General features: G+C 41.9%; 1 protein-coding gene and 1 non-coding gene across 2 annotated transcripts; both read left to right on the top strand.

Moving 5' to 3' along the window:
- Nucleotides 1-46,975: 46,975 nt before the first annotated feature.
- Nucleotides 46,976-47,046, top strand: TRNAC-ACA (transfer RNA cysteine (anticodon ACA)). Its single transcript has one exon. It is a non-coding gene; the product is annotated as a tRNA-Cys (tRNA).
- A 34,493-nt stretch (nt 47,047-81,539) lies between these two features.
- On the top strand, nt 81,540-140,790 carry LHCGR (luteinizing hormone/choriogonadotropin receptor). The gene is made up of 12 exons (XM_052649278.1): nt 81,540-81,703; nt 102,318-102,389; nt 104,625-104,699; nt 107,666-107,740; nt 109,652-109,726; nt 109,815-109,892; nt 119,991-120,059; nt 125,717-125,791; nt 125,974-126,111; nt 129,604-129,789; nt 133,543-133,623; nt 139,638-140,790. The coding sequence occupies exons 1-12, from the start codon at nt 81,540-81,542 to the stop codon at nt 140,788-140,790; spliced, it is 2,241 nt and encodes a 746-aa protein (XP_052505238.1).
- The last annotated feature ends 3,389 nt before the right edge of the window (nt 140,791-144,179 follow it).

Below are 144,179 nucleotides of genomic sequence, written 5' to 3'. Positions count from 1 at the left end.
TATAACCTGTTTCCTTTTAGAGCCACCTGACATCCTTGAAGAAACTTTTTTCCAAGCAAGCACAGAATATTCTTGAATTTTCCTGTGACAAGACATGGAATAATTTCCCCTCCACAAAGTTTTGGCTCCTACTGGGGGCCAATATCAGAGAAGGCAATGGCACCCCACTCCAGTACTCTTGCCTGGAAAATCCCATGGATGGAGGAGCCTGGTAGGCTGCAGTCTATGGGGTCGCTAAGAGTTGGACATGACTGAAGTCACTTAGCAGCAGCAGCAGCAGCAGGGGGCCAATATTTGGGAAACTAAGAGTGTACATGAGAGTCAGTAGTGGCCAAAAGGCCTGCTTCTGCAGCTGGGCCACTTTTGGAGGTGACAGAACTGGAAAAGATACTTCTGTTTGAGTTCATGAATTCAAAATGATGTTTGTTTGTTTTTTAATTTAGCACATTATGTTGACATACCTTACTCTTCTGAGACAGGACTTTCTAGCACAATAAATACCCCTCCAAGACCTACTAAGATATCCCACAAATGCATGTTGAGTCACATTAAATTGACAGTCTTCTGCATGAGGTGTGGCTTCCCCCCATCCCACCATCCCTGATGAAAGGCTGATGGTGACTAGCCGAGGCTCTCTTCATCACACACTGCCCCACCCTCAACCTCACACAACCTACTCTTTACAAACAGAATTATTTCATCAAATAACTAATCTTCTTCTAGGATATAGTGAAAGTGTCAGAATCCATTCTCATCTTTGGAAAAACTGTGGCACAACTCATGGTCATCTTTGCTTCTTATATAGGTGACCTCCTTCTTTCATTCCATGCCCTCATCCTGCTCCCAAGGCAACCTCACTCCAGGGACATGATAGAGTTGCCCAGAACCCCACAGCCAGAATTTCCCTTCCCCTCTTCTTGCATCCAGATGAATTTAATGTCTGTCCCACATCTTTTTCTTTTGTTGTAGTTTTTGATCACATTCACCCATTTCCCCCACCCCAACCTCCTGCCTCTGGCAACCACCAACCTGTCTCTTCAATTTTTATGTCGCACTCTTTACATAAGTGTTTACTGGATCTAACTGATTCACTTTAGTACAAAATAGTAATGGTTAATGAATAATTAAGCTATTAACTCTTCCAGGGAATCATGAGCACCCAGATAGGCAGTGGGGAAGGTTACTTACCCCTCAGTACCATCATGAGTGAGCAGCCAAGCTAGCTCTTATTTTGAGCTTGCACCAGGAAGTTATCCCTTAAAAAGAAAGTCCAGGGAATCATCCACAATCATCAAATATAAAGATGATGCAAAAGAACTGTGGCAGGAAATAAGACTGGAGTGGTAGACAATCATTCTGTTCACAACGTATGGCAGCATTTTCATGCAATATATAGAAGTTTGAACTTTATCCCTTTAGAACAGGGTTCTATTGAAGGTTCTTTATCAGCTGAGATTTGTATTTCGGAAATAAATTTTAGAAGTTGCGTAGAAAATGGGCTGAGAGTGGTTCTGTGCAGAGCTTTAGCCTAAGCTAGAAATGACAAGAGCTGAACTAGTGGTGGAGGTAGAGAAGAGTGGAAGAATTAGCAATATATCCAAGAAGGAGAAATCAGTCAGATCTGTGGATGAACCAGATGCAAAGGAACTGAAGAAGGGACAAGTCTAGAGTATCTCCCAGTTCTTTGATAGGGTATCTTCAGGGATGGTGACACCATTCACTACCTCAGGGATAAATGGGGAGACACAAGTCTGCAGGGAAAACACAGACTCCAAATCGGAGCTCTTGAAGGATAGAACCTATGGGCTTGTGGCACAGAATTGGAATCAGACCTCGAGATGTAACTGGACACCATGAGATGACCTGGGTGGAGATGAGGGTGGCCTAAGTAGAAGAGAAAACTATGCTTCAAAGGCTGGAGGTGACAGATAACAAGGCAAAAAAATTACTGCGTGGGCAAGTGGTAAGAATATTCTCCTCTGTGAAGGATCCACATTTACTTTTTAATTAACTCATTTACTGACATTCTCATTCCCACTAAGAGAGCTTGAATCAGCTTACAAAACAGAAGACAATTTGGTAAAGAAAGAAAGTAGATAGAGAGAACAAAGACAAAACAAGGGTAAAATAGTGTTAGAAACTATAAAAAAATTGAAAATACAAAAACATGGATGTCAGAATGTCATATACAAAGGTTAAATGTTCCAAGTTTACTCCTAAGTGTCACAGCAGCCAAACTTAGAGGAGAATGGTAGATTTTCCTAGTATTTAAATCTGAAAAAAACCTAATGATCCTCATAAAGGGGCATGATGTAATACAGTTGAAAACTCCTTGAACAAGTACAACAGGCAACTTTCATATGGCTTTTCCTTCTAGCATCCTCACTGATTCACTCCAAAGTTCAACTCAGTAAAAGCAGTTTATGAGAGACAAAAAAAAAAAAAAAAGTGTTCCAAGTACATATTTCTCTGATGGTCTGGCTTGATCTGGGGATAAATTTTGGGCTACTGGAGGAATTGAAAACCTCCCAACAATCCTCTAAGAGTTTTATTTCTCACAGTTGAGCTTTCAATAAGAACTGAACAACAGAGTTCAAAGTTATGGTCTCCAGAATGGACCTGGAGTACAGCTATCCTAGGAAATATCTGTATCCTTTAACAATCTGTTGAGTGGGAACATTCTCTCCTTATGTCTCTTTCATAAGAAACATTCTCATGAAAACCAAAGAGCCTGAGCAGAACTGTATCTGAAAAGAGGGTTCTCCCTTCTCTCCCCTCCCCTGCCAAGTGAATACCAGCTGGACATGAACACCGTCCTTCCTTGGCAGACTGCCCTATTACACAGAGTAAATGGCTGATAAGGACGTGGTATTCAGACAGGCCATGTTTCATTGTGATCAAGAATTCCAGTAACATTACATTCAGGGTAGATACTTGTTTTTGTGCTGTTAGGACCCTAAATGCGGAGGGACAGCAAGGGAGATTAAAGCTAATGGAAGTAGGAAGAAACAGTCTAGAAGGCAAACAGGTCGATTTCACACTGCAAAGATGATTGAAAAAGAGAAAAATGATTTCTTCTGTCACTGAAAATGACAAAACAGAAAACCCTAACGTAATTCAGCCCAAAATCACACTGACTGAACTCTGCCTTGTCTTTGCATGTGACACACACATTCTGCTCTTCTCCCAGGTAGCTTAGCCCAGGAGTCACTGCCCCTTGTTGGCAGGACCCCTCAGCCAGACTAGGAGCTGAAGTGAAGTTCTGCAGAGTTAACTGACCAGTGGTCTAAGCTGTATACCCTTCAACATGGTTTTATCAATAAAGCAGGCATGTGATCTTCATCTTTCAGACTCCTCAGAACTGTTTGAGAATAGAACAGTGTCCTTCACTGGCCTCTTAAAAATCCCTGTATAGGGTGGGGATAAGAAAGGTGAAGAATGAACTTATGAACTACAAATTCATTCCTACTAGGCTCTGACAGACAACAGGAAATGGTTACAGTACTGCAGCCCTAGACCAGGAAGAGACAGGCTGAATGAGCTGCTGGCTGCTCTGTTGTGAGTTTGGAAGGAGGGACGTGTATATGTTATAACTTTGTAATGAGAGTGAGGTGTCAGGTTTCTTCATTCTTCAAACTACAACTTAAGGTGACTAGGCTATAAGTTCTGTTCAGTTCAGTTCAGTTCAGTCACTCAGTCGTGTCCGACTCTTTGCAACCCCATGAATCGCAGCACCCCAGGCCTCCCTGTCCATCTCCAACTCCTGGAGTTCACTCAAACTCACGTCCATCGAGTCAGTGATGCCATCCAGCCATCTCATCCTCTGTCATCCCCTTCTTCTACCCCCAATCCCTCCCAGCATCAGGGTCTTTTCAAATGAGTCAGCTCTTTGCATGAGGTGGCCAAAGTACTGGAGTTTCAGCTTTAGCATCATTCCTTCCAAAGAAATCCCAGGGCTGATCTCCTTCAGAATGGACTGGCTGGATTTCATTGCAGTCCAAGGGACTCTCAAGAGTCTTCTCAAACACTATAGTTCAAAAGCATCAATTCTTCGGTGCTCAGCTTTCTTCACAGTCCAACTCTCACATCCATACATGACCACTGGAAAAACCATAGCCTTGACTAGACGGACCTTTGTTGGCAAAGTAATGTCTCTGCTTTTGAATATGCTATCTAGGTTGGTCATAACTTTTCTTCCAAGGAGTAAGTGTCTTTTAATTTCATGGCTGGAGTCACCATCAGCAGTGATTTTGGAGACCAAAAAAATAAAGTCTGACACTGTTTCCACTGTTTCCCCATCTATTTCCCATGAAGTGATGGGACTAGATGCCATGATCTTCGTTTTCTGAATGTTGAACTTTAAGCCAACTTTTTCACTCTCCTCTTTCACTTTCATCAAGAGGCTTTTTAGCTCCTCTTCACTTTCTGCCATAAGGGTGGTGTCGTCTATTTAGCAATGGGTCTTACTCTCCAGAATGTTCTCTGCCTACTTTTAACTGCTATTCTCAATTTCAGACAGGAAATTCTGAAGCCTCTCAGAAAATTCCATACACTGATGAGGATGAGTAGGGTCAAAGCAAGCAAAACAGGAACCTTTCCTGCTATTTCCAAGTTTAAGTAGAACAAAGAAGCATCCTACAAAGTCTTGCTACTTGCTTCTGAAGCACAAGGAGGCATCTCAGTACCAATTTGATGCTAAAGGAAAACAACCTGATTACCTCCACTTACCAATTTGCTGGAAAGTAATCAACATCTGTCTCTGGAACCAATAACCCCTAACCAAACCCATGCCCAAGACTTCAAAGGAATTGATCTTCCTCTGGGAAAATACTCTTATGCCTTTCCATTTCCTTTCGGAAAACAATGATCAGACTCATCAACAAGCTGCTCAAGGCTTGAATCAGAAGAGGCTTAGAGAACTACACTCTCTCTGGTTGCAAGCAACAGAAAAGGACTTTAGGTAACAAGTAAAGACAGCATATTCTAAAAAGCCATGGGGCTGCTCACATGATTGAAGATAGAATCAGGCAACAAAGCATGGAGCAGATAGGTACAAGGAGGCTCCAGACGGTTTTGTGGCCAGCTGAACCCTGGCCACGCAGCTGGAATGATAAGTGTCAATAGCTTCTTTCTATTTGGTTCATTCTGCTCAAGAGTCAAATTCCGGGAGAGAAACAACCAATCAAGCTTACGTGTACCCTGCCTATAAGACGAAGTTTGTGGAAACTGACATAGGAGAGTCTGCCTCAGCTGCCACAATGAAATGGAAAGTCCCAAAACTTGCCCACCTACCATCACTGCACACAAAGGAGGGAAGCAAATTCCCCAGAAGAAAATCAAAGTGCTGTTAGGAAGGGACAATCCATGTCGGTAGAAAAATATATAAAATGTTCTTCTCAAGATTCAACCCAATTCTCTTCTTTTACAGATAAGGAAGCCGAGATCCAGAAAGGTAAAATAAATCTTAAAGGTCAAAGATCAAGTCTGAGGCAGACATAGAACAATATTTAAGACAACTATTACCCAAAGCGTGGTCTATGGGCCTATAGCATCTCATCCTCTGAGAAATGCTGACTCTCAGGCACCAACCCCCTGAAGTAGTGAGTCAGAATCTGCATTTTAACAAGTTCTCTGGATAATTCACAGTAGAGTAACGTTTGAGAATTACTGCTCCATATATAGATCTCAACCTTGAACGACAGTTGAACCCAGGTATTTCTTGCCTGAACTTGATCTAAGACAGTTTTTTCCCAATTCACAGGAAAAGTATGGCATAATTGTTTCTTCCTCATTTTCTAGCCTCTAGGGTCTATTCCCATGTGCTAGTTAGTACACCCAGACAGAGGGCAGCTTATGTGATCACCAGAAGCTTAACAGCAGAGTGTACACTTAAGTCAGATTCCAAGACAGTGATGAGAGGAATTCCTAAACTCAAGGCTTTACCAAGGCAATTTGATTCAGAACTTGACTTTACTCTTGTTGAGAAAGAATAGTCCCAACTGTGAAACAAGCACCAAATACATATAGTGATATGAATTGCTTCATGGTACTTGGGTGTGAGAAACATCCCACTTCTATATTGTTCTGAATCAAACCAAATCTTTTTCAGTCCCAACTGGTGGGCAAGAAATCTCCTTGCAGTTACTCAGCCTTCCCTTGATTGAATTAGAACCAGGAGACTTATGTGGATTTACAAAAACCAAGACAGGGCCCTTTGTCTTCAGTTGGCCATGACCACTGACTCTGCCTGATGTTCACTGCTCTGTGAGGATGCAGGCATCATACCTGTTATTTGAAGACCTTTGGTCTCTGTATCAGCAGGTGAGACACCAACCTCCCCCTCCTCCCCCACAGAGGTGCTGTGCTTTGTTTTATATTGGCGGAAATGTGCTTTTGTTACTCAGCTGTTATTGCATACATATAATATAGGCAAGGTTTCCTTGTCTGCCTGCTAGGGGAAAACATATCAACATTTTCCGGTGCTCCATAAAGAAGATGGTAAAAGTCCAGAGCACCAGCCTGTCTGGGGGCTCTGTCACCTAGACACATTTGAGGGATGGCTCTCTGGCCTCTGTGCTGGCTCAGCCTGCATGGCCTGTGCTGCTGTTGAGCTTTGTAACTCACACACTCCTACATGCTATTTCTATACCTACTGTTAGTCTTGAACCTATACATTGTTGCTCATCCAACTTCTTATCACCTTCCCTTCTAGTGCATACTCCTTCTCTACTGGAAAACACAATGAGGTGTGGTGAAGCAGTATGGCTCAGATTATTTGGGGAACTTGGATAATGAGGATTTCCTCAATGAACGATCAGGGTTATTAAGACTGTATAATTGATTAAACAGAAGCCAGTCCCGGTCATGAGAGCATGAGTGTGTGTGTGTGTGTGTGTGTGTGTGTACATTGTGGGGGTACTGAGAAAAGGATGGAATAAATGTTAAATTATATGGCTTGATTTAAGTATGAGTCATTGGCCCCCAAAATTCTTGCATATTATCAGATCCCTAGATTTATCTTTACTAGAAAACTAAGTTTTTCATGCCATAGTTACAAGTGTGTGCATGTGTGCTAAATTGCTTCAGTCATGTCCGACTCTTTCAGACTCTATGGACTATAGCCCACCAGGCTCCTCTGTCCATGGGATTCTCCAGGCAAGAACACTGGAGGGGGTTGCCGTGCCCTCCTTCAGGAGATCTTCCCAACCCAGGGATCGAACTCGAGTCTCCTGTCTCTTACTTTGGCAGGCGGGTCCTTTACCACTGGCACAATAGTTAAAAGAAAGACTTTGCAAATAATCCTGGAATAAAGAATAGAAAGCCTATAATCAGACTAAAGACTAAATAATTTGCAGCAAATATTTTCCTGAGGACAGATTTAGGTTGGGAGAGGAGATATCTGAGGAACAAGATGTCAGGGAAGATGGAGTCTTGAAAGTATACCAAGGATGCATTCACCTTCTTCACAATTTTGCCAAGATCTCATAGTACCTGCCAATACTTTACTGTACCCCAAAATGCCCTTAAATATCAAGCATGGCCAGTTTCCTTCACTCCTTCCAAACCAGAGATATCAGGGCCAGTGGCTACTCTGGTAACCATTCCAATCAAGTTACAGATCAAGAGGCCTTCACAGTCATCAGGTTCCGGATGACTTGGGTATAACAGAGGCCCTTCCAGAAAATGTTCTACAGCAACCAACCAAACTGGAAGAAGAAAACACTGCCCCCTTTGAACTCCTGTATATGCCTGATTGTATTCTTGGACCAACAAAAGAAACATGCACTGATTCATACACAGTTCCAAGAGGTATGTGGCAGGGCCTTGCCTTCAAGGAGCTTTTAGTTTACAGGGGGAAACAGAGCTCATGCAGAGAAAGAAAACAAATAATACACAGAGGTCTTCAGTAAGTATCAAATGAACATAAGAGCTAACTTCAGTGGAATTCAAGTGAGAAAAGAGGGGGTCAGGGAGTTCTCATCATCAGCCAGAGTGATTTATGAAGGCTTTCTGGAGGACTGAGGATTTTTAACTTTACCTTGAACAACAATTCTTAATTTAAGGTCAGTATTCTCTTAATGGGTACATAAATCGAGCTTCAGGAGTCAATGAACCCTTTGGATATGCATTTTCCTGGGATAAAAGACTGCTTTCATCAGATTCTCAAAGGGGTGACTGAAAAAGTTACAAGTCATTACCTTGCAAGAAATTGCATGAGTAGTGAGGAAGAAAAGCAACATCCTAAAGAAGGGGACAAGTAAATGAAAAAATAGTGAGGGAATGAACAAGCCACATTTAAGTGGAAAATGATCAATGTCCACCTTGTGATAGCAATGGTCCCATGTGCATCTGGGGCAATGTCAAGAGATGGAGCTGGGAACGCAGGTTAAACTGGTTGGTAAAGGGCCTTAACTATCAGGATTGTGCCATGGGTTGTGCTCAGGTAAGGGCTTCCCTCGTGGCTCAGCAATAAAGAATCTGCCTGCCAATGCAGGAGATGTGGGTTCAATCCCTGGATCAGAAATATCCCCTGGAGAAGAAAATAGCAACCCACTCCAGTACTCTTGCCTTGGAAAGCCCATGGACAGAGGGGCCTGGTGGCTACAGTCCATGGGGGTCACCAAAGGTCAGTGATTTAGTGACTAAACAACAAAAACAAGTGCTCAGGTAAAGGACACCATGATGTGGGACTGAGGATGATTAATCTGGGGGGTAGGATGAAAGTGGAAGCTGGTGAGCCTGAAGTCAGAGAAACACCAAGGCCAGTGACTGATGAGAATCAAGAAAGTGAGCTGAGCTGGTGGCTGTAGCCAGGGAATGAATGAGAGGGATTCTGGAGCATTTGAGAGATAAAATTGAGTGACTTTGAGATGTGGGAAGAGAGAGAAAGGAACCAAGGATGACTTCAAGCCTCATTGAAAGAGCACAGAGTTGTTTTTAAAAATAAGGGACAGTGAATAGAAAGCTGGCTCCCCAGAGAATGGTAGAGACTGGAATCCCCAACATGTGTAGAGTTTGAGGGGCCGTCCCTGTGACTGTTGAAAAACCCTTTATCGATGGCGCCAAATATCTACAAAACCCAAAATAAGATGGGCGCCATCACCAATCACATTCTTCCAGGCTAGTACCCTCTATTTCAGACAACTGATTGTCTGACTACTTGAGGGACTCTTAATTTGAAGTATCATTTTTGTTTTTTATTAGCAATCTTCCCTAAAGCACTTTCTGGGAATGACGTTACCACAGTGTGATTAGGAGACGTGCAAGGACATAAACATTCCAATAAGATAAAAGCAGCCTCGTTTTCCCAGAACTCTCACAGTACTTCAACTTCATTAGGTTCCTTGTTGTTTCATTAGAGTCAATGCCATTTAAATTTTTATGTTCATTTCAAGGCTATTTGTTTTGACAAAGGATTTTAAGAAAACGCAGTAGGAACTTTCTGGGTTTTATTTAACTTTATAACTGTCTAATTTACTCCCCAATAAAGTGGTAACTAAGCATCCCTGTTATGCTGCTAAAAACCTCTTTGCGTAAGTTTGAAATACAACACAAAACTGCAGGGAGGAAATTCATGGTCAGAAAATGCTGACACAAGCTATCCAATGTTTGGTGCTGGGTTTAAGGACTCAATATTTCCTCTCTGCATTAGCACCCACACACTGTATAGGACCCAAAGTCACCTCCTATACTTATATACTGTTCCTTTTCTAAAGTTCCCAGCCACATATAGAAGAGATGAAGCCCCACAGCCTAGGCATGCCAAAAGACAGAAGATAACAGTGACTAACAAGGGACAGGGTGATTTAAAGGGAGAGAAACAGGGATGTACAGATTTTTAAAAATCGTTCTTCATTTCTCCCCAATATGACACTCTGACTGATTCATATAGATCTTCTCACTCACCGCCTCATGAATCAAGCCACTGCTCACCTCTTCATTTTGTACAATGTTCCTCCCTGGTTGGCAGGACTTATACCTCTTATCCACGTAACTGTAGCTGATCTTCCAATATCCAGCTTAAATCCTGCGTCCTCCTTAAACCTCTTTATTACAACCTCTTTATGTATTATAACCTCTTTATTAGAAAATAAACATGCTTATTTCATGCCTCTAGATCATCATCTCCTCTCAATTACCCAAGAAACAATAACTTTTGAGCCCCTATTAACTACAAATATGAGTGTACATGGTACTTACGCCTTGTGTTCCCCTCTGATTATTGGAGGATATTCATCTCATCATTGTCACTCTAATCCAGGAGATTTTCACTTCTTTTGTATTCCTCTAAATGCCAAACCAATTCTTAGGCAAACTATCCATTAATGCCTGTCTTCAAAATGTGCCTGGTGTGTTCTAAAGAAGAAAATAAGAAACAAAAACACTTGGGCCAATTCAGTACCATCTCTCATTTCAGCACAATTAGAAAATTTAGAATAATATACATGTATTTTCTTTAGGCAGAAGAAACAAGAAAATGAGCCCACTGAAAAGTGCTTCTAATTCAGTAATTTGGGAATGTGTTTCGGTGGCTTTGTGACGTACAGTAAGGGAGCAGAATTAATTTCCACCTGGATCTCACCAAGAGTCACTGGTCCTGAGGGGGTCGAGTGGCTCAAGCAGCCCTTGGACATGAGCAGCAAGGCATTCACTTCATCTATGATAACAGGCGGTATGTGCTTCCACAAATGGCCTTACAATTCACAAACTCAAAACTCGTGTCTACAGAACTTCACCTGAGATCACCTTCAAAACACACAGCTTGAACTCCCTGAAAAAGAGAAAAGAAAAAAAATAGCATCATAAGCAAAAGAAAAAAGTCATTATCCTTAAAATAAAAAGATTTTCTAAAACAGGAGACATGTGTTGGTATATCCTCACATTTAGCTTTTTCCTAATTATGAAGTCAGTGCCACTATACTCTTTCCCCAGTACAGATGAGGGTCTCTTTTTTTCACTTCATGACTCCTCATCAGCTCATATGACTCTCTAGGAAGCAATAAATCCTCACCCACCTGAACTGCTAGCTCGTCACACAAACATCTGGCAAGCTTTGTGGGTCTCTTAACTATTGAATTTCCATATCAAACACATTTTCTATTTAAATCATTTATTTATAACACTTCTGTGTAAATCCAAACCAACAGAATATACTCTGAGGCAGAGATTTTAGCAGATGAATAAAATTTTTAACATTTATAACTTTTATAGCATGGCTTTTATAACTCAGGTAAACAATCAGGGTAATTAAAAATATTGTCTATGGACTCAGAATGAAGGAAAACAGAAAAGCCTTTATTAAAGTAGCCACTGAAGGAATATCTCCTCAAATACATGATTTATCCTTTTCCCAGAACAGTACCTAAAGTACATGAGTGGGCTCTTTAAATGAGAGGAATCTCTGTGAAATGGTTGCGGATGCTTGTCTTTGGTTTCAGCTCTAAGAAGCCACAGATATTTCAATGATTAGTTGCAGACACTGAGGAAAAGCTTAACAGCACATACACCCGTGGGCTCTAAAATAATATGTTCCTGGGATCAAATATCAACTTTGTCTGGTACTGTATGAAATGGACCCATTTAATGATAGCTGGATGGTCTGTGTGATGATGGGAAAGTTTCACAGCCTCTCTAAGATTCTGTACAAAGAAGATAAAATTACTAAACCCACAGTAATAATTTGAGGATTTGACAAGATTATATATAATCCCTGCTACAGTCTCCAGCTGTCTGGCATACAATAAGAGCTCAATACATGTTGGGGTTTTTTCCTTCCTAGAGATGCATACCCCTCCTCTCATACTATGGGCCCAAACTGCTCAGAATTTAGGGACTCCATTCATGAAAACCCTAAAAGAGCATTTACTAAAAGCTTCTTGAACACATCTCTTCACATCAGTTTCTCCATCCATAAAATGGAAATACTCCCTACCCTACCCACCTCATAAGAGTGCTGCAGCATCTTTGAAAAGTACATAAGACTGAAAAGAATGTTAATGAGAAAAGGGAAAGCCCTGGGCTGCCCTTCAGAAAACCAGATTCTAGTCATGTGAACTTGTGCAAGCATCTTAACATCATGGTCCCCATGTTCCTTATGCTTAACATTATAAATAATGATACCTGCATTACTTGTCATAAGATTGTAGTAAAACCTTTATATCCATTATCTATCTTTATCCTCACACCTATGAAGCCAGAAAAGGTTTGGCTGATGATTGTGTGGATCACAACAAACTGGAAAATTCTTAAAGAGATGGGAATACCAGACCATCTGATCTGCCTCCTGAGAAACCTGTATGCAGGTCAAGAAGCAACAATTAGAACCAGACATGGAACAATGTACTGGTTTCAAATCAGGAAAGGAATATGTCAAGGCTGTATACTGTCACCCTGCTTATTTAACTTATATGCAGAGTACATCAAGAGAAATGTGGGCTGGATGAAGCACAAGTTTGAATCAAGATTGCCTTGGGAAATATCAATAACCTCAGATATGCAGATGACACCACCCTTATGGCAGAAAACAAAGGAATTAAAGAGCCTTTTGATGAAAGTAAAGAGGAGAATGAAAAAGCTGGCCTGAAACTCAGCATTCAAAAAAACTAAGATCATGGCAACCAGTCCCATCACTTCATGCAAATAGATGGGGAAACAATGGAAAAAGTGACAGACTTTATTTTCTTGGGCTTCAAAACCACTGAAGATGGTGACAGCAGCCATGAAATTATAAAATACTAGCTCCTTGGAAGAAAAGCTATGACAAACCAATACAGCATATTAAAAAGCAGAGACATCACTTTGCCAACAAAGTCCATATAATCAAAGCTAAGGCTTTTCCAGTAGTCATGTATGGATGTGAGAGCTGGACCATAAAGAAGGCCGAGCACCTTATCAAAGAATTGATGCTTTCAAACTGTGGTGTTGGAAAAGACTCTTGAGAGTCCCTTGGACTGCAAGGAGATCAAACCAGTCAATCCTAAAGGAAATCAGTCCTGGGTGTTCATTGGAAGGACTGATGCTGAAGCTCCAATACTTTGGCCACCTGATGTGAACAGCCAACTCATTAGAAAAGACCCGAATGCTGGGAAAGATTGAAGGCAGGAGAAAGGGACGACAGAACATGAGATGGTTGGATAGCATCAATGACTCAATGGACATGAGTTTGAAGAAGCTCTGGCAGATGGTGAAGGACAGGGAAGCCTGGTGCACTGCAGTCTATGGGGTCACAAAGAGTCGAACATGACTGAGCGACTGAACAACAAGTTCTTTGAAGGTAAAGAAGATGCCTTTCTTCTTAACAGCTGTACTCTAACCTTAGCAAGGATCTGTATTGTACCTTAAACAATCAAATGCCAATGTGTTTATCAAACTGACTTTAATGCACCCTCATTATATATAAAAATTTTCATGTAGAATTATGAATGGCTATTCATTAAATCAGATATTCTGAGGCAATCCAATATATTGGTAAAATCATGGACTATTTTTTTAATTAATTAATTAATTTTAATTGGAGGCTAATTACTTTACAATATTGTAGGGGTTTTTGCCTTACATTGACATGAATCAGCCATGGGTATACCTGTGTTCCTGATCCTGAACCCCCCTCCCACCTCTCTCCCCATCCCATCCCTCAGGGTCATCCCAGTACACCAACCCTGAGCACCCTGTCTAATGCATCAAACCTGGACTGGTGGTCTCTTTCACATATGGTAATATACATGTTTCAATGCCATTCTCCAAAATCATCCCACCCTCGCCTTCTCCCACAGAGTCCAAAAGACTGTTCTATACATCTGTGTCTCTTTTGCTGTCTCGCATATAGGGTCATCATTACCATCTTTCTAAATTCCATGTATATGAGTTAATATACTGTATTGGTGTTTTTCTTTCTGACATTACACTCTGTGTAACAGGCTCCAGTTTCATCCACCTCATTAGAACTGATTAAAATGTATTCTTTTTAATGGCTGAGTAATACCCCATTGTGTATATGTACCACAGCTTTCTTATCCATTCATCTGCTGATGGACATCTAGGTTGCTTCCACGTCCTGGCTATTGTAAACAGTGCTGCGATGAACATTGGGGTACATGTGTCTCTTTCAATTCTGGTTTCCTAGTGCATATGCCCAGCAGAGGAATTGCTGGGTCGAACGGCTGTTCTATTTCCAGTATTTTAAGAAATCTCCACACTGTACTCCATAGTGGCTGTGCTAGTTTGCATTCCCAACAGTGTATGAGGGTTCCTTTTCTCCACACCCTCTCCAGCATTTATTGTTTGTAGATTTTTTGATAGCAGCCATTCTGACTGACGTGAGATGGTACCTCATTGTGGTTTTGATTAAGCATGGACTTTAAAACCAGAGCAGCTAAAATCGAATCACAGCTCTGCTCCTTATTATATGTGTGAGTCTAGGATGTCTCCAGGCACTGGTTTCTTCATCTACCAAGTGGAAAAAACTAGACCTGTCTCATAAGGCAATATGGAAATTAAGTGAGATATCAAATGCATGTAAAAAAGAAGACATTTTGTACTTTCATATTCTGTGCATGGAGGGGGCATAAGTAGAGAGGACAAAATGGAAGGTAAGCGTAAAGTGGAAATTTGGGCAAGCAGAAAATTACAAGATAATCCAGAGGAACACAGTGAAGGGTAGAGAGAGCTCTAAAGTCACTGGGGAGGGAAATAAAGTTGAATGTCACACTTTGACCTGTGTTCCATCGGCTCCCATGGTTTCCAGTTTAAAGAGATGAGCTGAAGAACCAGGTTAAGAAAAGGAAGGAAATATTCCACTCAGACATAATATCACTCCAAAACTTGCAGGTCCCTCCTCTTCCATGTTTTACTCCCCAGGCTTCTAATTTTTCACACTCACTACTCCAAGCCTACTTACAGTTCTTTGGCTAACATGCTTGAACTCATTTTAATACACATGTATATATACATCTCATACATAGCCTCACACATACACAGAGAGAGACACAAACAAGCACACACATACATATATCCTTTCCTCTTGACCTCCAACCTCCAAACAGTTAAAGGACCCACATTTGAGCAGTACGAACAGATGATATTAATGTTAGTAAAACACAACTGATAGGGTTTCTGATTAGATGTGACAGATTGGACATTTACATTTTACTCCACTTTTCCTCAAGTCCAATTAAAATGAGGGCAATGCTTAAACCGTGGATGCTAGGAAGTAGATGGGCAAAGTGGATGATGGAATGTAGTGGTTAGTGACTTAGCAGACCAGAGAAGCTGAGACCTAAACTAAAAAGTATGCAGTTTGTGCTGGAGACCCCAGAAAACCTGACTTGGAATCATTAGGAGCCTCTGAAGACTCCTTCTCCAGGGCAGAAGAAAGGAAAGGCTTGCCCAAGAGAGGATGAGGTGAGCCATTGCACTAAATGCAAAAAGTTAGGTCCATTATACTTCAGCAAATCTGTTGAATGAGAAAAAGCAAACATAACACCATAGGCAAAGGCTTTACATTGACACAATGTCTGTTCAAATACAAAAATCTGCTGAAAAGAGAAAATTTTAATTCAAGCATCCTGATGTTTAGCTTCCTAGGAGGCATTTGGCACCACTGAAACAACACATCTGTATGGCTAAAATTGCTCCCTTTTCCTCCGCATTGTCTGGCAGGGCATTCCAAAAAGCAGACCATAGTGGAATCACTTTACCAAGTTTCAATTCAGAATTCAAATTATATTCCCTATATGCTATTCAAATGTCTTATGGAATAAGGTTATGGGAATATATAACTAGATAAATGACTAGTGCAAATCACTGAGTCATGTCTGACTTTTTGCGACCCCATGGACTGTAGCCTACCAGGATCCTCTGTCCATGGAATTCTCCAGGCAAGAATACTAGAGTGGTTGCCATTCCCTTCTCCAGGGGATCTTCCCAACCCAGGGATTGAACCTGGGTCTCCTGCATTGCAGGCAGCCTCTTTAGAGTCTGAGCCCGAGATAAATGACTGGATAATAATAAAAGAATGAACAATTTATATACATGAAAGGTTCAGGTAGTGATTATCACACACATGGTCCTGTTAAGTCAAAAAGAAATTCCTGTATCCAACATAGCACCTCTACCAGAATGAGTAAATAATGCTTTATTACTCCAAAGGTCAATATGATATTACTTACTCTGACAAATTCTAATAGTTATAGCATAGTTATTAGAGCCAAAGTCAGAGATGGTAGTAACAATTTTGACCCTAGAAATTTCAATCCTATTTTCCATGAGCTAATCAGAGGAAGGTATACTGCCTCTCTTCAATGTCTTGAATATGATATATTCTGGTTGCTGTTCAGAATATATTTCTCAAAGTCATATGTGCTATTAACAAATATTCATGGGGGGTTTAAAAGTATGTTCACATATTTCTCAACATGTTGTGATCCATCCTGTGGTTTCAGCATAGATTCTGCTGTGCAATATGGCGTTTAATTTTCATAAGGGTACTGACCATTAAAACCAGTCTTCTTGTCAAGATTATTAGAACCCTTGTTTATAATAAATATAAAGTAATATATATAAATACATATATATAATACAATAATAAAATTTTAAATGTTTATATTTTTAAAGATTTCTCTTTGAGAATCCCAACTATTGCAGAGCTCGCTCCTTAATTGTTTATTTATACTAGAACCAATCATGTAAGACCTATTTCCATGTAACTGCCTACTACACTTCCTTTATATGGCTTACTTAGCATCTATTAACAACTCATCTTGGCCACATAGTAAGAAAGAATATGTGCATTTTATAAGAGTAGAGAAACAGCATGAATATTACCATAAGCTGTCCACAAAAGAAACAGGAATGATGCCAGATATACATCTGGCTGATCAGTACCTGATCTGTGTGTGCATTTCTGGTAAAAATGGATAAATGACGGAACACTGATTCAGCATCTCAACTGCTCTATTTCTTCTGGCTTTGATTATAAAAATATAGCAAAAAACACAGCTAATTCATTCCTTCTGTCTCACATCTACTTTGAGCTTAGCCCAGGAAATCCCAAAGTGTGAAACTCAAAGACTTTAATGATTTCAATAGGATAAGTTTTCATTTAGAGTGAATCTCTCAACTCATACTTTACACTTTTTACTGAAATGTTACATTTAAGGTACTCTTGATTGTTCCCTTTTTACAAATTCCTTAAGTATGTTTAAAAGGTGATTACAATCATATTATTTCAGAGGTCATTCCATATACAATTGAAGAGTCAGAAAGAAATCCTTTGCAATACATTGAAAGCAATACTCATAGTTCATTCTAATGTATGGATGAATGATAGTTATCTTGGGCAAATAAGTATTTTAGAAACAGTGGTAAAACTCTCAGAAAGGAAAAATAAAAACACCCAGTGAAAGTACATACTTCTGCTTTTAAAGAATATAGAAATCGTCTGCAATTATTTAAGAAAATTAAATTTTAATTTATATTTAGAGGATTTGTTTCAGAAGCATGTTTATCATCCATTAGAAAAATACATTTCTGTTGTATGATGTATTATGTGTAAAATATGAGAATATAAATAGCAATTTCATGTTTTCCCAAGCACTTAATTTTAAGTAACCAACATATGTATTATTGTATATGTTTGAAATACTTATGTTGTCTCTGTTACTTATGTTGTCTTTTCTCAATAAAAAAATACTAATCTCAAAAAAAAAAGGGGGGGGGGGGAGATTAAGTAGAAACCTGGCTTTTCAGGTGGCGCTAGTGGTAAAGAACCCACCTGCCAATGTGGGAGACACAGCTTTGATCCCTGGGTCAGGAAGATCCCCTGGAGGAGGGCACTGCAACCCACTCCAGTATTTTTACCTGGTGAATTCCATGGACAGAGTCTGGCAGGCTATAGTCCATAGTGTCACAGAGTCAGACATGACTGAAGCATCTTAGCATGCACACATGCAAGCAGAAACTAGCATCTTCAATGGTAAGATATCACCCTACTCCCAGTTCCCGGAACTCTGGCTGCCAAGCTTATACCTCCAGGCAGAAAATACCGAGAACTGCTCTACAGAAGCTGACCAACCCAAGAACAAAGGACCACAGATGGTGGTATTTAGGGGTCCTCCAATGAAACAGGTAAGTCCCCATGTAATTAGCCATCACTTGGTACAATCCCCGTTCTCTCATGTGAGTCCTTCAATCATCTTTTTAGCACTTCCATCTTAAATAAAATGGAAAGCCATTTGAGAGAAATCTCAAACAAAAAGTAGAGATATTGGAACAAAAGAAAAAGAAATCAAAAGAAAAGAGACAAAACAAGGAACAAAAGAAAAATGTAAACACCCCCAAAGCCTTATTTTGAAGATACAAGTATTCATATAGTGCCTAGAAAAGGCCTGGGAGAGCACTGGAAAAGTAGAGTCAAAAGAGAGATTTGTCCTTTATTTCCTGCATGTTTTTGGGTGTGTTAATGCAGGTATGTGTGCTGTTTCACATTGTATTTACATATGATTATTTTTTTACCCTGTACTTAACTGACAACTAACTAATAAAGAAGATAATTGGCTTCCTTGGTGGCTAAAATGGTAAAGAATCCACCTGCAATGAGGGAGACCCAGGTTTGATCCCTGGGTTGGGAAGATCCCCTGAAGGAGGGCATGGCAACTCACTCCAGTATTGGAGAAGGAAATGGCAACCCAGTATTCTTGCTTGGAAAATCCCATGGATGGAAAAGCCTGACAGAGTACAGTTCATGGGGTTACAAAAAGTCAGATAAAACTGAGTGACTAACACTTTCATTTCACTTTCAAAGAAAATAATCAAAGCTAATAAAAGGATCCAAATAGGGCATTCATTAATTAAAAAAAAAAAAACGCCATAGAATGTAAAGAAAGAATTTTTAAAATTTGGTTGACTAGAAAACAAAGTTGAAAAAACATATCACATTAAAGCAAAAAGAGAAAGAAATGGAAAATAGGAGAGAAATGAGAAAATAAAGGACCAATCCAGAAGATACAACATCAGACTGCAAGTTCCAGAAATCAAGCATAAGAAGTTCAGTAGAGAGAAAATGATCAATGACATAACACAAAGAACTTCCTGGAATGAAAAATACCTATATTTAAAATTTTTCCAGATTAAAAGAATCTAGCAAATATTCCACACAATAAACAAAAAAAGACACAAACTATCCTCATGAAATTTCAGAACAATGGGAATTAGGGAAGATCCTAAAAGTACCCAGGAAGGGAAACAAAAAGCAAAACAAAAACCAAGTAAGACAAATCATATCCAATTTCTCAGAAACAGAAGAAATTAGAAGATGATAAAGCAATGACTACAAAAGTCTGAGGAAAAATGATCTCCAGCCAAGAATCCTATGCCAGCCAAACTACGAATCAAGTGAGAAGGTCAAGTAAAGATATTTTCAGACACATAAGATCTTTAAAAGTATTCTTTCTTAGAAAGCTTCAGGAAGATGTGTAGTAGCCAAACAACAAGAGTCCAGGAGCAGAGACTCCAGCCCAGGAAGGAGGCCAGGAGAATACCAGGATGGCATCAGAGACAGCAAACTGGGCAGCAATCAGAAATAACAATGCACCCACATGGAGTTGAATGGAAGGCTCCAGGGGAGATGACTGCTAGAGAAAGGAATTACTACTTCATGTGTTTAAGTGGAACGAACAGAGTTTTATAGCTCCAGTGGAATATATGGGAATGAATTATTGATAGACACATAGAAAATGAAGCAAATGAAAAAGCAAGTCAATTAACAATGCCAAGAAAAGAAGTTGCAAAAGAAATGAAATTTTGGAACACTGTGACTCAGCTGTGAGTGATATTGACAAAGTCATGATGAACAAAAATAGTGAGATAGCTAAATTGAGATAGAAGAAGAGACATTAGGGAAGTGTGTAAAGTGATTTAAGAGAACAAAATCCTCAAAATTTGATTTTAGGTATTTAGTAGAATGGCAGAGGAAAAGAGCTAAGTGGTGAAAGTGGCTCTCTGTAAGAGGCAGAATAAGGATGAGCAGGCAAGAGGCAAAGGACTATTGCTTTTGTTTAACTAAATTAATGAAGATGCTTTTGGCTACCAGTAGTAGGAAACTAAACTAATAGTGGCTTATCACATAGGATATTTGTTGTTTATTATAAATATATGCAGAAGTAGATGGCCCCACGGTTTTATCATCCTCAGTGTGCTACTTTTCACCTTTGTAAACTCAGGGTCACAAAATGGCTGCCACAGCTCTGAGTATCATGTTTTCAGAGAGGACGTGGAGAGCTGAGCAGTCAATGATGAAGGAAGAAAACCATCCTCATGTAACAGGATTAACTTGGTAGTGAGAACAGAGACACAAAGAAAGAGTGACTAGAACCAGCAGAAAACTGCTTCATGTAAGAGTAGAAGTAGGTAGACCAGCGCTGCTGTGAGGGCTCTGCTCATTATCTCCTCAAAGAACAAGACTCTTTCTCTCTTGTTGCTCCACTAGACACAGCCCCTATTCCCAAGGCCATCTCATGGTTCTAGATGTTACTCTCAGCCATTATGTCAACATTTCAGCCAGTGGGAAGGAGGAAGTTACAAATAAAAGGGCAGCACAGGAGAGCTTTCTTTTAGGGAAATTTCCTGAAAGTAGCCACAAAACACTTCTGCTTTAGACCGTTGACCAGAATTTAGACACAAAGCCACCAGTAGCTACCGGGGAGGCTACAGAGTGTAGAATTTATTCCTGGTAGCCACATGCACAGCAAAAGGGGGTGGGGCAGGGTGGGAAGAGTTCTAAAAAGGGAAGAACAAGACAGCAAATGACTCCCAGTTTCTACCACAATTAAAAAGGGGAAATCTTTCTTGGAAGAGCCCTGGCAGAGTTGTTCTTACATCTCATTGGCCAGAACTGGGTCACATGGGCACCCTCAGCTCAGAGAGGCTGGTAAAGGGAAGGTCTGGGTTTTCATCCTCCATGATGCAAGCAAGCAAAGGAGAAAGAGGTTGAGAACGGCTGTGTAGAAACACATAACAGTCTCCGAAATCTTCTAGTACAATTTGACCTTAAAATCTTCAAACACATATTGTTTTTATTTTTTAATGTATATAAATAATAAATTTAAGTTACTATGAGAAATGTTGTTGAGAACATCTGCCCCCTCCATCCACCTTCTTAACAATAAATACAAAGAGAGAAAAAGTTACAAGGTCAAATACATACACATAAATGATAGCAAAGGCTACTTGAATAGTCAATTTCATGCTTTGCCAGACTGATTTTGTCATTCATTCAACAAACATTTATGGAAAACACCTGCTGTGTACTAAAGGACTGTGGACATGACTGAGCCTTGGCCTTCAAAAGGTCACAGCTTAGAAGGAAAGAGAGAGATGGAAACCATTTTTTACAATATGGCATGCTAAGCTCTGTGATAGAGGAGTGCACTGTGATCCCTCGTCAACCTGAAGAAGGGCAATATGAGCCCTGGAGACATTCTCCTACAGAGGTGATTTTTGAGATGTGCTTGCAAGCTGTGGTGGCTCAGACGGTAGAGCATCTGCCTACAATGCGGGAGACCCAGGTTCAATTCCTGGGTCAGGAAGATCTCCTGGAGAAGGTAATGGCAACCCACTCCAGTACTCTTGCCTGGAAAATCCCATGGACGGAGGAGCCTGGTTAGGCTACAGTCAGTCCGTGGGGTCGCAAAGAGTCAGACACCACTGAGGGACTTCACTTTCACTTTGAAAGAGAGGCAGAAATTTGCCAGGTGAAGAAAGGCATGGAAAGTACTCTAGCCCACACATGAGTAAGCACCAAGGTATGGATTATATTACAGCTTGGAAAAATTCCTTATATATATACATTCCTTACATATATACAATGGAATACTATACCGCCATTAAAAAGAATGAAATAATGCCATTTATAGAATCACAGATGCACCTAGAAGTCGGCATACTGAGTGAAATAAGAAAAGGAGAAGGAAAAGGAGAAAAATTATATGACATCCCTTATATGCAGACTGTAAAATGAAATGATACAAATAAACGTATTTACAAAATAGAAACAGACTTATACAGACTCAGAGAAAGAAATTATGGTTGCTAGGGGGAAGGATGGGGAGAAGGGAGTGTTAGGGAGTTTGAGATAAACATGTACACACTGCTATTAATATATTTAAAATAAATAACCAACAAGTACATATTGCATAGCATAGAGAACTCTGCTCAATATTAATGTGGCAGCCTGGATGGAAGGGGAGATTGGAGGAGAATGGTTACATGTACATGTATGGTGAGCCCCTGTACTATCCACCTGAAACTATCACAACATTGTTAATTGGCTATACTCCAATGTAAAATAAAAAGGTTTTAAAAAATAAGTCACATTCTTATCTTGACTACATATGAAAGACAGAGTACATAGTTGGCACTCAATTAACATTTGGTGGATTGAATCATAACGAGAGAAACTCTCATTACCAATTTATTGATATTCTAGACAAGGAGTTGGCAAACTATGGCCTTCAGGCCAGATCCCATCCACTGCTTGTTTTTATAAATGAAGTTTTATTGAAATATTTCTATACCAATTCATGGCTGCTTTTATGCTACAATAGCAGAGCTGAGTTCACATATACAGAAATTATATGGTCTGCAAAGCCCAAAAATTTACCATGTGGCCCTTTACAGAAAGCTTTTTGATAACCTTCTATTCCCTTTAAAATATACAACACTTTGAGCTCAAAGCTAGTAAATAATAAGTAATACACTATTTCTTCCCACCAACTGAGTTTTATACTTTCCAAGAGTGAATGGTTTGCAAAAGTGTTTTGGCATTTACTGCGTTCATGTATCATTTAAGTATCTTGACATGTAACTTTTTTTCATATTTTATTTTTTATTATTATTTTTTTACTTTACAATATTGTATTGGTTTTGCCATACATCAACATGAATCTGTCACAGGTGTGTGGATTTATCTCTGGGCTTTCTACTTTGTTCCATTGATCCATATTTCTGTCTTTGTGTCGGTACCATATTGTCTTGATGACGGTGGCTTTGTAGTAGAGCTTGAAGTCAGGCAGGTTGATTCCTCCGGTTCCATTCTTCTTTCTCAAGATCGCTTTCACTATTTGAGGTTTTTGTATTTCCATACAAATTGTGAAATCATTTGTTCTAGCTCTGTGAAAAATACCACTGGTAGCTTGATAGGGATTACATTGAATCTATACATTGCTTTGGGTAGTATATTCATTTTCACTATATTGATTCTTCCAATCCATGAACATGGTATATTTCTCCATCTATTAGTGTCCTCTTTGATTTCTTTCACCAGTGTTTTATAGTTTTCTATATATAGGTCTTTTGTTTCTTTAGGTGGATATATTCCTAAGTATTTTATTCTTTTCATTGCAATGGTGAATGGAATTGTTTCCTTAATTTTTCTTTCTATTTTCTCATTATTAGTGTATAGGAATGCAAGGGATTTCAGTGTGTTGATTTTATATCCTGCAACTTTACTCTGTTCACTGATTAGCTCTAGTAATTTTCTGGAGTCTTTTGGGTTTTCTATGTAGAGGATCATGTCATCTGCAAACAGTGAGAGTTTTACTTCTTCTTTTCCAATTTGGATTCCTTTTATTTCTTTTTCTGCTCTGATTGCTGTGGCCAAAACTTTCAAAACTATGTTGAATAGTAGTGGTGAAAGTGGGCACCCTTGTCTTGTTCCTGACTTTAGGGGAAATGCTTTCAATTTTTCACCATTGAGGAGAATGTTTGCTGTGGGTTTGTCATATATAGTTTTTATTATGTTGAGGTATGTTCCTTCTATTCCTGCTTTCTGGAGAGTTTTTATCATAAATGGATGTTGAATTTCGTCAAAGGCTTTCTCTGCATCTATTGAGATAATCATATGGCTTTTATTTTTCAATTTGTTAATGTAGTGTATTACATTGATTAATTTGCAGATATTGAAGAATCCTTGCATCTCTGGGATAAAGCCCACTTGGTCATGATGTATGATCTTTTTAATGTGTTGTTGGATTCTAATTGCTAGAATTTTGTTAAGGATTTTTGCATCTATGTTCATCAGTGATATTGGCCTGTAGTTTTCTTTTTTTGTGGCATCTTTGTCAGGTTTTGGTATTAGGGTGATGGTGGCCTCATAGAATGAGTTTGCAAGTTTACCTTCCTCTGCAATATTCTGGAAGAGTTTGAGTAGGATAGGTGTTAGCTCTTCTCTAAATTTTTGGTAGAATTCAGCTGTGAAGCCATCTGGACCTGGGCTTTTGTTTGCTGGAAGATTTCTGATTGCAGTTTCAATTTCCGTGCTTGCGATGGGTCTGATAAGATTTTCTGTTTCTTCCTGGTTCAGTTTTGGAAAGTTATACTTTTCTAAGAATTTGTCCATTTCTTCCAAGTTGTCCATTTTATTGGCATATAATTGCTGATAGTAGTCTCTTATGATCCTTTGTATTTCCGTGTTGTCTGTTGTGAGCTCTCCATTTTCATTTCTAATTTTATTGATTTGATTTTTCTCCCTTTGTTTCTTGATGCTGGCTAATGGTTTGTCAATTTTATTTATCCTCTCAAAGAACCAGTTTTTGGCTTTGTTGATTTTTGCTATGGTCTCTTTTCTTTTGCATTTATTTCTGCCCTAATTTTTAAGATTTCTTTCCTTCTACTAACCCTGGGGTTCTCCATTTCTTCCTTTTCTAGTTGCTTTAGGTGTAGAGTTAGGTTATTTATTTGACTTTCTTCTTGTTTCTTGAGATATGCCTGTATTGCTATGAACTTTCCCCTTAGCACTGCTTTTACAGTGTCCCACAGGTTTTGGGTTGTTGTATTTTCATTTTCATTCCTTTCTATGCATATTTTGATTTCTTTTTTGATTTCTTCTGTGATTTGTTGATTATTCAGAAGCATGTTGTTCAGCCTCCATATGTTGGAATTTTTAATAGTTTTTCTCCTGTAATTGAGATCTAATCTTACTGCATTATGCTCAGAGAAGATGCTTGGAATGATTTCAATTTTTTTGAATTTACCGAGGCTAGACTTATGGCCCAGGATATGATCTATACTGGAGAAAGTTCCGTGTGCACTTGAGAAAAAGGTGAAATTCATTTTTTGGGGGTGAAATGTCCTATAGATATCAATTAGATCTAACTGGTCTATTGTATCATTTAAAGTTTGTGTTTCCTTGTTAATTTTCTGTTTAGTTGATCTATCCATAGGTGTGAGTGGGGTATTAAAGTCTCCCACTATTATTGTGTTATTGTTAATTTCCTCTTTCATACTTGTTAGCATTTGTCTTACATATTGCGGTGCTCCTATGTTGGGTGCATATATATTTATAATTGTTATATCTTCTTCTTGGATTGATCCTTTGATCATTATGTAGTGTCCTTCTTTGTCTCTTTTCAAAGCCTTTGTTTTAAAGTCTATTTTATCGGATATGAGTATTGCTACTCCTGCTTTCTTTTGGTCTCTATTTGCACGGAATATCTTTTTCCAGCCCTTCACTTTCAGTCTGTATGTGTCCCCTGTTTTGAGGTGGGTCTCTTGTAGACAACATATATAGGGGTCTTGTTTTTGTATCCATTCAGCCAGTCTTTGTCTTTTGGTTGGGGCATTCAACCCATTTACATTTAAGGTAATTATTGATAAGTATGATCCCGTTCAGTCGACTTCACTTTCACTTTTCACTTTCATGCATTGGAGAAGGAAATGGCAACCCACTCCAGTGTTCTTGCCTGGAGAATCCCAGGGATGGGGGAGCCTGGTAGGCTGCTGTCTATGGGGTCACACAGAGTCGAACACGACTGAAGTGACTTAGCATCAGCAGCAGCAGCATGATCCCATTGCCATTTACTTTCCTGTTTTGGGTTGGGGTTTATACACCCTTTTTGTGTTTCCTGTCTAGAGAAGATCCTTTAGCATTTGTTGGAGAGCTGGTTTGGTGATGCTGAATTCTCTCAGCTTTTGCTTGCCTGTAAAGCTTTTGATTTCTCCTTCATATTTGAATGAGATCCTTGCTGGGTACAGTAATCTGGGCTGTAGGATATTTTCCTTCATCACTTTAAGTATGTCTTGCCATTCCCTCCTGGCCTGAAGTTTCTATTGAAAGATCAGCTGTTATCCTTATGGGAATCCCCTTGTGTGTTATTTGTTGTCTTTCCCTTGCTGCTTTTAATATTTGTTCTTTGTGTTTGACCTTTGTTAATTTGATTAATATGTGTCTTGGGGTGTTTTTCCTTGGGTTTATCCTATTTGGGACTCTCTGGGTTTCTTGGACTTGGGTGATTATTTCCTTCCCCATTTTAGGGAAGTTTTCAACTATTATCTCCTCAAGTATTTTCTCATGGTCTTTCTTTTTGTCTTCTTCTTCTGGGACTCCTATGACTCAAATGTTGGAGCGTTTAATATTGTCCTGGAGGTCTCGGAGATTGTCCTCATTTCTTTTAATTCGTTTTTCTTTTTTCCTCTCGGATTCACTTATCTCTACCATTCTATCTTCTACTTCACTAATCCTATCTTCTGCCTCCATTATTCTACTATTTGTTGCCTCCAGAGTGTTTTTGAATTCACTTATTGCATTATTTATTATATATTGACCTTTTTTATTTCTTCTAGGTCCTTGTTAAACCTTTCTTGCATCTTCTCAATCCTTGTCTCCAGGCTATTTATCTGTGATTCCATTTTGATTTCAAGATTTTGGATCATTTTCACTATCATGATTTGGAATTCTTTATCAGGAAGATTCCCTATCTCTTCCTCTTTTGTTTGGTTTGGTGGGCATTTAGCCTGTTCCTTTACCTGCTGGATATTACTCTGTCTCTTCATCTTGTTTATATTGCTGTGTTTGGGGTGGTCTTTCTGTATTCTGGAAGTTTGTGGTTCCTCTTTATTGTAGAGTTTCCTCACTGTGGGTGGGGTTGGACGGGTGGCTTGCCAAGGTTTCTTGGTTAGGGAAGCTTGTGTCGGTTTTCTGGTGGGTGGAGCTGGAATTCTTCTCTCTGTAGTACAATGAAGTGTCCAGTAATTAGTTATGAGATGTCAGTGGTTTTGGAGTAACTTTGGGCAACCTGTATATATTGAAGCTCAGGGCTGTGTTCCTGTGTTACTGGAGAATTTGCATAGTATGTGTTGCTCTGGAACTTGTTGGCCCTTGGGTGGTGCTTGGTTTCAGTGTAGGTATGGAGGTGTTTGATGAGCTTCTATCGATTAATGTTCCCTGGATTCAGGAGTTCTCTGATGTTCTCAGGATTTGGACTTAAGCCTCCTGCTTCTGGTTTTCAGTCTTACTTTTACAGTAGTCTCAAGACTTCTCCTTCTATACAATACCATTGATAAAACATCTAGGTTAAAGATGAAAAGTTTCTCCACAGTTGAGGGACACCCAGAGAGGTTCACAGAGTTACATGGAGAAGAGAAGAGGGAGGAGGGAGTTAGGGGTGACCCAAATGAGATGTGGTGGAATCAAAAGAGGAGAGAGCAAGCTAGCCAGTAATCACTTCCTTATGTGCACTCCACAGTCTGGACCACTCAGAGATGTTCACAGAGTTATACAGAGAAGAAAAGAGGGAGGAAGGAGACAGAGGTGGCCAGGAGGATAAAAGGGGGGAATGGAAAAGGGAGAGACAGATCCAGCCAGTAATCAGTTCCCTAAGTGTTCTCCACCATCTGGAGCACACAGAGATTCACAGAGTTGGGTAGAGAAGAGAAGGGGGAGGGAGGAGACAGACGCTACCTGGTGGAGAAAAAGGAGAGTCCAAAGGAGGAGACAGAAGTCAAGCCAGTAATCTCACTCCCAAGTAAAAATGGGTACTGAAGATTGGGTTTTTAAAGGTACAAAATTGATAACAAATACCAAAAAGCAAAGATTAAAAATCTAGAGTAGAGGTTGGATTTTCAAAAATACAATATTAAAGAAAAGAAAAAGAAAAAAAGTCACAAAAATTATTAAAATATATATATATGAAGTTTGCTTTAAAAATAGTGTCTTTTTTTTGAAAAGTAATAGTAGGTTATAAAAATGAAAATTAAAGCAGTAATAGAGGACTTAAAAATTTTTAAAGAAAAAGAAAGAATGATTGTAAAAATAGTAAAGATATATCTAGGACTTTCTCTGGTGTTGTTGTGGGCATAGTGGGGTCAGTTCATTTTTGGATAGTTCCTTGATCCGGCTTATATTTCTCAAGACCTATAGGCCCCTTCCTATGTAGTCGGTACTAACGACAGGGCTTAAATCTATTGCACCTGTCACTTCCAAGGCGGTTCCCTCTGTTTTAGCTTCTTCTGTTTGCTGGTCTTTTCAGTGTCTGATTTCCGCCCTGACACATGGGGGGCAGTGGTGGACACTTTTTTTAGGCTCACTTGTTCAGTCATGCTGTGGGGAGGCAGAGACGCTGCAAACAAATAACACTGGCATGTGCTTGCAGTGTCTCAGCCCCACTGGGCCTGCCCCCTCTAACAGTGCACACAGCTCAGGCTCTAGGTTGCTCCTTCTGGAACCGTCTGAGGCCGGCCCTGGGCTGGATGCACCTCCCAGGTCTAAGCCGCTCAGGTTCAGGTACTCAGGTAATCCTCAGAGGTGCAGACTTGGTTGGGCCTGCTTTTTGTGCCCTTCCCAGGTCCAAGTAGCTCAGGTGTTTGGCGAGCATGGTCACTGCGACTTATCACCTCTCCCATCCATGCTGCTCAGTTTTCTGGGTGTACAACTGGCGCACCTTCTCAGGCGGATGATGACTGTCCAGAATCCCAAGAAGTCTTAGTTGGCAAAGAAGCCTGCTTGCAATTTGGTAGATAATGTCTCTCTGGGACTGCAATTGCCCCCTTCCGGCCCTTCCGGCTCTGGCTGCCTGTCACCGGAGGGGGATGGTCTGCAGCCGGCTAATTCTGTTCCATCCATTGTTCTATGTGTGGTCCTGGCGGTGTCTTATTTTAGAGCTTTTCACGTGTTAGCTATCCCACAGTCTGGTTTGCTAGCCCAAGTTAGTTCGCTCTGATTAACCTCGGGACATTCGGGCCCGATCCTTACTCTAAGCAATGCAGTCCGCGCCTCTCTGCCCAGCCCCCGCTCGCTAGTGGTGGATGCAGGCGTCTGCGCTGCTTCTCTGCTGGGGAAGTTACCGCTGGGCTCATAATCTGTGGGTTTTAATTATTTATTTATTTTTCCTACCAGTTATGTTGCCCTCTGTGCTTCCAAGGCTCGCCACAGACTCAGCAGTGAGAGTGTTTCCTGGTGTTTGGAAACTTCTCTCTTTTTAAAACTCCCTTCCTGGGTCGGAACTCTGTCCCCACCTCTTTTGTCTCTTTTTTTGTCTTTTATATTTTTTCCTACCTCTTTTCGAAGACAATGGGCTGCTTTTCTGGGTGCCTGATGTCCTCTGCCAGCATTCAGAAGTTGTTTTATGGAATTTACTCAGCGTTTAAATGTTCTTTTGATGAATTTGTGGGGGAGAAAGTGGTCTCCCCGTCCTGTTCCTCTGCCATCTTAGGACAACCTCATCGTGCAACTTTTATTTTATTTTTTTTTAATTTTTTTAACTTTTTATTTTTACTTTATTTTACTTTATAATACTGTATTGGTTTTGCCATACAGTGACATGAATCCACCATGGGTGTACATGCATTCCCAAACATGAACCCCCCTCCCACCTCCCTCCCCACAACATCCCTCTGGGTCATCCCCATGCACCAGCCCCAAGCATGCTGTATCCTGCATCGGACATAGACTGGCGATTCAATTCTTACATGATAATATACATGTTTCAATGCCATTCTCCCAAATCATCCCACCCTCTCCCTCTCCCTCTGAGCCCAAAAGTCCGCTATACACATCTGTGTCTTTTTTGCTGTCTTGCATACAGGGTCATCATTGCCATCTTTCTAAATTCCATATATATGTGTTAGTATACTGTATTGGTGTTTTTCTTTCTGGCTTACTTCACTCTGTATAATCGGCTCCAGTTTCATCCATCTCATCAGAACTGATTCAAATGTATTCTTTTTAAAGGCTGAGTAATACTCCATTGTGTCTATGTACCACAGCTTCCTTATCCATTCATCTGCTGATGGACATCTAGGTTGTTTCCATGTCCTGGCTATTATAAACAGTGCTGCGATGAACATTGGGGTACATGTGTCTCTTTCAATTCTGGTTTCCTCGGTGTGTATGCCCAGCAGTGGGATTGCTGGGTCATATGGCAGTTCTATTTGCAATTTTTTAAGGAATCTCCACACTGTTTTCCATAGTGGTTGTACTAGTTTGCATCCCCACCAACAGTGTAGGAGGGTTCCCTTTTCTCCAGCATTTATTGCTTGCAGATTTTTGGATCGCAGCCATTCTGACTGGTGTGAAGTGGTACCTCATTGTGGTTTTGATTTGCATTTCTCTGATAATGAGTGATGTTGAGCATCTTTTCATGTGTTTGTTAGCCATCCGTATGTCTTCTTTGGAGAAATGTCTATTTAGTTCTTTGGCCCATTTTTTGATTGGATCGTTTATTTTTCTGGAATTGAGTTGCAAAAGTTGCTTGTATATTTTTGAGATTAGTTGTTTGTCAGTTGTTTCATTTGCTATTATTTTCTCCCATTCAGAAGGCTGTCTTTTCACCTTGCTTATATTTTCCTTTGTTGTGCAGAAGCTTTTAATTTTAATTAGATCCCATTTGTTTATTTTTGCTTTTATTTCCAGAATTCTGGGATCATGTAACTTTTAAATGTAGCATTTATGTGTTAATTTTAAGTATCTAATTCAATGAAATATTGTACATACTGATAAAATATGAGTATAAAAAAAAGAGTTCTTTCTATAAAAACAAAAGCAGGATGTTTTTTCAAAATCTCAAACATAACTTGCTAATACAAATTGTAATTGAGTTAGATATGAATGAGACAACTGTAAAAGATTGGACGTGGGAGAAATGTTAAAATTTTAAGAATCTATTTTGTAAGCATATACTCTACTTTGAATATAACTTTCACTCCATTTTTTAAAAAACCTAAAACTAGAAATCAGAGCTGATACACTGGGGGGACTGGTTTATACAAGAAAGAAACACAATTCTAATCAGCAACATGTCCTCAAAGAGAAATCTTGGCCCAGAGACTGGTGTCCACCTAAAAGTTCACATTAACATAAGAATAATTGCTTTAAGTAAGTGAATAAGTAAATAAGTAGGTATTGGAGAAGACTCTTGAGAGTCCCTTGGACTGCAAGGAAATCCAACCAGTCCATCCTAAAGGAGATCAGTCCTGGGTATTGATTGGAAGGACTGATGCTGAAGCTGAAACTCTAATACTTTGGCCACCTGATGCAAAGAGCTGACTCATTGGAAAAGACCCTGACACTGGGAAAGATTGAGGGCAGGAGAAGGGGACGACAGAGGATGAGATGGTTGGATGGCATCACCGACTCAATGGACATGGGTTTGGGTGGACTCCGGGAGTTGGTGATGGACAGGAAGGCCTGGCGTGCTGTGGTTCATGGGGTCGCAAAGAGACGGACATGACTGAGCAACAGAACTGAGGTAGATAAATAAATATTAATGTATATTTTCAACTCCTTTTACAATTATCTAACAACCAACTTTTACCATGAGGTAAGAAAAGAATGAAGTAAATACCTAAAAAGTTTGTTGGGGTAAACAGAGACACAAGATTACAACGTCTGAAGTTTGATGAGGCAAAACTGGCTTTGCTAACCTCAGCCTTCACCCAACCGCTGCCTTGGTGGTCCGGCATTGGGCACCCATTTCAGAGCCCAGTACTGGTCCCAGGAAGGTTAGACAATTAGGACTCAGATCTCACACTACTGGCTCTGGATCAGGAAAGAAGGACAAGCCCACACCATACCTGTAAGAGCAAAGATTAACTTAAAAGTTAGCTTGAAATTGCCAACACATTAAATCCCCATACTGTGACATCTAAGGTCTGACAAGCCAGCCTGGGAATAAAATGAATGAAGATAGTTTTCCTCCCCTTAAAAATCACACAAATTCCGAGTTCAGAAAGACTTTAATTTGGTCTCTGTGCCCATCACCTCAGAGCACACTAGATCTACCTTCAACGTGAAGCTTCAAACAAATTCCTGATTCCCTGGAACCCTAAAAATAAGTGTGCTCCTTGGAACTCCTTACAATACATAGTGAATTACATTCAATTAGTTTAAAACAGGTGGTCACCAGTCCAGGTTCGATGCATGAGACGGGGTGCTCAGGGTCGGTGCCCTGGGATGACCCTGAGGGATGGGATGGGGAGGGAGGTGGAAGGGGGGTTCAGGATGGGGGACACATGTACACCCATGGCTGATTCATGTCAATGTATGGCAAAAACCACTACAATATTGTAAACTAATTAGCTTCCAATTAAAATAAATAAATTTTAAAAAAATAAAATAAAATTTTATCTAACTAAAATAAATAAATAAAACAGCTGGTTATTTCTTTGAGATCCTTGATTAAACATCATTTCTCTGAAGAAGAAACTGTTTGGTTTTCAACCAATTAACCTGTTGCCCCCAGAGATGATCCCTTCTAGGAAAAGAAAAGGACTTCTTTTTCTCTGATTTAATCAATTTAATTTTGTTCAAAGGTGAGTAAGGAAGGCTGAATGGGTGCCAGGAAATCTGGAAGGAGGCCTGTGTTTGAGGTCACTACTGGCTCTTGGCTTCTCCATTGCCACCCACTGCAGAGCTATGCAGGCAAGAGACACCCCAAAAACACACTGAAGATGAGGAACAACACAGTGATGAAAAAGCCAGGTCCCCACACTCCACAGACACCTGCTCTCCAATCTAGTCAGATGCCAAATACAGCGCTCTTCCTCCCCCTTCAGAGCCCCTGCCTGCGTTGTTTGTCCACCTCCACCCCAACAATTTCAGATAAGCCAGGTCTCCCCTTCTCTTCAATGTTTTCCCCCAATACTAGATAGGTCCTTCCAACACTGGGCCCTGCCCACCCCTATGTCCACCACCAGCCTTTGGTATAAAGAGCATTTGTTGTGCACTTTAGCTTAAATTCATTCCATTTTCTATTCTATCTCCTAGCATCACTCCAACTTACCCATGTCACTTCTGTGCCACTGGTGGCTCAGCAGTAAGGAATCCACCTGCATTGTGGGAGAGCTGGGTTCAGTCCCTGGGTCGGGAAGATCTCCTAGAGAAGGGAATAGCAACCTTCTCACATATTCTTGCCTGGAGTATTCCACTGACAGAAGCAACTGGTGGGCTACATGGTCCATGGGGTCACAAAGAGTTGGACAGGACTAAGTGACTAAATACACACACACACACATAGCCTATTAATGATGTGATAGTTTCAAATGCACAGCAGAGCAACTCAGCCATACATACACACGTACCCATTCTCTCCCAAACCCCGCTCCCATCCAGCCTGCCATAGAACATTGAGCAGAGTTCCCTGTCTTATACAGCAGGTCCTTGTTGGTATCCATTTTAAATATAGCAGTGTGTACAAGTCAATTTCAAATTCGCTAACTGTCCCTTCCCCTCGCCTTTTCCCCTGGTAACCATAAGTTTGTTCTCTAAGTCTGCAGTTGTTGTTGTTCAGTCACCCAGTCATGTCCGACTCTCTGTGACGCCATGGACTGCAGCACACCAGATCTCCCTGTCACTTACCATCTCTCGGAGTTGCCCAAGTTCATGTTCATTGCATCGATGATGCTGTCCAGCAATCATCCCTTCCTGGATCACTGCCTTGTCATGGTGAAGGGGCTTGCATAACTCAATGACGCTATGAGCCATGCCATGTAGGGCCACCCAAGACAGACAGCTGATAGCAGAGTGTTTTGACAAAACGTGATCCACTGGAGGAAGGAATGGCAAACCACCCAAGTACACTTGTCGTGAATACTTAATGAACTGTATAAAAGGCAGAAAAGCGAAGTCTGTGGACTCACTTCTAATTAATAAAATTGGAGAAAGCCATGGAATATCACTTCTGAGATTGGACTTTGAAAACACTGTGCTTCTGTCTAGGATCTATTTCTTTCTCTCTCCCCCACCTTATCTTGTCTTTTCCTTTTCCCAGTCTCCTTTCCTCCCTTCCTCTCTCTGTCTTTCTCTCTTTCTCTCCCTCCTTGCTCTGAGGGAATCAGCTGCCCTCCTGTGAACACAGCCCTGTGCAAGGGACCACAGGGCAAGAATGCAGCATCCCCAGCCAATACCCACAGGAGACTGGAGGCCTGCCTACAGCCACATGGACCTACTGAGGACCAGCTCCTCCCCTCTCAGGCCCTGAGATGACTTCTACCAGAGCTGATACCTCGACTGTAGCCTCATGAGACAACCTGAGCCAAAAGCACCCAGCTGAGCATTGGGTTTACTGTACTAACATGCTAAAATTTGCAGTAATTTGTTACATAATGATAGATAATATATGATTTTTCAACAATTACCAAAAATTTTTTCTATAAAGTTAAATCTAATGCAGGCCTCCTTCTCCTCTTTCCCCTGCCAGATAGGTAGGAAATTACCTTATTCAGGCCTATAAATCTCTACCCACATCCACTCCTCTAGGGTCTTATCAAAGTCCTGGGTGTTTATGACAGAATATTTGGGAAAGCCTCTAGTTGCTGGCTTGTACTGGTCACCATTAATCAATCCATTGTCCAACTATGCATGACCCGTGGACTTAGGACATTGGGAAGCTCCACACTTTTCTGCTAAGCCTCAGCCTGGCCCCTACTGGGATTTTTGCCAAAGTTGGAACCATTCTGTAGCTCTATAAGCTCCCAGTTGGCCCCCTCATATCCCTCCCTCTCTTCCCAGGTTCTGGGATTCTCCCCTCTCTTAGCACTTCTACCCTCTTCTCCACAGTCCTCGAGCCCCCCATACACACACACACACCTGTAACTTTAGCATAATTTCAGAGTTTCAGGTTTGGAAGGAAAAAAGAAAAAGAAAATATTGGATTGGCCAAAAAGTTCATTCCAAATGACCAATAGATTATCCAACTCAATAGATTATCTTCAAGATGCTATTAATACCACATAAAGGAAACACAATGACCTTTTCCAAATTCAGAAAAATACACAAATAGTTCTCACTGTTTCTAACCCTGCAACTGCCTCCAAAACAAAATATAAATTAATGTTTCAATAAATAATTATACAATTTTCCCCTAAATATTTAAGACAATATTTATGCCCTAAGAAGGATTATCATGCATACCCTAAGGCTCTGAATACCTCCTAGCAAACTGTATGTAGCAAAGCATTACCTACTGCTCCCTCCCCCCAACCACATGCAGCCCCCTATAAATAAGCTCAATAATGCAGGAACATGACGCTTCGTAGGGAACTGACTTTCCCTAACTCTCTCCTCACTCTATTACAGCCCAAGCAGCCAGCCATGAGACGGGCAGCTTGCAGGCATGACTGAAATAACCTGTTACTTCTATGTATGATTTCAGTGGAACCGAGATCTTTTTTGGTCCAAAATATCTTCCCAGTGTTCTGCAACAGTGACTGAAGGCCACCATTCGAGCTTGGCTCATTTGGGTTGAAAGCACTGTTACTCCAAAGTTGAACTACCCATTGAGCTCTTTTTAGTCAGGAGCACCTTCTGACAATTTAGCTTATCAGTTCTTTTCCAATAGGCAGCTTATTGAAAAAAAATGTTTAGGCTCGTATGTGAGTGGAGGAATAGGAAGAAAGATTTTGAACAGCAGGAGTGAAGGTAACTTGAATGTAAAGCTCAAGGAAGCCAGAGGAAAGAAAGAAATAGGAAAATGCCTCCTTTTACTGTGACATGACTACTGGGGTTATGACAATATGTACCATTATGGTTTTTCTGGGCAGACCAGAAAAGATGAAGGCCCCCCTGGGACTAGATGGGTGTCATGTCATGTTGTGTACTAGATACACTAACACTGTCAGTACTAGCAGTACAGGCTAGTCCTTGAGTCTATGGTGCCCAGGGCATCCCATTTGCATAAAGGAGATTAACTCCAAGGGGGAATTATTTCACTACCAGCCCCACCTTCACCCACCTAGAACTCCCACATCTCTGACCCTAAATACGTGAAGGGTGTAGGCTACTTCTCTTCTCCTAGAAAAATAAGGGCATTCTTTCAAAAATTCTAAGATCCAACAGAGGAAACAGAACAAAAATACATTCCTGTCTTCCTCTACTTTGTTTTAGGAGAAAGGATTTTTTTAAAAAGAAAATACTTTTTTTCAGTCACCTGTCATTGTTTGACATAAATAATTTTGTTTTCTTTTGTCTTCTTCTGTTATCCTTTCATTTTCTGTTTCTCAGCAGACTACTACAATGAGTGAGACAAAGTGCACATTCTGAGAATACAGTCCCCGCAAGACTGCTCTCGCTGCAGACCCCAGTCACAAGTTTGCAGTCCCCAGGGCCAACCTCACTCCATACCAGCTGACTAAAACTTCAAGTATTTCCATAGCAACTCTCAGGTTCGATACTCCGCTAGAATGACTCGCAGAACTCAGGAAGGTGCTATGCTTACGGTTTTAGTATAGCAGAAGGATCAAACTAGAACCAGCTAAAGGCAGAGAGGCATTGTGTGAGGTCTGAGAAGGCTCTAAACACAAAGTTTCTACCATCCTTAGATGCGTTACCCTCCCAGCATTGATCTGTGGCAGTTTACCCAGAGTATTGCCAATCAGAGAAATTCACCACCCCAACCATCTAATCACATGCTTGGTCTTTTGGTGTGGCCAAAAGCCACCCTGAGTTATCCTGTTAGAACAAACTGCTTCATCAAGACAGTATGGTACTGGCACAAAGACAGACATATAGATCAATGGAACAAAATAGAAAGCCCAGAGATAAATCCACACACATAAGGACATCTTATCTTTGACAAAGGAGGCAAGAACATACAATGGAGTAAAGACAATTTCTTTAACAAGTGGTGCTGGGAAAACTGGTCAACCACTTGTAAAAGAATGAAACTAGATCACTTTCTAACACCGCACACAAAAATAAACTCAAAATGGATTAAAGATCTAAATGTAAGACCAGAAACTATAAAACTCCTAGAGGAGAACATAGGCAAAACACTCTCAGACATAAATCACAGCAGGAGCCTCTATGATCCACCTCCAGAATTCTGGAAATAAAAGCAAAAATAAACAAATGGGATCTAATTAAAATTAAAAGCTTCTGCACAACAAAGGAAAATATAAGCAAGGTGAAAAGACAGCCTTCTGAATGGGAGAAAATAATAGCAAATGAAGCAACTGACAAACAACTAATCTCAAAAATATACAAGCAACTTATGTAGCTCAATTCCAGAAAAATAAATGACCCAATCAAAAAATGGGCCAAAGAACTAAATAGACATTTCTCCAAAGAAGACATACGGATGGCTAACAAACACATGAAAAGATGCTCAACATCACTCATTATTAGAGAAATGCAAATCAAAACCACAATGAGGTACCACTTCACACCAGTCAGAATGGCTGCGATCCAAAAATCTGCAAGCAATAAATGCTGGAGAGGGTGTGGAGAAAAGGGAACCCTCCTACACTGTTGGTGGGAATGCAAACTAGTACAACCACTATGGAAAACAGTGTGGAGATTCCTTAAAAAATTGCAAATAGAACTACCTTATGACCCAGCAATCCCACTGCTGGGCATACACACCGAGGAAACCAGAATTGAAAGAGACACATGTACCCCAATGTTCATCGCAGCACTGTTTATAATAGCCAGGACATGGAAACAACCTAGATGTCCATCAGCAGATGAATGGATAAGGAAGCTGTGGTACATAGACACAATGGAGTATTACTCAGCCTTTAAAAAGAATACATTTGAATCAGTTCTGATGAGATGGATGAAACTGGAGCCGATTATACAGAGTGAAGTAAGCTAGAAAGAAAAACACCAATACAGTATACTAACACATATATATGGAATTTAGAAAGATGACAATGACGACCCTCTATGCAAGACAGCAAAAAAGACACAGCTGTGTATAACGGACTTTTGGGCTCAGAGGGAGAGGGAGAGGGTGGGATGATTTGGGAGAATGGCATTGTAACATGTATACTATCATGTAAGAATCGAATCGCCAGTCTATGTCTGACGCAGGATACAGCATGCTTGGGGCTGGTGCATGGGGATGACCCACAGAGATGTTATGGGGAGGGAGGTGGGAGGGGGGTTCATGTTTGGGAACGCATGTACACCCATGGTGGATTCATGTCAATGAATGGCAAAACCAATACAGTATTGTAAAGTAAAATAAAGTAAAACAATAGGAAAAAAAAAAGAACAAACTGCTTGGGGCCCCACCTAAGTCACTGCATTAACATAAACCACGATCCAGTGTGCTCTAAGGGGCCCCTATGAAGAGCAAAGATTCTCTTATCATTTTGGAGATTTCAAGAGTTACGAGCAGGGACAAACAGGAGACTTCTCTTTGGGGAAATTTAATTCTTCACTACATAATTACCAAAATGTATCTGGCAAGTGTTAAAAATGCACAAGTCACTGATAGCAGACAGGAAGTTCAACTGCATAGCACAGTTCAGGATTTTGATAAACGTCCGCTGAAAAAAAACTGAATGGTCCCATTGCTTAAGCAGTGCTTTGGGAGGGGAAATGACCTTCTTCGGCTGACTGTACCGAGGGCCTTTTTTTTTTTTTTTCAAGAGAGGCAAACCATATCCTTCAGCATTGACCTCCCAGATTAGCTGGAAAGGATGAGAGTCGTAGAAACATGTGCTATTACCTTGAAAACAAATAGTTGATCTCAACTAAAAACTGATAAATCTCTCCTAAAATAGTCAAGGATTCTCCTATTTTTTCCTGGCAAAAAGAAAAAAAAAGTAATAAAACATAAAAAAATGAAATCATGTGTCCTTGAGTTGACACTAAAGAGAGATGTCTACTGTGCTCTACCAGGTCCTGGAAACTGCAGGTTCCCTCCTTACCCTGTGTGGGGCCGTCCATCACAGCCTCTCCTCCATGGTCCTTCTCCTGTCTGATGATCCCCTAGAAGGATATGAAAATTCCTGTCATGACAAACACTCAAATTAGACTTACAGTTCCTTACTTCTGTGAGGAACAGCAGCAGCACTGAAAAGCATTGCTCCAGCAACTTCAAAAAGCCTATTCTTTCTCACTGGTGTAATTTTCAAGAAAAATAATGATCCCAGCTTTTCTAGACACCATTCCTTAGATTTTGCAAAATTTCAATTCAACTAGATGTACATGGTGTCCCTATAAGTGAAAAGTGGAAGTTTTTCAGTCGTGTTCAACTCTTTGCAGCCCCATGGACTATACAGTCCATGGAATTCTCTAGGCTGGAATACTGGAGTAGGTAGCCTTTCCCTTCTCCAGGGGATCTTCCCAACCAAGGGATTGAACCGGGGTCTCCTGCATTGCAGGCTGATTCTTTACCAGCTGAGCTACCAGGGAAGCCCACAGAGATGAACAGGAAAATCCACAGGAAGAGAAAATATGGTCCCCACCTTCAGGGAGTTTCCAATCCAGTTAAAAGAAAAATATACTAACATATATAAATCCTTCACCAACTCGATGGACGTGAGTTTGAGTGAACTCCGGGCATTGGTGATGGACAGAGAGGCCTGACGTGCTGCGATTCATGGGGTCGCAAAGAGTCGGATACAACTGAGCGACTTAACTGATACTGATACTGATTCAAAGTACAGAGACACTGGTGCTCAATTGAATCTGGAGAATGGTTTCTGAAAGGATATGAAATTTAAGTTAAGCTACGAAAAATGATAGAACTCTTAGCCCATGAGAGTATGTTGCAGGGAGACATTCCAGAAAGATGGCTAGGACAAGGAAGGGCGTAGACATAGGAAAAAGGAAACTGTTTGATTATTGGGGAAAGTTTTTATGCGTATAGACTGTTAGAGAAGTATAAAATATTATCTCTGCCCTTGAGGACATAAAAATCTATTTTTTTAATATTCAGATTAGAAATGGAGAAAAAGGATGTCTAACTAGTTGTATTACTAAGATCTGCAAGTGCGCATGTGGCACAAAAAGAATAAGCAAATATTTGAATACATATTTGAATAAGATTGTATCCTGTCATTCTATCATGAAAGAAAATTACTTCTTAGAGAAACTATATTCCTTAATTATGTGTTAGCTCAGAAGATACTTTTTTGACTCCAAGTTCCTGCTGTGAAAAACAATACTGGGTGAAATTTCAACACATAAACAGGTATTCACAAGGCAAATGGCATCACAGTAAAAACCACTTACAAAGAGAATTCTAACTAAACAAATATCCTTCAAAGTTCCAGTCATACTCAGTACAGGCCAACAACTCAAATCAGCATCGTTCTGATGCCACAAGTCTGAGATGACCAGAGAAATACATGGGTGGCAGGACTGGAATCCAAAGTAAAACACAAAATTGTATGGTGACCCCAACATAACCATATATTTTTTTCTACAGAAATAAATGTAACTTTTGAGTATAACATGTAGAAGATATAGCTTAATAACTAAAGGCAAAAACTAGGAGTCACACATACAATGTGACTACCCCCAGAGAGAGCAAAAGCAAATAGCAAGTCAGTGTCCAGAGACAGGGAGGGGAGTGTCTGACCCAGTCTATGCATTAAAAACGGAGACATTACTTTGTCAGCAAAGGTCAGTCTAGTCAATGCTATGGTTTTTCCAGCAGTCATGTATGGATGTGAGAGTTGGACTATAAAGAAAGCTGAGCAGCAAAGAATGGATGCTTTTGAACTGTGGTGTTGGAGAAGACTCTTGAGAGTCCCTTGGACTGCAAGGAGATCCAACCAGTCCATTCTGAAGGAGATCAGCCCTGGGATTTCTTTGGAAGGAATGATGCTGAAACTGAAACTCCAATACTTTGGCCACCTCATGCAAAGAGTTGACTCACTGGAAAAGACCCTGACCTGGGAGGGATTGGGGACAAGAGGAAAGGGGGACGACAGAGGATGAGATAGCTGGATGGCATCACTGACTCCATGGACATGGGTTTGGGTGAACTCCGGGAGTTGGTGATGGACGGGGAGGCCCGGCGTGCTGCGATTCATGGGGTCACAAAGAGTCGGACGTGACTGAGCTATTGAACTGAACTGAGCACAGGTAGCATGTGCCAGTGGCACCACACACTTTAAACAGAGGCACAGAGATCCAAGGATGAGCATAAAAAACATCCATGAGACTCAGCCTGAAAAGTACTAGTCTAGAGAAAAGAGGGACACAATTCTTGCACCAAGAAGAGTCATTAGACTGTGTAGTTCCCAAACTTTCCAAAGCAAGAATCAGAACACATTCCATGACAAAGGATATCTGTGTCACTTTCAAGTGTAAGAAACAATTTAGGGCATGAGTCTGAATATGCAAAGTTGAAAATTTCTATGACCTTGTGATGCTTTATAAAGGCAGTAAATATTTGAAATCAGGTATCATGTTCTAGAAAATCTGGGACTTATGATTATATAATAGAATTACAATGAATAAGGACAAATTCTAGGGTGATAAATTCTAGCTCAATAGGAGGGAAAATATTTTAATAGAAAGAGTTATCCAAAGATAACTCTTTGGATATTCTACCTCATAATAAATATTTATTATGAACCTGTTGCTCATTAAAAAAAAATAAAATAAAAGCTTTTGTTGTTATTTGGGCTTCCGTTGTAGCTCAGACAGTAAAGAATCTGCCTGCAGTGCAGGAGACCTGGGTTCAATCCCTGGGTTGGGAAGATCCCCTGGAGAAGGAAATGGCAACCCACTCCAATATCCTTGCCTGGAAAAATCTCATGGACAGAGCAGCCTGGTGGGCTGCAGTCCATGGGGTCACAAAGAGTCGGGCATGACTGAGCGACCAACACTTACACTTACTTACTATCGTTGTTGTTTAGTCACTAAGTTATGCCCAACTCTTTTGCAACCCCAGGGACTGTAGCCCACCATCATCTTGGGCTAGTGATTTCTGAGGCAAGAATATTGGAGTGGATTGCCATTTCATTCTCCAGGGGATCTTCCTGGACCAAGGATCAAACTCATGTCTCCTGCACTGGCAGGTGAATTTTTTACCCCTGAACCCCCAGGGAAGTCCATAAAAACCACCCAGCCCTTATGTCATTCAAAGTCTAGAGTGGAAGCCAAGCAAGGGGATAGGCAACTACAATACCCAGGGTGAAAAGTTGTATGCTAGAGATAAGAAAAATATAGGATGGAAACCTGGGGAGTGGAGGGTAAGGCAGAAAAATTTGAGTTTAATCTCAAGGTTTGGTTGCAGATTGGAAAACCTTAGACTGCAATCACCCAGAAATCAGAGATCATGGAGAAGGCAATGGAACCCCACTCCAGTACTCTTGCCTAGAAAATCCCATGGATGGAGGCACCTAGAAGGCTGCAGTCCATGGGGTCGCTGAGGGTAGGACACGACAGAGGGACTTCACTTTCACGCATTGGAGAAGGAAATGGCAACCCACTCCAGTGTTCTTGCCTGGAGAATCCCAGGGACGGGGCAGCCTGGTGGGCTGCCGTCTATGGGGTCGCACAGAGTCAGACAAGACTGAAGCGACTTAGCAGCAGCAGCAGCAGAAATCAGAGATATAAGTGGAAAGGGCATTGCCCTAGTGCAGGAAATACATGGCAACAGCCAAAGCTAAGGCAGAAGTAACGGGGATAAAGAGTACTGGATACATTTAATATTCATTAAGGAAGCAGAATAAATAGGGCTTGGATTGCGGGATGAGGAAGAAGAGTGTCAATGAGAATTGCATTTCCTTTAATATGGTAGCACCATTCCCCAGGACAGAAGATAGATGGAAAACATGCAGTTTTGCTGAAGATGAATTCAGTCCTGAATGGCTCAATTTGAGAGCAGATATAAAAAATAGCCATGTCTGACTCTTTGCAACCCCATGGACTGTAGCCCACTAGGCTCCTCTGTCTATGGAGTTCTCCAGGCAAGAGTATTGGAGTGGGCAGCCATTCCCTTCTCCAGGGTATCTTCCCAACCCAGGGATCAAACTCAGGTCTCCCACAGTGCAGGCAGATTCTCTACCATCTGAGTCATCAGGGAAGCCCCATAAAAAACATGTAGATATCAAGCAGGCAGCTAGAGTTCAAATCAAGAAAAAAGGCTGGAAAAGAAACAAGAATATCTTGTCTTAGTTTGGGTTGCTATAATAGACTAAGGGGTTTAAACAGCAAATATTTCTTTCTCACTAGTTCTGGATTTTCAAGATCTAGGTTCCATCAGATTCAATGTCTCATGAGGGTCCACTTATTGGTTTATAAGACTTATTAGGTCCTAACATGGCCTTTCTCTGGTGCACCCATGTAAACAGAGAGAGAGAGCTCTCATGTCTCCTCCTCTATTTAAAAAGCCTTTAATCCCAGCATGAGGGCCACTCTCTGACCTAATTTAACCTCAATTATCTCCCCAAATCCCCACCTATAAACACCATCATATTGGGGGGTAGGATTTCAATATATAAATTTGGGAGAGACATAAACATTCAGTCCAGAGCAAAAGTCTTAGAAAGTAAATCAAAGAGGTAAATAAATGAAAACTGAGAGATCTAAGAAGACCAATATCCCAAGCAAGGAGTTCCAAATAGAGTAAACAGAGAAAAGACAGAGGAGGAAATAGTCCGCGAAAAAAATACAAGAATATATAATATGCATTCTAGAAGGAAATGAGTTTCCAGATTGAAAGGCACAAAGGCCCAGAATAATGATGAAAAAGATTCGCATCAAGGACATAATTGAGAGGCTTCAGAATCCAAAGGATAAAGACAAGATTCTAAGAAGAAAGAACAAATGACATGAAGACTTGGGAATAAGAATGGCATCAGACCTCCCAACAACAATATTGTAAATTAGAAGATACTGAGGTATGTCTTCAAAATAGTCATTAAAAATAATGCGGAACTTATAGTTCTTTACTCAACCAAACTCTGAATCAAAAATAAAGATAGACATCTTACATGCAAGGTCTTTAAAATAGACCTCCTAAGCATGCTTTCTCAAAAAACTTCTAAGGATAAGTTCCTGAAAAACAAAAGAGTTACAACAAAGCAAGGAAGAGGAAGAAGTGGGAGCCATATAACTGAAGTCTAAGAGTGAGAGAGGTAGAGAGAATCTCTAGAATGATGGGAAAGTCCCACAACAGCAGCTGGGCAGCCACATTAGAGGGCAACGAGTCCAGACTGAAGCAGAAGGGGAAAAGCCGCTGAGACAGAGGTTTCCAGAAGAAAATAAAACTGACAGATCTTCTGACAGGTTTATGGTGTGGAAAATTGGATTGAGAGTCACTTTATAAAACCACTGGAGGATATAGGAAAACTTACTAAAAGATGAATGAAACCTGAGTTTAAAAAATGTTAAGAGGAAAAGAACTACAGGCAAACCAAAAGTTGAACGAGAAAGGACAGGCATTCATAACATATTTCTTGGCTCAAAATGGACACTGTAACATAACCATTAATTGTGAAAACAATGAGTGTGGATAGTATCAAATTATGGTAGTTATACTAGAAAGATACAGGGAAATGAAATATGTATGACTGATGGATGATTATACCAGATATCTATTTCTGTGTGGGCTTCCCAAGTGACTCAGTGATAAAGAAATTCACCTGCCAATGCAGGGGCCACAGGAGACGTGGGTTCGATCCCAGGGTCAGGAAAATCCTCTGGAGAAGGAAAGGGCAACCACTGCAGTTTTCTTGCCTGGAGAATCCCATAGACAGAGGAGACTGGCCAACTACAGTCCATAGGGTCACAAAGGGTTGAACACAACTGAGCGACTAAGCATGCATGCATGCTATTTCTATGTAGCAAACCACCCCAACATTTAGTGAGTTAAAATAACTGCAATTTTATTTGCTTATGAGTTTGTAGATTAGCAATTTGGACTGGGCTCACATTGGCAGTTCCTCACTCACATGACTGCAGAACTCTGGGGACTCAACTAAAAGAGTATCATGTCAGGGCACTGGTACAGGCTCTCTTCTGATGGTAGGTCTAGGCGCCTCAGCTAAAACACCTGCCTGTGTTTCTTGAGGCCTGTCTCCCTCTGGTAGGTTAGATCAGGCTCGTGTACCTAAGTGCCTCAGGGCAGTGTTCTCAGAGAGTTAGAACAAAGGTGTAAACTTCTTACAGGTCTAGGTCTGAAATCCCACAGCATCACTGCCAGTACAACTATTGGTCAAGGCAGGTCCCATAGCCAGCCCAGATTCAGAGGGTCAGGAAATAGACTCTGCCTCTTGATATGAAGAGCTACAAAGGCACACTGCAAAGAGGTATGCATACAAGATGAGAGAATGTGATGTGGCCATTTTTTCAATCGCTTTTCTACAATGGTATATAAGCATGAAGTCGTTGTCTTCTGTAGAGGAAAATCAGTACAATGTCTAAGGTGGAAAAATCAGCAAATCAGTATGTAATTTAGGAATATGGTAAACAGAACAAACAGCAGAAGAGTTTAAAGTGGTTGTTTTTGAAAAGGGGATCTTTTACAGGACAGGTAACTGCTGTCCTTGTTATAAGCTATAGTGTTTGACTTTTAAAACTGTAGATATATGACTACTTGCAAACGCAAACAAAGGACTTCCCTGGTGGTTCAGTGGGTAAGACTGTACTACCAATGTAGGGAGCCCAGGTTAGATCCCTGGTCAGGGAACTAGATCCCACCCCCTGCAACTAAGAGTTTGCAGACTGTATCTAAAGCTCTTGCATCCCACAACCAAGACCTGGTGCAGCCAAATAAACAAATACAGAGGTAAAAAGTTTGGCTATATTATATCAACAATTTTGCATCTAGATATATACCAAAAGAATTGAGAGCAGAGAAGATAACAGATACACCAACACTCAGAGCAGCATTATTCAGAATAGTCAAAGCTGGAAACAACTCAAATATCCATTAACAGACGAGTGGGTAAACAAAATGTGATATATACATACAATTGAATATTATTCAACCTTAAAAAGGAATGAAATTCTGACACATGTTATAACATTGGTAAACTTTGAAGACATTATACTGAGTAAAACTGCTAGATATAAAAGGAAAAATATTACATGATTCTACTTACCAGGGACCTAGAGAAAAAGTAGAAAAATGGTTACCAGGAGCTAGGGGAAGGGGGAGGATAGTGAGTCACTGGTTAATGAGTACAGACTTTCAGCTTGGGAAGTCAAAAAGTTCTAGAGATTGATGGTGGTAGCAGTTTCACGACAATGAAAATGTACTGAATCCCACTGTGTGTGTGTGCTCAGGCATGTCCGACTCTTTTGCAACTTCAGGGACTGTAGCCCACCAGACTCCTCTGTCCATGGTATTTTCCAGGTAAGAATACTGGAGTGGGTTCCCATTTCCTTCTCCCAGGGATCTTCCCAACAAAGGGATCAACCCCACATCTCCTGCATCTCCTACATTGGCAGACAGATTCTTTACCGCTAGCACCACCTGGAAAGCCCACTAACTGTGCACTTAAAAATGACTAAAATGGGTTGGAGGGAAGCTCAGGAGGGAGGGGATATATGTATACTGATTCACATTGTTTTACAGCAGAAACTAACAAGACATTGTTAAGCAATTATCTTCCAATTAAAAAATTTCAATGCTAAAATGGTAAATTTTGTGCTAAGTATATTTTACCACAATAAATAAATACTATCAGGAAACATTTGGCTACGGAGGGAAGGAAAGATTTTGAATGGTTGATAAAGGAAGACAATGTCTGGTTGATTTCCTTGTGCTTAGTTGCTCAGACGTGTCTGACTCTTTGCAACCACATGGACTGTAGCCCTCTAGGCTCCTCTGTGTATGGGAGTCTCCAGGCAAGAATCCTGAAGTGGGTTTCCATGCCCTCTTCCAGGGGATCTTCCCAATCCAGAGATCAAATCCAGATCTCCCACATTGCAGGTGGATTCTTTACCATCTGACCTACCAGGAAAGCTTATTTATTTTCTTTGCTTTTTTTTTAAGGTTAGGGAAGACTTGGGGCTTCCCTGGTGGCTCAGTGGTAAAGAATCTGCCTACAATGCAGGAGACCCAGGTTCGATCCCTGGGTTGGGAAGATCCCCTGGTAGAGGGCATGGCAACTACTCCAGTATTCTGCCTGGAGAACCCCATGGCAACCACTCCCGTATTCTGCCTGGAGAACCCCATGGACGAGGAGTCTGGTGGGCTACAGTGCAGGGGGTCACACAGAGTCAAACATGACTGAGCGACTAAGCAGCAGCAGGGGAGACTTGAACATATTTAGAAGCTGAATGAAAACAATCTATGTAGATTTGGGGTTTGACAAAGCTGAGAGAGAGGAGGATAACTGGTAGAGAGCCATGTGTGCTAAAGAAGGGGGTCTCTCAGCCAGGCAGTGAGGGTGTTAAAGATAGATTGAATCAGCCCTTGTGGAGATATCACAGACAGGAATCGATGACTCCCTTCCATTTCTGGGAGCCTAACAAAATCATCCTGTATGTCTCAAACGTTCCTACTGAATAAAATATGTCAACTGACAAGAGCATTCACCAATTAATTCACATTTATGCAATCAGCAATTACTGAACAAGCTGGAGGAAAGAGTATTTTTAAGTAGACTAGATTGGGACTCCCCTGGTCTTCCAGTGGTTAAGACTTCAACTTCCAGTGCAGGGTTGTGGCTTTGATCCCTGGTTGGAGAGCTAAGATCCCAAATGCCTCACAGCCAAAAAACCAAAACATAAAATGGAAGCAATATCACAACAGATTCAATTTTAAGAAATCACATAGAAAACTCTTTAAAGAAAAAAAGTGGACTATATGGTCAAAACCTTGGTAAGCTGTTTTCATTGCAAACTTGACTGCATTTTTTTGCTGCTATTTTTCTAAAGGGTAGAACATAAACACTTCCTTCATTTTCTAAGACGGCACGAACAGCAAATTCTCTTACCATCACAGAAAGAGAATCAGTTTTGAATGATTTGGGCTTTGGGCTTCCAGGGTCATTGGAATCTAATTGTGAATGAACAGCAGGAAAATTGGCTTGGGGATAGTGTGTAGAGCAAGAAAAGGAAAGAGGAGTGTCTCTGAGAAAAACTGAAAGAAAGATGATCTTCCCTGCATTAACAGAGATCAGAACTCAGTGAATTTTGCTTACTTGTCACCATCTACTTCGCCCATTACTTCTGCCCCTGTCTAGAAAAGTACAAAAACCTCCAAAAAAGGTGACACTCTCATCACTACACAGAACACTGGAGAGGAAGTCCCCATACTTGTATTTTCAATGAAGAGAGAGGAAAACTGAACATTCTGGAACCCTGGCTTGAGACAGGGATGACACCACTGTTAGCTAAGTTAAAATAGTGACTCAAAATGAAATAATCTCAAACAACTTGATGTGCTTTATAGATGTAATGTTATTGATTTGAGGTAAACAAAGGCAACTTCGGCGTCTCAAAAACTAATTAATCTTTTTTATTCTACTAAAATAGTAATCCCTTGCACCAGGTCTGATGTGAGAGAACAGGCAAAAAATTCTTCAGACTGTCCTCAGAGACATGAACCATATCATTTTATAAATAAAGGAATCATCAGAAAAATACTTCCCTGGTGGCTCAATGGTAAAGAATCTGCCTGCTAAGGCAGGACACACAGGTTCAGTCCCCGACCTGGGAGGATCCCACATGCTGCGGAGCAGCTGAGCCTGTGCGCCACAACTGCTGAGCCTGCCTATGCTCTAGAGCCTGAGAACTGAAACTACAGCAGCCCACGCACCGCAAGAATGAGGAGGCCCTGCTCACCACAGCTGGAGGAAAGGCCCGTGCAGCAATGGAGACCCAGCATTCAGAAGTAAATAAATAAGATTATTTTTTTAACACGGCAATTATTCCTCATCTTTTCAACGTCTGACACTCACAGCCACATCTACCTACATTGTTAAGAGCAAAAGTGATTATGGACAGTGTGAAACAGAAAAAATGTGGACACTGACCTACACCTCACATGAACTTGTATCTTCTGGCTTTCCTTATCCAGAAATCGCAAGGACAGCCTTGGCCTCTGACCCAGGCAGGATCTGATCTTAGATCACTCTGGCAGGATTCAAGGTCTTGGCGTTTGTATGTTTCCATGACAAACAGCCAACATTCCACAGTCCACCTCTCTGGAAGGCATTTTACAACTTCTTTCTGGAGGAAGAGTAAAGAGCAAGGAGAGGATGGAAGAAGGAGAAAAAGAAGCAGGCAGGTGGGAAGAGTAAGTGGGGAGGAGAAGCAAGAAGAGGGCATACGTCATGAGCAGGAGGTGAGAACCCATGAACTATGGAGCCAACACACCAAACAGCCTTGAAAGTATATAAACATTACTGACAATCAGAAAGACTTTGGGGGACCTTTCTGTTATAATTATTTTCTTTCTCTCTCTCTTTCATCCTGCCTAGCACCCTGCCTTTTCTCAATAAATTTTATCTACAGGACAGTTCTTGGAATTTCAATCAACCAGCCCTCCCTTCTCCCTTTCCTTTTTAACATTTAATATATAATAATGAGCAGGGGGTCAAGTACAACTGGATGAAATCACTAATCATTACAGAGCTCAAATCGTAGCCCCCTGTAGTACAGAAAATTGTTTTTTGTTTTTGTTTTTGTTTTTGTTTTTGTTTTTACTGTGGCTAAAGGTGTGAAGGGTGCATCCAGAGCTTTATTAAGAAGGGAGCACAGGTATTCATCATCCCACAAGCTCGTCAGCAATTTTAGAGAACTCATGAGACTGGGATGGATTTTCAGGATGCTGCAGAAACAGACACAGTTACTCACACACAGTGTGTTCCCTGAGCAGTTTCCCCTGTCACTTACCACCACCTACTCTCCCTCCTTTTTGATTGATTGGAAGTGAGAAGGTGTTGCTCCAAAGTTCTTTAGTTCTGTGTTTCCACTTAAAAGAAATTACTGCAAAAAAAAAAAAAAAAACTGTATAAAAACTGTAGTAAAATACTGCTCAATTTTTGAGAATCTGTTATATCTCTTCTGAGGGGAGGCCAGAGAATAGGAGGATGGAAAGCCTACCAGAATTCTCTTCTGAAAAAAATCTGTGCTAATTAGTGTGAGGTGAGAAATACACGCCTCACATTTCCTAACAGTTAATACTCTTTTCAGTTGTGTCCCTTTATATTTCTAAAAGAAAAACAAAAATGGAGAGCCTACTTTTGTTTCGTTTTTACAGAGAAATCTGAGGACATCTGATTTGATGATAAAAGCAAACATTTAGGACCCAATTCACTGGTTATGTTATACTCTGCCCTCCCACCCCCATCCCAGACCTCCCACACAAAAGTACTGAAGGGAAAGCAAACGAGAAAGATGGAGACTTGTGAATCCATCCCCACCCCAAGTCTGCAGACACAGGAAACTGCTGAATCTTCCAGGGAGGGGATTCAGGGCAGTAGGAGATGAGGACGAGGAGGAAGGCAAGTCCATGAGAGAGTCTGAGAAGGATGGAAAATTTTTAGAAAAGGAAAGAAGGTGGGGGACAGCTGGTAAAGGCAGAGGTGGGTGGAGAAAAAAGAAAACAGGGAATAGGGATTCTTTTTTTAAAGGAAGGGAAGGGAGAAAGCAGGAGAAATGAAAGGAACAAAGGTGAGAGAGCAAGAAGCAAATAACAGTATATGGAGACAGAAAGAAATGATCAAAGGAGAAATGGTAGTACTGGGCAGATGGCATTAAATCTCTGACACAGCCATGCCTGCCATTAAGTCCCTGCTCCCATCTAAAACGGCTGGCACAGGAGCCTTCCTGCTCCGGGGTCCTTTGGACTCTTGAGCCCAGCGCCCCTGAGGATGATTTGATTAAGGAGTTGTGGCAGGACCTCATTGCATCTTAATGATTTAGAACTCCCCTTTCACTTCCTGCATGTGGTTATGGATCTTTTATCTGCTCTATCTTTGGAGCCTAATGAATTCCTGTTAAGTCTTTATAGCCATGGTCCCTTCTACTTAAATCTTCCCCTGATCCTATTTACCAGAGTTTACAGTTCAGAGTGTTGTGTGCTAAATTATTTGTGGTTTTACAACCATCACTAAGTGCTGACTCTGAAAAGTGGTGAAGTTGCCAAAAGGAGAATCCACAGATAAAGAGGACACAGAACTGGATGGGTACGTAGTGCCTCCTTCTTCACCTGCTCTGTCTGTGGTCCTGGGAGTACAGCTTCAGTGTACACCGAGGGGCTTCCTAGAACCCCTGCCTCCCTGTTTTGAAGGGCAGAGAGGTCAAAGAAATGGACGGTCAGGAGGCCGAAATTCGTCCCCACTTTGCCACTCTAATCAGGTGAGCTTGGGCAAGTCATTTCAGCTTTCTAAGCTTCTGCTTCTTCATCTGTAAATTGGGATCAGTGCACTGTCCTCTCTTACACCAGGGCTAAGAGGGGAACCCCGTAGAATTGGGGAACGATTTTCTTTTTTTTGAAAGTGGTGTGACTGCTGCAGAAGATAATACTAAGGTACTATGGCTACCGAGGAACAGGAAAGCTGGAGCCAGGTAAGAGATGCCTTGAGTCTCTCTGTGCTTCTCAGTTCCTCACCTGTAAAGTAGGAATAAATTATGCCAGTTCTCTCTTCATGGGCAAGTGAAGTTGAGAGACTACTTTAGGTCTTTGGATTAAAAAGTGCTAAGAAACACAGAAGGACTGTGTCCCTGCTCTAACCATCCATACCCTCCCGTATAGCACTAGCCCAGCCCTTCAGTGTCTTGTCTCCAGAATTCCCCTAGTTCTGCATATGGTCCTATCTCTGTTACAGCTAAAGAAGCCCCAGGGAAACCTCTGACTCATCACAGTGCCTCTCGCTACAAGATATTCGACATCGTTTTATCACAAGGTCTAGGATCCTTAAAGAATAACGCCTGTCATATAGGTTTGCTATTAAAACAGAGACTTCTCAAGACAAAACAGCAACATTTGGGAAGATGTGTTTGGTGTGCTGCCTTTACTGAGTCTCTTTTTTGTCCTTGCCTTCAGAGATGATAAGGTTTATAACTCTGATGACTGTTATTAGGCATTTCAATGATAGTGATATTTTCAGCTAGGAAGGGTACCCCGATAAAGTAAGCTGTAACATACTACTAAGATAACTCAAGTATCTTACCATGTCTGTGTATTTAGGTTCAAATTCAGGTAAAATTTCAGGAATATCAGACAACTAATTTTAAACTTAATTAATTTTTTGCTTAATTTTTAACTGTTAACATAGTTTCTGGATTATATACAGTGCCTCCCCTCAAAAAATATCCATTGATGTGGAATAAAGGAATGAATGATCATGCTATCTAGAATGACATGCAAATGCCACAAAAAATGGTAACTCATTAAACAGTCTTTTTAAGGCCATGTTTTGAAAGTTTATGAAAGGAGAAAAACTGGGAAAAAATAAGGAACAATTATTGAGTGTATATATATGTTTAGAACTGTGCTAGACATGTTATACATATTTTTATGTAGGACCAATATATTTAACCTTCACAATTACACAGGAGATCATTAATATAATGCTCATTATACATCTGAGATGAGGCTGGGAGTGTTTACGTGACTTGCCTAGAAATGAAAGAAGTAAGAGGGTATTAGATGCTTGAGTAAAGGTATATAGCAAGGAAACACTGAGAAGGATAACTCACAAAAATTATTCCAAATAAATAAAAAATGAATGTAAGACTTGAAACCATAAAACTCCAAGAAAATAACACAGGGGAAAGACTCCTTGATACTGGCCTTGGCCATATTTAGATATAATACCAGAAGCACAAGCAACAAAAACAAAAATAAATAAGTAGGATGACATCAAACTAAAAGTTTCTGCATAGCAAAAGAATAATTAACAGATGCAAAACTAACCTACTGAATGGGAGAAAATATCTGCAAATCATATATTTGATATGGGGTTAATATCCAAAATTTACAAAGAACTCACATAACTCATAGCAAAAAAAAAAAAAAAAAACAAGTAATCCAAATAAAATAAGGGTGGAGGAACTGAGTAGATATTTTCCCCAAGAAGACATACAACAAAAGGCAAAAAAGAAGACATACAACAGGTACATGAAAAGGGGCTCAACATCACTAATCACCAGGAAAACACAAACCAAAAGCACAATGAGATATCATTTCACACCTGTTAAAATGGCTATTATCAAAAAGACAAGAGATAAATGCCGGCAGGATATGAAAAAAAAAAAAAGGAAACCCTTGTGCTCTGTTGGCAGGAATGTAAATTGATACAGTCATTATGGAAAACAGCATGGAGGTTCCTCAGTTAATAGAACTACATTTGATCCAGCAATTCCACTTCTGAGTATATATCCAAAGGAGATGAAATCACTATCTCAAAGAGATATCTGCACCCCCATGCTCACTGCAGCGTCACTTACAATAGCCACGTCATGGAGACAACCTAAGTTTCCATCAACAGATGAATGGAAAAAGAAAATGTGAAAAAATATATATTCACATACATGAAATATTATTCAACTATAGAAAGGAGGAAATCCTGCTATTGGGAAAACATGAATGGATCTTGCTAAGTGAAGTAAGTCTGACAGAGAAAGACAAACACTATATGGTCTCACCTATATGGACATGGAATTGAAGAAAAATTGAACTCAGAAACAGAGAGTTGATTGGTGTCTGATAGGGGCTGAAGGGAGGGATTTTTGGATACTGGAGTCATGTGAGCACCCTCCCAGGCAGAAAAGAAGACAAAGGGCCCAACTGAAGGCATAAGAAGAAGAGAACGCCCGACAGCTCTTTATAGAGCATACACTAGATAATTCATAAGAGCTACCTTACATTTAAAATAGAATTTAACTTGCAAACATTTCATTTTCTGGAAAACACATGTTTCCTAAAGCAAGATATGCCAGCACTAAGTGGTTTGATGTCTTAGCAAGTGACTGAAGGGCAGCATAACCAAAAATTAGGTAATAGTCTCCTGTCAAGAGTCGCGGTATCCTGCCAGGACCTGCCATCTAATGTGTAAGCTGGTGCTGAGTGTTTAATCTTATGTAAAAGTGTAAGTCAATAAAGAATGACTGATGGTAAGCTGACTCAAAAAAGTTTTCAGTGAGGCATTTCTATCATGCCTTGTTAGAACTGTGATTGTCAGCAAAGGAACAAAGTTGTTGAATGAAACTACTATTAACTGAACAAGAAAAATGAAAAGGTTTTATTAAAGGGACAGACTTGGAAATTTCCACTCTCCATTTTTATTTAGAGAGATAAAGAAAAAATACACATATGTTCCTGTGCAAATTTTGCCACTAATTTAATCACTTTAATCTTATTGTGGTAACAGAGATTACTGTCTTAAATATTTGGGGCTCCAAGTTTTATTAATTTAAACCCAATATGTTCACTTGGCATTCACTTTTAATCAGCCTCTATAAATGAACCTGATTACCTTGAGTATTAATAATAATAATCAACTTGCTAATGATTTCTTTTCCCTCTTGAGTTATAGGATTAAGCACAACCATTTAATCATATTCATTAGCATTTTTTTCAGTGGAGAAACTAAATCAAATGCAAATACAAGAGTTTACATACACACTTGTCAATAAATTTTTCTCTTCTTTTCTTCTTTTTCCATTTTTATCTCCAGGTTCAAAAGCGATTTACTATACCCTCCAAAATACACCAGATCCTGTGTCAGAGAACTATCAGGAGAAAGTGAAGGGGACAGCACATCTGTATCATCAAAATTATCATTGATTATAGCAACATCTGCTGCTGGTCACTCAAGGGTCAGACACTGTTAACAAACTGTATATACACCTCAGGTAAAACTTAGGTGAGTGTGTGCTAAGCTGCTTCAATCATGTTCGACTCTGTGCAATCCTATAGACTGTAGCCTGCCAGGGTCCTCTGTCCATGGGATTCTCCAGGCAAGAATACTGGAGTGGGTTGCATGCCCTCCTCCAGGGGATCTTCCCAACCCAGGGATCGAACTCGTGTCTCTCCAAGTCTCCTGCATTGGCAAGCGGATTCTTTACCACTAGTGCCACCTGGGAAGGCACTCAGTACTTCCATTTGGCAGACGAGGAAACAGAGACTTAGAAAGAATGAGTAAATAGCAAATGACAACACCCATGGCTGATTCATGTGAATGTATGGCAAAAATCACCACAATAATGTAAAGTAATTAGCCTCCAATTAAAATAAATAATTTTCTTAAAAAATAGCAAATGACAGAGTTTGTCTCTCTGATTCCCAAGATGATGCTCTTAATCACTGGACTGCTGTATTCATTCATAAACATTCACATTAGGTCACAAGATCCCTGGCATAAGACCTTCAGAAAGGAAATAATCCCAGGCCAAGAGCTTCCTTGGACTAAATTAATATAAGAAAGTGGATGTCATCCTAAATCTATCTACAGTCATGCTGAGAACCATGCAGAAGGGCCAGTGGCTGGGAGAGGGTGTTGAAAGAAGTCCAGTATTATTCTAGATGAGACGTTGAGACCACAATGGGTTGAAAGCCTAGATGGATGATCAGTCCCAGGTGAGATGGTACTGAAACCACACTGCCTCAGGTTCTATCTTCTTACTTCATCGAGTGTCCCCTGCTCCCTTTCTGTTCTCCCTTCCACTCTGGTCGTTGCCCAAATGCATCTCTGTGCAACTGCCTGTGAAGCCCACTCACGTCCAGTCTTGAACCTCAGGCCATTTATGATTTCCTAGTTCTAACACCTTGTCCATGCACTGGATTTACCCCTGTTAGTTCCATTTCTGATCCCTTGGATAAGACAGCTATCCATCTCACTGCTCCCTGTCTTATTCCTTTTGGGCTGCTATAACAAAAAATACTATTGACTGGATAGCCTAGTTCTGAAAGCTGGGAAGTTCAAGATCAAGGCTCTGCAGATTCAGTGTTTGGTGAGGGCCCACTTCCTGGTTTATAAATGTCTGACTTCTGTTTATGTCTTCAAATGAAGAAAAAAAAAAAAAGGCAGGAGAGCTCTCTGGAGTTTCTTTTATAATGACACTAAACCCAATATGAGAGTTCCACCTTCAAGACATGGTCACCTTCCCAATACACGGGGTTAGCATTTCAACATATAAGGGAGGGGACACAAACATTCATTCCATAACACCCCCAAAGGATACACAGCTGTCAGATCCCAGTTTCTCCTAGGACTGAATCCCAGGGCTAGGCTTAGCAAGATAATTACACACAGTCACCTTTAGGCTGAGCCTAGCTCAAAACCAGAATCACGAAAAGCAACAGAAGACAGCAGCCAGGCTTTTCCAACTTTTTCATGGTCTTAATTAAAAGTAAAAGGGAGTTTCAGTGTTGGTTCAACACCCATATTAATAAAATAAAGTATTTAAAAACTACATGATCATCTCAATAGATACAGGAAAAGTATTGGACATAAATCCAACATCTTTTTAAGATAAAATAATCACAAAACTTATTACAAAGCAATCAAGACAGGGTAATATTGGCATAAGGATAGATATATTGATCAATGAAATAGAATGAATCCAAAGATAAACTATCACATTTGTGGTCAAATGATTTCCGACAAGCATGCCCAGACAAGTCAGTGCAGAAAGAATAATCTTCTAAGACACAGGGCTGGAACAACACAAAAGTTGGACCCTTACTTTACACTATGAACAAAGATGAACACAAAATGGATCATAAACTTATCTGTAGAAGCTAAAGTGCAAAACTCTCAAGAGAAAATATAGGAATAAATCATCATGACCTTGGATATTTATACTTAAATATCCTATGTAAGACACCAAAAACAAAAGCAACAAACATACATGAATAAACTGGAGTTCATCAAAGTTAAAAACTTCTGTGCATCAAATGATACCATCAAGAAAGTGAAAAGATATCCCAGAAAACAGGAGAAAATATTTGCAAGAAATATATATGACAATATATGTTTGATCTATCCAGAACACTTACAACTTACCAATAAAAAGAAAAATTATCCAATGTTTAAATCGGCAAAGAATTTGAATAGCTACTCCTCCAAAGAAGACAGACAACGAATAATTACATAAAAAGGAGCTCAGCTTCAACAATCAATAGTAAATATAAACCAAAACTACAATGAGAGACCACTTACCACGCACTAGGAGGCCTATAATCAGAAAGAAAGACAGTAACAAGTGTTGGTGAGAATGTGGAGAAACTGGAGCCCTTACGCACTAGCGCTGAAACTGTACAATGGTGCAACCATGAGGGAAAAGAGTTTGGCAATTTCCTAAAAGGTTAAAGCAAAACCACATAACCCAGTAAATCCATTACTAGGTATACACTCAAGAGAAACAAAGACTTACATCCATACAAAAACTTGTACACAAATGTTCATAGCAGGATTATTCATAAGAGTCAAAAAGTGGAGACAACCCAAATGTCCATCATATCATAAACAGATAAACAAAATGTGGCATATCCATACAACCTAATGTGATTTGGCAATAGAAAAGAATAAAGTGCTGACAGATGCTATGACATGGAGGAAACGGGAAAACATTATGCTAAATGAAAGAGGCCAGACACACTAAAACCACATATGATGACCATTTGTGATTCCAAACCACATATGGTTTCATTTATCAGCAATGTACAGAATAAGCAAATGCACAGAAACAAAACGTAAATCAGTGCCTAGAAATGGACCCAGACAGTGTGAAGAGGGAGTGAGAACAAATATTAACTATTAAAGTATATAGTTTCTTCTTCTGGAGGTCATTTAAAATGCTCTAAAATTAGATTGTTATGATGATTTTTAAAAGTTTTTAATTTAAGAAAAATGCAAAAGTGAGGATGGAAACCTAAAAAAAGTGATTGATGATGGAATGCTAAAGTTTAGGTTTGTCCACCAGATTGAAGACAAGGAACTAGAAAGAATATACAAAAAGGAGTCCACCAGTTTACATTTAAACCCCATATAAATTTATACAGATTCATCCTATATAATCACAGGCTTTCTGAAATTGACAGAGTAGCAAACCAACTTGGGTCCATCGGAATCTGGAAACTAATCTCACCTCTACCAATAGTTTGCTATGGAATTTGTCCACATCAAACCTGTATATCATTTCCTCATTAATAATTCATCCCTGTCTAGTGCGTCTGCACAAGTACCAAACAAATGGACATGGGGGGAAAAGCGGAAACCTTTCCTGTGTTCTGAATATCCTAGGATAAACCCATCTAAATGTGTCTGAAAAGCTGCTGAAAGCACCACCAGGGTGTACTGGCCCAGGGCAGGCTCATTCCCTCTCAAGAGCCAATCTCGCTCCTCTCTTCCCTACCCTATGTTCACTGACGTCACACTGGTAGTTTGAAATCAGCCACAGTGGAGGTTTCAGAATGTATCCATTTTCTTGGTTATCTTAGTCTAAGATGCCTCTTTGCTTGGGCCATTTTCTTCCTGGAGCCCTTTCAGCTGGGGGTCTTGTGAACTCTTGTGTTTTAGGAGCAGGACAGTCCAGTGATTAAAAGCACCTGCTTTGAAGTCTGACTGACAGAGGCTCTAGTCTTTGCTCTGCCATTTGCGACTTAATCTTTTCTGGAGAGCTGATTTATGGGCACAGCACTAGTAGCTTCCAAAGAAGCCCATCATTCTAACGGTATCATGGTTCACAACTGGATTTAAGGATCTCCCTAAGGGAGGGGCCATCGTGAAAACAAAACAGTGTCTATCATTTAAAATGGTCCTCCAACAGAAACTGAGTCCTAGAGAAAGAGCGGCTAAAGTAAGAGCAGGTGAAACCTGAACGAGATGCTTTATAAAGATCTCTGAGACACATGGAGCAAGAGCCCAGGAGAACCCTGGGGCTCCCTCACTTGGGTACAGCTAGCAGGAGCTGGGGGGACTTGAGCACACCACACAGGTGGACCCCACCCAAGCTGCATCTGAACCAGCCCACATTTGGAATAGATGGGAAGAAAAAAGGACACGGCCATTTGCAGACTTGTGAACTGGTTCGTTCACACACACTAGCTACTAACATGAACGATTTACTTTAAGGGTTTATTGGCTAACTCTTATTCTCTGCATCCTCTCTTCCAGAGCCCTTAAACCCTTAGATCAAGTGATTGATTCTTTTATTTTTAATAGCAGCTCTACTGAGACATAATTCACTACCATACAATTCAGCCTTTTAAAATGTATAATTTAATGGGCTCTAGTATAGTCACATATAACCATCACCACTATTTGTTAATACTTTTAGAACATTTTCATCACCTCAAAAAGAAACCCTGTATACATTGGCAATCACTCCCCACTGCTCCCTTCCTCAGGCCCTGGCAAATACTAACATACTTCCTATCGCTATGGATTTGCCTATTCTGAACGTTTTATATAAATAGAGTAATTCAAGATAAGACCTTTTCATATCTTGAAAGGTTCTATCACTTAATGCAATGTTTTCAAGGTTCAGGCTATAGCATGTTCTTTTATGTCATTCCTTTTTATTGCCAAATGATATTCCATTATATAGGTACACCACCTTCTGTTCATCCACCCATCAGTTGATGGAGATTTGGGTTGTTTCCACTTTCTAGCTACCTTGAATAATGATGCTGTGAACACTCATGTTTAAGCTGGTGCTTAACTCTTCAGACATTTGAGTCTCTCTCCTGGCTGTGCTTCTGGCACAATGAATGGACCTGTATTCTCTCAGGCTCCCCCAGGACTGCTTTCTCCCCCAGCACTGCTTTCTCTACTCTGTAGTTTTTCAAACAGACTCACATTCATTCCTTGCTGGTCTCTTTGCCTTCAAACTCTTTCCAACTCTGCTGCTGCTGCTGCTGCTAAGTCGCTTCAGTCGTGTCTGACTCTGTGCGACCCCAGAGATGGCAGCCCACCAGGCTCCCCCATCCCTGGGATTCTCCAGGCAGGAACACTGTAGTGGGTTGCCATTGCCTTCTCCAACTCTAGGTCTCCCCATATTTTGACACCAGGTTTACTTTTCTTGGCATTGATCTTCATGGTTTCCATTCCATGCTCAAGAGCCTTGGCTAAGGGCTTGCCATTCATGGTGTGGCATCCCCAATATACCCTACCAGTTTCATTTCCTTCTATATTTTGTTCTGGCAACTGGACTCAAAGCCCCTGTCTCTTCATACCACTCATTCCTACCTTCATCCAATATCTACCTACCAGGGTCACCTTATATATCCCTCTGCCATCTTATGCTCACCTCTGCATTCATCCAGCAAACATTATTAAATTCCTATTAAGTGCCTAGGCACCGTGCAGGGTATTGGAGACAACAAGATGAACTAGTCTTAAGGAGTTCATATTCCAGATCTGAATACAGCAATGGGAGGTGGGATTGGAGAGGGTGAATAACCTGTTAACAGACAATGAAGAACCAGTGTGGCAATGCAGAATGGCCTATTTGTCCCATCCCCTTAGTGACTCATCCAAGATTTGCAGAGTCTTGTTCCATATGAAGTTTTTGATAGAATTTTTTGGTACAGAGGTTTTATAATTGAAATTTTGAGAACTCATTTTTTATACATATATATGACCCAAAAAAAGGGTAAGCAAGCCCCATTTGCCCCAAGTAGTGACTGAGGCTGGAGAGAGAGTAGGAAGCACTCTTGGATTGCCCTGGACAGACACATCTGCACCCTGTCAGGACTATCAAAATTGCCATGACAATGACCCCAGGCACTTCCAAGGATAAATCCTATAAACACTCGGCTGATTTCAGCAAGATCCAACTGCACATCCTTGAAATTTGCACGCTATTAAAGGGAAAAAAAAGGTAGTTGGAAGGGGAAGGGAGGGAAAGGAAGAAGAGAAAGCCTGAAGTAAGGAAGAAGGCTGCTCAACCTTGGACTAGTACTCAGCTCACATGTGAACAGAGCTCAACTGACATGCTGACTTCACCTTCCTTGAAATCACTGAGGTACCTGCGCACAGTTCCAGATCAAACTCCAAGCACTTCAAGGTCTCAGAACTTTTCCTCACTGTTGGCCAGACCTGTAAAGAAGGAAGGAATGTATGGAGTTTATTCCCCAAGGGTTCTTATTTATACCCTATACATAGGGCTTGGCCTCTGCTAGACTGTAATGTTAGTACATTTAGACTTCAGAGTCCTGGCCTCCGCTTTCTCATCTCTCCCATTCTCACCCTGGACCCTGATTCAAACTGAAGATCAACTCTCCTAATCATAAAGATGGACACACTGAGGTCTAAAAATAGAGAGATCAGATACTCACCAGGCAGGAATATTGTAGAGAAACACCTTTGTCCAAAGGAGGTTAGACTAACTGACCCCTTAATTCCATTCCAACACAAAGGTACTACAATTCCAAGACTTGTCAAAAGGAACCCAGCTACTTAGAGGCAAAGCCTGGACCAGAACCCAGGTCTGCCACTGCCAATTCAGAAACTACTGGAGAATGAATGTCAGTTTATCTTTGCTAATGAGTCTACCATCAATTTGGATCTTTCAGCTCAGATCTTAAACATATGTTAAGCCTATAAACATCTTCACGATTTTTATGGGGAGAAGAGAATGCTAGGGGAGGATTGAAGAAGGAACAAAATAAGACATTTAGAGCTCCCTTTATGCAACTGGTATTTTCATTAGAAGCTAAGAATGCAGTCACACTTTGAAAACCAAATTTCACTTGTAAATGAAAAGCAACTGCCCTGTAAATTTATTTTACTGTGAATTCTTATAAAGGGGACAATCCTTTTTGCAAAGTGAATGATACTCCTGAATGTGTTAATGTAGAATATTTAGATGTTTGTGGTTGGTTTTGATTATAGCTTTACCTATATCTTATACTCATTTTATAGATTAAAAAACAAGCTCCAAAAGGGAGTCCTGTCTCATCCAAGAATAGTCCAGGACAAACCGCTCTCAAATTCCTTCATCATTCACTCAACCTCATGGCCTGAATCTCTACAGAACTTCATCTGATCTCTTCATCTTGCCTAAATCAGTGTCCAGAGCTGCAAGTTGGCCACAATTTGAGGGTTTTTTAAAAATATTTTTTAAAAATATTTATTTATCTGGCTTTAATATTTATCTATTTAATTGTACCACATGGTGTGTAGATGGCACGTGGGATCCTAGTTCCCCAACCATGGATCAAACCTGTGTCCCCTGCATTGCAAGGTGGATTCTTAACCACTCGACCATCAAGGAAGTCCCAACTTGAAGTTTTTTAAGCAAGGCTTTCAAACAACCTTGTGCTGGATACAGGCATGGAAGAAAAGACTGATCTCCCTGACATACAAAGCCACTTTGAGTTCCCCTAATCCCCAAGCAATTCCCTGCCTACTGGCTCTTACTGCTTAAAAGAAACACAAGCTCCTCTGACACTGACCTGGACAAGTGCCATGTATTTGGGAAGACAGGGGAAAAGGACGGAAGAAACATCTTTAAGTGCATTAGCAGCCTGCTTGATTTCTGCAGGCTTTTCTAGTCAGCCTGACACCTATCTCCAGAGGAGGGACCCGTGAGACCACAGGCTTGCAACGCACGGGTTCCCTGGGAAATGGTGAGCTGCAGAAACAAATCATTCTTTTTCCTAGAACAAGCAATCCTTCAAATTCACCCTTACTGGAACAAAGAGCATTATTGTTTTTCTTCCCTCTGACTTTCCTTTAATGTTACAGCCCGTGAATTCATAGCGCTTATTGACCAGGCCACACATTCACCAGTTAAGCACAAGTGTCTGTTTTAGTTGCTCAGTTATGTCCGACTCTTTGCAACCCCGTGATCTATAGCCTGCCAGGCTCCTCTGTCCATGGGGTTTTACAGGCAAGACTACTGGAGTGGGCTGCCATTCTCTTCTCCAGAGGATCTTCCTGACTTAGGGATAAGTGGTAGACCCTAAACTGTCAGAAGCCTATAATTATCTCTTTAAGGATATATAACTTACCCCAACTATTTAAGTCTTCTCTCTCCAACTGAGGCAAAGCCCTATATGTCTTTGCTTTACCCACAGAGTCTTGCTAATGTTTAGGAGAGACTTGGCACTGACTACACTCATAAATCTATGGATAAGAAATTTTTAAGGATTAGAGTCATTATGAATCTCAGTCTACAAACTGAGACATACAAAAAAATGATATCTTCATTTTCACTAAACCAAATTAATTTCTTTTTTGAGTTCACATCTTCCTAAATTTGCAAAAATTTCAACCTCAGGTATTGCTGGAATCTCATCATCCTCAGGCCTCCCCAGAATCCAGTAGGCTTCCACAGTGCTCAGAAAACCAAGAGAAGGGACTCAATTACCCTGTCCATCATCATCACTGCTGACATCCTCATTATGCCCTGCAGTAAAGTCTTTAAGTCTGGTATCTCTCTGCTTCCATCCCCAGCCAGAAGAAAAGCAATTTTTTTTTTTTAACATTGTGAACAAAGAAGCCTAAGGTTAGTCTCCCTAGATTCATCATTCACCCCTCCCAAAATTTTGCCACCACTTTGGGTCAAAAGTCCTCACATGGCTGAGCCCAAGCCTTGCCAAGCTTTCTCCCTGCCACCTACCAGTCCTGATGCTTATTAAAGTCTGAAAGAACTCACTCTCCCACTCCTCTTATTGTTCCTAATGGCAACCATTAGAGTCTCTTCAATGAAGTCATCAAGGTGGTCATGGAAGAATCTTACTCAGACCACAATTAGGAAGTCAACCTGCCTGCGGAAGGGAGGCAGCAGTGGTCCTTTCTACTTTGAGACGGTGCAGCAAAGAGCAGAAAAGACCATGAGTGGAAAGGAGACTTTGTATACGATTAGGTTCTTTGCTTGTAAGCAACTGAAACTGACTCTGAAAAAATATAGACAAAATAATAATAATAAGGACTGAAGGAAGATCTTAATCAGCAGTCCTCAAGAAGGACAGGAAAAGAGCAGTTCCAAGAATTTCAGTCAGGATCTCACAGATGAAAGAAGAATGACTCAGCTCCGGCCGCTTCTGTGAGTCTTTCCACTGCCGACTGAACTCCCAGGAGAGAGTCGCATGGGCCTAACCCAGGTCATGCGCTTGCCACTCCTTGGGTAAGAGAGTTGAGGGCCAAGGAGTACTTGGATCAATAGGTTAACCAAACACATCGAAGCGGGGACAGAGAGTGCCCGTAACAGAAAAGCAGAGTGCTGCAACCAAATGAAGGGAGACTGGAAGGACAAAATGACTAGTGCCTCTCACAGACAGAAGAGAGTCTTCCCAAGTAAGCTACCAGGGGATAAGCACCGTGTGTGGGGGAGAGGAAAACATGCTCACATGAACGACACAACTCTTACATAACCTTGGAACATCTGCAGATGTGAAAACCAAGAGCTTATGAGAAAGAATATCAGCATTAATGTAAGAACATGATCAACCCCAGGGCAACTGTGTGAGAAGAGAACAGGCCACATCCTATAGGGTCAGGGTATCGGAAAACGCTGGCAGAAGAAAACCACAAAGCACACCAAAAAGAGGAACATTTTCTTAGGGATAAAGATGAAGAAGCTACTTAAGATTTATTCAAGAATCTTACTCCAAAAGCACATGTCAGTGTTGTATAAAAGTATGCTTAAGTGTATAAAAGTATGCTTAAGCTAACTGTGTGAGTCTATGGGGTCGCACAGAGTCGGACATGACTGAAGCGATTTAGCGGCAGCAGCAGCAGTTCTCATAATTACATGTGAGTTCAATCATCATCAACTAATTTCCTTACGGACTTCACAAAGTTCCTTCTTAAAGAAGTCATCCTATAATCATTAAATATTGGTATCGTGACTGGATATGACTGCAGGAAAGATTCTGAGGGCAAAGCGGGCAAAACCAGGTAACCACTGCCATGTGGAAATGGTGTCTCAAGACATTTCTCTGTGTGTGCCCTGCACAGCCATGAAGCCTGGACATGTAGAACTTTTCCTTTTTTTAAAAAAAAAAAAAAAAAAGGCAACATCAGGGCAGCATTTCTCAAATTGGTATTCTATAACTTAGCTCTTTAAGATCTTCTTGAGGGGGGAAAAAGAAAACAGGGTTCCATGAATTAAAAGAAGCAGAGACTAGACCAGAGACTGAAGGGTTAATAGTTCACTGGTCACATATTGAGAATCATGACAAGGAAAGTGCTATGAAAGTAAAACAAAAACAAAAGAAAAGAATAAAGTATAGAACAGCCAAGTGAGGTATCCCATTTAGGAAGTAAAATCGTCAGAGAAGTATCTAAGGGTGACCTGAGAGCCTAGAGGTCATACCCCCTTTGTTCTCAACCACGAGTTTATCTCTTTGTTTCAGGAATAAGGAGTTCAGCAACAACATGGATAAATTTCAGAATAATCAACGCTGAATGACAGAAATCAAACCAAAAAAAAAAAAAAAAAGAGCATAAGTTGTATGATTCCATTTATACAAACTTCTAGCATTGGCAAACCAATCTGCAATAATGGAAAGTAAATTAGTGGTTGATTGAGGATGGGGTTAGTGGGATAGGTGGCAAGAGAAGGACTGAGTTACAAAAGGATGGGTATGTTCATTCTGTTGTGATAGCTTCCCATGTGCTGATGTCAAAACTCACCAAACTGCACACTTTAAATATGTACATGTTGCTGCTGCTGCTGCCAAGTCGCTTCAGTCGTGTCCGACTCTGCGCGACCTCATAGACGGCAGCCCAACAGGCTCCCCTGTCACTGGGATTCTCCAGGCAAGAACACTGGAGTGGGTTGCCATTTCCTTCTCCAATGCATGCAAGTGAAAAGTAAAAATGAAGTTGCTCAGTCGTGTCTGACTCCCAGCGACCCCATGGACTGCAGCTTACCAGGCTCCTCTGTCCATGGGATTTTCACTCCATGTTACTGTGTATCAATTATATCTTAATAAGGCTGTTTAAAATAAAAGCTCCATGTCCTTCATGAAGCTTAATCTGTAGCCCAGTTGCTCAGTTTCAGCATTAATGACATTTTGGGCCAGCTAGGTCTTTATAGGAGGGGCTGTCCTGTGCATTGTAGGATGTTCGGCGGCATCCCTGGCCTCTATCCACTACATCCCAGTAGCACCGTGTGATATTATGATTTATCATAAGAAATAAACATTTGATCTTCATCCACTCTTGTTGTCACATATCTCCTAAAATCCTGAGAATTTCGTAAGCAATGAGAGTGGCCAGAGTATCTATTGTGAAGTTAATAAAGTGACTTCTGCAAAGCACCCAGGTAACCTAAGGATGGGGGCTGGTTACCAGGGGACCCAACCATGGAATTAGAGGGTTGGAACTTTCAGTCCTCGCCTTCACCTCTGGGGAAAGAAGAGAAGCTGGAGGCTGAATCAGTCACTAAAGACCAATGATTTCACCGCCTATGCAATGAAGGCTCCATAAAAACCTAAAGGGAGGGTTTGGAAAGTTTCCAGGTTAGGGAACTTGAATACTTCCAACTACCACATTGTGCACATGTTCAGTCACTCAATCATGTCTGACTCTTTACAACCCCATGGACTGTCGCCTGTCATGTTCTTTTGTCCATGGGATTATCCTGACAAGAATACTGGAGCGGGCTGCCATAAACTGCACGAAGACACAAGCCCCTTTGTTCACCCTATGAATCTCTTCATCTGACTGTTGATGTGTATCCTTTAATATCCTTTATGATAAACTGATAACCCCAGTAAGTATACAGGTTTCCTGAGTTCTGTGAGCCACTACAGCAAATTAATCAAACCTAAAGAAGGGGTTGTAGGAACCTCTGATTTCAGAAGCACAAGTAACAACCTGGGCCTGAAATTGGCATCTGAAGTGGAGGGGAGTCTTGTAGGACTGAGTCCGTAACCTTCGGAATCTGATACCATCTTTGGGTAGATAGTGTCAGAGTTGAGTTGAATGGTAAGACACTCAGCCAATGTCAGACAGTGGCTTAATGTGGGAGAAAACAGCATAGAAGCTGGAATTGGTGATGAGAACTATTAACCACTCCACCAATAATAATGACCAAAAATAACATCAGATGGCAAATGTCCCCTCATGGGAAGGGGTGGAAGGGAAGAGAATCACCTAGAGGTGACAGCCATATGTCTGGAGGGATTTAGCAAGTTACAAAAGAAGTAAAGGAAGGGACTAACCTGAGTAAAGTCTGTGGACCAGGAAATCCATTCAGCCCTAATATCAGTGCTGTGGATTGAAGAGAGCTTCAAGCTGCTAGCAGGAGCAGAAGGCTGGCTGGAGGGCTATAAGGCCCCTGAGAGAAATGTCAGAAAGTGCCAAAGTCAGCTGCTAAAGGAGCAGAGAAGGATTAAACAATAGCAAAGAAAGATTCGAGGGGAAAGTAAGAAGTATTTAAATAATATCCTGGATTTGTTTGTATTTCCCAGAGTACTATTACTCATCTTACTGGGTCCTTACAAAGTCCATGCAAGGAGGAAAGCAGTGAATATTGTTCTTGTTTTTCAGAGGCAGAAACTAAGACCTAGAAAGAGTATCCATCAGCTTCTGAGTTCCTAGGTCTCTGAGCACAACCTTAGCAAAGGAAAGTTAGATAACCTCTCGTCTAATTAGAGCTTCCAGATAAGAATTCTAAAGGTCTATAAGGCTATGATTAAGGGTTCTCAACCTCTGATAGCATCCAACAAGAAACAAGCTGTAACTTGCAGGTAAGACATTCAGATTAGAAAGTTTAGCTTATGGAAGCATTTCTGGGGTGAGTCTTGCCAGACAAAGAATGTATGATTGAGGGATATTGAAGAATATGCTCTCCTGGTGTTTAAAAATAGAGATACTTCCTTCAGTGGAATGAGTTCAAGTTGCTGATAGAAGGCAGGGGGATTAATTTGAAGCAGTTAGAGGAGGGGAGAGAACTTAAGAGTGATAGACCAAAGGTCATTTGAACTGGGTTCTAGATTCAACCTCAGCACATTCAGGAATGGGTTAGATTTCAGAGAATCCAGTCTCTCCTTTTGCATACTTTTCCCTTCACAGATATTGAAACGTTTCCTTTAGAAAAGCATAAACATTTATATGTAGTATGAAGGTTTCAAAGCCTCTTCTGCCACAAAGGAAAACATTCCTCCCTCCTCCCCACCTCCAAAAAGAATTGCAGACCTGTGTGGGAGATCGAGAAATACTTGAGAAAGATGCCTTCAGATATCACATAGGTGACACCATGGGGTCCACCCTTCCCCAGCCCCAAGAAACCTCACTGCAGGTTAACCATTGCAAGAAGACCCACAGAGACTCAGTTACATCAGCTCTCTAATTGCAACCTAGCCAGTTACCAGAATTTAATGTACATTTATGATGTGATAATATTTTGATGACCATGTTTACATTTTTAAAGTGCCTTTCTTCTAGGTGAGCTTTAAAGAATGTTCCACAGGGGCTCTTCAACTTTTTAATTATAAGTTAACAACTTAATAGTGGAATATAAACAGAAACCTCAAAAAGAAAAATCCACACAGCAAAAGAAACAATCAATAAAGCAAAAAGACAACTTACAAAATGGGAAAAAATGTGTTTTTTTTTTTACATATATGGTTTATATATGTAAACCATATATCTAAAAAGGGGTTAATATCCAAAATATATAAAGAACTCATACAGCAAGAACTCAGTAGCAAAACACACACACACACACATAATTAAAAATGGGCAAACAACTTAAATAGATATGCTTCCAAAGAAGATATACAAACGGCCAACTGGTTTATAAAAAGATATTTAACATCATATCACTAAGGAAATGCAAATTAAATCCATACTGAGGTATCACTTCACAATTATTAGAACTGCCACCATCAAAAAGCCAAGATAACAAATGCTGGCAAGCATGTAGAGAAAAGGGAAACCTTTGGCATGGTTGATGGGATGAAAGCTGGTATGGCCATGGTGCAGAACAGTGCAGAGGAGCCTCAAAAAATGAAAGATAGACCTGCCATATGATCTCAGCTCCCCTGGTGGCTCAGACGGTAAAGAATCTGCCTGCAATGCAGGAGACCCCGGTTCAATTCCTGGGGGGGGAAGATCCCATGGAGAAGGGATAGGCTACCCACTCCAGCATTCATGGGCTTCCCTGGTGGCTCAGACGGTAAAGAATCTGCCTGCAATGTGGAAGACCTGGGTTTGATCCTGGGTTGGGAAGATCCCCTGAAGGAAGGCTTGGCAACCCACTCCAGTATTCTTGCCTGGAGAATCCCCATGGACAGAGGTGCCTGGCAGGCTACAGTCCATATGGTTGCAAAGAGCTGGACGCGGCTGAGTGACTAAGCACAGCATATGATCCAGCAATTCTACTTCTGGGAGTATAACCCAATGAAATGAAAACACTGACTTAAAAAGGATATCTAGACCCCCATGTTCATAGCAACCTTATTTACAATAGCCAAGACGTGAAAGCAACCTAAGTGTCCATCAATGGATGAACAGATAAAGAAAATGTGACATATATATATATATACACACACACACATATGTGATGGTGGTTTAGTCGCTAAGTCCTGTTCAACTCTTGTGACTCCATGGACTGTAACCTGCCAGGCTCCTCATTGAATCCCTAAACCAGGGACTGAACCTGGGTCTCCTGCATTGCAGATGGATACTTTACCAACTGACCTACCTAGGAAGCCCATATATATATATCACATTTATCTATATATTATGTATGTACAAAATAGAAAATTATTCAGCCATAGGAAAACAAGGAAATCCTGCCATTTCCACAACATGGATGAAACTTAAGGGCATTATACTAAGTGAAATAAGTCAGACAGAGAAAGACATACTGTATGATCTCATCCACATGTGGAAACAAACAAACAAAAAAACCCACCAAACTCAGAAAAAGAGATCAGATTTATAGTTGCCGGAAGGGCAGGTGGAAGGCAGCTTGGAGAAAAGTGGTCAAAAGGTACAAACTTCCAGTTCTAAGATAAATAAGCACTAGGGATGTAATATACAACCTGATGCCTGGTGATACACAGGAAAGTAATTATGAGAGTAAATCTTAAGAGTGCTCATCATAAGAAAAAAATAATTTTTCTCTTTTTTATGCTTTTTCTGTGTATTGTATCTACATGAGATGATGGATGCTAACTAAACCTATTGTGGCAGTCATTTCATTATGAACAGAAGTCAAATCATTAAGCTGTACACCTCAAACTTACACAATTGTATATGTCAATAAAACCAGGGAAAGGAAAAGAAAAAAGGAAAATCCCAGCCTTCTTTACCACAAAATCTAAACTCGTATCAAGATATAATGATCCCTCCTTGCTTTAATATTGTACTGATATAACTTTTCATCATTGCTATCAATGTACTCATATTATTTTAAGATTTTATTTACTTAACATCACAGAATCTAGATTTTTTCATGTCCCTACTTCATTTACATATTTTTTTAAACTAATGTGATATTCAGTTTGTTAGCATACCAGATTATTTAAACAAATCACCATAGTTTGGTCACTCACACTGTTGTTCACTGAAAGAGAAAAGTCGTCTTTTTTTTTTTTTTTAAGAATCCTTATGAGTAGCATTTATTCCCTAAAAGATGTTTACTACGATTCAGTTTATGGGTCAAACATTAAATGAGAAAAGTCTTAATAGGAATGTGATACTTATCTCCCGATATTTTGCTCATTCATTCATTCATTCATTCATGGAGCAAGCTGAAGCAGAAAGATGAAAGGGAGCCTCTTACTGCTGTCTGTCATCTTTGCTCTGAACTGCCTATCACATAAATCCCTACTTCCAAAACCACAGTAGTCACGTTTCTGCCTCTTGTAGCTAGAAGTAATCCTAACTGATAGACCAGTGAAACATTTCTTTATGTCTGCACCACCCTTCCTCCTTTGCTCCCACCTCTCTGCTTTCCAAATAAGCCCTGCACAGTCATTCTTGATCCTATCCCCTGACCCCTGCTTCCTCTTAGATCCTGTTCATAATGTCTTTTCTTATCTGCACCCCCTATCTCTTCATCCATTCTAGCCCTTTATATCTACTAATGAGCCTGTTAGGAGCTCCTTTCCCTCTACCTAGCTCACCCCCGGGTTAACTCTCTCTTCCTCTCCTTCCCTTCACCAGACTTCTTGACAGACTTGTCTACGCCTACTCACTGCTCAGTCTTGTTCAAGCTGACTTGCACCCCTACAGCTGTGGAACCAGCAATAAGCTCCCCCACCAGCGACTTCCTAGTCAGCACATCACACGGCCTTTTCTCAGTCTCCATCCTTCTCCAGCTTTCTGAATGTGACACTTCTGATCACCTTTACCTCTTTCTTTCAAACTTTTTTTCAAATGGAAATATATTAAGTTTAGGGGAAAATTAGTTCAAATGATTGAGAAAATGAATATAGAGCTACACCGAACCATTTCCTTTCCTTTTCTAGATGCCACTAAAATATAATAAGAATTTTTTAAAAACACAGTCGCCCTACTGCCCCCAAAAAGGAATCATCCAAAGGATAGAGAGAATGAGAAAAGAAATAATTTGTGGCAGCCATGAGACTGCTCAGGCTTCCATTTATGGGAGTGTAATTGACTAAGGGACCCTGCTGCTGGGCTCTGAAAGTCACCTACAACCCATAGCTGAGTTTGGGCCAATGTCATGCTTCCCCGGGGCTGCTCCCTACTGATGACTGAGTATGGCAAGGAACGAAGGCAAAACCATTCCCAGAAGACACCAGACTCTTTCAAACGCCAACTTTGGCTCAAGGACCCCTGCCTGCCTTGCTGAACACCCTTGCATTGCACCATGGTCTGGGGTGCTCCAACCAGCCTTATTCCCTCCTCTCCTTCATTCTCATCTCAGTCTCATGCTCTCTTGGCCTTTTCTAACTCCCTCCCCATATTCTCTCAAAAGGGCAGTTCTCTAATAAAACCCTTGCACACTTAATATCACCTTGAAATCTGCCTCTTGGGAGACCAGACTATTGCATAACTGCAAGTGAAAGATTTCAGAAAATATTTGGAAGATAACAAGCTGATGGAGGAGCAGGAGCTGATGTAAGCCGTGTGACCCATAAGTGCAGTGGAATGGAAAGTTGATAGGCATTGAGCCAATTCCACCAGCAGATCCAGAAACAACTGGGACTTGGAGATGCAACTTATTGCAGAAGGTGGGGAACAGGGTGCAGTGTGGGGGTAAAAACAGCTTCATCCCGTAAAAATCTGAATCCAGAGAGATCAGGCCGCCATCTCCTCTCCCAGATCCTGCCCACCCTCCACAAGCTAAGCCAGGCCTAAACTGGTCCACAGCAAGTGTGCAATAACAAATACATGTTGTTTCAGGCTGCTTAGTTTGTGGTAATTTGTTACACAACAATAGATAATTAAAGCACACAGAAAATATAAAACAAAACACACAGCAATTATTTAGAAAGGAAGCAAATGCAAAGGCTGTGGATGGGGGAGGAATATGAGGAAGTATTAGATATTTTAATATTAGTTGTTTAAAGCCATTTGAATAATTTTAGCTGGAACATTACTTTGATGTAATCTTTTAAAGTAAAAACTTAAATGCATTAAAGGACCATTGAAGTAGGGGTTAATACCTGAGATGGTCTGACACTGGAACAGCCAGTCACAGCAGGGCCTGGAAGATGAAAGTCAGGAGCAGAGCTAGATGCTAATATAAAGTGAGGAGGCTTGGAGGTGGCACCCTAAGCTTGATAAAGAGGCAAGAGTTGGAGATTCCTTTAAAAACTAGGAATAAAACCACCCTACGACCCAGCAATCCCACTCCTAGGCACATACTCTGAGGAAACCAAAATTGAAAGAGACGCATGTATCCCAATGTTCATTGCAGCACTATTTACAATAGCTAGAATATGGAAGCAACCTAGATGTCCATTGACAGATGAATGGATAAAGAAGTTGTGGTACATATACACAATGGATTATTACTCAGCCATAAAAGGAACGCATTTGAGTCAGTTCTAATGAAGTGGATGAACCTAGAACCTATTATACTGAGTGAAGTGAGTCAGAAAGAGAAAGATAAATATCATGTTCTAATGCATATATAGGGAATCTAGAAAAATGGTACTGAAGAATTTACTTACAGGGCAACAGTGGAGAAACAAACATAGAGAATAGACTCATGGACATGGGGAGAGGGGAGGAGAGGGTGAGATGTATGGAGAGAGTAACGTGGAAACTTACATTACCATATGTAACATAGATAGCCAGTGGGAATTTGCTATATGGCTCAGGAAACTCAAACAGGGGCTCTGTATTAACATAGAGGGGTGGGATGGGGAGGAAGATGGGAGGGAGGTTCAAAAGGGAGGAGATATATGTATACCTATGGCTGATTCATGTTGAGGTTTGACAGAAAACAGCAAAATTCTGTAAAGCAATTATCCTTCAGTAAAAAATGAATACATTAAAAAAAAAAAAAAAGACGCAAGAGTTGGCAGGAAGAGTTGGACACCAAACCAGTGATGAAGCTAGTGGGAGGGGAGGGGTAGGATGTTTACAGAGCTATCTTGGCCATGTGAGAACCATATAACACCAAGCGGTATCTGTACTTTGCTTTATGGATTACCAGTTATACCGTACATGATGTATTGAGCAGACTTACAGGTGTAGGATTGGGACAGAAAATAACAATTGCTTTTCTCCTCAAAGGAACAGGAGTACATTACTGGATTTACAATTCAAACATGACTTTGTAATCTGACTTTTTAACACACTCAACTTTCCTATGTCCCTCAAATTATTTTGTGACTGCCCACTAACATTGCTTAAATGAATTATCATTTCTTTAAATCACTGTAATATTGCTGAATATTCAGGTTATTTCAAATGTGTAATGTAGAATTGACCATACTGAACATCTCCATTCTTATGGCATTTTTAGTCTATTCAATTATTTCCTTGGAAAATCCTCAATTCTAGGCTCACTGGATTGAGGAACATATACATATGCCTAGATCGATATGCAGATGACACCCCCCTTATGGCAGAAAGTGAATAACTAAGAGCCTCTTGATGAAAGTGAAAGAGGAAAGTGAAAAAGTTGGCTTAAAGCTCAACATTCAGAAAACGAAGATCATGGCATCTGGTCCCATTACTTCGTGGCAAATAGATGGGGAAACAGTGGAAACAGTGGCTGACTTTGTTTTTCTGGGCTCCAAAATCACTGCAGATGGTAATTACAACCATGAAATTAAAAGACACTTACTCCTTGGAAGGAAAGTTATGACCAACCTAGACAGCATATTAAAAGGCAGAGACATCACTTTGTCAACAAAGGTCTGTCTAGTCAAGGCTATGGTTTTTCCATTAGTCATGTATGGATGTGAGAGTGGACTATAAAGAAAGCTGAGCGCCGAAGAATTGATGCTTTTGAACTGTGGTGTTGGAGAAGACTCTTGAGAGTCCCTTGGACTGCAAGGAGATCCAAATCCAACCAGTCCATCCTAAAGGAAATCAGTCCTGAATGTTCATTGGAAGGACTGATGCTGAAGCTGAAACTCCCATACTTTGGCCACCTGATGCAAAGAACTGGCTCATTTGAAAAGATCCTGATGCTGGGAAAGATTGACGGCAGGAGGAGAAGGGGACGACAGAGGATGAGATGGCTAGATGGCATCACCGACTCAATGGACATGGGTTTGGGTGAACTCCGGGAGTTGGTGATGGTGTGCTGCAGTTCATGGGGTCGCAAAGAGTCGGACATGACTGAGCAACTGAACTGAACTGAACTGAGATGAGAATTACCATGTTGCTTTCCAAAAGGCTTAAACCATTTTAAATGCAGGAGTATATTTGTTTTACAGTTATTTCTCCATCATTTGGTGTTTCTTTTAACTGACCTTTCTCTTGACTAGTTTAGCAGAAATAAAGTCATGCACAGGATTTTCTTTGTTTTTTGGTATCTTTAAATTCAGGGTAGAAAGCCTCTCCCTTTATGTTTGTCCATAATTTGTCTCAGTCTCTGTATGGATCGCCTGTTCTCTGCACCTGCATGGATCATCTGTTCTCTGCTGCAGAGCTGGCTCCAAGAGTGCCTTTGATTCCTCCTCCTTCCTGGTAGGGATCCCGCCATGCTATCCTGAGCCCACGGCTTTTTTCTTCCAGCAATCTCTCCCAGGGTTTCATTAATCACTCTGAAGCAATGTTTCTCAGAGAGTAGAACAAGGTCCCTTCTCCCAAAAAAGCCACTTGAGACACCTTCAAAGCACACATTTCCTAGCCTGATGCCAAACGCACAGAAGCAGAAGCTCCCTGATTCTGCCTTTTAAGCAACTTCTCAGAAGTGATTCTGAAACGGACAACCACTGATGTAGGACACCGAAATTTCTCTCTCCCGTTTCAGCGTTTTCTTTGCTCTGCACCAGTGCGGTTCAGTGGCCTCCTGGGTCTCTCCAGCCTGATGTGGCCTCAAACTCCGCACATCCTAATAGCACTGCTCGTCTGCAGCCTGGCTCTTCTCTCACAGGCACCCTCCGCAGATCAGCTCCCGCTGTATTCCCTTTTGATGAAAACAGAACCACCACTCTTCCAGTCTTGGGCCCCACGTGCATGCACAGTTCAAAACTGACGGCCATTTCCAAACTATTCTTTGAAGGCGATTCTTCTTTGGATAAAGGCCTGGGAGACCCTAGGGTAATGACTGGCCTTTCTGTTTGTCTGCATGCCACATTATGTTCAGAAAGCATAACTCAATGTGACAGATAGCAGCAGCAGGCAGACAGATGGGGTGGCTCTCTGTGCATCTCTAAGAGAGCTGCATCCTAGGAAGCGCTCTCTCAGTGAGCCTGCCAGCCCATCACCATGCCCGCTCAGGACAGGATGTGAGCAGAGGCATGAGAGAAGAGGGCCACCTCCTCCACACAGAGCAGCTAGAAGCAAAACAGAGGTTTTCTTCACCCTCCAGCCCTGATCTCTGTGTTTTAAGTGCATCTGAAGGCAGATCAGAGTCCGGGTTCTTGACACAGCTCTGATGGGAAGAAGCTTTCTGCGAACTCATCCCTCTCTGCTAGCGAAGTGTACCTACCTCCTACACTCTCCATAAAAGAGTAGTCTTGAAAATTAATAATTCAGGTGAAGATACAATCAAATCAATATGCTCTCACCCTGTGCTGTGTTTTCATTTTTAAAAGAGGCCTGGGGAAGGTGATGCTTAACCTAAAATAACACATTGATATCAGTGGGATTTCTAGACCTTGAGTATCCACATCAAAGGGAGAAGAGGGATCCAGGCAACCTTGCCTTTCGCCACCAACACCGCACGTTAGTAGGCCCTATCCATCCTAATGTCAGCTCTGGCTTCTAGTTCAGTGAAGGGATTCTTTGCCATGAAAGTCAGGTGCCTGAACATTTCTGAATAAATCAGTTTTCTCAACGTGTTTTCCCAAATCTACATTCTCAAAATATGTTCCACAGTCACTGGGCCATATACTATGACCCTCTTGGAGATTTAGAATGCATGTTAGAAGTTCTGAGAAACTGTCTAGCAAAGAACCTTATTTAACTTTTTAATCCAATTTTTACCAAATTTCTTGAACTTTGACACATTTCCCCTAAATATTTCCAAGGAGCATTGCAGGCAACTAGTATCCTATAGTACACAATTTGATTACTTCTACGTCTGCTTTCAAAAAATCAAATCCTGTTTCCTTGTGGATTTATTTCATCATCTCAGAAAGTTTTCTCTCCTTCCTTATATAGACTCTAGCTAATATTTAAGATTGAAATTTAATTCCTAAACCAAGGTCACAATTTGCCAGGAGGCATTGCCTAAAATGCAAAGAATGTTTTGTGAATTCTTTAGCCAAATGCAGCTTCTCTAGAAATAATAATGTGGTTCTATGTCACTACCTCTTTGTTCACTCATTCATCATTCATTCATTTGTTCACTTACTCACTCCACTCATTTATTCCCAGAAGCCCTGTGATAAGTTCTGCCAGTGTAAAGGGGGGAAATTCACTGGTGTTTGTGATGAGTCCTATGACAGATATAAAAAGAGAAAAGTCCTATTTCTTTCCCAACTGAGAAAGGGTGGTGGAAGCATGCAGTTCAAATAAAGGTCATGGCAAGGCTGACAGTGGAGATTAGGAATTTTGACTGCAAATGAGAGAGATGCTATTTCAATTAGCTTTTAAGCAAAAGAGGGGATGTGTTGGCTTATTACATTGGCAAGTCCAACGGAGGTGCTAGCCTCAGGTCCGCTTGCCCCATCTGTCTTTCATCTCTGTTTTTCTCTCTATAGCTTGAGTCATGGCTAGAAAAGACAGGCTTTTGCCAAGAGACAAGAAAAATAGCAGTTCTCAATTTATTCAGTCTTCCAGCAACATAATCATAAAAGCAAGGCCCCTTCTCTCACTCTCGCTCTCTCTCTGTCTGTTAGCTCCGGAGAAGGATTCTCATGTCCCAAATCAGCCTTCATCCTCTATTTCCAGATCCATCACTAGGACCAGGGCCCAGGTGCTCATCAGCCTGTAGTTCTGAGTTCATCTCAAGGAACCCCCAGGGCCACCCTGGAGGTGACACACAGCTGACCACATCTCTGTTTTCACACCACACAGGCAGTGATGAAATTTCTGAGCAAGCGACAAACAGGTTGCACAAAGCTTCAGAGTATAACTTTCAGGGGTCACCTTTTAACATTTTCATTGTTTTGATTTTCATCTCAAGTAGCAAGGGTGGACAACTCACAGACACTGTTCTATATTTTTTCTTTTCTTACACATTTTTTTTCCTTCCTCTGCCCTTACATTCACCTTTCTTCTGAGGAAAAGGTTACCACCACTGTTTTTAAGAGGAAGAAGTACAAGTTATGATACTAATGGGTATGTGTTCAAAAGTCACAAAATCTTGCCTATTCTACCTGAGGTGTTTTGGGGTTTTTTGTTTTTGGGGTTTTTTTTTTTGTTTTTGTTTTTTTGCTGACTTCTTCCAACTCCAGTGTCTTAGTATGACATTAAGTGCTGTTGAGTTAATCTAGTAAGACATGGAGAAAAACAGGATCCATGATCTTCTAAAATTGCTCACTTTCACCAAAAAGGAAAACACTTAAACCGATTGCTACTTAAAAGGAAAAAATCTTCAGCATTACAACGAATTGAGCAGTTTTGCTCACATGCACTCACACACAGACAATACTATTTGCATGCATGTTATACCAGGTTTCTTTAACAATGCATCACAATTCTTAGGCTTCACTCAGAGTTCTTAGTAAAGATTCTTGAACTTTGTCTTCTCTAGCAATTCTAGAATTTCCATTTTGGAGTTTCATGAATTGTGCTGTGGGGACTCCATGCATCAAAATTACATAATGTGCTTGTTAAAATGCAGACTCCAGGCCCCAGTCTATACCAATAGATTCAGCATCTTTTTAGATAGTGTACCAGGGACCTTTGTTTTTAAAACTTCCCAAATGTACTTCTGTACTTCTGCACATTATGAGAAGCTCTGTTATCGTTCTGGAGAGCTTTACTAGGATTTCCGAGTTGTAGTGTCAGATATTTTTATATCTCTAAGGTAGAATTAAAATTCTTATGAATTTCATGAACTTTAGTTTGTCAGCAAAATATAATTAGCAATCCTTGTGGGTCATGCTCTTTTGAAGTTCTATGACAAAAGTAACTATGAGCAGAGTTATATGACACAGAGGTTCTTCAGATTTAAAAATATTCACTCTAAATAGGTCACATATTAATGAGCAGGACAGGTAAATTCCATTGTAACAAACTTTCACGATTAACAGCAAACAATTCCACAAGATTTTGTTATAATAAGTACATTGCAAGAACTAATGTGATGATTAAGATTCAACTGAAATTAATCAGAGATAGAAACATTCTATGAAAACTCGTTATAGTTGTGAGTTTTCTTCCAAATAAACAATTGCACCTCTTCACAAACAGGATTGTATTTCCAATCCAAGACAAGCAATAAGAAGTCAGTGTACACAATCCAACTCCTCCACCACCAGTACATAAGTGCTAACCGCAGAGTCTTTGCGCTTCAAAGCTAGAAGAGACTTTGGGACTGTGAACTCCAACCACTTCTCCTACAGAGGAGGAAGTCCAAGATGAGTGAGACCAAGTCACACTAGTGATGACACTAGTCACACTCCTACAGATGAGTGAGACCAAGACACACTAGTGATGACAGTCAGGATATCCTGACTGCCAAAGACTTCTACTGGAATGCAAGAAGTCCCAAGGATATCCAAGCACAGAATCAAATGACTCTTCATGGGTGGGTGGGTGGGAACAGCTGTTCATTTTACATAACAGATGTGCTTTGAAGTAAAAAAAGAGAAAAAGCCACATAAAACATAAGACTTGAAACAAATGCCACTTGGCCACCTTGAGTTATTCATTTCTTCTCTCCTTAATTCAGGCTACATGGTGGAAACCTTTGAAAAATCCAGTGCTACCCCAACTCCCTTACCAAAACCTGGCAAATTAGAAGAGAGGAAATGTGATCTCAAAGTAGTCATCAGTTCATGCATGCTTGCTAAGTCGTTTCAGTCATTCTGACTCTGTGTGACTCTGTAGACTATAGCCTGTCAGGCTCCCCTGTCCATGGGATTTCCCAGGCAAGAATACTGGAGTGGGTTGCCATGCCCTCCTCCAAGGGATCTTCCCAACCCAGGGATCAAACACACATCTCTTTCATCTCCTGCATTGCCAGGCAGGTTCCTTACCACTAGTGTCTCCTGGGAAGCCCCAGACATGAGCATAATTTGTACTTACCAGATAGATCCATAATAGTTGAGAATTAATCAAGCAAGTCTGTTAAGTTCATCTCAGATTATCTACTAAACATCTACTGTAGATTTGTGCTTGAGTTTCATTTATTCATTCTGTTATTCAACAGATACATACTGAGCAGCACCTACTAGGAGCTAGAAACTATGACATGTCCTAACAATACTAAGATGAATAGTCAGGGGGAAGCAAAACTAAAGCAATAAGTGTTATCGTTGTTGTTATTTAGTCACTAAGTCATATCTGACTCTTTTGTGAGCCCATGGACTGTAGTTCACCAGGTTCTCTGTCCATGGGATTTCCCAGGCAAGCATATTGGAGTGGGTTGCCATTTCCTTTCTCCAGGGGATCTTACAGTGTTATATTATGTGCTATAAGATCAAGGGCTATGGGTACAAGTACTCAGCTAGATTGGGTTCAAGAAGGTGTTATGGTAGAAATGACTTTGGGCTGAATTTTGAAGGACAGCCAGAAGTTTACCTAATAGAATATGGAAAAGGAAGAGAAAAGCATTCCAGGTAAATGAATAGCATATACAGTAGTATGAAAGGGTGAGGAGATCAGGTAAGCAGTAAAAGAGAGGGACCCAATATCGTAGACAGAAGCTTTGTTTTTTCATGCCATCCAGCACAATGTGAACAAAGCCAAACGATTTTTTTTTATTTAAAAAAAAAAAATCTACCTTCCTCAGGCAAGAGACTCACAAGAGATACAGATTAGTGACTTAGCCAGTCTGACCTTCAGAAGTTAGCTTCAAGTCAGAAAGAACTCCATTCTTTTATTTCCTGTCTGCAGTCTTAGACATCTTCCTAGCTCTCAAAGTCTACCTCTTTTCAGAGTCCAGAGTCCTAGGAAAGAGAAAAGGTCAAGGGTTCAAACGATGAAATTAAATAGGGGAAATTTTACATCATGGCAGTTAACCATAAAATGTCTCCTTTCCCAGTCCTTGGTATGCAGATCATACACTTAATTTTCTTTATTGGCAAGATAAAGGCGGTGATAGACATGAGTTCAAACACGTTTCCACCACTTAAGAGATGTGTGACTTCAAGGAAGTCACGTCACCTCTCAGGACATCATTTTGCTCGTTGCAAACACCCTTCCTGCTTATGGTGAAACTTAGCCATGATGTGAGGAAGAGAGCCTGTCACAGGGTCTAGCCTATCCTGGGCCTCCCACTGGGGCAGCTTCTGTTCATTATTATAGCAGTTTCATTCATTCAGCAAATCTTTACTGAGGAATTTCCGCGTAGAAACCAGAAATATAAAATAAACCCGAACTGGACTTCACAATCTATAGTGAAGATAGAGAACACACTCAAACGCCTATACTATAAGGAGGAAAGTGGTTACTACTGAGAGAAATACAGAGACATTACTGGCCATGTTGGGAGGACACAGATTAACTATAGGGTGAGGGAGTTGGTGGGAGAAAAGGGGAACGGATTTGGGGGCTGAGAATGAAAGACAGGAGGAGGAGCGTCTGAGCTGGGCACTTTCTCCGCTTCTGAGGTGGACAGAGCTGGTATGGACTATCAGTGTGCTCCTCTCACAGATGAAATGAGAGGTTCTCCCTGGACTTCACACACAGTTACCGCAGAGCCAGGAGAATTCAGAACTCCGTCCTCTTCCCTTATCCAAAGCATTCACCATTTCCACATGCTGCCTCCCGTACCTAGGGCCACTTGCAGACGGACAGGATGGGCCAGGGAACAGAGCAGAAAGGAGGTGATGGAGTCCCTCTGGCCACTGTCGCGAGTCGAGGGGGCGGGGGGCCGGGGCGGGCCGGCGTGGGAGGAGGGAGGGCAGGCCAGGGGGCGGGGAGAGGGGCGCGGGCCGCACTTGTTGGGGCGGCGGCCCGCCCTGCGGCAGGAGCCCGCGCTCAGGCTCCGGGCCATGGGACGGCCGTCCCTCGCGCTGCGGCTGCTGCTGGCGCTGCTGCTGCCGCCGCCAGCGCCGTTGCTCCGGGCGCTGCGCCCGGCTCCCTGCCCGGAGCCCTGCAGCTGCCCGCCCGACGGCGCCCTGCGCTGCCCCGGCCCGCGGGCCGGCCTCAGCCGACTGTGAGTACGCGGCGCCCCCGCCCAGGCACCCTCCGGCCGCCTGGCCTCCCTGCTCTTTGACCCCCTTTACCTGGATGCTTGGATAAAGACGCGGTGCCTGTCGCGCTCCACCACCTCTCAGGGTGATGAGAACCCCAAGCTTGGGAGCTGTCCTTGCCACCCTCTCCCGCGCCTGGACCCCGTGCACCCTCCAGCCCCTGGCGGCCCCAGACTCACTCTTTCACCCTGGTTGGGACAGTGGCCAGGGGCGTGGAGCTGCCCACAGGCCACGTGGGAAGGCCTCTCCCTGCAACTGCTGAAAGGGGACGGGGCGTCAGACATGAGAAGTCTTGCGTGGTCTTTGAGCCTTGGGCCAGCCAGGCTGGCGAAGGTTCCTGTGAGTTCTGGTACCCCAGAAATGGGGTGTTCGGACCTAATGGCCAGAGGTGACCTGGTCACTCAATGAGGTCTGCTGGCCCACCAGGGCCACCCACAACTCTGTGAGCACACCAACCACTGCTCCACCCCAGCCTCAGAGGTACTCAGGTTTCAGCCTGCTTGTCTGACCAGATGTGCCTGCATTTCAGTCTGGTTGCCTAACCAGTAAGACGCCCTGAGTCCCAGCTCTGGCATACCACCACCCCTTAGGGAGCTGGACACATTGGCAGGCAGGCAGGGGAAGCTGGGGTAAAGACTTAATGGGGTAAAGAAGAGACAAGTGTACAAGTGTATGAGTGTCAGCAGACTTTTTTGATTTGGGGAAAAGGTAGCACAAGGTACATGGTTCTATTTATATGACATGTCCAGATAAACAGAAAGGAGATTAGTAGCCATCCGGCTGGAGTGAAGGCCCAGTGACTGCTAATGCCTGTTGCTTTTTGAGGTGATGAAAATTATCTAAAATCTGATGGTGGTCATGGTTGCACAACTCCCTGAACAAACTAAAAAACATAGCATTGTATAATTAAAATAGGTGAATTGTATTGTATATAAATTACATCTTGGTAGAGGTGATAAAAGAGAAAAGGAAAGAGAAAGAAGAGGACTATAAAAGTATACCAAAGGCACCAGGCTGGTGGAGGCCTTGGTTCTGTTCTAACCAATAGCTGTAATGGAATTCCATGCTGGGGGAGGAAAGAGATCCCCCTACCCCATTTCCGTGGGCTCCCAGAAGTCTGTGAGGAGCCCACTCCCAAGCTCAGCCCCTCGGGCTCTTGAGGGGCTGAGCTTCTCCTATGGAAGAGTTAGTGGCCTTTGGAGAATATTTGTGGTTGAGAGATACAGTGTAAAGGTTGAAGAGTTTATATTAATTGGTTTCCATTAATTATCTTGTCAGCTCAATTCCCTGAAGGTAAGGACCATGCTGATAGAATTTGTTTCAATCAATAAATAAATCCATGGAAACTGCCTTCCAAGTCCCAGCCCTTGTCCTTCCCTGACAAGCCTCCCATCTTGCTTTTATGGATGACTGTGCCACTAACACTGTGCCTTTCTTACTCACACATTACTTACCATACAGGTTATAAGAAACTGAGATCCAAAGAGGTAGAAAAACCTCCCCAAGGTCGCATAGCTACTGAGTTGCAAGGATAGGCCTTAACTTGCTGTTAATATTTTCTCATTTTTGTAAGAAAACTACCCCTTCCTTAAAAAAAAAAAGTTCTCAGTTTTGCCAAATTGGCATTGAGTAGAGAACCTCCTGTGGGTTTCCTTCATGGCTCCGTGGTAAAGAATCCGCCTGCAAAGCAGGAGACACAGGAGTCATGGGTTTGATCCCTGGTTCAGGAAGATTCCCTGGAGTGGGGCATGGCAACCCTCTCCAGTATTCTTGCCTGGAAAATCTCATGGACAGAGGAGCCCAGCGGACTACAGACCATAGGGTTGCAAAGAGTCAGACACAACCGAAGTGAGTGAGCACACACACACAGAGAACCTCCTGGTGGAAGACAGGAATGAGAGAGTCAAGTCCCAGCTCCTTTCAGATTCAGCTTTTCACTGAGCTCTCTCAACAGTTCCTGCTGCCACACCACACTGGTTTCAGGAAGGTGGTACCTCTTCCCTGGAGTAGGCTGAAGTGAAAAGACTAAAACTCAACAGATTCTCTCACTGCCCCACAGCACAGTTTAGAGAAGCCTCGAACCCCTCAGAAAGATTTATAAGGTTGACTGGGTTTGGGGATGAAGGTGGGAAGCAAGCACAGTATAAGCACTCTTAGCATGCCGGGGCTCGCTAGTCCTAGTCGAATTCCCCCAAAAGGAGACAACTTCCCAGGTTCTGAAGCCCTTACCATCCCCGGGGTATGCTACAGAATCCTTGACCTTCCTCCCTTCACATGCACTATTTTGTCATACACGCCAGCAGCAGCTTCTCCTAGACTTTTAAACCCCTTAGTTCAGCACACACTTTGACCCTCACAAGGCCAGGCTTCCCGAGGATCAGATAATTGAGAGATGACTTTATCCTTCAAGGGAGAACCCTATGGAGGTGGAGCCTATAAAGGCCAAAAGGGGATAAGTTTCTCAGCATGATAAGGTGATTTAAACATGCATATGACAAGAGAGTTGCATAAGAATTAATAGGAGTGTAGCTTCTTTAAGACAATGTTCCTCAGATGAGCAGCATAAACATCACCTGGAAAATGTTAGAAATGCCTGCTCTCAGGCCCCAGCCCCAATCTACTACGTCAGAAACTCCGAGGGTATAGTCCAGCAGTCTGCATTTGAACAACCTCCCTAAGAGATTCTGATAGATGCTAAAGTTTGAGCATTGAGGTACTGCTCGCCAGCTCTCAGTCACTCAGTCACGTCCAACTCTTGCGACCTCGGGGACTGCAGTCCACCAGAATCCACTGTCCATAGAATTTTCCAGGCAAGAATACTGGAGTGGGTTGCCCATTTCCTACTCCAAGAGATCTTACCAACCCAGGGGTCGAGCACCATATCCTTTGTATCTCCTGCATTGGCAGGCAGGTTCTACAACTAGCACCGCCTGGGAAGTCCCAGTTGCTCTCCATGGAGGATATGATCTTCCGGAAAGCAAGAAGCATGTTTAGAACTTCTATGTGCCATAATCTTCTCTTCTCCATCTCCTCCAACATCCACTCCAGCACACACACACATACATAGACAATACCTATTTACTGCAAAAAAAAAAAGGCAGTTGTGATCAGATTAAAACCTCAAAGTCTGAGACATATGGAAAAATAAACATGATTAAGAAAAGTTTTTTGTTTTATTTTTCTGGTCTTGTCTTCAAAAAGGAGTAGAGGAAGGAATCTATGGAGAAGGACAGATTGAAGATGCAAGGAATGATGGTCTAAGATGTCAGTGTGACTGGGAGGAAGGCACTGGCATCAGATCAAAGGGGAAGGGGTAATTCTTAAAACAGGGGGATACTTCTGAGTCCTGAGGGAAGAAGACAGATGGATAAAGATGTAATTTAACACTGAGGCAAAGGAAAGAAAAAGTGAATGGGTTCATGCTGAAATCCTCTTTTCTTAATGATGAGTGAAGTAGTAAACAGTAATTATGAGACAGGAAGTGACACAAATAACAAGTTATTGGGAGTTCATAAAAAGAAGAGAATTGAAATTACAAGATAAAGGGTAAGAAGGATGCAGTCTTGCACTAAGTCATCGACAGGGTTTGATTCTGTGGAGTGAAGGGTGGCTATCTCAGTTCTGGGGATTGGACAGGTGATACCACAGAGCACCTTAGAATTCATCCCTGGTCCATCAATAGATGCTGGTTTATGTCTCAGTCATTTCAGGCCTTGGGAGTCCTGCCTTCAGAGAAGGCGATGGCACCCCACTCCAGTACTCTTGCCTGGAGAATCCCATGGATGGAGGAGCCTGGCAGGCTGCAGTCCATGGGGTCGAGAAGAGTCGGACACGACTGAGCGAGTTCACTTTCACTTTTCACTTTCATGCATTGGAGAAGGAAATGGCAACCCACTCCAGTGTTCTTGCCTGGAGAATCCCAGGGATGGGGGAGCCTGGTGGGCTGCCGTCTATGGGGTCGCAGAGTCGGACACGACTGAAGCGACAGCAGCAGCAGCAGCAGTCCTGCCTTATAAGACTTCCATCTGAAGTCCATTATTTGGTTTGAAAAAAAAAGGGAACATAGATAATAATTGCTTATCATTAATAAGCCCACTGCTTGCAAATTTTGAAAATGACATCATTCTGTTGTTCAGATCTTTCTAGCCCAACAGTATTTTATTAAAAACTTAAGTATTTAAAATCTAAAATGTAATACAAAAAAAAGCCTCCCATGTGTTCACTCATTTTAACTGGAGAAAAAAAATCTAAAAGAATTAATTTTAAAATTTTCCTTTTCCTTTTCTTATTAGTTCCAGACAAGTAGAAGGAGAGGAAGGAAAAAAAAAAAATCTCACCTTGCCTATGGTTATATAAAGATCTTTGTCTCTATGACAACAGAAAGGTTGGTCTGCTTCTGTGGAAACAGCTTCTGAAAAATCTGTTAGTAAGAAACTGCTAATAATAATAATGACAGTTTATTTTTTGCATGTTGTGCCTACTAAACAGAGATTAAACTTTTAGACTTTATTATAAGACACAATCCAGAGACTTTAGAAGGAGAAAATGTGCTGTATCTGTCAGTCCAGTGTCACAGGAAGATGTTAATTTTCTGAACATCTTTCCTGGATGTCTTTCTCCTTCTACCTTGAGTATAAATCGGGATCCAGAGCATGTTCTGTGCTGTAGAGGGATATACCAGTGGAGGGCGTGGTCCCTGTCCTTGAGGAGCCCACAGTCTAGGCAGAAACACACTCACACCCAGGAGAAGTGTAGGCAACCAGGCTCTGAGGAGTTCAGGGAATAGACCACTCCCTATGCACTGAAATCTCCAAGGGAAAGCGTCATGGACTAAGGGTTATGATGCTAAACCTTGAAGGAGAGAAGGAAAGGAGAGTCCAGGTGAAAGAAAAGCACAGTGGAGAGTGGACCAGAGATCTCCTTGCTGAGAAGCCAAGAATAAGGTTGAATGTTCTTCCCTATTTATACCTCTTCCTGGTTCTTTGGGGAAATTTTTTTGTAAGGGGAAATATAAAGTTATCAGAAATGTTTGATTAAATTACCCAAAGTTGTGCAAAAAGAAAAAAAAAATTTCCCAATATGTAGTTCTCGACTAATAAACTTTCAGAGTCATTGCTGGATAGTTGATTATAAAGCCATTACATAAAAATCATGATTTGAAGTCGCTTCCCAATGAGTTTTCCCCATGGCTCTTCTCTCCCATATACACACACTTGCTTTGCTACCTTGTGCTTACATCTGCTTTCGCGTATCTCCCACATAAGCTGTTTATTCCACGTGGACCTCCTCTGCAACAGCAGGCTTCCTCAACCTCGGCACAGCGGTTCTCTGGAGCCAGATCATCATTTGTTGTGGGCAGCTGTTTGGTACACTGTAGAGTGTCAGGCACATCCCTGTCCTCCACCTGCTATATGCCAGTAGCACTACCCTCTCAGATGATGACAAACAAAACTTTCTCTAGATATTAGTCAGATGCCTCTGGTGAGAGTATATGTTGGGGTGGGGAGTGGGAGTCCCCACTTTACCCCACCATGGTTTTGAATCACTGTGCTAAAGTGAGAAGCACCTGAAGGGGTTTTATTCAACTCAGGATTTCCAAAAGTTCACAGGTAGTACGATTAAAGTGTCTGTTGAACTATATGATGATCAACTTGAGCTGAACAGGAACAATGAACCAGTGCAAAAGGAAAGCATGTACCACACCTAACGATTACTTTAAAGTCTCCATCCTAGAGACTTGTTAAAAAACAAAAAACTAGGAATAAAACTACCATATGATCTAGCAATCCCACCACTAGGCATATACCCTGATAAAACAATAATTTTAAAAGACACATGTGCCCCAGTATTTATAGCAGCACATTTACAATAGCTAGGACATGGAAACAATGTAGATATCCACCTGTGGATGAATGGATAAAAAGTTATGGTACATATACACAATGGAATATTACTCAGCCATAAAAAGGAACAAATTTGAATCAGTCCTAGTGAGGTGGATTAATCTAGAGCCTGTTATAAGGAGTGAAGTAAGTCAGAAGGAGAAAAACAAACATCATATATCAATGCATATATATGGAATCTAGAAATACGGTACTGATGGGCCTATTTACAAGGCAGGAATAGAGACGCAGACATAGAGAACAGACTTGTGGGCACAGCAGGGGAAGGGGGGGGTGAATTGAGAAAGCAGCACTGAGACGCACATATCACCATGTGCAAACAGATGGCCAGTGGGAAGTTACTGTATAATGCAGGGAGCCCAACCCAGTGCTCCGTGACAGCCTGGAAGGTTGGGATGGGGTGGGGGGTGGCAGGAAGGCTCAAGAGGGAGGAGACATATGTGTACTTATGGCTGATTCACACTGGTATATGACAGCAATCAACACAACATTATAGAGCAATTATCCTCCAATTAAATACATGAAAAAAAAATCTCCATCCTAGAAAATGGAAAGGTGAGGTGCTATGGGTATCAGAGGGGGTTCTTTGCATTATACCAACATCCAGGTCCCAGATTTTGCAGGCTACGCCAACCTGTCCTTTAAAAGGACTATCCAGAGAAGCAAGACTGGAAGCTTACCTATATTACTGATCGTATATCCCAACAGTCCCATAGATTGTTCTAATTTTTGTTGTCAATTTAATTCATTCACTAGAAAAAGATCAATCCCCAGCCCAGGACCCATGAAAACAAAACAACCACCAGGGCAACATGAATTGAGACCTATTAGTTCCCAGGTCAGGGCACCAGGTAAGAGTCCATAGGACAGAGGGAAGCCTACTAAACTCTTTCAAGTAAGACAGCTTGGCCCTACCTTCAGCTTCCCTGAGCTGAACCAGACTAAAAAAAAAAAAAAAAAAACTCAGAATTCTGAAAGCTCATGTTCCACCTTTCTACCTTACTCCCACAAAAACAGAAAGAAAGGCCCAAGATAGAGGTTGATCTTGAACTTCAGTTCTGACTCAGCTCTCCCAGTTATTATCTTCAAGACAATTCTTAAACCTGGCTGTGCCTATAAACAGACTCCCTGGGAGAAGCTTTGCAAGGGCCAGATTTTATTAGTTTAGAAATCATCCTTTTGGGGAAAGTGAATGATGGCCCCTAGAAGGACACTAAAATGCAAGCAGCAGAGCTCCCAGAGTCTCAGTGGAAGTGTGGAGCCAAAAAGCTCACACACAGATCCCTTTGGCATTGGATCCAGCCTTCCCTTTGCAGAGCAATAATTCCTTGGATTTTCTCTACATTATCCTTTTTCTTATTTCAAAAGCAGTGTGTTAGATTAATTCAGGGCTCCGGTGCTGCTCCTTTCCCCACCTCCATCTTCTTTCTAATCTCCTCAATTTGCCTACTTTTCATGTCTTAAAAAAATGAGACACAAAAGCTTTCTTTCCAAAATATAATCTCCCAGGTTGGCTGCACCAGACAGTGTCTTGGCCATGTGTAACTTTGATCTTACACATGGAATTTTAAAGCCAGAGGGTCATGGTGGTGGAGAGAGGCCCTGCTGCTCTCCAACCAGACCCAAGAGGGCTGGCTCCATGGGAGCATATGTGTTCCATTCTGGCAGCTCCCCTTAATGTGCAAAAAAGTCACATTTAATGCAGATTTTAACAAATTTTACACCAGTTCTTTTTTTTTTAAGAAGGAAATTAAAATAATCCCACCCACCAGGCAGGTGGGCTCCCTGACTTAGTGGGAAGCTTCTAGCTGCTTCCCCACATGGTCCTCATTTACTCTCAGCTTCTGCCTCACTAGGAGATGCCGCCCCCTCCATGCTGGCACACCACTCACAGCTGTTCTCTGGTGGCCCTGAACCACGAGTCTTGAATGCCACCTGAGCCAGAGTCCGAAAAGTCCAATCTACAAGTAAAACTCAACTTTCAGCAGGAAAGCTTTATCCCTTACTGCTGTTAAGTTTGTCCTTGATGCTGATAAAATGAGGTGACTCCTGGGTTCCTAACTCTACCTCGGGAGCAGCAGTAGAGAGCATTTCTGAGCCCACAGGGCTGAAGACACGCTGGTACGACAGGGTAAGGCCCAGCACATCCCCCAAATTATCTGAATCAATCAACAGGACATAGACCAGGCAGACGTGAGTCCTAGCACCAGGTCCTCCTTGCTCTAATTTGCAGTGTGGGCTCAGGGCAGCAAGAAAACCTCTGTGCTGTCTGTAAAAGGAGCATCATGATTCTTACCCCTGAGTGGGGTTGACTGTGGTGAAGATAACCAAGACAGCAGGGCCAAAAGTACTCGGAAATAAAGGTTTTCCATAACTGCAAAGGATTATTGTAATAATCTGATGATGCAGAGAAGACCTGAAAAACCCACAGCCTGTATATGAAGTTGAACAGTAAACATCTATCATCCAAGGGGGAAGCCTGATAGAATAGTTTTGCTCCTGTGAGGTGTTAATTAGAGAAAATGACCCACGGGGTCTTTTCAGCCTGGAAGGTAAATAAGTTAGAATCCTGAAACACCAGAGCTCATTATTGCCTGGAACTCATATATGCTGGTCTTTTCAGCACTGGCTGAGCAGCCTCTCAAACATGTCACATAATACGTAATTATACTGTTTTCTGTCATTCAACTGGGCCAGTCCTACCTGTCCAGCTAGAGCATCCAAGCCTATTCTGGGTCCTTTCCCCTTCCCTAAGCCTGAGGCTGGACACACAGAAAACCTTCAGGTCACACTTGCTGACCACTCAGGAGCTAGGTACTGACAAGTATAGGGCGATGCGCAGGATCCACAGACCAGCCCCTGCCCCCCAAGAGCTTACAGTCTTCCAGCCACAGGAGGGAGAGGACTCATTCTCAAGTAACTCACGGAAATGCAGAAGATGTTAAAAGCCAGATGAAGGTTACACACACAGTCTAGTGAGATTTCAGAGAAAGATTCTGTCCCTTCTAGCCAGAGTAACAAAGACACCTTGGTGGAAGGATTGTTGAACTGTAGTTCTTTAAGCTTCACTCTCTGCAGGGGCAGTGGGATCCCACAGGCTCCATCCTGGCCTTTGAAATCAGCTTAGTGAGGCCACCAGGGAATCACTGTTCAAAGCCTTCTGCTCTCTCATGGACCACCAGGCATGTGCCCTGTCTGTGTTATGGATCATCAGTGAGACTGGATGATTCCCCCCTGGAAACAATGGGTGTGGTTCTAATGAAGGCTTTTCTTATTTGCAGGCACCAGAAATCAACTGTGACAGATTTAATCATAAGAGATTAACTTAACAGAAGAATAAGGAGCTAGAAGGATGTAAGCAAGATCTAGAAAGAATTTGGCATTTTAGCAGCAAGAGGTCAGGGAACTTTTCTCTAGATTCCACCTTTTTAATGAATCAGCTCCAAAGACCTGTCACAAGTTTCAGATTCCTAGAGGGAGAATCTGATGGTGCCCCATCCCACTGCTGAGACCAGAGCACAGTGAGATGCTTCCACACTGTTGCAAGCAGCACTGAGATGCTTCCAGAGAAGGGGCCTTTTTGAACCAGGCAACCACACAAACTGGTGTCAACCAGATCTAAGGAGCTAGTGAAAAGGGAAGGTACACATGCCAATAATTTCAGGTAATTCAAACCCATTCCATCAAATTAATTAAAAGCATGTAGTATATCAGTTGCATCCAGCTTTCACAGGCTCACCAAAAAAATTAAAAAGTGTCTGGAAACAGAAGCTTGTAATGAGAGGCTCCTGAAGCATAGCTGCAATGTGACTGCCCTGACAACATAATGTTCTCTGCTTCTAAGAAATATTTTTGAGAAATCATTACAGAAAATGCACACCTTCCCTGGGGAAGGTTCAACATGTAGTTTTATTTACCAGAGTTATTCTTGTCATGTTATATTATTGCTAGAAGAATTCGAGTTCAGAGGTAGAGATTGGCTTATTTTGCTTTGTGTCTTTAGAAAACTTTAGATGGGTCTTGAGGAAGGGCTTAGATGTGTTGACCATTTTTCTCTGAGGCTTTACATTTTTAATTTAGTTGTTGTACAAATGATTTGGAAAATCCATTACCCAGGAAATCTTCTTGAAACTCTTGGTTCACATTGTAATTCATAAACTCCTCAAGTTTCTTGGGTGCTTTGCAAAGGCTGTCTTAAAGAAGAGTCACTCAAATTGTACTTTCCAGTGGGAGAGTTGCAACTGACCACACTTTTTAGAATCAATGAGCAAATGAGAACTCTCCAGAGTGGCTCCCTAGAGTTGAAATATTTAATGGAAGGTTGTTCTTTATCATTTCCTTATCATTTCTTTAAAAGGCTATCAGAAACAGTCTACAAGGAATACCTGAGCTCAACGGAAAGGTGCCAAGTGGGAATGTCCACCCTCTCTCTCAGTTGTCCTATGTATAATCAGCAGAGTAAAGAGTTGGAGAAAAGTCACAGGTACTTTGTCAATGTAAGGGTTGGACAAATAGAAGAATCCATTCCACAGTACTGAGTCCACCCTACCCCATCCCCAGCAAGGAGGCAGAGTTGCCATGAGGCATGGCTGGGGTAGCTTGAACCCTTCACAGCACGCAGCTAGGAATTAAAAGTACTTATTGAGCTCTAATCTTGTGAGAAATGCTATATTAATATTATATAAATATTTTCTTACTGAATCTCAAAAATCTGTGCAGTTGTTAGTATCATCATCACTTCACACGTGTGAAATGCACCCAGGCAGTCTGGCTCCTGAGTCTATACTGTCACTTTCCCACCATGCTGCCGTCCAGAGAGAGCACATGCAAATGGCGATGAAGACACATTCCATAAAGTACACAGCACCCGAGACAGACCTTAACCAAGGGTAGGATCCAACCAGCAGAGAAGGGTGGATGTGCCAGGTGGCAGAAACAGTGTGAATGGAGGCAGGACTGCTGCTGCTGCTAAGTTGCTTCAGTCATGTCCGACTCTGTGCGACTCTATAGACGGCAGCCCACCAGGCTCCCCCATCCCTGGGATTCTCCAGGCAAGAACACTGGAGTGAGTTGCCATTTCTTTCTCCAATGCATGAAAGTGAAAAGTGAAAGTGAAGTCACTCAGTCGTGTCCAACTCTTAGCAACCCCATGGGCTGCAGCCTTCCAGGCTCCTCCGTCCATGGGATGTTCCAGGCAAGAGTACTGGAGTAGGGTGCTATCTCCTTCTCCAGAAGGCAGGACAATATGAGGCAAATTCAGGAAACACGAACGTCTGATTTGTCTAGGGAGGCACTGTCCAGTAGAAATATGTTAGTCACAAGTGTCATTTTAATTTTTAATAGCCACATTTTAAAAGGTTTAAAAAGGTGAAACAAAGTTTCAGTTCAGTTCAGTCACTCAGTTGTGTCTGACTCTTTGCAACCCCATGAACTGCAGCATGTCAGGCCTTCTTGTCCATCACCAACCACCAGAGTCTACCCAAACCCATGTCCATTGAGTTGGTGATGCCATCCAACCATCTCATCCTCTGTTGTCCCCTTCTCCTCCTGCCCTCAATCTTTCCCAGCATCAGGGTCTTTTCCAATGAGTCAGCTCTTCGCATGAGGTGGCCAAAGTATTGGAGTTTCAGCTTCAACATCAGTCCTTCCAGTGAACAACCAGGACTGATCTCCTTTAGGATGGACTGGTTGGATCTCCTTGCAGTCCAAGGGACTCTCAAGAGTCTTCTCCAACATCACAGTTCAAAAGCATCAATTCTTCGGTGCTCAGCTTTCTTCACAGTCCAACTCTCACATCCATACATGACTACTGGAAAAACCATAGCCTTGACTAGACAGACCTTTGTTGACAAAGTAATGTCTCTGCTTTTTAATATGCTGTCTAGGTTGGTAAAATATTTTATTTAATACAAATGTACAAATTATTTTTGTTGGAAGGCAAAATTGAATATTGAATTTTGAATATTCAATACTGAATTTTTGTTGGAAGGCAAAATTATTATATTAAATAATGTCTTCTAAACTTGAGATTGAAAAACAAAACAGGCACCTTCATGAAGTGCAACTATGAAGCTTATTGAGGGTAATTTATATACAGGTGGGATTAAGTGGACAACATGGACAGTTGCACTCCATACTGCAGGGTGTGGAAAAGGGTACACGGGGGCTTTACAAGGGCCAGAGCTGAAAATAGAACCTGACTGCTGTGGAGAAGCAGGTCCACACCAGATGGGAACCAGGGGTTTTTCCTTCCACTTGGGGGTTTCATGACCATTAATCATCTGCATCAGCAGGAGGCATTCTTCCAGTTTTCATTTTGGATGAAGACAAGGGTAAAAGGTGACAGGAAACTCATCCAATTTGGGTGCATTCCTTGTGAGTGCACTAAAGGTCAGCCATGCAGAAAGGAGAGGGGTGAGACTGGGCCTAAGAGAGAGCTGAGAAAAACAGAGTCGGTGTGGTTCAGCCACAAACATCTCAACATCAATCAATATAAAAATTATTAATGAGATACTTAATTTTGTTTTGCCACATCTTTGACGTCTGGTGTGTATTTGAAATTTTGAGTGTATCTCTGTTTGGCCTGGACATCTTTCAAGTGCTCCATACCCATATGTGGCTGGTGGCTGCATCTTTGGACAGTACAAGTTTAGTGTATTGGTTATATGAGGGGAATGTGGGTGATAGGACTGGCAAATGAAGCTTCAGCCTTTGTTTCAGGGGCCTTGAATGCAAGGCGGAGACATTTGTATAAAAGTAGACGGGTCAAGAGGAGGGACAGAAGAATCTGAGCATTAGGGTGATGTGGTGGGAGTTATCAGGAAAGGCCATACTGGGCAGAGGAAACTCAGGATGGAGTGAAGAGAACTCAGTATGTGGACTATGGAGCAGTCAAGGTGAAGAATGGCCAAGGAGAATGACAGTGGGGAAAGAATAAAGGGGCCGTGAAGCTGGATTCTGCCTTCATGTTCTGAAGGTAGAATCCAGCCGACACTGGGAATTCAGTGGTGAACAGAGGAGACATCCATACAAAACACCTGATGAATTCTCAAAGAACAGTGCAGAAAAAGAGACACTATTCTTAATGTGGTCATTAGTGCTGAGGAGGACGGGGGAGAGGAAGAAAGAGCACCTGGTAGGCCCTAAAAGCTTCACGGGAGAATAGGAGGTTAGGGGGCTTCCCTGGTGGCTCAGCTGGTAAAGACCTGCCTGCAGTGCAGGAGACCTGGGCTCGATCCCTGGGTTGGGACCATCCCCTGGAGAAGAGAATGGCTATCCACTCCAGTATTCTTGCCTAGAGAACTCCATGGACAGAGGTGTCTAGTGGGCTACCATCCATGGGGTCGCCAAGAGTCGGACATGACTGAATGACTTACCCTTTGAAGTTAAAGACTGTGAGCACACACCCTCAAGAAGCTGGTGGCTCTAACAGAAGCAAGGTTTTTGCAGAAGAATCAGAGGACTGTGTAGTGGGGTGTATCAACACACCCCTAAGGAACAGGACTGTTGTGATTTGACTAATGCAGGACATAGCACTGGACCAGGAACAAAGTAACCTATGTTCTGGTCCAGATCTGCTGCTGAACTGCCCTTCGGTTTCAGGGAAGTCATTTCACTTTTCCTCGCTTAAGATTCTTCATCTAAAGTGAGGGGTTGGACCAAACCACTTGCAAGCAATCCTGTTTATTCTGATTCACTGAATCTAATGCAGGAAGTGCTTAAAAGTGTATTCCAAAATTTTCTGATATAAAACTTTAAAATATTGGATGTCCATCTATACTGACTTCATATTTCAGTTAACATTTACATCTCAGTTTCCTCCAGGTAAATGCTAAAGACAAGAGGCCAATAAAGGAAGATATACTAAGTAATGAAGTTACCAAATAGATCAATGCATTTGAAAGCATAAAGGTTTAAAATCATTTGTGAAGGGAAAAGCCATTTTTATTTCATTCCAAGATGAAAGCAAGTTTATTATAATGACTGACTTTGAAAAGAACACAGGAATTCTCAAGTCTCTGTTCAATGTAGAACGAGGTCTTATGTAATAAATACAAAAACATTAACATTCTTTTAAAGTTGAACAAGCCAGTGTTTAATGCTCCCATTTCTGAGTTCATTTGCAAACATATCTTTGACCATCCCTGGTTTATGTCTTTTTCTCTTCCTCTGATTTTTCAGTGTTTTAAAATTCAGGGTGTGTAGCTATGCAAGATGGCTAGATGTCCGTAGCTTTCTTAAATCGGTAATACAGATGGCTTTTCTGAACGATTAAAGGGAAGTGAATAAAAACATTTCATATTTGCCATTCTGAGCAAAAGAGGTGAAGGCTCCAACAAGGTGAACAAGACCCCATCCAGGCTTTGAGGACTCCAGATTAGCATGGGATTTCTTTCCTGGCTCTTGTCTTCCTCTGGTCCTGCTCAGCCTGTGGGCTTCAGCAGGTGGTCCCACCCTGGAAAGCATCTGTGCACTCCAAGCTCTTAAAACATGGGGGGAAGTGGGGGAACCTACAGTTGTAATTGGTTTGAGGCAATACCTATCTTTAAAAGGAGAGTGTGTCAGTAAAACCGTATTTTTCATTCACCTAGGGAGTTTGCTATTTAAAGGAACCTTTCATCAGATCCTCCTGTAGAACAAAGAACTCTTTAATAATGCAAATGTCTCCCAATGGACAGGTTTTTATAAGCAAGGATTTCTAAATCTTGGGCTTCTTTAAAGGGGGAAAAAGAAACTCCTGATTCTGAAACTCTCCTGCTAACATTATGTTGAAGGTTCATTAACAAACCAGTGAGCTGGACAAACTGGCTTCTTCCAAGGTCATCTGTATTATTAAACTTAGAAGAAAAAAAAAATAAGAGGGGACCAAGCCCCATCCTTGGGCCCTCAAAGAGACATTAGGAACAATTAATGAGGACCTGATAACGTGGCAGCATCTTCTTGAAGGGGATTAGGTTCATTTGAATGCTATTTGTGTATCTGTTGGGCTCTGACAGAAGGTAAGCTGGTGCCTTGACAATTGGGGCTGGCTAGGAAGGGCATTGATTCGGGGCCCAGGTGAAAGAGTTGATGGAAGTCTGAAAGCAGGATGGCTCTCGTGAGCAGTTCCACATTAGGCAAGACCAAAGGGCTGGACCTTTAGTCTATGCATCCAGGCTTCCCCAACGGCTCAGCAGGTAAAGATTCTTCCTGCAAATGCAGGAGATGCAGGTTTGATCCCTGGGTCGGGAAGATCCCCTGGAGGAGGAAATGGCACCCGCTCCAGTATTCTTGCCTGAAAAATCCCATGGACAGAGAAGCCTGCCAGGCTATATAGTCCATGGGGTTGCAAAGAGTCAGGTACAACTAAGCATGGGCATGACCAGTCACTGGATGCAGGATACACAGGAAAGAAGACCTAATATTGAGGGAAGTGGCAATCTAAGGCTGACAGGAATTCCAGGAGGGCAACTCAGCTGAGAACTTCAGTTGCCGACTCTCCCAATAGCTGGAGGAATGGGTGCTGTGCTCAGTCACTCAGTCACGTCCAACTCTTTTCAACCCCATGAACTGAAGTCCGCCAGGCTCTGTCCGTGGGATTTTCCAGGCAAGAATACAGGAGTGGATCACCGTTTCCTTCTCCAAGGGGTCTTCCTGACCAAGGGATAGAACCCATGTCTCCATGTCTCCTGCATTGCAGGTGGATTCTTTATCGCTTCCCAAAGAGTATCTCAGTCCTAAAAGAAGACTGTGGCAGCCTACCACAGCATCCACTAGAGGAATTAACTCAGCTGCACTGTGTGGCCCCAGCACAGGGTCAGCATCGACGCCATGGGACCCAGTTTGCAAGTGAGAACCCAGCAGTGAGAGATATTATAGTGATCCTAACCAGATAGCAGAGGATGAGATGGTTGGATGGCATCACCAACTCGATGGACATGAGTTTGAGCAAGCTCTGGGAGTTGGTGATGGACAGGGAAGCTTGGCATGCTGCAGTCCATGGGGTTGCAGAGTCAGACACGACTGAGTGACTGAACTGAGCTGAACCAGATAGCACCTAGGAACCTATCCAGGTCAGCAGTGTCTTCCGAGAGGCAGAAATACAGGGCTCAAGATCTGGTGATTGGCAGAATGGAAGGTCAGAGGCTTTCCTTCTGGATGGACTTTGGGGAGACCAGGCAGGGTACAGGATAAGGAATCAAGGCCAAAATAAGTACCAGTACAGGGGGAGCATAGTTCCAGGTACTAAGGTGCACCATAGGCAGCCATCCTGATGTATGTTCACATGTTTTATAATGTCTGGTACGCGTGTATTTTAATTCTGCAAGTGGTATTGTGCATATATATCATTAATTTCTTAGGCATTTCTCTTAATACCATGATTCTAAGACGCATACACGCTGCTCCATGTACCTTTACACTCTTGCTCCTACCTGCTGACCCATTAGGTAGGTGTGCACATTTCACCATTCCTTCACTCAGGAGGAGACACTCAGGTTGCATTCCACATCCTTGATGCTATGAAGAAAATCTTTGTGCAGGTTTCCTTACGTATCAGTGTGAGAACTTCTCTGGGATGTATACAGGAGTAGAACTGCAGCGTTATTGGGACAATTGTTCACATTGCTAAGAGCTTCTGGCTTCATGGGTAGAATCACAGAAGCATCATACAGGAAAAGGATCACCTCCAAAGGGAGTACCTTGAGATGGTTATTAACAAATCATGGGCCACATGAACAAACATTTAAATACAGGAGACAGACACGTGAATGCTTCAGAACTGCTGCCCTTGGAAGATGAATCAGAAAGGAATACATTCTGTCACTAAAATAAAAATGTGTCAGTGGGGGAAACAGTTTGGGATTCATAGGCCCACCTTCCCCATATCACTTCATGCCAATACTTCTGCTGTGAAAAGCTTGGTGCACCTGTCTCACCCCTTCTCTCTCTCCATCCTCTGACCCCCAGGCCTCTTTTCTGGGGCCAGCCACCTGCCTGCTGTTCACTTGGTGTCTCCTTTACGGAAAGCACTCTTGTTTTCATTCTCATCACTAGCCTTTCCCGCTCTGCAGCATCAACATCAACTCTACAAAATTTCATCTTGCACCCGGGCTGTTGCCCAGTCACCGGGAGCAGCCAGTAATGATCTACAGCTTCTCGCACTTCTGTCCAACCCTTGCTCCTTATCCCTCATCCCCCCATCAATCAAACACTCAGGTGTCCTCCCTGGGTCAGCTCTGAGCCAAACTGCTCTCCTGGGAGCCACACATGCTCCCTTTCGGAGGAGAAGGCTGCCTGCTAAGAGGCTTCAGCTTCTGAGCTGCATTTGCATGAATAAACAGCTCCGAAGGGTTCAGTTGAAGCTTTTATGTAAACACTCTCCAAAATATGTTCTGCACTGCATTATCCCCAGCAATAAAGATTCTGGAATCAGAATTTGGCTGTCAGTTTTATTGATGTTGCATGGGGTACAGTAGAATACAGCTTTCTCTTCTGGAAATTTATTGACTTGGCAGTGCAGAGAGCAATAAAACTGTGTTTTTAATCAGTAAGCCAAGCAGACATGATTCCAGAAGAAATATAGGAAGCAAACATGCCATCATAAGAGTTCTCCCTGTCCTGTCTCTGTTCTTCTCAGATGTTCTGTTAACTAAGTTTGGGTACTGAAGGATATGCTTGGTGGGACTGTCTTCAGGAATAAAATTAGAGGACCAAGTTTAGGTTGTAACACCTCTAAGAGATTGTTGAGTGAAAGTGTTTTTCTGCAATGAAATTTCTTTGCATTAGCTCCTGGAGAGGAATTACTGGTAAGCTGCTTTGCAGGAGGAATAGCAAGAGTGTAACATGCTTCTTCTCAAGAGGAGCGAGGGTCCAGTGCCTGTCCTTTCACTGTGCTCAATGAGAAAGAGTGAGTTACCTGGCATACATCTGAAGGAAATGAAATCACTACTCTCGGAGACATCTGCATCCCATATTCATGGCAGCATTATTCATAGTAGCCAAGATATGGGAATAACCTAAAGTCATTTGACAGATGAATGGACAGAGAAAATATGGTGTGTGTGTGTGTGTATATATGTATATATATATATATATATACCTTGTGTGTATATATATATATATATACAACAGAATATTTTTCAGACATAACAAGAAGGAAATTTGCCATTTGCAGCAACATGGATGAAACTGGAAAGCATTATTCTAAGTGAAATAAGCTAGAGAAAGACAAATGCTACATGGTATCATTTCTCTCTGAAATCTAGGGGGAAAAAAACAATTTCATAGAAACAGAAAATAGAAATGGTGGTCACCAGTGACTGGGGGCAAGGGAAAATGAAGAGATACAAGTCAAAGGATACAAACATTCAGTTATAAGAATAGGTTCTGAGGATCTAATGTACCACAAGGTGGCTATAGTTAAGAATAGGTGGCTATTCAAAAGAGACACAGATGTAAAGAACAGTCTTTTGAACTCTGTGGGAGAAGGCAAGGGTGGGATGATTTGAGAGAATGGCATTGAAACATTATTATCATATGTGAAACAGATCGCCAGTCCAGGTTCCATGCATGAGACAGGGTGCTCAGGGCTGGTGCACTGGGATGACCCTGAGGGATGGGATGGGGAAGGATGTGGGAGGGGGGTTCAGGATGGAGAGCACATGTACACCCATGGCTGATTCATGTCAGTGTATGGCAAAAACCCCTACAATATTTTAAAGTAATTAGCCTCCAATTAAAATAAATTAATTAATTTAAAAAAGAATAGGTGGCTATTGTGTATTTGAAAATTTGCTGAGCTGAATACTCTTACCACACACACACTCACACATACATGTTAACTGAGGTGTGACAGGATGTGTTGAGGTGACAGGATGTGTTCATTACCTTGATATTGGTAATCATTCCACAATGTATGTATATTTCTAATTTGTATATGTCTAATTATCATGTTGTACCCTTTAAATATATACAGTTATATTTGTCAACTATCCCTCAGTAAAGTTGGGAAAAAAGAAGAGGGAGTGGGTGGGTTGGGAGCCGTCTACTTCAGCCCAGTATCGCACAGTGGAAAGGACGTCTGGACTCTGTCAGCTTGCTCATGTCACCCGGTCCAGGTTACTTCTTTTCTTGGGATCAAGTTTCTTCTGCTATTGAAGGGAAATACCCACCCCACACCATTGTTAAGTGGATAAAATAAGGTTAGAGGTGGGTGTGCATAGTTTACACAACACGTTACAAGTCCCAGGAGCAAGTCCTTTCTGGAACTGTAAGACATCTCACTGATTCTTATCTGCTCGTCATGGAGGAGGTGCTCTCTCCCAGCAGGGAAGCCAGTCTCTGCTGCATACACAGAAAAGCAAGGCAGCATCTCCCACTTCTGTTCTCCACATTCGTAATATTCACTTCCCTCCTGAAATGTCCTGGTCCACTCCCCTCCTCTCTTCCAGTCCCTGGGCCAAATCCTTAAATCAGTGTAGATGCTTGATAAATGCCTTCATCTCTGCCTTGCAGATGCTTTCTCCTGAGTTATCTTAACCTAGGTTCCTTTATCACTCGTATGTTGTCCTGTTCTGGTTTTGCTCTTGCTGAGAGGTCACTCTTTTCTCAATTTTTTGTAACGCGTAACTTTAATCTCAATTCAAGAACACTCCGATTGTTCTTCTGGATATAAGTAAGAGCCTGAAGGAGTCTCTTTAGATGTTTCCCTCAAATGGTATGAGATTAAATGGCATGAGATTAAATGGCATTAAATCAAAGTGGCATTTGATTAACCATAGAAGCAAAGTGGTCTGGTTGAGATAATATTAAAATAGGCTGCCTGGGGAAGATGGTATAGAGCAAAATAGGAGCATGCTGTTAGTGAATCTTCCCTTCTCCTACCTGCCTGGTTTTCAATTGTGTTTTCACCATCCATTTCTCCACTCTACCCAAGACAGCTTCTTTTCTTTTTTTTTTTTTATTATTAGTGTTTGCTGGGTTTATTTTTCCCCATCCTTTTAATTTTAACCTATGTCATTATTTTAAGATTTCTTGTTGACAGCATATAATGAGGCCAACAAGAAATCTTAAAATAATGACATAGGTTAAAATTAAAAGGATGGGGAAAAATAAACCCAGCAAACGCTAATATGTATGGCAAAACCAATACAGTATTGTAAAATAAAGTAAAAATAAAAATTTTTTAAATAAATAAATAAAATAAAATAAAATTTATAGGAAGACAGCTTCTTTTCTATCCTCCCAGCAAGCCTATATGTCCACTCTAAAACTATGTGTTAACTGTTTACTTGGTACCAAGCCCGATTCTTTATACAGGTTATCTTGATTAATTTTCACAATGACCCTGTGAAATCGGAATTATTATTTCAATTTTATAGACAAAGGACCTGAAATAGAGGATCTAAATAATATGCTTAGGGTCCTGTAGCCAGGTAGTAGAAGAGCAGAGATTTGACTCTGGGTGCGTCTGATCCCAAGGTTCGCTGTCTTAACCACGAAATTACACACTTTTTGATAAAGACCAAGAATTAGCCAAGGCACATTTCTTTACTGATAGAAGTTAGAATTTCCAACCTGAATCTAGCTATTGGGAACTCTGCGGTCACAGACATACACACACATTTCATTCATGAACTTAAAAGGCACCGAATCTTAAATCTTAAACTCTTGGCTTTCCTTTTTTCTTTTCTAGATCACTCACCTATCTCCCTATCAAAGTAATCCCATCTCAAGCTTTCAGAGGACTTAATGAGGTCATAAAAATGTAAGTAAGATACTGCATATCAAAAGACATTTATAATTGAAATAAAATTTTTTCTCAGAGAACACACAGTTGAAAAGTAGTAATTTTTCTAGGAGAGAAACTGTGTTTAGGAAACCCTAGTATTTTTATCTTTAAAGTACAAATAATATCCAGGGACCTTTGAAGAAAAGGGATGATTTTCAAGAGTCATTAAAATTCAGATAATTAACCTTGTCTCAACAAACTGAATGCATTTTGATAGGTGATGATAAACTACTCCAGTAGAAAAAAAAAGATAGATTCCAATCATAAAAGTCTCCCTCTGCTAGAGCAGCTGCTCCCTCATGTCACATTTTTAGATAACACCTGCATAGAAGAAAATGTGTTGAAAGTTTATTGTGCATCAGAAGATTATCTTTGTATCTAAATAATAAGTGCATGACAAATACAGCATTTGTATCTATATAGATAAAAGGCATTTATCAAACATGTAAAGCAGCCTGATAATGCAGTGTGCTCTCCGTGCAATGTGTAACTTCAATCCTATGTTCCTGGGTCAGCTTCTAGGACACAAAAGCCCACATATGGAAAGACAGTATAGAGTCCAGTATTCCAGCACCCTCCTTAATGTCAGTCTGAGTCACAGGGCCTCAGAGGCCGTTTAGATGCTTACAGAAAGCATCTTAACGATTTTCAGGGCTTTGAAAACAGATCTGCGTCTCTGAAGATGCTACATCATCAGTCCTGGTTCTGTGGGGAAGCTCTGACTGCTCTTTAGGGTATTAGCAAGCAATAGGAACATTAAAAATAATTCGTTAAGAATTAGTGCATATTATAGGAAATTCATTGCAGGTTATAGAAATGTCAGTTTGCCTGAGGCTAACCTTTACTCTTCTGCTCTCAAGAATTTTAAATGTTAAGTTTTGAAAACTTTGAATGCCTTAAGACCTCCTAGTGAGATAAGCTGCTGCTGCTGCTAAGTCGCTTCTCGTGTCCGACTCTGTGCAACCCCATAGATGGCAGCCCACCAGGCTCCCCGTCCCTGGGGTTCTCCAGGCAAGAACACTGGAGTGGGTTGCCATGTCCTTCTCCAATGCATGAAAGTGAAACGTGAAAGTGAAGTCGCTCAGTCATGTCCGACTCTTTGCGACCCCATGGACTGCAGCCTACCAGGCTCCTCCGTCCATGGGATTTTCCAGGCAAGAGTACTGGAGTGGGGTGCCATCGCCTTCTCCGAGTGAGAAAAGCAGCCACAGTTAAATAGGCAAAACTATTAGGTAGGAATAAGATGAATCAGCCTAGAACTACCCACTACTATGTTGTTCATAAAAGACCTTAACTGCCTTAGACTCAGCCTTCCTGTGGGCTAAAGCTCATCAAGTCTGAAACCTTCAGTGAATGTTAACCTTAGAATTTGAGACTTTTTTCTCAGCTGGCAGCAAATGGTAGCTTATATGGGGATTTTAGGGTAACACTGACATCACCCACATGCTTGGGGGTAATATATGGCAAAGTTGGTTCCTTTACTTTTGTATCTCTTTTAAAAAAAATCAATTCATTCACTTATCTATTCATTCATTGATACCCTAAATGCCAGGCTATATGAAGCCACTAGGGATTCAGGAGTGACTAGAACATAGTCTCTGTCCTTAGTTTGCTAACAGAGTGAGGAAAATGGTCAAATACAAATAGACAGTCACAACCCAATAAGGACACTCCATGCAGGAGTTGATCACTCTGCAGCTGCCTCAGAACAGGATTGGGGAGAGGGGTAAAGAGTTAAGAAACCAGGACTCCTAACCTAAATTAAAACCTCACTAGAGTGATGGAGTTGGGAACCCAGACATTTTGATCCTGATCCCAAATCTTCTTTTAAGCACTATTTGCCTCTCCTCTCAGTTCTAATGCCCAAAGCTATAAAACAAGGGAATCCAACTGGATTTCCCCAGAGGGCATGCCTGCTTCCAACAATCTGTAACTCTAAGTCCATAGATAAATAAGCAAAACTGTCACACCAACAGGAAATACTGAAACTTGCATTTCAACTGCATCTGGGTTGCAGGTGCCCATTCGTGCTCCTAGAGGGAGGTGTGAGCACGTTATGATGTGAGGACAACTTAAGGCATCCCTGTTCTTTTTTAAAAGGACACACTGGAGCCCCCACCCCCACATTGTTGGGTCAAGCACACACGCTTATTATCATGCCGAAACAATCATTTATTTCATGCTTCTTTTTCTTTTCTCTCTCTCCCCTAGTGAAATCTCTCAGAGTGATTCCCTGGAAAAGATAGAAGCTAATGCCTTTGACAACCTCCTCAATTTGTCTGAAATGTAAGCATCAGCTAACAGATAGTTTATTGCTGTACACTATTACCCTCGCTGGCTGGAGCCCACTCAGTGTTTGTATTCAAGCATCCATAGCTAGGAATCCAAGAGGAAAAGACTACAGCAATTACTGGGTCTGGGCAGGCACTAATTTCTGTCACTGCAGTGTCCTGCAGGTTGCCATGGTGACAACTGCTTCTCCCTGGGAGCTGTATAAACTCTGAAACATCGCAACACAAAGTGGGAAATTAAAATTGACATTGTGGAGTCCTGCCAAGTAGCTCTTACCTTATGGAAGGAAGGGTATGGAGTCCTTGAGGTGGTGGAATATTTAGAAAGGAGCTTAGAGGTCATGAATTAGTTCACTGGGACTATTTGGGCATATTCATTTACTTAGGCAATGGTTCTTAGAAACCTATCTTGTAAAAGTGTTTGACGTGTATGTTGAATTTGTTGTTGTGATGTTTTTGAACTGATTCTTAATAATAATCCTTTCCAAATTATCATTTTCTTCCAATTTACAAGAAAAGGGGGAATGGGAGAAGACTAGCTTGATTCAGTTTTCAGATGTCACACAGCAAGTTAGCGCCAGAGTTAACAAGACTAGAAATCAGGTCATGTGACTCCTAAACCAGGCTTCTTACTGCTTCCTAGTTTGGCCCAAATCTGAACGTCTACAAGCTGCATCAGCAGAGGAGTTTCCAAAGTTAAGAAAGCAGAAAAGATATCAGCAACAAATATATTTTGAGCACTTGTGCTCAGCCTTTATTTCCTCTAGGTTGTGTCATTTAATCCTTGCAGCTGCCCTGCAAAGTGGGGTAATTATCCCTTTTGTTCACAGGAAGGAATGGAGGCTCAGAAGGGTCGGTAACTTGGCCAAAGTGGCACCTTCGACAATGCCAGGGCTGGAATTCACCCCAGCCCATGTCTTCAAAGCTTGTGCATTTTCCACTGTACCACAAGGCCTCCCTATGAATGGTCCAATTAGCAATCATCTAGAGAAGATAAGGAATTAATAAGTATGTGGGTACACATGTCCAACTAAGGGTCAAATGATCCTGGAATACAGAGGAGGTAAAATTTACATCTCCCCCAAGAGACAACAGTGTAACCAGGGAAGTAAGACTAATTCACCAAACAGAGGGAAATCCAACATAACAGGTATTTAAGTGCAAAAGGTATAGTCTGGACTTCGCTGTGAAGTAGAATTTCATGGTGGGAGTGGGGTAGGGGAAGGTCATTTCTGTTACATCATCTCCATTATCAGTCCTACCTGGACCTGGAAATCTGAAAATCTGCAGTTTTAACAGACTTCCCAAGCAATGTTGAACCACAGCAGGTTGAGATAAATAAAACTGCTCATGATGTAAAGCAGTTTTATTTAAGATATAAAGATAAAGTATCAATTTATAGATAGATAAAGTATCAATTTATTGATAGAGAAAGAAAAATAAAGTGCTCTAAGGGAAAGAAGGCCCTGAGATTAGAATGTCAGCTCCCCACAGTTCTCTTTGCCTTGTTTACAGCTGGATCTCCAGCACCTAGAACAATGCCTGGCACATGGAGGTAGTCAATAAATGTTTGTTCAATGAATGGATGGATGGGTGGTCAGATTCCAAAAGAGTCTTAAGAAATAGAAGTTCTTTCCATCCTACCTACCTAATGTTTTATATGGCCCAAGACTGCTTGACTTAGTTGTTGTAAAGTTAATTACAACAAAAGGTCACTCACCTCTAAAGAATCAAAGGGACGTAAAGGACAGAAATCGGCACCATGAAGGGAAACTACAGTAAGGTGGAATACACACTAGACTTGGAGTTGGAAAAGCTGTGTTCGCCTCCAAGTTCTGCTACTTCTCAGTTCTGAGATTAGAGACCAGTCATTCAACCTCCTGATTTCATCCACTATTGTCAACACTGGAAGGCCTTACTGTGAACCAGACACACATATTTACTGTTCAAAACCCAGTCTATGAGGAAATCAAGCTTTAAGTGATACATCCAAGGTCATACAATCAGTAAAACCAGACTGTTAAACCAAGCTGACACCAGAGTCCATCCACCTAACCAATACACTAGATTTTCTCTACAGAACAAGAGTAATTATCATTTCCTTCAGTGGCTGTTGCCTGGGTTTAAAAAGCCAGAGGCATTTACTGACCTTTTAGTGAATCCATAGTAGACAAAATTCAGTAAATGTAGCTGCTTTTCAAAGTCACTGGGGAACTAGGAAGAAAGGCAATAACGCCACTGCAGGACTGTGGCTGTACTTTTACATTTTGCCAAGCCCTGCCTTGTGTATTATCTCTACCTATTATGTTACTCACTCCCTACCAACCTGTGAGGCAGAGGAAGTGCTATTATTATTCTAATTTTACAGTAGGGAGCACTAGCTCAGGGACGTTAGAAGGCCTGGCATCATCACACAACTAATTATCCATAGAATGGATGTAAAAACCCCCAAATGCAAGCCCCTAGTGTCAGCCCTGGGCTATTCCAAAGGCTGAGTGCCCATCTGAATAACTGGTCAGTGTGACTGCCAGCCACTACAAAGATGACCAGTTTGTCTCCAAGAGCAAACAGCGAATTCGTTCATTTCTCTTGAGAGTGAAATTGCCCATCACCCCCAGTGTGCTGGTTCCATGGGCAGGACCTAGCTGGCCAGGAGCCCTGGATGTTGGCTGTTACTCGGGGGCAGGAAGGAGAACAGGGAGAATGGAACAAACTCCCAGCTATGATGCTTACACTTATCTCAGCAAGGGGTTGAAAGCAGAACTTCCTGGCAGTAGCCAACTGGCTCCCATCATCCCGTTTCTATCCCGAGGGTCTCAGGAGCACCCCTCAAGTGCAAGAAAGTCACTTGATTTTGTTGATGCCACTCTCAGCCAGCATCCCCTGGTGACCAGGGCCGTGTGCAGTCCAAATAAAGCGCATCTATTAAACTGCTGCCTCTTTTTCCATTTCTCTTTACAGACTGATCCAGAACACTAAAAACCTGGTGTACATTGAGGCTGGAGCATTTACAAATCTCCCTCAGTTAAAATACCTGTGAGGAATTTTCCTTTTTAAGCAATAGGGGCAGGGGATATGGGCATCTGATGAAAACTTAAACAATTAAAAGGTTGGGAAGAATTTTTAAACCACATACTTAGCAGTATTTGCATGTCTGTCTTCAGCTTTCTGATTAAAAGCTAATCAGCATTTCCTATTAACCACTATGCTGGGTGCTTTTGAATACATGTTAGTGGTTCCCAACATTTTCTTTGTCCCAAACATCCAAGAAAGATATCACCCCCTTGCAATGATTTTCAAAGTGATGGTGGTCATAGAGCAGGGAGGTCAGGACACTTTGAAAAGGGTAAGTCAGGATCTCTAAGGTGAGGTGGTGATATAGACAGGGCATAGGTGAAAGTGGGAGGGGCAATTCTGATTGGACCCCCATCCATGGTTAAAAATTCCTGACCTCATTTCCCTCATGTGTTCATTCACTCACTCAGCAAATTTTAAAATATTGCCTTGAGGTAGGCCTTGTGCCATATAAACCGAATCATTATTTTCCATTGCCCATTAAACCTTATTAAGCCCGCTAGTTAGCATTATAAGTTGAGTACCACTATAGCCTAGCAGATTTATCACCTTGCCAGCAAAACAAGAATCCCTGTAACATGATACAAATCTATAAATTAGTCACCCTGGATCTTCTCACATATCAAGTAATCATTCACAGAGAAAAAAAAATGAACATTTAACCCTCTGATATAGATGTCTATTCTCTCTTCTTCCTGATGAATTAAATTTCATAAAATCCCCAGAGGACGCAAAGTCCACCACCTCTAGCAGCCCTGCCCTGGGCCATGAGCATAGCCCCTTTGGCCGCTCTAACTCTGGATGACAATTCCTAACCCAAGTGTGCTGCTTTTCCAGACCTCCAAGGGATCTACAGGACGCATAAGCATCTGCAATATCAAATACATTGGAAAAACATAAGAAAATCCCAAAACCACATTTGACCACTGCAGACCCTTGTTATCACTGCTTTTATTAAATAGCATCTTCACCCCTAAAATACAATATTCCCCCAACCCAGTACACACTGCAGTCCAAGCCCATACTGCCTTCACCAGTCACAGAGAGGACAAGGATTCCATGTGATCTGGGGTAACAGGTAAGGAAGAGAACCAGAGAGAGCCAAAAGAGAAACCTGTATTCCTTTTCCTCATCACCAGAGTGCCGGGCAGTTCAGTTCAGCTGTCCACAGTCCATGACTGATGAATTTAAAACTCAGCTGGGAAGATCCAGATGCTGGACTTCTCTCAAGGAGTCCCATTCTTGTGTAATAAAATATCCTTCAATTTAACCTATCACTGAAGTCTCACTCCTCTTTGAAGGCTAAGTAAAAGGTGGGAGGAAAAGAGGAAGAGCCTTGAGTAGCTCCAAAACCAAAAGAATATTCCATGATCAGTGAGATACAGGGAAGAACTCCCTGAATTGCAAGGTAGCTCAATAAAGGGAGACTTTTAATAATGAGGATATGATTTCTCACATGGAGATTAATCTTCCTGAAGTGTTGGAGTTAAAACCTGTTCTAAAGTTAAGAGATGTTTTCTAGAACCATTAAGAACACAGAATACACTAAATAGCAAAAGGAAATGGAATGCAATACAATAGGAAATAGGAAAAAGACAGGCTGGAAATACAAATGCCAATGAAAGAGACCGAAGAGTCTGGCCCCATCCCCTAGATCTCTAAAAGGAGCATCTTCCCCCATAGTGTTAGGGGCTTTTAAATTCTGATCCTCAACAGCCAGAAGTGTTACTGATAAAGCCAAGCTCCACATTTTTTAATCGAATGTGAAAATAGTTATCTGCACAGTGTCTTTCTACTGTTTTTATCTTTATTCCTTAGTAACAACCCCCTATACTCACTCTGCCCACATTCCCATCCTGCCCCAAATCACAGAAGCATCTGTAACACAGGCATCCGCAAGCTTCCAGATGTTACGAAGATCTTCTCCTCTGAATTTAATTTCATTCTGTAAGTACCAGGCTGATTGCTATGCATAACAGTTTCCTATTTGCAGCTAAAATTTAGAAAGTAAATATTTCTCATTTCATTCCTCAAGGGAAATTTGTGATAACTTACACATAACCACTGTACCAGGAAATGCTTTTCAAGGGATGAATAACGAATCCATAACGCTGTAAGTAAATGTGCAAATTCAGGCCCTGCCATGCAGCTCCTACTATTCCCACTTCTAGCTTGAGGTGGGTGCTCTCTTGTCTTTCATCATGTTCCTAACTCGCTGCTGACATTCTTTCTGACCTAAAATGCCAAAGGTGAGCGGAGTCGTGTGGGATGGCAGCTAGGTCATCTGTTCATATGACAACCAACCAACCCATTAAGTTCAAAATTAATCAAATGGGCCCTGAGGATTTACAGTGACCGAATTTCCAACTGATGAAATTGTTCACCACATCGATGGACTGCTTTGAAGCTAAAAAGAGACAGCCTGGAGGGGAGTGACTGCCCTGGTAAAGAGAGCACAAAAATTTCAAGTTTCAACTGAGAAGAGGTTGGAAGGATATTCTTCAAGTAGGTAGAGTAGCTGATCAAAGGACCCTGCTCTTTCTCTTTCTCTCTGTCTCTCTCAGTCATTTTTCACCTTCTCCTTGGAACCTGCTTACTTTGTTTCTGAAGGAACACCAACTATGCCCATTCCCTACATTCTTTCATACTTGAAAATAATGTCTGCTCATCTGGTAGTCATTCATCAGGTTACCAGGCTCACAAGCCTATCCCTTCCATGCTCTTTCCTAAGGCCTAGCTACTAAACATATGGTCCATGGACAAGCATCTATAGTGTCTTCTGAGAGCTGGTAAGAAACGCAGATTCTCAGGCTCATCTCAGACCTACCGACTCAGAATCTGCATTTTAATAAGATTCGAAGTGATTCACATCACATTAAAGTTCGAGGGGCATCATGCTAAGATAATCCAACTTATTCTCTTCACTGTACACCTGCCTGACTTCCTTCCCGTTAGATCCCTGCCCTCTTCACATGAGCCACCTTCCTTTGCTCCACCATTCAGAGGCAGAATCCTGGGCACCATGTCTCATTTATCTCCAAAGCCCGGTGACCCCTGTTCAATTCTGCTCCCACATCCACATCCTCTCACTCATTCTGCTTTGGTTACATTCCATGGCAGGATCATGATAAGACAATCAGTGACTTTAAATGTCCTTAAAGAAAGAGAGAGCATGTACTGATGACCCAGAGATGAGGAGCTAGTTGTGAAACAAGAGACCATCTCAGAGGATTGTCTTTTATACAATGGATTCTAGAAATTGGTATCAATGGCGCACTGCACTTGATTAGTAATTTTACTGTGTGTAAGTATAATTCAACACATACGGTTATCATGTTACAAAGCTGTAGCCAGTATAGCCTGGACTCAAGAGTGCTGCAATCAAAAGAATACAGAGCGGCAACCAAAAATAGTTTCAAGACAACTCAAATTCTTACCTTACGTCTCTTACACATCAGAAAGGAGACTAGATCCTAGAAAAACTTCTCTACAGTCTTTCTGCTCCTCCACTTCCCTCAGGTACTGTAGCTCTTCTAGCTGTTCATAAGCCTTTCTGACTCACCATCACCTATGGATCAAGAACTACTCATTCATCATGTCCCCTGTCAGAAACAGGGCATTTACAGAGCACTGCATGCCTTGGGATTTGGGGTCTTTCTATGTCTTTACCAAGGACACAAAAGACATATAAGATCCATGTCTTTGGGAAGCTCACAATCTCAATGGGAAAAAACACGAAGGAATAATACAAGCCAGTAGACATTCACTGCGAGTGTGCGGTACACAGAAATGAGAAGTCTTTGAGAGGTTCTCTTGGGCTGTAGAAGTCAGGCTGCAGACCTGAGTGAGACCTTGCAGAATCAGTAACACGTGTATGAGTAAATATGATAAAAGTGGCTAATATTTATATAGCACTTACTAAGTGCCTACACTGTTTTAAAGTACTTTCTGTAAAACTCATTTAAATCTTGCAACCCTACAAGGTAGAGACTGTCCACCCCATGTTTAGATGAGGAAACCAAGACACTGAGAAGTTAAGCAATTCAGCCCAGGTCAAACTTCAGTCTCAGACAGTCTTGGCTCCAGAGTGATGGTCATAACCGTTAATGTGGTACCATTAGGGGCTTCCCTGGTGGCTCAGAGGTTAAAGCGTCTGCCTACGATGCGGGAGACCTGGGTTCGATCCCTGGGTCAGGAAGATCCCCTGGAGAAGGAAATGGCACTCCACTCCAGTACTCTTGCCTGGAGAATCCCATGGACGGAGGAGCCTTGTGGGCTACAGTTCACGGGATCGCAAAGAGTCGGACACAACTGAGCAACTTCACTACACTACACTTCACTATATACTGACAAGAAGGGGGTGAACATTCCAAGTGAACATGAGCAAAAGCATGGCGGTGGGAAGGAGGAAAAGAGGATGAGGCATATCCATTGGCAGTTGGAAAAGACATTGAGATGAATGCTGGGGGTGGAGGAAACACCAGATTGCAGAGGGTTTTCAATGCAGGGTTAAGGGGCTAACAGCTTAAAAATAACCCTGAAAAAAAGTATTAAGAAGAAACCACTCAGTAGAAGAGCTTTTATTCAAAGATCACAAAGAGCCTAGACTTCCTTTGATTCTGACCTAAATCTGAAAGTAATCAGGAAAACAGTAGCAAGTACCCCTCCCAGATATAAGCGCAGCCATGGGAGAGGAGGGCAACGAGAAGGGAAGGAAGAGCGAAGATGTGGAAGAAGACCAACAAGAAAATGAATGTTGAGATAAGCCATGGGGGTCTATGAGCTCACACGATGGGGCCGCGCCACCAAACCCAAGGGGAAACCAATGATTTCTTCTCACACGTCACATTTCAGCATCTTGTACACAGAGCTGCACAGTGTTTTTATTAGGGGCCATTAACTTATTTTAGTTATGATTTTAAGAACAACAGTGCCTACCAGCAGGGCATAATTGCCCCACTTCTGAAGTTAACGAGGACTGCGGCTCTGTCTCTCCCAGGGAGCCCATGAGGGATTGTGCCTCCATCTCCCTCCTCACCCTTGGCCCTTCATCTGGAAGGGAGTGATTAGTCATTTGCTTGGCACTTATTCTCAGCTGAATGGGCCTTTCTGTACATGAAGGATCATGTGGAGCACCCCGCTGGAAAAGGGTATTACATTCAAAGAGGAAAACCTTATTTCCTCAGCTATAAAGTTCAACTCTCTAATTAGAAAATAATGAAGGCAAGCCTTCTCTTCTCATTATTAGTAGTAGTTGAGATTTCGGTTTTTATGGAAGCTTTCCTGCCCTTCCCCCGCCCAGATCTTTACCAACTGTGAGCTCTTTTAATGAAAACAAAACACTTCACTTGATGCTGGAGAAGCTCAGTGGGGCTAATGCTAAAACTATGCATTATGCTCTTATGTCCCTTTAAAGCCATTTGGCTTTTCATTAAATCTCCTCAAGAGGCTACCCTGAAATGCCCCCCACCCTGAATGAGCAGGATTTGGCTGCGCCACCTTTACAATGTTCTAAATGACTTGTCATACCAGGCTCAAAAAAGGAGTCGACCTTGATTCACATCTGAACTCCTCACAGAGAAGGAAAGGTCATGGCAATCAATTCTCTAAGACCCTTCAGAGAAGGGTGGCCCAGCAAAGGAGGACAAGAGCCCTGGCTGCACCCGTGACGAGCCGCAGTGGGGAGACTGTTGGCCCTGAAGTAGAAAGCCTGGACATTAGTCCTGCCTCTAAGTCCACCCAGTTTAAGCCAAGTCACAGACCCGCAACAAACTTTCCAATGGTACTATTCATACCTCCTTGTGCAAATTCAGTTCAGTCACATTGTGTCAACCACACTGTATCACCACTTAAAAGCTCATATTCAGCAAGCCGATTATTTCAGACCATCATGAAAACGTGTCTCATCATCTCTTTTTAAATACTTTTTTGTTTGTTTTGAAAAATTTAACTGGCAAATAGAATCACTTTTCATTTGTCTTTCCACTGATGGAAGGAAAGAACAGCACTCTGAACACCCTTGCACACCTTACCTAGTTTCACCTACTATCATCATCTTGCCACATCCACTCCGTCTCTGTATGTGTAAATATACACAACATATTTCACTTTTGCCAAACCATCCAAAAGAAGTTTGTAGACATGATACTTCCTACCCAAATACTTCAGCATGTACTTCCCTAAACAGAAACATTCTCTGGAACTACAACACCATTACACCTAAGAAAATCAACATGGATTTAATGACATCATCCAACTTACAGTCTGTGTTCTAATGAAAATGTCTTTGACAGATTTTTTTAAAACTCAGAATTCAAACATTATCCATAGCTTTTATGCTGTTATGTCCCTTAGTCCTCCCAACCTCACCCCCTGGGAACTGCCCTCCTGTCTTCCTCTGCTCTGCAAAACACAAATTCCTTTGAGGGCTTAGGCCAGTTGTCTGGACTCCTCCAACTATATGGTCCTGATTAGATGTTAAATGTCTCCCTCTGCATCAGACCAGGAGGTGCATCATGTCACGCGACGCCACTCCTTGGCCGTTTGGCTGCAGAGATACTGCCAGATCTCTTCATTGTAAGGGCATGTTTCTCCCTTTGTCATAATTCAGCAAAACATCATGGGATACTTTGACTTTGTGTGACAATCCATTAGCCAACAACCTTTCACCCAGTGGTTTCAGCATTCATTCATTATTCAGTTATTATAGAGAGCTATAAGATGGTAATTTTAAATGTATCACTCCTTTACATTTATCAGCCAGCACTTTTCTGTATAAAAAAGGTTTCTCTTTTTCTTCATTCTCCTCTCTTTCTCTCTAAGTATCACTACGAAACATGGATTTTTCAAAAATGTTATTCAATGTATTGTTCTCCATTGCTCTCATTATTATTTTGAATGCATGTCACCTTTTTATTGTTGCATATGGTAAGCTGGCACGAACTTGGCTGTAGTGGAGGGAAACATAAAAACTCAGTAGTGCTGAAAAACAAGAGGTGTGCTCATATCAGAGAGAGGAATTCCTTGCTACAGAGAATGTGAGTCCCACAAATATGGGGGAGTTCTGATGAACACCCAAAACCAGGGTCATGGCGGCACCTACCAGTGACCAGACAGTTATCCACACAACCACTGCCAGGGCACCCACTGAAGCAGCATCTTCATGCATGAAGAAGTATTCAGATATAAAAGGATTTCAGCAAAGTGTCATAAGAAGAAAGGGGTGATTTTAGGATCCCTCTTTTTTAGGATGGTGTTTGCATGGGCATTTGATTAAAATTTGCTTACAGATATACTACCACAGGGCAGATTTTCTAGAAGAGTGTGTTACTGATTCCACAAGGTCTGAGTCCACCATGCAGCCTCTCTGACTTCTCTAACCCCAGAGAACTTCTCCAAGACTTCTCATTTCTGCACACCACACATGCTCACAGGGAATGTCTCCTGGTTTGTATTATTCTTTCATTACTTCATGTTTTCACTCACTGAGATTATGATCCTCTCAAGGACATGGATGGGGGAGGAAGTAGCAACCCACTCCAGTATTCTTGCCTGGGAAGTTCCTTGGACAGAGGAGCCTGGCAGGCTACAGTCTATGGGATTGCAGAGCCAGACATGACTCAGTGACTAAGCATGCAAGGATATGGATCTTACATATCTTGTGCCCTCAATGAAGACATGGGAGGACCCCAGATCCTAAGGTATGTGATACTTCCCCATTCAGTGGGGATGCTCTTTGAGACCCTGACCATCTATAAACCTAAACTAAGCTTTCTTCTTTGAAATCATTCAAAAACAAGTTGGCTACATGATCTGAGTGGGAACTATGGCAGAATGTTTGAGACTGCTATTATAACCCCAGAAATACTTTTAAAGCCCCAGAAATAGTTGGGGTTTGCTATAAGGCAGCATTCAGAATTAGAGTGTCATCTGTGATGAAGTTCTAAAGCCCGAATCTTATTTTAAATAAAAAGGTGCCACTCTCTCTGAGTCACAATTTCTGACATTTGAATAGAGAACCTAGACAATGCTTTAAAGTAAGGTGCAGTTATTGTAATAGAAGAGAGAGAAAAATTCATTTCTATGCCTGTGACAGCATCCTCAAGGCAAAGGAAGCCCTCCTCATTTAATTCTGACACCATGATGTTTTGGAGAAAAGCGATCTGAAGTGACTCTCCAGATGTTTTAAAGGGCATTTAAAGCATTCTGCAGGCTGACAGCATGAGGTTTCCCACTCACATCTGTAATTTCTCCACTCATTTAATCAAAACGAGGCAGCACATTCTATTGTCTGCAAATGTTAAGAACAGAGCTGAAGAACAGCAGCTGAAAAGGAAATAGTGAGCCTGATTATTTGGAAAGTTGGAAGAAGCAGAACCCAGAGTATAAAAAAAAAATTTTTTTTTAAGACAGGGAAAATGTTCTAATACAAAAATGCAACGATGCCAATATAGACCAGAGGTGGTTGAGGGCCCCCATGGAGTGAGTACATTTGGAGCAGCCCAGGTCTTTGAGCTGACCTACTCCATCCAGGAGAAGAAAGGCCCCCACCTCAGGAGAGGAGAATGACAGTTCAATTTAACAGGTCACTGCATTTCAGGACAGGCTGTTCAGAGCATGGAAAGGGGCGTCTTTCCCTCTGTTCTGCCAGAGATCTGGAAGCCACTGTTAAATATGATAATAGTAATCATCATAAGAGCAACACACTAAGCATTTACTTTGTTCCAGAACCTAGTTCTAAGCACTTGATGTATGTATACTGTTTTAATCTATACAACAGTCTTTTGAGCTCAAGACTATTATTATCATCCCTATTTTCAGATCAGGAAGTTGAGATGCCGAGAGGTTAAGTAACTTGCCTAAAGAAACTCAGTTCATAAGGAGTAGAGCTAGGATTTGAGCCTGGGGAAGGCTTGGGTTCAGGGCTTGCAGACTTACCTGCAAGGCTGTGCTTAGAGCAATGGCACTGTAGGCCCCACAAAAAAGTCAACTGGAAGATCTAAGATGTATCAAAAGTAGGATCAGGGTATCATATAACAGTGGTGAGGACTGGGCATTCAGACAAGCGCTGGCAGCTTTGCTTTGCAAGCAGAGTAGGGACTACCTTTCCTACAATGGAGCTCCACCACTAAGAAGGCAGGACCAGACTCTGGACTTAGTGTTGTCCAACAGACCATCTGATTTGCACCATGAAAACAATGACAGCTGCAGCACCCTATCACATATAGCCTAGGGCAAGAGGTCGCAAAGCAGCATGCCCAAAGCTCACTGGGAGAGCTTGCTGTGAAAGAGCCTTTGCAGACTTCTCTGGTGGCACAGTGGTTAAGAATTCGCCTGCCAATGCTGGAGACATGGGTTCAATCCCCGACCTGGGAAGATCCCACATGCCGCGAAGCAACTAATTCTGTGCACCACAACTATTGAGCCTGTGCTCTAGAGCCCAGGCGCCAAAGCTACTGAAGCCCGCATGCCTGTGCTCCACAAGAGAAGCCACTGTGACGAGAAGCCCGTGCACCACAGCTAGAGAGCAGCCCCCACTGGCTGCACCTAGAGGAAGCCTGTGCGCAGCAACGAAGACCCAGTGCAGCCTAAAAATAATTACTTGTTAAAAAGGAAAGTAACTCATGACAAAATAACATGCATTTCCAAAAAATGTGCCTGTTACTGGCTACCACGGCCAGGTTCTGACTCTAGGTCTGCAGGGCACCTCGTCAGGAGGTCTGAGTCTGCATTTCTGGCCAGCAACTCCAGATGATGCTGAGTCAGTGGATGGAGGAGACTGATTTGACGAACAGTAGACTAGACTCCAATTTCAAAAGTTCAGAGAAGAGACAGATATGATTTCTGCATCTAAAAGAGATTATTATAAAGGCATTCAGCCCCTAAGATGACAAGCGGGTGACAAAGAACAATATTCTAAGTGTAAAATAAAAAGAGGATTCTAGTGGGATTGTGTGGAGGAGGTAAGAAGGTTGTGTGTAATTGCACAAGACAACAGACATAATCTAAATATCAATCCCCTCAGATTCTACAATATAAATGGTTAAGGGAAACTATTGAGAAATGGCATCCAATAATCCATTACCGAATACAGTGAAGAGCGCGTGTGTGAAACTGTAAACATAGAAGAATGCCTGTGAGAGCAGAGGCAGCCAGGCGAGGCTCTTTCTCCTGTGGAAGGACAAGGCTACTGCTGCCACCAGCCTGCTGACTGAGCTCCTGCTAGATAATAGCATTATGAGAGATCTGGGAGGTTTACAAAATGAATTAAATATGATCCCCTGCAATCTCTGAACTCATTATTTTGTAATCTCTATATTTTCTGAATTTCAGTCTTAAATACCATGCTTCAACACTGAGTCCCACCTATATTATATGCTGGTTTGTTTCAGCTGTGTTGATGGAAAGGAAGGGACCCTCCCCACCTCCACACACACACTATATACATACATATACAAACACAGATAGATACAGACAGATACAATGAAGTGAAATCCTGTGCTAGTTTTATTTAACAAAGGCTAGGGAAACCTTGCAGACAGCAGCCACCTGAGGAGTTGGTGGAGACTGTTTGTCATGTCACCCCTTCCAGGCTGTCCCTGACACAGCCCATGCAGCTGCCAGCAACACTGAAAAGCAAAGAGAGCATCTTGCCAGATGCAGAAGCTTAATTTTACATCACAGCCCTTTCTTACTTGAGTCTTAAGTCATTGTTTATGGAGAACATACTCAAACATTTCCATTTGAGACTGTGGCTTTCAAACTTGCTTGGCTACGGTTCACACTAAGAAATTCATCTTATACATTACCATTTGTCCGTTCAATTCATGTAACATATATACACTGTAATCCTCCCAGGTCCCAGGCACTGTTCTACATACAGGTAATCCTGTAATGAACAGAAAAATTTGAATTCTTGTTCTCATAAAGGTTTCATTCTGCTGGGAGAGGTAGACAAGAATATAATCATGGGTCAGATGCTGATAAAGTAAATCAGAGAAGGGAGAGGGAGAATGCTGGAATGCTGGGGAAGGGAAGGGTGGTAAATAGGGCAGTCAGGAGAGGCCACACCAAGAACACAACATTAAACATAGCTCTATAGGAGGAAGAAGACGGGCCATGTGGATATTTCAGGGAAGAAAAGGCTCATCAACCAGCAAAAGTGATGTGCTAGAAGCAGCCCCAGTCAAAGTGTGTTCTGGTCTCATTTCTACCAACTGTGGACTTTAGACAGGCCACTTTCTTCTCTGAGCCTCGTTCCTTCTTTGTAAAGCGAAAGGATGCGCCTTGCTCCTCTCCCAGTTCTTTTCTGGCTCTAACATTTCCCAGCATCTGTGTTCTAAGGCATCTTAGAACTAAGACTTGCACTAAGTCTTAGTCTTAGTCTTAGTCTGGGCAGACTAATATATATGTATGTATGTATATACTTTCATGTACATAACATAAACAATGGTGGCACAAAATGTCATAAACAGTACTACCCTGATTACATGCAACGTACTCTAATATTTTCTGGTTTGTTCTATTTCATTTTGTTAAATGCTGATTGCACCCAACTAAATTGATTTCACTATCGAAGGGGTCTTAAATAACTATGCACAGACACTGAAATCTTGGTTGTGGAACAAAATATGGCATCAGTAACACCAAGGACTCATCTAAGAAAAAGAAACAGTAACTCAGTACCGGAGCCTTCTTCTGCCCTCAGCTTTCAGTGATCCGGAAAGACATACACCCACACTGGCCTGGACAACCAGAGAGAAGACTTAAGTGTTAGATGGCTCAAGCCTCCAGTTTCAGTTCTGCCACTGTTTTCTCTGATCTTAAGCAAGCTACACAGCAACATGAAGGCTTAGGTTTCTGACAGAATAGTGGGAATGACGATGAGGATTAAATCATAAAATATATGCAGAATTTTTTGCATATATTTTATTAAGTGTTTACTAAGTGCCAGATATTGATCATTATGCTGATCAACATCAGCATAAACATTTAACAAATTAGTAGTGGTGCTGGTGGCGGAGGTGGAAGTAAACTAGAGCAAGGAAAGAGTCTTATCTCAGTAGGCCCTGAGGGTCTAAAATGTTAGAAAAACTGAGCTAGATATTGTAAATGCCAGTAATTATCTTAGCAATAAATGTCACAGAAAGGAGAATGTGTGATTCCAAACTGTGTTTCTTTCCTTTCTAAAATCTCTCTCCTCCCTCTTCAGAAAACTATATGGAAATGGATTTGAAGAAATACAAAGTCATGCATTCAATGGGACAACGCTGATTTCCCTGTAAGTATGTGCTTGTTTCCCCAGCTCATGAATAAAAATGAAATATTACTCTGGCTACCAGATCACATTCAATCTTCAGCAACTAACCCAGGACAAAAATAAACTTTCAAGTGCCTGGTCCTCAGTGTAGCATGCGTGTTACTAGGCAACTGGCTGACTGGAAACCCCAGAGCACCCTGATATCAAAAACAGATGCAGCCTGGATACATTGAAGTTGACAGTTTGCTGAAATATTCAACACCCTGCTTTAGGCTCCTCCGACTCACAGCCCCGCCTCTCTAGTCCGCTCACTTGGCTTGATGGTGTGTTAGAGGCAGCACGATTTCAGTGGAGAAATTCTTCCTCCTGGGCCCACTGCAAAGATGTTGGATAAGGCCATTTACCAGCCTAATCAGCCTCAACAGGCCCATACAGAATCCCATCTCCCTACTGTGGGGGCTGGGGGCAGGGGTGGGTAAGGAGCTCATTTTCCACAAGGTGAGGGAGCCCTGCATTTTCACCACACCCTACCCTGGTGCCCAGTGTGAACAGCCTTCAACTCTAGAGAAGCATCCCTGTTGCTTCCTTCATTGTCCTCAGCCTCTCTTTCTTTCTGTGGCCCCTTTCCTAAAAAAAGTAGCTCATTCACAAAGGTTGCAGTACGGGGGTGGCGGGGAGGGGTGCGCTGCTTGACCAATAACAGGTACCAAGTAAGATGACCATCACCTTACAGTTGTCGAGAGTAAAACCTTACAACACATGAAAGGCGCAACTAAAGCCAAAGTTGAGGAAAGCAAACAGATGCAAAGGCTTTTATCATTAATAAGTCATATGTATAAACTTGGGTTCCCCTGGTGGCTGAGACGGTAAAGAATCCGCCTGCAATGTGGGAGACCCAGGTTCAATCCCTGTGTCAGGAAGATCCCTGGGGTTGGAATGGCATCCACTCCAGTATTCTTGCCTGGAGAATCCCATGCACAGAGAAGCCTGGCGGGCTACAGTCCATGGGGTCGCAAAGAGTCAGACACAACTGAGTGACTGACGCTCTCACTTTTCGTGTATAAACCATGGTCTTCACCAGTGCTTCTCCAACTGTAACAAACATAAGAATAACATGGAGATTGTTGGCACACAGATCCCAGGCCCCTCCCCCGGACATTGTAATTCAGTAGGTCTAGGGTGGGGCCTAAAAATCTGAAATTTTACCAAGCTCCCTGGAGATGCTAATGCTGCATAAGTCTATATATAGTATACTACATACTTTAATGATAAATATTAATTGAAGACCCTATTATATTGATACCATGGTATGTAGCTTGGTGGCTATGAAAACAGATCTAATAGTCACTAACTGGGACTGAAACTCCAATTCCATCATTTATCACCTTAATCTTGAGCAAGTTATTAACCACTCTAAACCATAGTGTTTCATCCATAAAGTAGAGCTGCTAATAGGTCTGGAGGATACCCCACCAAAATGAAAAGCTCTCTGTTGTATCCTCAGTACTTAGCACGTGCGTAGCATAGAGTAGGTGCTCACTTATTGTTTGTCACATTACATAGTTCATTAATTATGAATGAATGATACTAAATATGATTATGTTTTCATGCACTTAACACAGGTCTGGCACATTCTAAGTGCTCAAGAAATGGCAGCTTTTTAAAAAGCTGTCCTTCCTATCATGGAGTAGATTTTCCCTCATTTTCTTGTGGACTTGAATTCAATGCAGGTTTCACTCTGGCCAGTTGAATCTGTTTCTGCTGAATTAAAATCAGAGGCCTAGCCTCTCCAGGCACAGCACTCCCAGATGCCTCATACTGGTACTGACAAGTGTTTGCCAGGCATCAGCTGTGTTTCAAGGAACCTTCTATATTTTGAGATGAAACGAAGATGACTAAGCCCTGGTGTTTGCCCTGCAGGAGTTTACAGCCTAGAAAGAAACACTCCTAAATGGTATGTAAACTGTACACTAAGTAGTCCCTAAAACAGAAGGCAAAGTATGGCGCCTGGCCGGAGAGAGGTAAAGTCCTCTGGGATTTCAGAGGCAGAAGAGAAGGGAATTAGAGAAAGCCTCATGAGAGATGCAGACCTTGAGCTGGGCTTAACTTGGACAAGCAGAGATAGAAGGAAAATGCGCTATGTTCAGAGGACAAGAAAAGCCCAGAGGAAGGTGCTTGGGATGTGCCCCTCGCACAGAAAATAGTAGCACTTAAAAAGTCCTAGATGTGGATCAAGGACAAAGCAGGAAGGACCTTCAATGCTGGGGTAAAGAATTTGGACCCTCTGCTGCAGAAAACAAGCCTTTGAAAGTCCTGGGGTAGAAAGCATGAGAGGGCTGCTCGGGGAAAGCTGGTGGATGGGTTAGCAGGAAGGGCAGAGGGTTGGAAGGGCAGAGGGAAGGGGCAGACCAGGGAAGACACAGAAGTCAGAAGTACCTGAGGAGAGGGGATATGTGAAGTCCTTTGTGGCCCTGGTCACCTGCACAAGGAAGAAAAATAAGAGGACTGAGTATAAAATTAAGGGAAAGCAATAGATGAGGAAAAGAAGCCAGAGCAAAGTCAGAGGTGAGAAGGCAGCCAGCAGGGCGCAGCTTTGGGCGGTGAGGGAAAGCAGGGCATAAGGAGGGAGGTCCTGGTCAGCCCCTTTAGAGGCACTGAAACGCGTGTGGACTTAAAAAGGTCCCAAAGTCCCATTAGTATGAATGCCCCATACCTCATAGTTTCAAGAAAGAGGAAACCAAGATCACAAATCAGTTTGCCAAGAACACAAACCTATTTCATTCATTTATTCATTCAACACACCACATCTATTGAGCATCACCAATATGTGAGGCACGGTGTTAAGGGCTGGGTCTGCAGCGGTACAGTGGAAACAGTCCCTGCCCTCATGAAGTTTCTAGCAGAAGAGATGGACCAAAAGGCGAAAAATGAATGAACTCATTGTTGGCAGTTATAAATACCGTGAAGGAAATGACTCATTACTGAGATCTGAGAGACCACAGCGAGGAGACTGACTCTAGGTTAGGTGCTCAGGGACAGCCCTCACCAAGGATATAATATCCAGGCTGAGCCTTAAGGATGACAAGGGGTCAGCCCTGGCAATCATGAGAGGAAGCACATTACAGAAAGAGGGCACAGCATGTGCAAAGGGCCTGAGTTGAGCAGGAAAAGAAGTCGATAAACTCCAAGACTTGGGAGGAGGCTGGTGTGACTGCAGGGCCATCAGCAAGAGGGACACTGGATGAGATCATCGTGGAGATGTGTCAGGAGCAAGGCTTCAGGACGGAGGGGCCATGGGAAGGGGTCTGAATTCTCTTCTGAGGGGAAGGAGACCCACTGAAGGGTCTGAGCAGGGCAGAGGGAATAGTCTTCAAAAGAACTGGGCAAAATGTTCCAACTATACAATCCGGCCCCATTTCTGACCCCTTCCTTCTGTAGAGGCCTGTCCAGAGCTGTCCAGAACAATGACATCAGAGGACTGCAAAGTCCTCAACTATGCTGCTTACTAAGGCAGATACGGTGGAGGGGAGCAACCTCAGAAGGTTGCCCTCAGATACCGCCAGAGGTCCCAGAGTCCCTCCCTACCATTCCCTGAGCACCCCCATTAGGGAAGCCTTGGCTGGAATTTGGGGGTTCTCCCACTGTACCTCAAAAGGTCATCCTGCCTGCCTGTGTCTCTCATGCCTAGATGGCCATGCCACTCGGGAGAGTTCCCAAAGGGACCTGCGGGAAAACGTGCTAGATAAATTTGATTTTTTTTAGCCGAGTTACATAATGCAGAGTTATTGTTATACAGAAAGATCCGAGTTTTAATAAAACATGCGAAAAGCTGTCATAAAATTTGAACAATTAATTTGACCTGGCTGACACAAGGATTATTTGCTCACAGAGCCTGGTTTCAATGATTTATGACCACAACTGAACATAATTAAAACAAACCAAATCAGGAAGAAGAGCCAGGGAGGTTTGGGAAGGAAATTTTCTTTTGATTTAGATTTTAAATAGCAATTGACTCTGACAACCTCATCGCTTTGAAAGTGGAAATATACCCAGGGGATGGGACGATGTGAGACGGACAGGTGCATTGTGATGAAAGGGCTGAGGCTTCCCAAGGAAAATGCTTAGTAGAAACATATGGAAAACAGCCATCAATGGGTGAAATGCAGGGGCTTTTGCAGTTTTTAAATGGCAAGGGTGATGTGGAGTCTTGCAGAAAGATGATAAAGAAGTTGTAAAGCTACGAGATGAGCTGCCTAATTACAAAGAATCTTGCAAGGGAGGGGCAGAGGGTGTTGGTATATTTCTTCACCACTGTAACAGTGCTACTAGAAGAATCATGTCCCGTGTTCAAAATCATCATGCCAGAAATGAATGTACACTGTGCCCATTGTCCAGGGTTTTCCAGAAAGTTCTTTGAAATACCACCCTTCTCTTGTAGGAAGAAAGTGATCCAAAGTAAGCTGGCAAGTCTGAGCCCAGGGACTCCTTTCCCAGCTCCCTTGTCCCTCCAGAAGGGCCTCTGCTTGGAGACACCACCGTCAGGGCCCAGATGGGAGCTGCTTAGTGGGGCCAGGCCAAGCTGGTCCTGAGAAGTTTACTCTAAGCTGTAGGATTCTGCAGGCAAGAATACTGGAGTGGGTAGCTGTTCTCCAGGGGATCTTCCTTGACCCAGGGATCGAACTTGGGTCTCCTGCATTACAGGCAGATTCTTTCCCGTCTGAGCTACCAGGGGATCCCTAAAAGGAACAGAAGCCCTCAGGTGGCTACTCCCATTGCAGCTCTTGGGTTCCTTAAGAGCAGTAGCCTTCGACCCTTTTTTCCCTATAACACACATACCTAGTGATGATCAGACACATAGCCCAGACTGGGGTAGGAGGCAATTTTCTGTACAGGCTGTTCTTCCTCCCCTTTGTCACCCATCGAAAAAATGTACATGCACACGTGCTCAGTCACTTCAGTCATGTCTGACTCTGAGTGACACTATGGACTGTAGCCCGCCAGGTTCCTCTGTCCATGGGATTCTCCAGGCAAGAATACTGGAGTGGGTTGCCATGCCCTCGTCCAGGGGAGCTTCCCGACCCAGGGATCGAACCCCAGTCGCTTGTGGCTCCTGCATTGGCAGCCAGGTTCTTGACCACTAGCGCCACCTGGGAAGCCCAAGGAGAAATACACAGCTGAAAAAAAAAAGTCCAATTAACATGATGAAAGGGGGTGGCTTTGAATGGACGCTACTTTTCTTTTAAGATTTGCAAACATCAGTATATTACTACTAATGAACACTGAGCTCTCCAAGGTCACGATGGCTGCAAGCCTGGTACAAAGTGCGCTGCACTCGCACCCTTCAGCCTTGAACACTGGAGCAGCATTTCTGCCCTGCCCAGCTGCCTGGAGTAAACGTGCACAGCTCCAGGGCAGCGGTGGGAGTGCTTTCAGTGGTAGGACAAAAGTTTCCATTGAGAGAGGGGGAAACTGCAGGGAAAGGGCAGAGCCAAACACCCAAGATTTCACAGTTGTGCCAAAGACAAGAATGCCGTTTTTGCATTTTACCTACAGCCCCTTCTTGTCGCCTCCACCCCTGAGCACCACGTACAAGGGCTGCTCCAAACATGCATGTGTACAGCTTTGACTGTTTACATATGAGCTGAAAAACCCACTAAAGGCACTGTCCTTCCCCTCAGGGAGCTAAAGGAAAACGCACGCCTGGAGAAGATGCACAAGGACGCCTTCCGGGGGGCCACGGGGCCTAGCATTTTGTGAGTACGCTGGTGCCGCCTCCCCTCCCTGCCCGGTGCACCCCAACAGGCCTGCTCAGGGTGTCCGGTCACATCATCTCCAGCTGGGTTTGCGGGGGAACCAGTCTCTGCATGGGAAAGGACTACCCTAACAAAGCACCACCCACTAGGGATTGAAACAACAGAACTGTGCTGTCCTGCAGTTCTAGAGGCTCAAGTCTGAAACGAGGCTGTCAGCAAGCCTTCCTCCCGTGGGCGGCGAGGGACGGGCTTGTGCCAGACCTCTCCTGGCTCCTGGTAGCTCCCTTTGGTTGTGGCAGCAGAACTCCAGTCTTCACAGGGTATTCAATGTGTTTCTCTGTCTCCAAATTTCCCTCTTTGTACAGAGATACCAGTCATATTGGATTAGGCCCCATCCTCATGATCTCATTGTAACCTGATTACCTCTGGAAAGATCCTATTTCAATTAAGGTCACATTCTGAGGTACTGAGAGTTAGGACTTCAGCGTATGAATTTAGGTGAGACACAGTTCAATCAGCATCAAATATGGCGGGCCTCTTCACGTGCAGAGGGGGTCCAGTGTTCCCTGGGATCCCCTCATAAGAATTAAGGTTGAGTGAGCTCCTGTTGTGTCAGGCTCTCTGAGGATGCAAGGAGCAGAGCCAGGTTCCCTCAGTTAATAGGCATTGAGCATAAGAACACATGGGAACATTAAGAGGAACAGGAGATTGAACCAGTAGTCTCCTTCCAATGCCTTGGGAAGCCAGAAACATCCTATAGAAAACAACTGCAGCTACAGCCAGGCTTCAGGGAGAAATGCAAGAGGGCTCCAGACACGCTGCAGCTCTAACAGCAGAGGCCACCTCACCTCTCCGCAGAGGTGCCGGCCCACTACTTCCTACTCTGGCACCCCATCACTAATGCCTTCAAGCACGGCTTGAACACATCCTGTTTACCTGGCACCACGCTGCAGAGACAGTGGTGGGCTCTGGTTGACGCCCTATAAAAAAAAATTACACTATGGAGGGGAAAGAATGATAAACAGGCAAAGTGATAAACAGGCACATGACTTTAAAATGAGGAAAGTATTAAGATGAATGGAGAAGAGTAGCATGGAAGCATTTACACTAACATAGGTAAAAGAGAGCCGATGGAAATTTGCTGTATGACTCAGGGAACTCAAATTGGGGTTCTGTATTAAACTAGAGGAGTGGGAAAGGGTGGGAGGTGGGTAGGAGTTTCAAGAGGGAGGGGACATAGGTATATCTATGGTTAATTCATGTTGATGTATGACAGAATCAAACCAATATTATAAAGCAATCATCAATCAACTTAAAATAAATAAATATAATTATTAAAAATGAGAAAAGCACTAGAAAGACAGTGAGCAGTGCAGTATAGTTTATCTGTTTATTCATTGATTTTTCCAATAACTGTAAGTCCATACTATGTGCCAGGCACTGACCTAGGCATCAGAGAAACGACAGTGAGTAAGAAAAGACAAATGTCTCTGCCTTCATAGAGTGGGGAAGACAGACAAAGATCGAATGAGTAAAGAAAATATGTACTACACCAGATGGTTGTGGAATGGAGAAACTTAGCTGGCTGGGTGAAGAGAGTTCTCAGGATGGGGAGTTAGTATTTTCAGGAGGATGGTCAGGGAAGACTGTCCTGAAAAAGTGGTATTTAAGCAAATAACTGAAAGAAAGGAGGGAGCAAAGCTGTGTGCGCATCAGCAGGAAGAGCATTCCAGTTGGAGGAAACTGGGCAGGATCTGCACATGTTAGAAGGACAAAGAAGAGAATAGCATGGCCGAGTGAGCCAAGCAAGGGAAGGGCCCAGAGCAGGGCAGAGAGGTGGCGAGAGCCAGGTCAGGGGGCCTATGGCTACTCTGAGTGAGGTGAGGAGGTGCTAAGGTTTTGATGAGAGGAAGGAATGAACTGACCCAGTTACTCTTTATACCCCAGCTCCTGCTTTTTCATGATCTTGTCTGCTTTTCTATATTCCCCCATTATAAGCCCCAAACTCTACTTCTTAGCCCCTGCCACTCTCAACTCCTGATTCCTCCCTAATGCCTCTCTCCTGACTTCCTTTGGTTCCTAGTTCCCACCACTATCAACTCCTGCCACCAGTCTGACTCTACTTATTTCCTATTATCCTGAGTCTCTCGACATCCTAACTCCCGCCACCAAAACTCCCGACTTTCTCCCCTCCCCAACTTCTGGCATCATCTGCCCTACTTCTTCTCTGTTCTCCACTCAACCTCATGATTTCTGCTTCCTCGTGGCTTCCACTTCCTTGTGGCTCCTGCTCACTGCTTTCTCTGCTGTCTCTCAGCTTCTGCCATACTACCATAGGGGTCTCTGTCTACAGGTCTTATATTCAAAGTACTCCGGGCTAGCACACCCTACAGGCAGAGTTCTTACAGCAAACCGGCCACCTACTTGGGCAACAAACAGCTAAGGAGAGTTGCCTTTGGTCAGGTACAAGAAAGAGTGAGTAGGGTTGTAAGACACTCAGCATGACAGTTTTCCCTTGAAAAGCTGCTCAGCCTGCCTGCTTAGAAGTGACTGTGAGCCCTGCAGGCATTTACATTGACTTTTTCAGAACAGTAGGCCCAGTCCTAGGTCTCTTACTACCCAAATGATTATCCGCATTATACCCTTAGGGTTTAAGTGATATCTATAAGCGTTCCTCCCATCCACACCCCCAAGATATTTCCCCCACGAGTCACTCAGTGAAACTGAAAATCTATCATCAGAGATTTACTCCTTTGTAATGAGACCTTGCCATTTATAGAATCCTAACTTAAAACATATTACTTTCACTCCAAAATAATAAAAACAAAAAAAATTCACCAGTCCTGTAAAGAATCAGGTACTCAATTCCTAATACATCTAAGAGAATAACTCTGTAAAACAGAACACTGGTTACCTAAATTAATTAGGGCAGAAAAGCAGTAAGAGTCTGCCATCCCCGAGGCAAATTCTGCCACCCTGATTACTCCACCAAGGACCAACCCTAGTCATCACGCCATGGTGTCAAGTTCATCTGTCCATCAATCACCCACTGATCCTGTCCCATGTGCTGGGCACTAAGTATTGGGTCAGGGTGCTGAAGGGGGTTGTGCTGCCTGAAAATCTTCACAGTGTATCAGCAGGAAGATGGGAAGAGTTTTTAAATGCCCACTTATTCTTCCTTCTCACATTTAATTTGTTTGGCGTTTTCTTGCACATTGCCTCGGGTTTAGAAAAGCTAAGGGGTTCAGGACCTTGTTTGAAAAACCCTGAGCTTTCCACACAGTTCTGCTTGCATGACTGAGTGTTCGCTTGCTTTGGACTGATGAATCCAGTTTGCCTTTAGAGAAGGTAGATAGATGATGGCTGATGCCACATAGTGGCTCTTAATAGCATAAGCAGCCTGTGCTTCATGAAAACCTACTCTGTGGAGCTTGATCAACAGACAGAGGCATCTGAAGCCCTAGATACTTCCGCCTGGGGTAGAGCACAAAGCTGATGTTACTGCACGTGCCTGCTCTATCATAAAGCAAAGAGGAGGGAGGGAGAGGGAGGGAGAAGGAAAGCAGGAGAGGAGAGAAAGAGGATTCTAATGGATGGAGAGCGGGGTGAATATGAGGGAGAACACAATGTAGCTTTTTTTGAATTCAGATCTTAATGAGAGTAACTGAAAGGGAGAATCAGGGAGAAAGCAAGGTGGAGAAAACAATGCCTCAGAACCTAGAATGATGCTATTGTTGAGACAAAGTTTCATTCTATGAATTAAATACATTAAATAAATAAGTAAGCCTTTCTCTTTTTTTTTTACTTTTCAGGGATATTTCTTCCACTAAACTGCAGGCCCTGCCTAGCTATGGGCTAGAGTCCATTCAAACCCTAATTGCCACATCATCCTATTCTCTGAAAAAACTGCCATCGAGAGAAAAATTTACCAATCTCCTGGATGCCACACTGACTTACCCCAGCCACTGCTGTGCTTTTAGAAACTTGCCAACAAAAGAGTAAGTAAAAAAACAAAAGGTAGAGCCTGCCAAGCTGTGGCAGAAACTCGGATCTGAAAAATTGTCAGTTGGTCAGCAGCTCCCTGCCCTTTTATTGCCTGCCATCTAAACCAGCACCACAGTCACCCAGAGTCATGGGGTCACTCTCAGACAGACAAGAAGAAAATGAACTGTCCTGTGCCTCCTGAAAACTGACTCCAAAGAGTCGATTCACCCTGCAGCTGAAAGACCCTTGTCACTTATTCTGAGCTAATTCAATTAGAGCCTTAAATCAGGCTATAATTGCAGTTGCAAAATGACTTACAAAACTGGTATCTCAAAGATCAGCTAGCTCTAATCCTTATCAAAGAGCATCATTTCTAAAGAAGTGGGGGAACTAAGCTCAATAAGGTCAATTTTACCTAATGTCTTAATCTTTAGTTAAAAAAAAAAAAGACACAGAACACTACAGAAGGTTTTCACTGCTTTTTTTAAAAAGCTATTTCTCTCCCAGCAGAAGACTATCTTCTGTTATAGAACAGAATCCTAGCTCCCTAAGGATTAGCTTGGTATGGGAATGGAAAAGGCAGAAGCTCCTGGCTGGTTTGTGGGTTTGTGACCAGTGGTGGGTTGCGGGAGGCAGGGTGGTATTACTGATTCAATTAATTCACTTCAGTCCAGAATGGAATGGCAGGGTATGAAGGATTTTATTCTTTCCTTAAAGCACTCTCTTTCAGATTTTTTTTCCCACTGTAATGCATACAAAGAAGTCCTTTTTTTTACATTGCAACCCGGTAAACACAACACGTGTAACTGAAATAAAACAGAGCACTACTTAACTATTTGACATGTGATACACTGATATTCTCATTTTTCTTTCTTTTCCATAATTTTTTTTAACTTTTTGTTCTATATTGGGGTATAGCTGATTGACAAACAATGCTGCGACGGTTTTGGGTGAACAGTGAAGGGACTCAGCCACACATATCCATGTATCCATTCTCCCCCCAAACCCCTCCCATTAGGGCTGCTACATAACATTGAGCAGAGTTCCATGTGCCATACAGGAGGTCCTTGTTGGTTATGCTGGTTATCCAGCATACACTGATGTTCTCTTGTCTATTTTATTTCATGTTTGGTTGCTTTCAACGCTAGTCTTGATTCACCTTATTGCTGTCATGACCCACTAATGGGTCACAACTCACAGCTGGAAAAACATTGCCCTAAAAGAATATTATACAGCCTAAGAAGATCCTCAAACAATTAATTAAATGAGGCATTAAGAGAGTGTCACTAGGATGCAACTGTTTTTGGAATCAACCTATTTACAATCAATCAACCAGCACATGTTATCATCGTACACCCATTTCATACCTCGCATAGATAGGGAGGTATGGATCTACCTGAAGTTTTGGGGATAACCAAGAAGACAGGCCATTCACTGTGCTCAGAAAGCTGTGTGCCACTAACTGAGCTTCAGAGAACATTAGCTGAGTATTCACCGTGTTTCAGAAAAACACTGTGCAAAAATCTGAAGCTACAAAGATAAGTAAGAGCTCATCCCAACCATCAGAGCCACGAGCAGCTATTTGGGGACAACACAAAAGACAGCCAATACTTAGGTGCAGTACAGCAAATGTTATGATAGAGCTGAGAAGAGAAAACAGTACTTTGGGAGAACAGAGGGAGAATTTCTAAATGGCAACAGGGCTTATGGAAGACTTCCCCAGGAAGTGACTTCTGCTGAGCTCTGAAGAACAGGTAGCAATTAGCTAGACAGGTGTGACAGAAAGCATGCCAGGAAGATGGAATAGCTTTTGTGAAGGCACAACGGCAAGAGGCCATGGAATGAAAGTCATTCAGAAAAACCGGAATAAGACAACTTATGGTTACAGAGAGGAGGATCAGTGAGCAGAGGAGACCAAGGAGAGGTGAGCTAGGAGGGGCTCTGAGTGTAAGGCCAAGTCGCTGAGAGGATGAGGAACCACTGGGGAACTCAGCACAGAATCACTCGGATTTGCTTCCGTAAAGTAGCACTCTGGGCTGTAAGTGAGCAGAGCTGGTGAGAGAACCAGGACCACACGCAGCACAGAAGCTGGTTTGGGATAAAGCTGATTCTGCACTTTTCCACTTTTGTGGGAAAGGAGGCTGCATCCCTTCGGAAGTTACTGACGTGTTGAAGCTTTAGTTCAGGGGTGTTTTATTCCAGCAGATGAAAGAAGAGACTTCTACCACCACTGGGTTAAAACAAAAGCGGGGGGGACATTACACAGCTGCGGGCCAGCACTAAGTGAGAGGGTAATGCAGTCACACAGCAGTTGTCTTGATTAGGATGACAAGTTTCAACTGACTCCCTCTCTATCCCTGAAGTCAGAAACCTTGGATGCTAGTGAGGATGGAGAGCGTGAAGCTGGGCCAGTGGATGTTTGTGCGAACTCTGGGTCAGCCCTCTGCCCTGCAGCTGCGGAGCCTGGATAACCCACGCAGCTGCCTAGGCAGATGGCCCCCAAACTCTCCTTGGTGTCTCTGATTAAAATTCCAAAAGAGAAGGAGTAGACAGAGCTGAAGGCCAAGAACAACCACATTTCCTGTTCGTTGTAGACTGGTTCATGTGGAGTATCTCTAAGTATCAGATGCAGAGTCAGCATCAAACACACACACAATCTCTTTCTCACTCCCGCTTTCTTTCACAAGCGAAATAATAAGCTGAGTAACTTCTGAAAGTCAGTCCAGTAGGTCAAATAGTCCTTACATATTCTCCACCATCCTGCTTTTACACAAAGTCATTCCTACAAGGGATTGTCTTGTTAATATTGCTAACGTGCTAAGTCGCTTCAGTTCTGTCCGACTGTGTCAGCCTGTGGATTGTAGCCCACCTGTAGGCTACAATTGTAGGCTCCTCTGTCCACGGCCTTTTCCAGGCAAGACTACTGAAGTGGGTTATCATGCTGTCCTCTAGGGGATCTTCCCAACCCAGGGATCAAATTGGCAGGAGGGTTCTTTACCACTAGCGCCACTTGAGAAGCCCTGTTAATGTTGAAGAATAATAAATAGAAATATCCATCTTGAATTACCTCATTTCTCTTTCCTCCTCAGGAAAGGCTGGAATTCGCACAGCCTGCTCTTCTCTCTGTTTCTGCATCCAGTTTTCCTTTGTGCCTCTCTGTGGTTTCATCTTAGGAATATAAGTATAGCCTTCTTTTAATTTCTTGATATTTACCCCTTTCCACAGGCTAAATTTCTTAGAGGGAAAGATGGAGGAATAGGGAGCGACCACATTATATCTCTGCACATAAGCCAAAAAGGCTGAAAATTCACATCATTTTAAAGCCAGGTCCAGAATCTTCAAATCTTTACAAAAGAGATTCCCAGTTATAATTCAAAGCCATGAACTCTGAATGATTATTTGTTCATCAAGGCCGATGTGGGGAGGAGAGTGGTGAGTAGAAAACCTTAATATACCACAAAGTTATCTTTTAATGAGCACTGAAAAATCCATGATTCAATGCGACAAATTTAAGTTTTTTCATCTCTAGAGCCCACACAAAACACTTAGCATTCAGAAGCATTTTATCTAAGCTGGAAGCACTCTAATGACAACTCAGAAGCCTTCACTCTCTCCCCTGGAAGTGTTTCAGTTAGGACAATGGTACAGAACACGACGCTGCTGTAATAGGGAAAGAATTTGAATGAACAAAGCAGAAACAGACATGATCAGGTTTAAAGACCAAAAGCTCAACTAGTTTTGTTTGTTTGTTTTTTTACCTCTTTCAGGCAGAATTTTTCATTTTCCATTTTTAAAAACTTTTCCAAACAATGTGAAAGCACAGCAAGGAGACCAAATAATGAAACACTGTAAGTATTTGCATGTAAGGGAACTCGGGAAGCCATGTCTCATTCTGTGGGCACCTTATCATTATCAGTGCCGACGATTTTCTTTTGATAAAAGTCTTGGTTGGGGCCATGTTTGCAAAGCATATTTTAATAGCTTTAAAATGGGGCAAGTGTGTGTGTGTGTGTGTTTTTTTTTAACAAGGCATTCCAGGTGATCAATTATCTCTTCAACTGGTTACAGAAATATTTGTAAAAACATACCTACATATTCATTTTACAGTCATATTAAATTCTCTTCCAAAATTAAAATTTTATTTGCAGGTATTCTGATGTCACTAAGGCCTTGTTTAATGATAGCCCCATTTGTAAGGATTTTTCACTAGTCATGGGGTCAGCATTCCACAAAGATTAACTGATCGTAGGCAGCTTCTAGAAGCAGCCACTTCCCTTCGGAGAGACTTAGGCCACCTTGATCATATGCTCTAGAGCTTAAAATTATTTAGACTTACACTATCGCTGACACATATTGGATGGGAGCTCCATTTCTCTTCTACTGACTGATATTTTTTAAAAGATTTATTTACTTTGGGCTGTGCTGGGTCTTCGCTGCTACTCGGGCTTTCTCTAGTTGTGATGAACGGGGCCTACCCTTCTCGTAGCGGGCAGGCTTCTCACTGTGGTGGCTTCTCCTGTTGCAGGGTGCGGGCGCTCAGATGCACCAGCTTCAGTAGTTATGGCGCATGGGCTCAGCAGTTGCAGCGCCCAGGCTCCGGAGCACAGGCTCAATAGTTGTGGCACATGGGCTTAGTTCCTCTGTGGCATGAGGGATCTTCCCAGAAAGGGATCAAACCTGTGTCCCCTGCATTGGAAGGCAGATTCTTAACCACTGAGCCACCAGGGAAGCCCCTGATTTAAAAAAAAAAACACAAACATTTTTCTACTGCCTTGGCATTTCATATACCTTCAACTGTAAAGGAGCTAGTGAAGTTGTTCGGTCATGTCTGACTCTCTCCTCCATCCATGGAATTTTCCAAGCAAGAGTACCGGAGTGGGTTGCCATTTCCTTCTCCAGGGATTGAACCCAGGTCTCCCGCATTACAGGCAAACCCTTTACCATCTGAGCCACCAGGGAAGCCCACTGATACCAGAATGAGGCTCAGTAAGTCAAGGCACATTAAAATAGAAAAGGCTATAAATTATAACTTAATATGATGGTTCTTTTGGGGGAAATTTAACCCAAAGGCATGACACTTTGGTGCAGCGGTAAAGGTGAGCACCTCAAAAGTGTCCTGATGCCACATTTGCTGTGATTTGCAAGCGTTATCACTTCCCTTCCACTCCCATCCCCGCCCCCCCCCCATGCCCCTCAGGCTACAAAGCCAAACCAGATGCCCTTCTAAGGCACCCTACCAATCTTCATTCTCTCTTCTACATCTTTTTGTCTTTTCTCTCTTTTTCCTATCAATCTGCAAGATATATAGAGCCACAGGGTGGTATGATGGAAGGACTCTGGGCTCTGGAGCACCTCAGACTTGGATATGAATTCTTGGCACTAATGTTCCTGTAACATTAGGTTTCCCTTGACAATACTTATCTTTTCTGAGACGTTTTTCCTCAACTGTAAGGGACAATAGAAACATCATTTGGCTCTCAGAAGCATGAGAGTAAAGGGAGTTTTTAAAGACTGTGACAGCTAGGGTACCTTGTATTATAGTCTCTATTCTTCTTTACTTTTCCCTTGCATTTAGGTCTGACACCATCTATCCTCCAGCATTCCCTTTCCTCACCCTTCCCACTCTTCTCTCTTAATACTCTCTCCATTGTCACCTTCCACCTAACACTTTTGCAATCATATGGTTTTTTTTCATCAGTAGGAAACCACTTTGGGGCATAGTCTGTGGTACCATCAAGGGGTGTTTTGGGGGGAGGGGAGACTTTAGCTCAGTGTCAATAACCATCAGCCCCTACCACTCCACGCCTTCCAAAGTAAGCATCCAATCTTGAGTCTGCTATGCTAACACTGCAAGTCCTCTAGTCTTCAGCATTGGAGAAGGCAGTGGCACTCCACTCCAGTACTTTTGCCTGGAAAATCCCATGGACCAAAGAGCCTGGTAGGCTGCAGTCCACGGGGTAGCGAAATCGGACATGACTGAGTGGCTTCACTTTCACTTTTCCTTTCATGCATTGGAGAAAGAAATGGCAACTCACTCCAGTGTTCTTGCCTGGAGAATCCCAAGGCCGGGGGAGCCTGGTGGGCTGCTGTCTATGGGGTCGCACAGAGTTGGACACGACTGAAGCGACCTAGCAGCAGCAGCAGCAGTCTTCAGCTTCCCCCAAAACTACCTAAAATTAACACATAATCTAAGTAAAAAGACTGTGCTTCCTGTGAAAACATTTCTTGTGATAAATCCCCTTCCTTCCCTTTCCACCAGATTGCTATTCCTGAGTCCCTGGAGTTCAGAAATTCTAGAGGCAGCCACTGAGTCTTATCTGCTCTCCCTAAGATATTATGGTGTCCTTACTGCTATGGTTGGCCCCACTGTCCTCCTAAAACCCCTGTCTTTTTTCCATCTATTGATTGTTGCTGGAGCAGTGGTGCTACTGTTTCTCCTTCCTCTGACTCAATATTGTTAAGCCCACCCAAGTCCATTCACACTCTCTGCACAGCTTCAGTACTAAAGACAGCTCCATGCAGGGTTTTGTCAATAAGCATGTTGATGCCCTCAGGAGTCATCCCAGGGCACAAATGTAAGTAGCAGCAGATAGCTATTCAGTCCGAAGACAAATCACCAGGGAGAAAAACCTAGACATATGCCCAGTAGGGCAAAAAAAGAAAGAGCGAGGGACCAGGGGAGTGGAAAAGGAAACCCGTTTGATCTCTTAGTGATGTAAGTTTATTTAGAAACCATGGCAAAATTGTTAATATCTTTAAATCAGTGGTTCTAGTCGCAGCTGGAGTTATTTTGATAAGGGGAATGTACTAAAGGAAACTAAGGCAACAATAGTTGGAAAGTTCTCATGTGATGTAATAAAGGTTATTATTTCGTAGGAATCATCCAGAGAACTTCTTACAATGCAGATTCCCGGGCTCTGTCCCCAGAGAGTTTGATTCCGGGTCTGAAGTGAAGCCAAGGAATCTGAGTTGTAATGAACACTCTAGTGATTCCGATGGAAGTGGTCCAAGGTCCACACCCTGAAAAACCCTGAGAGATGGTGAAGTAGAAGAAAGTCCCCTGGACTATGCATATGAAGACCTCCTGTTGCCATTAGTGGCCAGTGCTGAGGGACCTGGAGCAAGGCACTTACCTCCTTTAATCTTGGTCTCCTTACCAATAAACAGAAGGGTTTTTCCCAGGTCCTTCATCGTTCTGATAACCACCATTATCTCTTTAAAGATTTAAAACTTAGGCAATTATACTGATGTGCATGGGATGAGTACAAACAAATATGCTAGATATATTTAATAATAAAACAAGTGAGTTTCCTATGCAGTCTCCTGTGAGTGGCAGTAGTAATTTTCCAGTTTCAGGTTGGTTTCTATGACATTCTAGCACATTTTTTGGTGTCCCAGGTCATAGATTTCTTTTTCCCTTTTTTTGGAAATCTATGTTCTTTCCCTTAGGTAATTGTGTTGCTCAAATATATCATTTTATCCAGTAACAGTATTAGGTACACACTCCCTTCTACAGAAAATGAGAAGTTAAGTTTTGAGAGTAGAGAAAAATGCTCTTTTAATGTATGAGAAACTCTGGGGTGAAATATATATTTGTAATGGCCCCGACAGAAAAATTATGTCCATTTCTCCACCTTTCAAGATTATATTAGCTGACTGTGGGCAAAGAGAAAATTTGTTAAGACTACATCCATCATGGGGCTTCCCAGGTGGTAAAGAATCCGCCTGCCAAGGCAGGAGATGTGGGTTCAGTCTTTGGGTTGGGAAGATCCCCTGGAGAAGGAAATGGAAACCCACTCTAGTATTCTTGCCTGGAAGATTCCATGGACAGAGGAGCCTGGTGGGCTATACAGTCCATGGGGTCACAGAATCAGGCACGACTGAGCACAGCACACACATGCATCACACTGCATCATTTACTGTTCCTATAGCCTCACAATTCCTTCCCAAGCCAGCATCACCCTGGTTTATTCATTCCACGACATTTACTGAATGAATACTCTGGGACAAAACTGTGTGAAGCACTGAGACGTAAACAAGACGTAGTCCCCTGCCTTCATGGTTATTAAAGAATAGTTTCATATACTACTAAATAAGACACGTATCATCACATAATGGCCATGTTAGTTTGAGATTTACAATAGTAAATGCAGCTTAGAGGAGGGGTGATAAACTCTTTAGAGGTGTAGCATCAAGAGAGGCTTCATAGAGATGACTATCTTTAAAGATGAGGAAGAATTCTCCAGAGAAATGAGGGAGAAGGGGGAAGAAAAAACACATTCAAAGACGAAGGAAAAAAAACACTAAAACCTGTTCTGAGAGGCACAAGTCTTTTCATGTGATGAAAGGGTTGCACAAAGGATTTGCAAGAGATAATTATAAGGATCTCTAACAGTCACCGTGTACTTACTAGGTATCAGGTATTATCCCAAAAATTGTACGTGTTTTAATGCATTTAATCCTTTAGCACAATCCAGTGAGGGGGGTGTGATTGCTATCCTTATTCAGCAAACGAAGAACTGAAGAACAGAGATGTTAAATAACTCTCCCAGCTGGCAAAAGCTGGAACCCGTTTACACAGCTGGTAAAAGCTGTGTAAAAGCTGGAACCCAGGCAGTCTTGCTCCAGAGGTACAGAAGTACTGCTTCTTAAGGGCTTCCCAGGTGAGCTACACGTACAGAACAGGTCTGCCAATGCAGAAGGCAGAAGAGATGCAGGTTTGATCCCTGGTTTAAGAAAATCCCCTGGAATAGGAAATGGCAGCCCACTCTAGTATTCTTGCCTGGAAAATTCCACGGACAGAGGAGCTTGGTGGGCTACAGTCTATGGGGTCGCGAAGAGTCAGACACGACTGGGTATGCATGCACGCACGCACACACAGCTTCTTAGAGATGAGGTTAGGAAAGGAGACAGAATGCAGATCAAGGAGAGACTTAGAGGTCTTCACAAGGAGTCTGGAGTTTACGCCATAGCCAATGAGAAACTAAGAAATGTTTGAATTAATGTATTGTAAGACAGGCCATTCCAGTAGGAATATACAGATGGACTAGGAGAGGGCTAAAATTGGGGGAAAGATGCCAAGAAGAAAACTAATGTACTGTCCCATTAGAAAGAATGAAAATCTGAACTAAAGCAGTAGCAGTGGGGTTGGGAGAAAGGGAGTGCCGGAGTGGGACCATTCCTTCACTAGGGACACAGTCCCTCTTCAGTCAGTCCACTCTCTGAATCCGACTCATATCCTAAGAATTGTCTATTTTCAACCATTTCTTTCTATCGTTCGTGACTCTGTTCTTCCTCTGCTCCTAAATTTCTTCTGAGTAACCTAACCTTGGTTCCATTTCTCAACTGGGCTACTTGATTAGCCAAGGACTTCAGCATGTCCTCCCAAAGCTGATAATCTTCAACAGTGTGAGCCTTCCAATCCCATTTGTGTTCTACTGCAGACAAACAGCTTGATAGCAGTTTGGTTAGCAACTAAAGGAGATAAATAGCTAAGAAAATGCCAAGAAAGTTTTTTTAGATTGAGCAAGCATAGATTATGTCTCTAAATTTGTTTTCCAAAGAAAAGAATGCTCTGTAAACAGCTTCATTAAACCCTTACATCACTGTGTAAAATCTGCATTAAAAAAAAAAATCTAAATGGCTTTTCATTCCCTTCTTAAGGAACTCCTACGCCAATTCAGAGTTCTCAGATAACAAATACATATAAGATTGAGGCTGTTTTGACTTTGTTTCCTTTAGTCTGCTCTCCTTAAAAAAAGAAAACAAAAAACCACTAGGGACGATTTCTTAATTTTTTTCAATACCCAGAATCGCAGGAAATCTCGTAAGTTTACACTGAGTCACAATATTCTTCTTACAGTTATTCCGCCATCTTTGCTGAGAGTGAACTGAGTGGCTGGGATTATGACTATGGTTTCTGCTTACCCAAGACACTCCAATGTGCTCCTGAACCAGATGCTTTCAATCCCTGTGAAGACATTATGGGCTATGACTTCCTTAGAGTCCTGATTTGGCTGATTAATATCCTAGCCATCACGGGAAATGTGACTGTCCTCTTTGTTCTCCTGACCAGTCGTTATAAACTGACAGTGCCCCGCTTTCTCATGTGCAATCTCTCCTTTGCAGACTTTTGCATGGGGCTCTACCTGCTACTCATTGCCTCAGTTGATGCCCAAACCAAAGGCCAGTATTATAACCATGCCATAGACTGGCAGACAGGGAGTGGATGCAGTGCGGCTGGCTTTTTCACTGTTTTTGCAAGTGAACTCTCTGTCTACACCCTCACAGCCATCACACTGGAAAGATGGCACACCATCACCTATGCTATTCAACCGGACCAAAAGCTGCGGCTGAAACACGCCATCCCAGTCATGCTCGGAGGATGGCTCTTTTCTACTCTCATCGCCATGCTGCCTCTTGTGGGTGTCAGCAGTTACATGAAGGTCAGCATTTGCCTCCCCATGGATGTGGAAACCACTCTCTCACAGGTCTACATCTTAACCATCCTGATTCTCAACGTGATGGCCTTCATCATCATTTGTGCTTGCTACATAAAAATTTATTTTGCAGTTCAAAATCCAGAGCTGATGGCTACCAACAAAGATACAAAGATTGCTAAGAAAATGGCGGTCCTCATCTTCACCGATTTCACCTGCATGGCACCAATCTCTTTCTTTGCCATCTCAGCTGCCTTCAAAGTGCCCCTTATTACAGTAACCAACTCAAAGGTTCTACTGGTTCTCTTTTATCCTGTCAATTCATGCGCCAATCCGTTTCTGTATGCAATTTTCACGAAGGCATTCCGAAGGGATTTCTTTCTGTTGCTGAGCAAATTTGGCTGCTGTAAATATCGAGCTGAACTTTATAGGAGGAAGGATTTTTCAGCTTATATCTCCAACTACAAAAATGGCTTCACTGGATCAAATAAGCCCTCCCGGTCCACCTTCAAGTTGACTACATTACAATGTCAATATTCAGCTGTCCTGGACAAGACTTGCTACAAGGAGTGTTAACTGTGGTATCAGTAAGCACATTACTGAATTATACTTAAATATGTAAAAAAATTATCTCTACCAGTAATATCAACAAAGAGTTGGTTTCAGGAAATTATGTGTTAGGCACATCAGGCAAAAAAAGGCTCTACCTAGCTCAAAATGTGGTCCATGACCACGGGCGGTCTAAAAACTATTTGTCACTGGCACATGATAATACAGAGTGTTTAGAAACTCTTACAGCAATTTTGACAGATTAATTTTATGTCTGCTGTATCTACTATTTCAAAAATGAGATGGTGTTTTGCATGACTGTAATTTTTTTCATTTCATCCTTGCAGTAATTTTTATTGCATTTCTATAAAAATATTAGTCCATAAGAGACTTGAAATTTGAAATAACTAGTCCTTTTCCTCAGACAGTTTGAGAAATATAGACTCTGGAGATGCACTGTCCAATCTGGTACCCACCAGACACATGCAGCTAAATTAAGCTAAATTAAAAATGTGTCTTCTCAATTGCACTAGGCACATTTCAAGTGCTCAATACCCATACATGACCCATGCTTACTATATTGAACAACACATATACAGAACAGTTTCATCATCACAGAAAGTTCTATTGGACAGTACTGTCCTAGACATTTATTTATCCCATATCTAGATTCTAGATTTAATAATTGCTAAAATTTTAAATTATACTATTTAAAATTAATGTAAAGTAAGCATCTAAAGGCATATTTCATCCTGTTGGTCTGGCGTTTAGTCTCTAAAGAGCAATGAAGCATTAAATAGTAGACTGTAAACTCCTTGTGGGTAGGAACCCCACGGACTGCAGCCCTACAGGCTCTTCTGTCCATGAAATTCTCCAGGCAAGAATACTGGCGTGGGTTACCATGTCCTCCTCCAGAGGCTCTTGTGTCTCCTGCATCAACAGGAGGGTTCTTTACCACTACCACCATCTGGGAAGCCCAGGATAATAATGGTTATGATTTTTTTCCTAAGAGATGAGTTTTTGTCTGCTCCAGAGTTTCATATAAATAGAATCATACATTAATATTCTTCTGTATAAAGCTCTTTGACTCAACACAGTGTTTTTGCTATTCATCGCTGCTGCTGCTGCTTGAATCAATAGTCCATTCCTTTTCATTGCTGAATAGTATCCACTTGTACGAATATCACTGTTTTCTATTTTCTTATCAATGGCTATCTGGTTTATTTTCAGTTTTTCGCTCTTCTTTGGCATTTCTTAAATAAATGTAAAGTCACAACTAGACTCTCCACACATTTAGTCTCCTTTCAATCATTATGCCATTTTGCAAAGTATTTCAAAGTAGATTATAAAAAAGTATCAACTTTATAAAATCTCTTTTCTATAATGTTTTTCATATTTCTGAAATTTCATATTTCTACTCCACAACTAGTTGCTTGTCTTTATTCAGATGCCGTTCTCTCTCTTGTAAGCGAGTGTTCTAGAATTTGTCTCAATGATGAGAGAATGCTAACTAGTCATGTTGCTATATACACACACACACACAATAAACTTTTTGATTGATAATAAATCACAGAACCAAAACAACTAAGCAAGCACAACAGCAGAAAAGAAAAAATAAAATATATCCTTATAAACTTTAAATTATGAATTATACCTTTATTGTTTTAGCCTTACTTGTACCTGTACTCTGAAAACAACTTTTACAGCCTTTCCCACAAATACTGACCTTTACTTTCTACATTATAATTTAAGTCTTAACACAGAGTCATAGTGTACCGTCTTCCTCGTCCTCACATCCTTTCGTCCATCAGTTATTCCCTTCAAACTGCCTTCCACATCAGTTATTTTGCATTCCTATCACCATTCCCACATCTCAGGCCGTTTCCTCTTACCTCGAGAGTATTTCTACTCCTCCCTCATTTTTATTCATATCTAACCTTTCCTATGGCCATACGCACAGCCCACCACCACTGATTCGGTTTACTTCAGTTCAGTCGCTCAGTTGTGCCCAACTCCTTGCGACCCCATGGACTGCAGCATCTCATGGACAGGCTTCCCTGTCCATCACCAGCTCCTGAAGTTTACTCAAACTCATGTTCATTGAGTCGGTGATGCCATCCAACCATCTCATCCTCTATTGTCCCCTTTTCCTCCTGCCTTCAATCTTTCCCAGCATCAGGGTCTTTTCCACTGAGTCAGTTCTTCTCATCAGGTGGCCAAAGTATTGGAGTTTCAGTGTCAGCATCAGTCCTTCCAATGAATATTCAAGACTGATTTCCTTTAGGAAGGACTCCTTGGATCTCCTTGCTGTCCAAGGGACTCTCAAGAGTCTTCTCCACAGTTCAAAAGCATCAATTCTTCGGTCCTCAGCTTTCTTTATAGTCCAACTCTCACATCCACACATGACTACTGGAAAAACCAAAGCTTTGACTAGATGGACCTTTCTTGGCAAAGTAATGTCTCTGCCTTTTAACATGCTATCTAGGTTGGTCATAACTTTTATTCCAAAGAAAAGTTCTTCCACCACTGATTAACCTTCCTAAAGTCCTATCTCATCTTATTATATACCTACCAAAAGTTCAAAATTCCCTCCCCAATCCACTACAGTCAAGACACTGTCTTTACTTCAAACAGAGCAGGGAATAAATAATAAATATGTAATCCACAATGGTTTCTCTCTTTAAGCTTCTTTAGCACCTATCATCTGTATCTCTTGTTTTTTGTTCTGCACTGATGGTATTATCATCTTACATGTATATCTCTTATTTCACACACACTATAAATTCCTTTAGTAATTTCTCACCTACTTCTTTATTTCTCCCACTATATCTATCCTAGTCTTACATGTAAGGCAATTAATATTTTTAGCTGGTTCACTTGCATAACTGAAATATAAAACAATCCTTAAAAAAAAAAATCCTTGTTAAGGAGCATTTTCCTTATGAGATGGTCTCATAGAAAGTGTATGTTCCTAATCTACATAATCTTTCATACATAAAACATCAAATGCTCAAGAAATTTATATTTCTATCTTGCATTGTTTTTATTACCATGTTTGATGTACGCTGCAGAATGACTAAAAAGATGTAATCAATTTGGAGTAATTCATCTAAACTTACAAAATATTTTTAAAAGGCATTTTGTCCAAAAGTCAAAACATTTGTGATAAAGGGCCTGGTTTTAGTTTTTCAAAAATGTACTAAGTTCACATGCAAATTAAGAATCTTTATGCCACAAAGATTTCAATAAACATGTTCACAACTGGAAAATGTTGTTTCATAATGTACATTTTTATTAATATCAAGTTACTTCCTAAGAGTTACTACCATGAGCTGTTTATAATTTAGCTTTCTAGTTACAAATTATAAAATTTCCAACTAGCTCAGAGTATATTTACAAACAGCACTGTATTAACC

Source organism: Budorcas taxicolor, chromosome 11 (assembly GCF_023091745.1).
Source record: "Budorcas taxicolor isolate Tak-1 chromosome 11, Takin1.1, whole genome shotgun sequence".
NCBI lineage: Eukaryota > Metazoa > Chordata > Mammalia > Artiodactyla > Bovidae > Budorcas > Budorcas taxicolor.
This window is presented reverse-complemented; position numbering and strand designations above follow the sequence as displayed.

What these genes read in the sequence shown, in the direction of transcription:
- LHCGR (XM_052649278.1), top strand. Translation starts at nt 81,540, where the DNA reads ATGGGACGGCCGTCCCTCGCGCTGCGGCTGCTGCTGGCGCTGCTGCTG. An exon ending in CTTAATGAGGTCATAAAAAT is followed by an intron (nt 102,390 to 104,624) that starts GTAAGTAAGATA and finishes TCTCTCCCCTAG; the next exon opens with TGAAATCTCTCAGAGTGATT. An exon ending in AGACCAAATAATGAAACACT is followed by an intron (nt 133,624 to 139,637) that starts GTAAGTATTTGC and finishes TTCTTCTTACAG; the next exon opens with TTATTCCGCCATCTTTGCTG.